We start from the raw sequence: 121896 nt of genomic DNA on the forward strand, positions 1-121896 counted from the left end.
TACGACAGCGACTCCAACAGCAACGGTCACCACGACGACCTGCTGGACACTTCGCTGGAGTCGACCTTGTGACGTCACACTGGGGGGGGGGGGGGGGTGTGGTTTTCGGAGGAGCGTTTTGGGAGAACTGTGGGAATATCCTCCCCAGGGTCAAATGTCGCGACACAAAATCCAGCCACCTTAATTTGGGTGCAGGTAACCCAAATATTTAAAAAGCCAGAGAGAAAAAAAAAGGTTTCTACTGCACTGCGCTGTTTATTTTTTATTCTTTTTTTTTTTTATTTTCACCGCTGTGGCCAGTGGCTCCTCTGAGCCGGACTTCTACTCCAGACAGACAGAATAAAAGCACACCGCCATCATTCCCGTCCTCGGCACGTCGTCCTTTTCGACCCCCCCCTCCCAGCCCCCGCAAGCCCCCCGGCTGCGGTGGGCCCGAGCCGCCTGCAGGTGGCGGCAGAGACGCCGCGTCTCCTGAGCATCAGTGAGCCGGACCTGCGAGCCGCTGGGAACCCGATGCTGCTTCTGCTCGGAGGGACGAGCGGCACAGCAGCCCCCCCCGCTCTTCTTCCTCCTCTGTTGCTAAAAGCCGCTTTTTGTGGGAGGCGCAGGAATAAATCGAGGTGCAAAGTGAATGTTGAGTGCCAATGCACAGCCTTTCAATCCCTCTAAAAACTTCTCCGAGGGATTGTTCATTAATACATCCCAAGCTCATGTAACCAATGTGAATCAACAGAAGGTTCTGGAGAGCACAAATTAAAAAAGCTCCAATCAGATACACATCTTAGTGATTTAGAGTCAAAACCTTGGATGCAAACAGAGGAGAACGGGTGTTAATAAATGCAAATCATTAATATAAACGTGAGAAGAAGTTGGTCAACATTGTGGCCCCATTGTATGAGCACCAGGACAATTTGAAAGTCCAAATGTTCTCGGCATCAGATGGCACCTCAGTGGTTACATCCTGTCTGAGAAAGTGTTGTTCTACCAACAGTCCCTCGAGAGGATACTAGTAACATGTTGCAAATATAACAAACACTGCTGTAAACAATGACACTAAACATCTAAGACCTATTTTCTAAAAACAAGACAAATGAAGGAGAAAATCTAGTTGACTAAATCCCAGTTTCAGTAGGAAAAGGCACTCAGCGGAGGAATAAACATTCACCGTGGCTTGATTTATCCGTTGAACTTCACCGCGTTGGTCATAACTTCCTTTGCCTTCCGTGTCGCAACTTTTATGTGTGACTTCACACTTTTGACTACTTCACCGTCCTTGTAGATCTCCATGCGCATCGGCCCCAACCGGCTGCTGTGGCACAAATGTCTTTGGTGCTGGACTGAATTCAAACAATGCCTTACTCTTTTCTAACAGACTTTGTGCATTAGCAGATTTTTTTTGTTTTTTTTCTATTTTGTCTAAATGGCTGTAACGTAAAACAGGGCTCCGAGTCGACCCTCTCCTCGAAGCACGAGAAGCGGTACTTTGGCTTTCAAATGGAGGCGAATGCATGCGTAACCCAGTGCTGTGACGGTGGCGTAAAGATTGGGACCACTGGCTGGAAATGAATAAATATATAAATATATATATATTGATGTGTTTTTGGTGCTCGAAATGCAAACGTTTTGCAGGTTGACTTGCGTGAGGGAGGTTGAAGACGATGTGTTTGATGTCATACCTCATCCCCATCCTCTCACTGTGCTTTCGTCACGCTCATAATTCTGTTTTATGTGATTTGTGATGAAAAAAAAAAAACTGTCCTATCAAACATGTTCAACTAATTAAGTGAAAACTAGTGTATATGCTGCTTTGTTCATAGTGATATAATGAATCGAGAGGTTAAAATTATAAAGGTACTTTGGTGGTTTGAATGATATCGTAAAACAGTTTGACTTTATTTCTGTGGCTTGAAATGTAAAGAATATCGTACTTTTTGTTGTCTTTGAACCTCGGGCGCCGTGTCATCCGGCTTTCGGCGTTTTTACTCACAGATCCTATGCAACATTCATCCTGACCTCCGACCGGGAGGTTTCAGCGCAGCCGAAGCTTCCAGCTCGTTGGCACTCCTCAGACCCTTTGTGCGCTTTGTGCACGTGTCTGCGTGGATGTTTCGAGGGGCTCCTGCTGCGGTGCCTGCGAGCACAAAAAGGGACAGATCCTCACTTTGTGTCCGGTAACGTCTGCTCTAAGAGGTGCGGATGTTGTGAAAGCATTTTGACCAGTCTGTCGGTTTATTACTCACAAACTCAATGAATGTTAAGCCTTCTTTGTACATTTTTTTTATGTAACATGACCCTGTAAATAGTTAATTATCTGACAGCATTTTGATGACTTTTTCTAGCTGATTTGTTACAGTACTTGAAAAGGAGTATTTTGTGTACGGTCTCTTTACATCAGGGGCAGATTGATGCAGTTCGTCATCACGGCTCTGTCAAGGACTGACTGTACTAGTCTTAAGTTATTGTGATTCAATAAAATTTCTGATTATTTATCATTGAATTTTGTCAAAAGGTTCCTGGAAAAAAAAAAAAAACTTGACTTGGAAATGTTTACAATTAAAAGCCATGAAGTCAAGGTGGAGAATAATCAATAATAATAATAATAATGTGAGCAGGCCGATCAACATGCAGTCATACAGCCGGGCCTGTGGGAGCATTTTGGGGGCAAAGTGTTTTGACACTTCATCAAACCGCTTATGTAAGTATGTTGCTAAAATTAATCAATTGCATGTGATGTCAAAAAATTCATACAAAAAGATATCGTATGTTTTAACAAGTCATGGTAGGAAAAAACCAATGAAGAAGTTGTGGTTTATGTCATAACAAAGTCAAAAGCTGCAGTGTGCAAGAAATAAAGTCATTAAAATGTTAAATTAAAGCAGAGTATAATAATCATAAGAAATCATAACATAGTATGTCTTTAAACTGTCATGAAAAGGTCAGATTATTTCACATCAGAAAAGTGAGTGACATAAAAAGTGACAAAGTCAATAGTAAATCATGCACAATTCATTAAAATGGTCATAAAAAAGTCATAATATTTCGTTTCATTCCAAGTTAATTTTAACAAATCAAAGCACAGTCAAATATCCTGAAAATGTATAGTATGAAGAATACGGGAAGAGTTCCATCCTTTGGTTTGCTTTTGGCGAAAATGAATTTATTTCAGAACAGTGCTGGCTTTTTCATTTACTAACTGAAAGCAGCTTTTCCTGCTGTCATTGCTATTTAATGTAATGTTGCCTCCCTACAGCGCCCTAAAGAGGCGTCATCACCGCCCCCCCCCCCCCCCCCCCAAAATCTCCACTGAGCCGCTGCCCCGACGTCCTGTGATCCTGGGGCTGAGAGGCCCCCGGTCCGGCACAGTTGCAGTGCGCCGCAGCCGCCTGCAGAGGGCGACACCTGCTCTCGTCTCTGGAGCATCAGCGGGCCGGAACCAGCAGCCTCGAGCAGCGCCACGCTGGACGGCTCCGTGCTCTTCTTCCTCCTCCTGCAGCACCGCTGCAACTAATAAGTAATATAAATATAAAAAGGTAAAAAGGCAGGTGAATGTTAACTCCTACGGCGAGCCACACGTATAATAATAATATACATAATAATCCACAGAGAGATCATCAATTACATGCCAAAACCTTCTACGATGTTTCACTCAAATCAACATAAAACTATATTTCTGTAACATTTATATTCACATTCATTTTGAAATAATAGATGACGTCTGTGTCAACGCCTCGAAAGAAACAAAAAAACGTGTCAACAAGGATTGTGTTGAGATTTATTGATTAATAAGCTTGTCTGGCGGTTACAAAATAATGAAAAGTTCAAAAATGATAAGATGCCCTTGATAGAACATTTTTAGAATTGTTAACACACTATGTTGATGTAAATTAATACTTTTCATCGGGGTCGTCAGAGGGGAAACTTTTGTTCTACCAAAAGGGGCTGAAATTAAACATAAAATAATGTGGCTTTGTTCTAACTTGCATTAAAAAAATCCACCTTCAGGCAGTGTGAACAAACTACTCACTTTAATAATGAAAATGCAACTGCAATTCTAAATACACTCATTAAGTCGTTATGTAACGTTCATTGGGTGAAAATGTGTTTATTTTAACAAAATTACATTTTATTCTACTTTGTAGGTAAATATAATCTGAGGTTAAATTGGGCTGAATGGGGATTTAAGATGGGTTGACTCTACTTAAAATGTATAGAACATTATACTTTTGATTCTGAATCAAGAATCCAGATTATTTATTCATTGTATCGACAACAACAAACAAACAAACGCATTTGACGTGGAATTGTTTACAATTTTATTTGGTATTGTACAAAAAGTGTGGAATAAACATATATACAGCACATAATACAACATACTTATTAAAGAAATTCATATAAATTATTAACGAAATAGCTACATTCTTTGCAATAAACAACTCTATTCAAGGTAAAAGAAAGTCAATAGTCTTGGCATAAAATTTCCATACAAAATTGTACAAAATACTGTACAATTGAACAAAGCTGTGCAAAACAGCAAAGTGTATCCCAGAAGCAGATGTTGTACAGTGCGCATTCGCTGATGAAGCAACAAATTTGAGAATTTTTATGGGGTTGGCAGCTTCTTTTCAAATCTGCTCACAGTCTCATATGAAAACAAAACGCGGGTTATATTCTCTCTATGTGTGCTTATTTTTTTTTCTTCATTTTAAAATAAATTAAGATACGTGTATTTCTTCTTCGTCTGACTCTGAGAAGTCCGAGTGCTTACTGGAAAGAGACGGAGAGGAGACGACGGACTCCGCGCGCATTCTCTGTCTCCGAAACTCTTCCTCTTCCTCTTCCTCCTCGGCCGAGGACTTCTTGCCCACGTCGCTGAGGTCCGGGTGCGGGTTGGCTTTGGTGGGCAGCGTCTGCTCCCGGCAGCCACCGGATGAAAGCAGTTCGCGTTCCTTGGAGTTCCTCCACTTCATCCTTCGGTTCTGGAACCAGATTTTCACCTGAAGACACCGCGGAGGGAGAAAAACAAGAAAAAAAAGTGAGTGAAAAAAAAAGGTTCCGGGTCAAGTGCTTGCGGAATGTGCAACAGCGTTTTTTTTACGCACAAATTACGCACGACATATTTCACGTTTGAATCCCTTTGGAGGCTTTTACCTGTGAGTCTTTGAGGCCCAGTTTGGAGGCGAGCTTCTTCCTGTCGGGCTTGCTGATGTATTTCTGTTTCTGGAACATTTTCTCCAGGGCTTTGCGCTGCACATCGGAGAACACCGCCCTCCTCAGCATCCCTCTCCGGGGTTTCCCTCTGGCGGCCAGGGGCCAAGAAAAGGTCCCGGGAATGGGGACAACGGATGAAGACGCTACAAAAAAACAAACAAAGAGACGAAATTGGTATTTGTAAGCTTGGTTTTTCTTTGCCAGATAAAAAAAAAATCTGTTCGTGAGGACGGATTTAGCCCAAAACGACCGTGCAGCCACAAATGAACAACCACGGGGATGTCGAATATTCGACTGTTGTATCTAAACACAAAACCTCTCAGACATCTATATGCATGCAATGATTTCCCTTTAAACCCGTACTTCTAAACCGGTTATTATTGGAAGGGTTCTCCCCTTTGGAACTGTGCGATACGTCTCCGTTTGGAGTGAAATGGCACGAGGTGACTAATTAGCACATTGGCCGGTCCCCAACCGCATTGGTATGGTAAAGAGGTAGCATATCCTTTAAGGAACCCTGTGAGGGCGGATAGAGGAGTTAATAAACCGTGAACGGTAATTGTGTAGTAATGAACTAACGCAGAAAAGACTCTGGACAGGCGGTGAAGGCCATATATTATCGCAACAAAAGGAGATTTACACTTTCAAACTAAACACAACTGCATACCAGAATACTGATGCCCGGGGGGGGGGGGGGGTGGAGGGGAGGGGGGCGGAATAGTGGAAGGGGAATGGCGCTTCTCTCCCCCCCCCCCTCCTTCTTCTTGCCTTCAAATCATTTTCATTAAATGAACACGAAAAGCTTTTCAGGACGCTGGAGTTGTTTTGTTGAGGCTTTCGGCTGAGCCCATGAAAAGACTCCATCTCCATTATGATTTGTGTGAATGAAACCACGGACTAGCGACTTTATAGACTTTTCTAAGAGATTATTCTTTATCTCAACTCGTTGATTGGTCCGCGTGGAGAATACACGTTTAGGGCAGAGAGAGAGAGAGAGAGAGAGAGAGTCAGTGGTAACCTATCCTATGGACCGAGCGGCACGCCGCGACCAGCCTTCCAGCTGCGACACGTTGGATGCAGTAGACTTTTTTTTTTTTTTTTTTAATGAGAAAATCTCTTTACTTCGCGAGAGCCTTTTCCCGCGAGTGTTCTGCTGACTGGTCCCCCTCGCAGGAGCCGCCCTGCGGCCGCCGAAGAATCGGGAACAACGACGCGCTATGTGGTCTTGTGAGAATATTGAAAACTCTCAATAGCGCCTAATAGGGAAATTAGTGCATGACTGGTTGACGCCTTTGCACCCCCCTCCCCCCCCAAACACCCCAGCACCCCCCCCCCCCTCCTCCTCCTGGTAAAAGTCACTCTCCGGGGGTGTGTGGGTGGTTCGCCCGGTGGGAGCTGACCAAATTGGTCACGGTGCTGAGGGCTTTGTTGCCCGCCTCGGCGGCCCGGTGGCCCCCCGGACTCTGTGGGAAAACCCGGGGCCAGAAAAATGCCAAAACGCCCCCCAATGGGAAGCAAGGGGGGGGACTATAACTCGCCACCCCGCCTCAAATTTAGAGCGTGACGATTTGGGATAATTGGTTAATTAGGGGTGGGTGTGTGCGCCCGGGCGGGGGCCACAGCTCCCCTTTAATAAGACAGTGATTTCTTCTTTTCCGGGAAAAAAACACGCAGCGAGGGTGTCTTACATTTAGAAGCAATTAGTTCGGACATACTTGTAAAGGCAAAATAGGAAAAGTTGCGCCTACCTGGTAAGTAAGGAGTCCTGAATATGGGGTGAAAGGTCCCGTCAAAGTAAGGGATGGGGAAGGTCTTGGAGTGCAGGCTGTGGAAAGTGGGGTGTGATGACGCTGTGGAACAATAACAATCACGAGTTAATCATTCCCCCAAAACGAGAAGGAATCGTTTCTGAGAAACCACGTCATCTCAAAGGGTTCGGTAGGAACACTCCTGTACTCACCGGTCTTTGGTGACGGTGCGAGGATGGCGCTCACGCCAAACTTGAGAAAAGTTGGGTCCTTGCCGCTCGACACCGACATCTTCGGCGAGCACGACTCGCGCGTCAGCGCGGTGGTGGCCATCGCGCGCTCGGCGGGCGCGCCGCCGCTGAAGGACAAGGTGGTGGTGGCCGTCGGCAGCGAGGCGCACGCTGAAGGCACAGTCCGGTTAATGTAGGCGGCGGGCCGGCTTATCCGCAGCAGGTCCTCCACTAGAAAGCTGGAGTGGGTCTGGAAGCCGGACTGTGGGTGGGTGTGGTGGAACGGCAGAGCAGCGGCGGGCCGGTACAGCCCCGGGTAGAAGGCGGGAGGCGCGAGGACGCTGGGGATCATCATGGTCCCGGATGAGAAGAAGAAGAAGAAGAAAAAAAATCAGTGTGAAAATCGGAGATACTCCTTGTGTCGAGCTGGGAGAGAATCAGTCGTGTGAATGGCTGCTAAAACTCCTCTGGTTTCCCAACTATGGTAAGAGGAGTTTTATAGTGGCCTGCCCCCCCCAACCCCTCACACCCCCCCCCGCAGGCCCTCCGCTCAGCGCTGACAGCCACAACAATGGAGCTCAACAAAGTTCTCCACATGGGTCGCTTTCATGCCGCATCCCCCGGCCCGCTGATTGGCCGAAGGACGCAATTTATGATTGCATTAGACCTCATAAGCAAGCAACGCACAATATCCCCACCACAAAGGAGCCCCCAGTCATCAATTTTCCATGTTGACCACTTTCCTTTCAGTGTGTTTTGTTTGGCGGAGGCAAGCGGCCTAATTAAAGAGCAATCTTGGAGATTCAGCCATTGTACACGGGGACTTTTAATGAGCACTTCAATAATAGACGCGTTATTCGTTGTGTTTTTCTGTTATGCAGATTATAAAAAATATGTATAGCCCACTCGTTAAAATGTAAAAGTATTTTTTTACTCTATTTTCATCAGTACAGAAATACAGAAATATACATACACGCTGTTAAAAGTAGGCTTTAAGCTATGTAATAGTATTGATATGAAATTGAATGTGGGCGAACATTCACACAAGTTGCGACCCTGCGCAAAATGTAAATCAGTTTTAGGGTTTCATGGGATTCTCAACACTCAATCTGGCCCTCGTCATGGAATAATGTCTTAAACGGATTTCTGCTATCAAAACGCTTTAACAGATGTGTTAAATATCACTCTTTTCAGGCGCGCGGATCCGCAGCTCAGTGCGCACACACGGGGAAGTGTGCGGCCCGAGCGGCGCGCTCCTGATCCTGTTAACCATGAACTAACTGTCGCCGTCAGCTGCGGAGGAGGCGCCCCTCGGCCTTTCTCCTCTGCCCTCTCTACGCTTTAAAAAAAAAAAAAAAAAGCCCAGAGGAATAAAAAAAAAAAAAAAAAAGGGGGCTTTATTTCTAAAGACGGTTTTGTTCTGCTATTTTAACCGGCTGAATAAAAGTGCATCTGTGATTTGATTTAAAACGCATTCATATGAGCGGACACTGAGACCGTATAAAACTCTTATTAAAGCGACTTGGAGCCTGATCGTCGTGTTCTGTCAGCTTTAGCCCCTGAAAACCCGTTAAAGCAAAGCAATCAGGCGAAAACGCGCCTCACAGCCAAAGAGGAAGAAGAAACGGCTAATTGTTATCAGCCTGAAACCTAATTAAATAAGAAGTGGAATAAAACTAATCTGGAAAAGATTTTTATTCTAAATACAGGTGGTCCAAAAAAAAAAGTTGTAGATCATATTTTAAGTATTTTACATTTAGTTATGTGTGCCTTTTATCGTTATTTAAAATCACGTCCACAAGCATTCAAATACATTTTTCACTTTTTTCACTTAACTAAAGAAGGCAGGAATATTTGTGTTCAGTCAGTATTGTCGACACGTCATATTAATCAATGATAAAGTATATACTATTTTATGTTCGCCAATGTGAGACTGAAAACGTGTTTTAATACCAGTCATAAACAAATAAAATAAAAAATAATAATATCTACTTTCTAATAATATCTAAAAGTGTTTTTAAGCTGAACGTTCTCTTAATACAAAGAACAATTTCGGACACAAATCGTCCCGCTTTGGGGGAACCAGCCGCTCCGTTCGCATCATTTGGGATCAGCTCAACAACAAAAAAAAGAAGACAAGTGGTTCGACACCAACCTATAACTGAAACAGGCCACGATCCGATAATTAAAAGGGAACGCCTCCGTGAAATGATCCTTTAGAGGGGAGTCAGCGCTTATCAGAGGTGCGCCTGCTCCATGAGCGCAGGACGCGCAAAACGGGCGTGAACGCGCCGCCGCGCCCGCGCAGCCCGACACCTCCGCCAAGAAACAAGGACCTTCAAAGCTTCTTTTTTTTTTTTTTTTTTTCCATGAGCCCGTATTCCTTTACTCGGCTGCCCGAAATCCTCCTTTTGTGATCGGTAAGCAGATGGTTAGCAGGAAGCATGGGCTGCTTCGGCTGACCGAGACTAATTTCTACGAGCTTTGCAAGCTTGCCACGTCCCCGCTCCTTTACCAGGCCGAGTAAAAACAGCTGGCTGCGGCTGAATTAAGGCCATTAAAAGCACATCTCTGAAATATTAGCACTAACAACAGCGCCCCGCCCCCCCTCCCACCCCACCCCACCCCACTCATGTCCCATCACTCTATCATAGGGTTGCACTTCCCTGCATTTAAAATGGTCATTATAAGGTCCAGTATACATTTAGCATAATTAACAGTCATGTTTTCAAATATTCATATACGTTTATGTTCATTTATGGTGGGCTGATTCCCCTTCAGGGATTACCTTCCGATGTTTATCACTTGTCCTTATTTCCCTGCAGGGGGGATTAGTCGTATAGCCTATAATATTCCTACAGGGATTACCAGTAGACGCCTGACAATAAAACGTATTATTCCTAAATGAATTCACGTTTTTTCCAGATATTTCCAGATGTACCTGTAGCCCGTACAGTCTGATCCGACAGTGTAAATTACGCGAATATTATGGGATTGCTTTGCTTTTCTTCCGGACACGGTCATGCCAGTTTACCAAACAGACGAATTTAACCATTGTCTCTCTCTCTTTGCCTCGTTAAGTGAGTGAGGGGCTGAGTAAATATGTTACCCATGCATGAGAGGCTCTTTATGGGCCGTCCCATTGTACCGCGGGTCCGACAGGTGGTTAACTGTTTATTATTCGCTCATTATTTATCGGTGACGTGGACGCGCCGGGGAACAGGGAACTCCCCCGTCCTTTCACGTGTAACCGGCGAGGAACAGATTGCGCCGACTGGTCGCAGGCATCACGTGACACCGGTCACCAGTCCATCAGGGTTTTGGTAAAGTGGACGATTTATTTCACTCGACACATCCATCCTGACAGATTTAGCCATTTTCTGTTGCACCTCATGCTTGCATAACACAAATGGATGTTTTTGTTGTGATATCATTTGAAAGAGCAATGCCATTTAGGATTATGGCATGTCATTTACGTTTAAGTGTAAAGTCTTGATACAGCAACAGATGACGTGGGTCAACTTTGTAAATTATATCAGTGTAAATTGAATCAATGCTGTGTACTTGTTTTTTTATCTTTTGAAAGCTATGCACGCATAATCATTGTAAAATAAGACAATAAGATTCTAAATTCCTATTTTTTGATACTTGCAGTTGCAACTAAAATGTGAAATGTTACCAGCATCATAGTTTTTTGCTTTCACTAAAGCCCCCTCTCCTTGCACACTTATTTTCCAGACTGGGGTCCATTGGGCCTTAAAATGTCACAGTTCCTCCTGTGAATCCTGGCTCCTGCCATGTGACGTTAACCAAACATCTATTTCAGAGGATTCAGTTTGTGACCGGGCTTCACCTCAGCACAGGCTCCCACTCGGGGTGTTTTGGCCGCGGCTTCACCTCAACTCTGCCGGGTGGGGTGTGGGGTGGTGTGGGGGGGGGGGGGGGGGGGGGGGGCACTGAAGGCTCCTGCAGCATCTGGCCCCCAAAAGCTCTGCTCAACACTGAGCGAATTAGCAATGCCACAAGATTCCGAGGAGCAGTGACAAGCATTAAATTGATATTAAATTTGTATTAAACATGGGCCCCCCCTCCCTCTTCCCGAAATGGACTGGAGCCACATCAGAGCACAAAGCGGTCTGTGTGAACTCTGGCTGCACCTGTTCCCTCTTACTTGGCCCTGGGAGTTCAACTTCTTAGTTTCCCCCCCCCCCCCCCCCCCCCCCGGGGCTCTTTGGTCCGTTTCACCCCACACTGAATTCTTTCACTCGGTGCTTTTGTCATCCCCTTTTGATCTCATCTCACCCTCGCACGTTTACAACTCATGGAGTCACGCCATTATGCGTTTCACATTTACATTTTCATTAACTGTCCAAACCGCCGCGACACAAGTTCCACTCTCAACCCGGAGAGGAAAGTTTCAGGGAAGAAATGCTCTCTCTGGGACACTTTTCCTCCCCCTTTTTTTTTTTTTTTTGCTGTTCATTTCATTAGTTGTCAGTATGGATGTCGAGTGGTGTCCTAATCCTCTTAAAGCGCATGTTGGTACAGTTTGCATATCATTTTCTCCTCTCGGAGAAAGGCCACAACCCTCTCCATTCACAGGGATTCCCTGTCCTCTTTCAGTGCAGCAACAACCCACAGCATTAGCATAATCTGACAACCAACACCATTGTCTGTGACCTTGTATGCAAAGTTAATTGCTGATTAATACCAGACAACACACAGGGGTGCAGAGGAAACACAGTAGTCCCCTAAATCCTTGTTTTAGAAAGAGCAGGCCGGCAGGTGGAACATCCTTCACCGGCTCATTATGCTTTACCTGAAATCATTAGAGTTCATTTCAAGTTTAAATATTTTATCATTTAATTACTGACTAAAAGCAATCTGGTGCTCAAAAATGCCCCGGAAACGGGTATGAGAAGTATAGTTCTGGTTTATTTTAACATATATCTGATAAGATATTGTATTAAATCCACACAAACACACACACACAAAAACACCCCCACACACACACACACACACACACACACACACACACACACACACACACACACACACACACACACACACACACACTGCTACCCACACAGACTCACACACACTCCCTCAAAAGTGTATACAATTGGTCACGCCGGCTCAGTGTTAATCAATTGCAAATATATCTCTCTGCAAGTTTAATCTCATCTCTACATTAGTTTCACGGACGCGGGGGCGATTTACCCCCCCCCACCCACGGCCCCAACCCCCTTCCAACCCTCCACCCTCCCACCCCCCCACCCCGGCACCTGGCACTCTTTTTTTTCGTGGTATAGCGTCATGTAAACACCCCGCTGCCCCCGAACGGGTGCCCCGAGCGTCCCGAGGACCCCGAGCGTCACCGCGCCGCCCATCCCCCCCCCCCCCGGAGAAGAAGGCCAGGGCTGTGTGGTTGTCAACACCGGTTTGGCTTAGGGGTCCCGTCGGGGCGCCGGCGGCGACTCTCCCGGGTCAGGCCCGACCCGAAACACTTGTTTGATACAGATATAGCCGGCTGATATCTGCTCATTATGGAGGGAACAGGCACTAGACAGGGTTAGGAAGGCCGCCACATGCAGCTGCCTGATGCCGTCTTTGTGCTCCGCTCAGCCGCCAACCACATGCTTGAGATGGGGTTTTTTTTTCTTCCTTTAACTAATAAAATGCTTGATTTTAAGTCCATAAGCAATTGTTATCCATCTAGTTTTTGTTATGCAATGGGAGCGACGCATTCTTAAAAAGGTGCAGTTAAAAAAAGCTTTCCGAGCCTTCCAAGAAAGTTTCCAACTTGCTCCTTGAGGACTTTTGGCCGGGAGGTTCGTTGTTTACTGGGCCTGGAAGCTTGCAGAAGTGTGTGTGTGTGTGTGTGTGTGTGTGTAGGAGGGGTAGCAGTGCAGAGCAGTTGAAGAAGAACAAGGTATGAATGGGGAGAGAAGGGGCTTGGGTGGAGGAGGGGATGCTTGACGGACTTCACTGCCTGTTGGCCCTGCAGCATTGATGCCGTGTTGGCCATATAATCGGATTGCCCGTGGGTGAAAGTGAGCCCGGGTGCTTATGTCAGTTTGCGTCTCGTCAAGCTGAATAATACGCATGGCCAGGGAGTGAAGCGGACGCTTGCCATTGAGGGCTCTCAGTACTTGTGGCTAAGCATTTCTAAAAGAGAGAAAAAGCCTCATTGGATTCATATATAATTCTCACTCAAGCGTTTTGATGCATTTGCATAACAGGAGGAAACCCGTGATCTTTTCAGTGCTGCTGCGGCTCCTGCTGCACAAGTGTGTGTGTGTGTGTGTGTGTGTGTTTGCATGCTCACTGTGTGTGTGTGTTTGAAAGGGCCCTAGTTGAGCCCCGCATAAACAAGGCTGGACACAGTTCTTGCACTTGGCCTCTCATGATTAATCGAAGATCAACAACAAAACGACAAAACACTTTGCTTTTTTTTTTCGCTTGTCGTCTTCCGCGTGGAGCGGGAAGAAGAAAGAGAGCGAGAGAGCTCAGTGTTTATGTTGTCGTGGACCAACGTGACCAAAGAAATCGACGGCCCGGCATTCAGGTCTGCGGACTTCATTTGACGAGTTTCAAGGCAAGTCGATAGTTGTTCTTTCCCCCCGACGTTGCATTTCGAACCCGATGTTCTTTTGCCACCTGAGCTGAGGCTGCTGTGGAATTTTGCTTAAAATGAATGAAAATGACGGAAAAGCCCTTTAAAACTTCGTACAGCGGATGCGTGTCAATGAATCCTTTAAAACCACAAGCAGCATTCCCTTCACCTACAGTCAGAAACTATTGAGACTCATTGTCTCCTTCCTACGGCGCATTTAATTTGAAATTAAACAGTAAAGACAATACATGCACATGTCACATCAAATTAAGACCATTATGGCCTTTTATACGGAGGGTCATATTTTACAACAATTCAACAGGACACTGATCCCAAACACATGAGTAATGGTTTAATTTTGAAATGTTCTGGACTGTCCAAGTAAATCGACTGACCTCAATCAAACTCCTCCCAAACCAACAAAGTAGGTCAGTTGTCTTCTAATGTTTACTATCTATTCCCTTTTCTTTGACATTTTTGAGTTATATTTCTCATTTTTTTCCTTTCTTCTTCTAAGATTAGTGGTGGAAAATATAATTAAATACCTGCTTTGGCCTTTTGTACCGCATTTTGTCTGTGGCTATCTCTCCAAATTTCCCGGCTGCAGGATATTGATGACGTTGGAACCGAAAAAAGAAGCTTATTAAGAGGCAAAAAAAAATCTGGTTCGACACTAAATGTGTCATATTAATTCATATTTCCTGAAATTGAGGGAATCACATGTGAGGTAGAACCAATTTCAACCCTGTTCTTATGTCGAGCTGAAAAAACAATCTGTTTCTTCTCTCTCTTATTCAATTGCAAGTTAACGTTGGGTTTTAGATGGATTTAGAAAAGAGTCACTTCCACATTAGGCTCTGGCAGCTCATCATTGCCGTCACCCATTAAAACAAATCAATATATCTCACAGCGGGTGTCAAAAACAGAGACATTTTACCTGCATATAGCATATCGTCGGTTATGGGGAAGGTAAATTGAACACGTGTTGATAAAGCCGTGACGGCAGCCGCGTGGATCCACATGTCGCCGCGTGAGGTGGCAGCTCGGCTGGCTGCCAGCTGCCAGCTGCCGGCAGCCGGCCGAGCCGCGGCAGCTCTCTTCAACCAGGATGTGGACCATCAGCCGGTCCATTTACCCCGTTGAAGCTCTGTGAGGCATGGTGATCGTCGGGGCTGGTCGGGGTCTTTGGTCATGCGGACAGCAGTAATGTGGTTTGACTTTCCACACATGGGGGACCCCCCCCCCCAGGTCTGATTCCTGCGTCGCAAAGTCACACATAGCCATTTGGAGCCGTTGGCCTGTGTTGGTTTGCAGTCCCAGTGTGGCCTGTAATTGATCCCATCATTGCATTATGGGGGCTCTAATAGGCCCCTAGGTGAGGTGACCCCCGACTCCACTGGGTCTTTGACTCCCCCCTTTCTGCTTGTCAGCTCTGCAAACCATCACTCGTCCATCCCTTTCACCATCTCCTGCAGTCCATCTCCCCCCCTTTCTTCTCCCCAACGCCTCCTCGCGCCTCAGGTTCAGCCGCCATGTTGAGCTCTGAGCCGTTTCAGCTTACCGAGCGAAAAATAACAGTTTCATTTAGATCAGAGACACGCAGGGGAGGAAGGAATACTTTCATCTTAATTCTTTTGTTAAACCAGCCGAGCAAACACATAAAGGAGCACCCGGATTGATTTTGGCCTCTCGAGGACAAACTCACGACCAGGATGTGGGGTTATGCCGGTGCACCAGAAGCCACATGAAAGGCGTATCTCCAAAAGATAAAAGCAGAATATTGTAGTAGAATAGTAGAAACTGTTATCTTCTTCTACTCTTTCAATGGTCCTCCACTCGTGGCCGTTCAAAACTGAATTGAGGTCCATCACAGAGTACTTTGTGTATTATCTTTAGCTGGAGAGTCTTCCTGGGGACCTCTTGTACTTGTACAAAAGCCGAATAGGGCGGGCCGGGGGAAGGGTCACCTATTGCGGTGTGACCTCTGCTCCGCGGGGCCAAATGATAAGACACTTAAGGTCAAGGGGAGCACAATGGCCCGAGAGGGAGTCCACTCCAAAGACAACCAGCCGAGCAGGAATTTGAAACTTTCACTTGGTTTCAGAAAATTGTTTGAGGTAAAGCTTGGCGAGGAGAAGTCATCCTTTCATTTGCTCAGATATGCGCCGGATTAAGGGTGGAAGGAGCTAAACCTGCTCTTAAGAAAGCTCGCCAATGGTTCAGGGAATATGGAAGGAGTGGAAACTCTGTGACCCCATTGTCTTCTCCGCCACACACGGAGACAGAGCTTTGGTTCCAGTTGTTTCACTTCACAGTTTTCATGGGACAGTGTGCCATTCCAGCTATTATTCATTGACCATGCTGCTCTTTAAGCGGTTTCCCATCTTTTTTTTCTTCTTTTCCCTACGGTGTCTACGGCGTGATAGATCTCTGCAGCCTTTTCTCATAGTGCAATACAGTGGGACAAGCGGAGACTAATTGATCAACGGAGAAGCAAATCTCGGGGTCACAGTTGCGGAGTCCAACCCCATTAGCTTTATGACGTGTGTCCAACCGGTGTTGCCTGGCCAGGTTTCAGACAATCCCCGAGATTCCATGCAGATGGATGGGAAGACAGAGCCCGCGTTTGTTCAACTAAAAATGTTTATATGGGGTGTTTTGCGGCCGGTGAAGAATGGTCCGAGCGCGCCATGAGATGACAAACGGAGCGATCCCAGGCCTAATGAAAAATTCAGAGAATAATGACACATATGTTCCAATTTTACACCCATTCATTGAAATAGGACAATATTTCAAGGATTAGAGACAACAGGCCCGTGATAGGCCTGTCTCCTGAGTCCAGGGATCATGGCTGTATTCACATGCAAAGAGACTAGAGGCACACACACACACACACACACTTAAACAAAAACACACTTATCCAACATTTTCCCTCCTCTTTCATGCGAAAATGCTTTTTTAATGACGAAAATGCCCCTGGAGATCAGCTGTTTCTCGCCAAAAAGTTGCCAACGATAATGCCGTCAATGGCACGCAAAAAAACCTAATTATTAAAAGCACCATTAATTAATCCGCTATTGCAACATCTGACAAAGAGAGTAGAATGACAAGTGCATGAGAGCAAGAGACAGTTGGCAAGGGTTGCCAATTGAGAAAGCTCCATTCAGCCTCCCCGAGGTCCTTCATACTCACAGTGGAGATGACAAAGAGCACCAGTTAATTAGCAAGAAGTAGCATCTCAAGGAGGACTGGGAAGAAAACCTCCATTCACTCTCTCTGCTCACCTCTCCCTTATGAGAAAGACTGAAGGGTTGGACGGAGGGGGGGCGAGCGGCGAGCAGGCTAAGCTCAGACTGAGAGCCGCCCGCCCGGCCCGGCCCGCATGGGGGGGGGGGGGGGGGCTGCTTTGCTTGATTTAATTTGGACAGTCATCCCTTTAATTTGCAAGGTCATTGTATCTAACGGGGGAGTTTCTATTGAGGCGGGCGAACAAGTGAAGGCCTCGGATTGCAAGTCAACGATGCCTCCCTTCTGTCCGCTGGATGAGACGCGGCGCAGGAGAGAGGATGAGAGGAGAACGATGGAGTGGAGAGGAGAGGGTGGGTGGGGGGGGGGGGGGAGGATTTGGTGAGAGGATGAAGTTTTAATTAAGGCACTTCTCTGTTTCCAAGCAGACTATTTAAGCCATAGTTCCTCACAAGTGCAGGAGACGATTGAATGAGAAGTGAGGGAGAGCGCTGGAGGGTCGGCTATATTAGATCTATTGTTGAAGAAGATTCTGAAGTGCCTCCATGTGTCATTAAAAAGAAAATAACAGATGGAGAAAAAAAACCTGCATGGTATCAGTCGGCCTATTTTTCCCTTCAATAAAAAAAAACTGAATACAATCTGTACCTTCCATTTAGAATATCCACTATTACACCAGTTTCATCTATTTTGCTGTGAAACCCGGAAATGGCGCAAAGGCCCAGAGGAATTAGCATTTGCCATCGGACCAAAAGCAGAAGGGCGACAGCTTGCAAATAAATCTGTGATGAAGGGGAACCTGTTTGGTTTAAATGCCGTTATTGTTTCACTTGTTTAAACGGAGGCCTGATCAGAGCCAGAGCTCCCAGAGGCCTCCGGTCTGAGGTGCAGACAAAGGTGGGCCTGCCTGTGCTGAGGTCCCAGAGGACCGAGGAATATGCAAAGCCCTGCATATCCACACTGAGGCTGAATTTGAATGGCTTAAACCAGGCTGCACCATAAGGAGGCAACATTCAGTTCCCCTTGCCACTTGGCTTTACATATAAAGGTCAGAAAATGTAAATGCATTACAGTGAGTGGGAAGTGGGAGGGGTTTAAGAATGGAAATGCGAGTATGTGTGGTGACGCTGCCGGTAATTAACGGTGAGACAAAAAATACAAATGAACGAACAACTGTGAAACCGTGGACTTTGGAATGAACCTCCACGTGTCGCCCAAGAGAAAAGAGGAGAGTTAAAAAAAAGGAGGAGAGCCGAGTTCGCCGCCTGTGACGGACGGTGTCAATCAGAGCGCTGTGTGGAGAAGCCTTACCGCCCCAGGTCTTTGAGGGCGCATCGACCCTCTGTTCATCTCCACTGCACGGTGGAGGACACACACATTGGACCTGAGCTGCATCCGTACTCATCTAAACTGTCAGTAAAGCAACAACCAAGTCGTCTGCTCCCTCTTTTATGTCCTCCATCGTCGCTGGGAGCGTTTTTTTTGCTCAGACAGGAATTACACCATATAAATATGGTCCTTCTGCATTACGTGTTGAAGGATTTTTGCCATTGGGTATATACAAAAAAAAAAGCAAAGCAACAGTAAATGCAAAACAATGCTAACTTTCAAGTGACAAGGCCCTCTAGGGGTGGCAGGGATTCAAGAGGAGCAAAGGAATAAGTCCAGTGACGTTGCTGTAGAACCACAAGTTCAGGTGGATGAATGAAAAAGACCCTGAGATCCGTGTTTACTTCCTGTTTCGGACCTGCAGCGGACCTTTAGTGCATGGTAATTACTGTCACAATGACGACAGAGTAAATTCTCTCTTTAAAGGAAGTTATCCTGCCATTATGCCCTAAAATCCAAATAAACCAGATAAAACATTGTCTTGTCAATCGTTTGGTATCTAAAAAGTCTCCAGAGATTTATTTCCTGTCTTAACTCATCATCGGTCAGAACGAATTAGCCAGTTCATCCTATTCCATCAATGAGTGTCGGATGGATTCTTTCTGCAGCCAGGAAACTGCTGACAGGAGCCCCGAGTGTGCTGATCCGGGGCCCCATACACACGGAGGCTAAGGGTTAGCTCGCCCTGGAGAACATCTCCGTTTCCAGCATCTCTCACGTGCCGTCGGGAATGAAGACAATTGATGGAGGGCCGCACTTGTGTTTCCTGCCACCACTCAAAACCGGGCTGCTCGACTTTAAAGGCCTTTGAGGAGTGTGCTGCATCAGATGTGAATCTTTCATTGGTTTAAGTAACCGTGCATCGGCTTTTTCTTTCTTGTCTACTTTCCAAAAATATCTAATTTGGGGTTATTGATGCTTCCTGTAAAGTTTTAAATAGCATTCAGAGGTCAATTAATCCTAATGGTGTTTTGATTCGTCATGAATATCCTAATAGCAGCGTTGTGCCTACAATGGTCAATATGGAAATGTTGACTGTCCATTTTGTGAGGCATGAACATTTGGGAGCTTGAAAAGGTTGAGAGAAAGGCAAAGACTTTTTCTTTTTCTCTTTCTGGAGAAGTGTGGAAGACCTTTGGTAGGAAGGGGTGTGTGTGTGGGGGGCGCGGGTAGGGGAGGAGGGGGGGGGGCTTGTGCACAAATCCCCAGGAAATTCAAAGTGAGAGAGTGGAGGGGGAGGATCTGCCAGAGGAGGAGGGTGGAGGGTGATGTATGGAAGCGTAAGAGTAAGAGTTTATTCACTGGTGTCTGAGGGAGCCTTTCAGAGCCACTGAGTGAGTCTCTATAGCGGGGCAATCAACCATAGGACTAGGAGGCTTTATCTCTAAAATACAACCCCACCTCCACCACCCCCCCGCTCCACCCTTCATGCACGCACGTACACACACACACACACACACACACACTCTCTCTCTCCCACACACACTCACTGGTACCTGTGAGAGCCTCTCATGTGCGGCTAAGGGTGCCATTGAGGGAGACAGCAGGGAGAATGGTCCGTGAGGGACAAACAATCCTGAGGAGTCTATCATTTTGTGTGGTGTTGTCTTAGGGCCTGAATGGAGCCAGTGTGACCTGCCCACATCCACCACCACCGCCGCCGCCTCCTCCTCCTCCTCCTCCTCATCCCCCCTCCACCACCACCACCCAGCATCCTGATGCATCAGATGCTCTTTCACAAACAAAGCGACTATCGCCTCCAGCCAGGGTTCTCGGTCGTACGCGACCAAAACAGATCACTAATCCTGTTTATTTATTTTAACTGAAAGATATTCAGATTACGTTCTTTTGGCCTTGGATCCTGTTCAGAATCCCTATTTTTGTTTGTGTGAGTGGGGGGGTGGGGTGCGGAAGGGGAAGAGGGGTGGTGGAAGGATCGGTATAGGATAAGGATGCAAAGGTGTCAAAGTGCGACACTGGAGCAAATTTAGAATCATAAAACATCTCTGATTTCACTTTTTGGAGATTTTTATCATGAAACATGACATGATGTGAATCTGTGAGTCGCTCTTCAGTTGAAATAATTGAAATAATGGCGTGAATATCATTTTGGTCGACAGCTGTTGTGTTTGTGGTTGATAATATTGAGTTTCTACACAAACAAATAAGTGCAACAGGCTCCTGAATCAGATCTCATAGGCTTGCTCTTAACTATTATCTACCATTTAGATGCTATTGGCAGTAAAACACTGGATTATATGATTTAAATTTTTATATTACTGAAAATATACTTTTTTGCAACATTTCAGGTCTTTAGAGGATGAACTGATTTTGGATCCATACTACCAGACATTTGTTACTGGTTTTTTTTACATTTTAAAGGGGAAATAAAAGGAACATTCAGAATCATATCAGGAATTGGACGTTTCTTAAGGCGTGGTCAAGGCAAATTTGTATGTTGTAAGGGAAATATGTTTGCTATGATAACTTTTTCTAAACTGACTCAGCTGTATTTGCAGTAGCACGCCAACACCATCATGTCTACGTTTGCCTACATACTACTGGATAAAGTATATGCACTCCATGTAGCTAAGGTGAAAGGTCATCACACCGGCGCTGGGTGTTGCTCAATCGGCTGTCGTGCGAGTCACCTTGAAACCCCTCTGACTTCTCAAAGAACACAACTTACACGAGGTTGCATTTTTAACGCCCCCAAAATTTCCAGAACATTTTCGTCGGAGTTGACACTCCTCCATCGGGCGCCGCGCCGTGTGGGAAAGACGAGAGAACCATGACTCATCCAGACATATGGTCCCCCCCCCCCGATTCCCTCTGACTGATCTGTCTGCAGCATCTGTTGGCGAGTGGCCCACAACTGACAGACACTGTGACCAACAGCATTGTGTAGATGTGTGTGTTAGTGTAAATGACACCATGGGAGGGGGGGGGGGGGAGGCAAGCCAGGGTTGAGTTAAAAAGGGGTACAGGGAGGGAACGGGGCTGGTGGCCGACGGGGGTAAAGTGGGGTGTACGAGGGCACCAGGAGGGGCGTAAAGAGAAAGGCAGAGAATACAGTCATTACCCACCCAGGGCTATTCCTCTCTGGCCCATTAGCTCCTGGCGGCCGTGACCAATCGGGTTTTGTCGCTCCTAGCAGGGTCATCCAGTGGTGGTCTGGGGCCCTTTTTCTATAACGGACGCTCACTCAGCCGTCCTCACACAAAACCTTTAAGAGGGAAAGAAATCCTCTCCGTGACTCCCTCTCTCTCCCTCTCCCTCCCTCTCTTTCTCTCTCTCTCTCTCTCTCTCTCCTCTCTCCCTCTCCGTTTAAAAAGACCCAGTCAGGCAAGAAAGAGAAAGAGTGAAAAGTGATCATGAAAAGAGATTTGTGTTGCGATGTGAGGCGCGCAGGGGAAGTGATCGTTTAGGCACACGCGGGGGGGGGGGGGGGGGGGGTGAAGAGACGCCGTGGCGCGCCGAGGCTTGTTAACCCTCTTGACTCGTACGCCCGGGAACCAGGTTTGAATTGTTTCCTCCGTTGCCTCGAGGTCTGAGGAGCATTTTCAAAGTGGAAAAGCGGGGGGGAAATCTGGATAGGCCGCAGCCGACCTTCCATCCAGCGGGTGCCTTGAACTCGGGTGGCTGAAACGGGGGAAAAGACGTGCATTTCTGCATTTGATCTCGACAGAAACAGGTGTGTGAGAGAGGTGACAAAGGCTTTAAAGAATCCGAGGACCAAACATTGACTTTACCAGATTCCCCCCTAAACGGACTAAAGCTCGGTCTTCCGTGCAGGATTTTCCACCATAATGTCATTCGAAACTTTCCAAGATCCAGCCCATCGAGGGATTTTAACATTCCTCTGGCAGCTCAAAGGCACTCGTCTTCATCCTTTGGCTCAGAAACGCACATTTCAGAGACTCAGTGTTTCCATGCAGGGATTTGTACCGTAACAACACAAACGATTGTGTGCACACATATGCATATTCTGTCTAGTTGGGTATGTATGTGTGTGTGTGTGTGTGTGTGTGTGTGTGGGGGGGGGGGGGTTTTGTCCAGTCCGAAGCGGAATAAAAGGCCAGTTAGCCACCTAGCGGGCTACTAATTCTCCATGTCAAATACAATGGCTGCAATTATATGGTAATCAGTGTTGGTGGCTCATACCTTTCTGCTGCTTTCTGTGAGTGTGTGTCTGGCCAAGCTGCTCCTCAGGGAGACGGTTAGTCACGGCTTATTATTGACCCATTAGACACCCGTCCCAGCGGCAGAAAGAAACCCGTCGGGCTCACGGGCCGCGCTGCATTCACTGAACAACAACAACGAGAGGGAGACCCAGGACGAAGTTAATCATTTTGTTATCTATGGGCAAAGCGAATGAACTCATCTGGGCCAAACGGTGACTCCGGATTGTTATCTTTAAAGAGCCGTGCCGGTGGGTTTGCAAGTTTTACATAGTTGCTAACCGTAGCTTAACCTTTCCAGACATCTGTATATTTATTAACTAGACATGAAAATAAAATAGACACTTGAACTTGTGCAAACCTTGAAAGTCAACGTCAAGTCTTTAATTCATTAAAACCTTTCAACCTAAAATTCAGGTTCAGTCCATGTTTACTAGTCCAATTGTTCCAAGTGTAAATGAAAAGTAAAGGAAAAAATGTTGCTTGGAAATTATTATGAATAGAAATTGTTTTTTTTTGTGCTTGGTTTTTTTAACCTCAATTACTGGATTTTGTGGGGATTAAAAACGTTCTGTGAATCTTCCGATTTAAAAAAATAGAACCTGTAACCTTTAAATAATAAGATATTTGTGTCATCCACCAAGTTTTAGAAGTCTGCTAAATTTATTTTCGTACAGAAAAGCCGTAAAACCCAAGAGCACGACGATGGGGTTCATTCCTCAGGCGTGGTCCAGAGGTTCGATACACAAAACTGGTATAAGGCAAAGGTACAAAAGGGTGAAGCAAAGACAAATCCCCCCCCCCCAAAAAAATAGAGTTGTAGACGCTACAAAGCGAACTGGCAACAAACAACAAGTACACGAGGGGGAGGGTGAGTGGGAGAGACGCAGGTGGGGCAGGTGGCATCTGGAGCAAGAGGGAGACGTGCTCATTGTCAAAGTAAAACAGGAAAAACTGAGGTAAGTAATAAGAAGTGCACAGTTGCCTGTAGGAAAAGAAAGGCTGTGAGAAACGTGAAACGCTAACTATGCTGTCCGTAAGGAGCCAGAGTTTTTTGTGTTAAAAGGGTCTTTGTTTGAGTTACGGTTTACACTTGAGAGCGAAGCGTTTATCCCGAGTAAGAACTAGATTATCATGCGGAGCACATTCGTAACACGGCGCAGGCCCTGTGAAGACATTCTCTTTCTAAACGCGCCCTCTCTTTGTCGCCTCCTCTCTTTGCCACGTAATCGACAAATGTGTTGTTTTGATATAATCCCCCAGATCTGTCAACTCTGAAGCTTGCCCTCTGGTCCCCCCCCCCCACCCCCTCGCCCCCATCCCTCTGCCGACTACCCCCCCGCCATCCCCGCACACCCACACGGACCCCTCTGCCACCTCCTCTCCGGTCCCCACCCCTACAAAGCAAAGCCCTCTTTGTTAACCTAATGTGCTTTTACCAGTTGCTTTCTGCCAGGGAGACATCTGCTGTGTGCAACCAGTCAATATTGTGAGGACAGTTCAAAGCGGCCAGTTCATTATCTGTGTCAGCTTAACAACCCAAAGGTAGCGGTCTAAGGGACACAGGGAGGAGGAGGAGGAGGAGGGGGGAGAAGGAGGGAGGAGAGGGATGGGTGGTGGGGGGGGCACAATGTGTGAGGATACAATGGACTCCTCATTAACCAGTGATTTATCATGATACGATGCCCGGTTCAACCTTTGCTCCCCCCCCCCCCCCCTCCCCGCCCCCAGCCCCCCCTCACACCACCCCCTGTCCGCACACACACACACACACACAAACCTCCAGGAAAAAAATATCTTATTGTGGAAAAAAGAAGGGAAGACTGTGAAAATGGAGTTGAAAGTGCAATGATATAGTTAGTAGATGTCAAATGAAAAAGAAGTCCATCCTTGGCTGACGTGTGTCCTTGAGTGTGTGTGTGAGAGTGAAGGTCTGTGACACACACACACACACACACTTCTGGACTCTCAGTGGTGAGACTAATAAAAGAAAAAAAATAAGCTCGTGTCTTTCTCTAATTGTGACTTTATCTGCTTTGATTCCATCATGCTCAAGAGCAGTGTTTTGACCCCCTCGGATCACCGGATTCTCCCCCATCCGCTGAAAAGTCACCAAAAGTCAACTTTATTAAACATGACACGCAATCGGATTCACAGCGTAAAAATGAGCCGTGCAACAGACACACCCTCCCCCCCTCTGCCCCCCTTTTTGCCTGCGTGGCTCATGATGATATCATACATGTCAGAGAGAGCTTCTAAAAGATGCTCAATGCATGCATATGCAGGGAGATCACAGTCCATCCTCGGCCGCTGTGCCCTCACAGAGACTCCTCCTGCACATAAAGGCTGCATAATGAGCGTTTAATGTATGGCTTCTCTAAATGCAAGAAAGGGAATATTCAACGTGGCCCATGTGCGGGTTTTTGTAAAGCTCCCGCAGGAACACACCTCTTTTTGCTTTCTCCTCCACCACCACCACCACCTCCTCCTCCTCTTCATCCACTCCCTCCCTTTCTGAATCCATTTGCTTAAATCAATCTCACAGGAGGCGGTCGTGGATAATGTACCAGCCAGGGTTTGTAAACCGTTTTGTTAACAATGCATTCTGAAAAGAAAAGAAAAGAGGAGGAGAGGAGGGAGATAAAGCGAGACAGGGAGAGTGAGAGAAGGAGAGGAGGCAGGAGCAGGCAGAAGGGAGCTGAAAGAGGAACAGTTGGGGTGGGTGTGGTGTGCGCCGCTGTTTGGGACGGGCCCCGTCGACTGGTGACACCCCTGTCCCGTCTCCTCCTCCTCCTCCTCCTCCTCCCTCGGCTAAAGCCATGCATCCGCCCAATTCGGTCCAGTCCCTGCTTTAGTCACACCACCTGCCTTCACCATTCTTCACCATTCACCCACCCGTTCGCTGACAGGACCAACAGACGGCGTGAACCCCCCCCCCCCCCCCCCCGTAACTCAGACCCTCGAAACGCCCGGCTCACGTAGGCGCGCATTTACGTGTATATGTGTGTACCGGTGACAGGAAAGTGTTCCCTTTATAGGATTATAGGGATCAATAATGAGCAATGAGAGGAGATCATGGTCAATTTCTCAATCGTGTCAATAGTCTGATGAAAGGAGACCGAGGGGGACACATGTGACTGCTCTGAACACGTCAATGTCAGGCGGGACACTCTTGTTATTTTTCTTACTTTACTCACAAAGGAGTAAAGTGAGTGCTATGTCAAGAGATTTCACAATCTGATCGCCATGACGCCAGATCCCGAATGGCCTTTAGAGTGCCCCATTACCCCTGAAATTGATTTAAAAGCACGGCACCCAAAAGGATTTTCATTACTCATCACACCGGAAAGTGACTACAAAATAAATAGAGATTTCACTCTGGACTTTTTGTGTTGATTGCCGATATTCTTAATGATTTGCTTTAGTTTTTCTAATGCTAAGTTTTGGATCTTTGCCTGATGTCTTCATGACTTTATGAATCCATCGGGTAAATGACGGGATGCATTTGCAACATTTCTGCCTCATTGGAAGCTTGTATTGTTTATTTGTTGCTTTCTGTCATTTTGTTTTTTCCTGTGAAGGGAAGATGTCACGGCAGCGACCTCGGTAGAACTTTGTCTTGGACCTTCCAAACCCTTTCCAAAGACTCGCCGTCTTTAAAATACTAAACATTTGAATTTCAGAATCAAAATCTACAGAAAAAAATTAGGTTGAGCGTACTAGAAGCAAGAGTTAATTCACTTTATTCCCATTTTTAACACGAAAAAAAAAAAAGCATTCAACAAACAACACATTTCTCTGTTCATCCTTTAAAAGCAAAGGGTCAACTGCTGTGGTACGAGTCAGGAGTGACACATCCCATCAGCGGGGACCTGTTCCTCCATGTTCTCCGTGCAGGGCTACTTTGCCTAATCAAAGCCCCCACGTTTAGCCTGAGGAAGCCTGGTGCCCGGGTTTGACACACCGCAATCCCCCCCCCCCGGGGTCCCTCTCACATCTCCACCAGAGCACCCATTACTGGATCCTAAGCTCCAGAACCAGGCCGCGCTGGACAGGAATCCCCAGTAGAGTCTGGCTGATTTGCAACATAAGCCCCCCTGTGATTGCCCATTAGCCCCCTGTCCCCACTGACGGCGGCTAGCAGGGTAGCATGTGTAGCTCTGAACCGGGTCTTGTGCGTGGCCATTGAAGGTTCACTGCCGCTACTTTTCCCTAATTGGCTGCGAGGAGGGTATTAGGAGAGGTCGTAGCATCAGGGAATTGATAGTGACATCTGATCTGATGTCCACTTAAAATGAAGACAATGTGGAGTCATCGTGTGCTGACAGAAGAGGATCCCCTGGGGTGCAGCTTAGGATCTGATGATTGATGGGTTATTAGAATAAAAGTCCCCTGTGTCAGGACTGATTTTTCTCTACGTTCATTTTCTGTGGTGCGGGCCGCAGTCGAAATGTTCACTGTGGTGCAGTTTGAGCCAGTTTTGTGACATGCTGACCACGTTGATGTCTTTTGTTGTACTGTTTCCCTTGCAGTGCCTGCAGCATCTGTGGATCGATTCAAAATGAACCTTTTCAATCAGACAGTATTCCGGGAGCCTGTCATCCTGTCACAGCTGATGTAATGGCAACCACTGCGATTCCAGCTCCTCTTTCAGGGGATTTTAAGAAATAACAGTGTAAAATAAAAGTGTTAGTCTAACGTATAATGAAAAACACATTTGTCTATGTTCCAAATATTTAGAATGTGAAAAGGAAAATCTTCCCTGTTGTAATATATAGAATAGAAGGATCTTGAACCATCATGTTGACAATAATTTCATTCTGTTGGCAGTGGGAAAAAAACACATTTGTGCTCCGATGAAAAACAGTTTTATTCAGAGCCGGGGTTGTTGCTGTGGTGTCTCTTCAAATACTGACACGGTTGATACACATATTACAATAATAAGCCTCGCATTTCTCTGAATACCTTCTCAACTTTTGAAAGGCGTCAATCAAATCTTCTTAAGTTTTCTTCCCAAGCTGCAATACAGTAGACTCCAGAAATAAGCATAGGAAAAATGGCATTTGTACTCTTCCTGCAGTCTTTTAACTCCTGATCCCTGCACCTGTTGTGTCTGCCACTATAGCAGCTGCGGGAAAGACCTCAAGCATCTGTTAAAAGCTGCACCGGTCCACCGGGGACCCACAACATATCCACCCTGAGCCCCACTGAAAAACCCTCACGGGCGGTCACATGACAGCGAGGGCATGAGGCCCCGGTCCCAGATCAGACACCGAGTGTGGTCCCTCCGGCGGCTCCTCCCAATCAACCCCAGAGACCCCGGCCTTTTAGCCGCCAGCCCTCGACGCGCCTCGGCCGTGTTTACACACGCTGATTAGTTTCGTAAGTGTACGCGAATGTTGCCGAGGACGGTGATCTCTGAATCAGTGCGCCCCCGCGGTCCCATCCTTTATCCCCCCCCCCCCCCCCCCCCCCCCCCCCGTCCCTCAGTCACAAAAGCTAGAGATCCTCTTGGAGTCTGGTGAGGGAAATTAGAGGATCAGAGCCGGGCCGACTCCTGAGCAAACAGGCCGAGCTAATGGACCGGCCGCTTTCTCCTCCCCTCAAATTATTGGCAGGGCGAGGGAATGTAGCCGGTCCAGTCGTGATGTTAATGCCAAAGCTCGCTAATCCCTTACACACACACACACACACACACACACACACACACACACACACAACACCGGCCTCACACTTGCCTTGATGCACGCACGGCCGCTGGGTAATCGGTGCACCACCCAGGCAGCGAGAGAGGGAGAGGATGGGAGAGAGCGCAGGAATGAAGACGGAAGGTGAACACGTTACACACGGCATGAAACGTCGGAGCTCGTCCTCGGGCTTTAGACGCAAGCTCTTCGTTTCATTGTTTGGTTCTTTTCACTCTGAAGTTTGAAAACCTCGCCTTCGTAAAGTCCGAGCCTGAAAGCCAAATATGGGAACGCACAGGTAACTCAAAATCTCCTCCTCCTCCTCCTCCTCCTCCTGATCACCACATTGCTGTGGAAGTCTCCTCCAGGTTGAGGTTGGCAACAGCTGGCTGCAGAAGAAAATGCTAATAGAAGTTCTTGGGAGGAGTACTTTAGGCTTATGAGGGATTAGCGCTTGTCTCCAAGCCCCCGGCTCCCCGCTGAGCGAGCGCGCTAATACAGGTGTTAGTAAACTGGCATTAGGCTCCAGCTAATTAGCTTCCATTCACAAAGTGATTGTCCGGCCAGCCCTGCCATTTGTAGTGGTGTTTGCTCATCGGCAGGGAGGTCTCCGTGCTGTGGTGGGTCCGGCATGATCCAACATGATCTCCCTTCTCTCCCCCCGTCAGGCCCATCCCAGAGACAAACTCCGCTGGTTTTTGGAAGAGCCGGAGGAACAGAAGGGAGCGTCCCGCTGAGACAGTGTGGTGATACGAGAATGGACCTACGCGCACCGCGGTTGAGTTTCTCAGCGCATAGCAGCTCGGGGCATTAACTTTAGGTTCTGGTTAGCTGGTTGGCCGCTGTGATCAAATCTCATTCGGTTGAGGAGGAGACCTTGAACCTTAACTAGATAATACATGTCTGACAGGCCCTCCGTTTAACATTTAGGTGTCATTGCTATTTTTCTATTATCTTGGTTATGACATCATGGACAGCAAATCATTTTTAGTCTCTGTCACTATTTCAGTTTGTCATGTCTTCAAAGGTTTGAAAGCACCATCACCATGCAGGCCTACTTTTTCTTACACAACCAAATGATATTTTATGAAAAGTCGAACGCATCGAATGCTCATTACGCGTAAGCATTTACCCTAATCGTCTTGAAATCGTTGCAGTCTTTTAAAAAATAAACTACTATTTCACAGGACACCACTTCTTTGGGTTTGATAGAAGATGTGACAAATAAAACAAAGTCAACTTCCGGTGTCATACAGGACGCCAACTTTAAACCTGCGACTATACGCATTACACGGCATTTGATTTTGAGGAATACACACAAAGTGCGGTAGTTTTTCTATGTGGCTGCAAGATAAAAGGTTACTATGTGGATGTCTGCGTTTTGTTGTGTTGTGTTTTCTGCCACACAGTAGTATGACTGTGTTCCACGTGCGTATTATTCCGTTGCTGTTCGTCACGACGCTGTTTGTTCCCCTGTTTGCGTGCGTGATCGACAAACTGAATATGGGAATTTGAACGATGTGGCTGGGATGTGGGAAAGGGACTAAAGGTTAGTTGGATGACATTCTCCAAGCCATTCCGCTGGATCTGTCGGCAGTTCAAAAGGAGTCATTAAGCTTCACCGGTCCTTCACAAAGAGGAGATTTAAGACAGCAAATAGAACTGATAGTGAAAACTCAAAGGCAAACACAAATATCCACTAAGAGGCTTTGTGCTATTATCACCCCACACAAGACCGTACAGATTTAACTGTTTCAAGTTTAATTTTCTCCTGGGAAACTCCTCATAACTAATAATCTGTCCCTTGATGTTCCCCTTTGAGTTAAGTGATGAGCGAAAATGAAACACAGCCAAACAACCAAATCACGAATATTGACATTTTATTCAGACACGGTGGTCCTAAACTCTGCGTTGACTGAAAGGACACTAACTACTTTTGTAATGCATCTAATATTGAAAAAAAAAAGAAAAAAAAGGGCGAGTAAACCCCGACTAATGTTAGCATAACCTCCAACGACACAGAAAACGGAATCTCCAGTCAATTAGTCGACTGACTTCAACAAAGGCGAGACGATGAAAAGGACTCGGGGGGGTGGGGGGGGGGGGCAATACACATCCATTCAACACAAAGGTCCAAGCGGGCAGCAGAACAAAGTCTGCGTTACGCATTCAGTGGACGTGGATACAAGTGCACAGTGGTGGGAAAAGAGGCCGCCGGCCTCCGGTGTTTCGCAGCCGCCCGCCGCAGCACATGATCGCAGGCGTGCTGGTGAAAGAAAATAAAGCCTTAGCCACACGAGAGAGAGAGAGGGGGGGGGGGGGGTTGTGAACTTCTACAATTTGTCTAACATCTCGCAGGACTGTCTAAACTGAAATGACGTCTGCTCACACGATGACTGCCTGTCGTCAGCGGCAGGTCGGCCAGATGTGCGAGTGTGGTCTCATCTGTACCTGCTGGGAGGTGCCGTGGGCCCCCAGACTCTTTTCGGGACCGTCCATAATCTGTTTGCTCCTTTAATGAGCCCCATTGTTCCTCAGAGGAGGAAAAGCAGCTCTCGTTCCTGCTTAGCGGCGGCTCTTTGAGCGCGAAAGCTCCTCTGAGCACCGCTGATACTCCGGCTCGGCCTGGAAACATATTGTGAAGGTCTGAGCCTCAAGTCTAAGCCTGCGACTAAGCCCGGGCCTGAGGAAGACTGAGCTTCTGTCCCACTGTGGAGTCACTTTCTTCTACTTTCACCGCCCATATCAGGCAGCTGCTACGGACATTTTAACCCCTTAAATGGAGACAAGGCTCCTTCTACACTGTCACAGTATTTTTGTCATTATACATACAAGTATTTTGAAGCGACCAGGACTCTTTTTGTTTGTTTGTTGTATTTTTTTCATGCTTAGATGTGGACTCTGGTTAACATTTCAAACTGTGTTATTCACCTTATTTACTGTCAACCTCAGCAATTGAAGTCTTTTTAGAGAACAACATTAGTTCAGGTGAACATAACACCTAGATTTAGATAAAAAATATAAAATGTAATAATACAGGAAATCTTCCAAGAGAAACACTGTAAAAATGTTTTTTTTAATCAAGAAAAAGAAAGTTGTAGAAAGTTTTACAATCATATTCAGGACAAATTATTAGCTAAATAAATTAAGAAATGTTTTTTTATTAATAATAAATCTTGACCGGTAACAAGTTCAAGAAGCTCACTGAAATATTCATGGTTTTGTTATAATTTGGACAATAAAACACATTGGAGATTAATTACCATTGAAATGCATCACGATAAATGGATTCTTCGGCAGAAGGTCATCGTCTTCACAGTCGTTCACACCAGCTGCATGGGGAGACACAGCAACACATGACGGCAACAGTCATAACGCACACGCACACACACACACACACACACATCATAGGTACCACGGAACCCTGCATCTTGATCAGACAGTGCCGCTCTAATTGAGCTAATCCCCACTTCAGGATCAGCTCTGTCCCCTGAGGTCCGACCCTCCACCCGGCCCACGTCTCCCCTGCTTAAACCTCCCGTCCCCTCTGTGGCTCATGTGGACTGCAAAGCTGTTTATTGGGAGACAATGGGCACCAGATTGTGCTGTCAGGCTCCATTAATTTCCATCATTAGCATCACACTCCAGAGTCTGTGGAATCAGGGTCCCCGTTTAAGCCAAGTTTGTGTACAGCATGCAAGTGTGTGTGTGTGTGTGTGTGTGTGTGTGTGTGATATTTGTAAACAGGCATGTGTTTGGTTTGGATAAATCCATAACAGTTTCAATCATATCAGTCGCATATCAGTAGAAATAACATTCAATAAATATGTTGGCATCCCAAAACAAAAATGTGTTTATAGAGAAATGAAGCAGCAAATCCATTGATGGGAATACAGGACAAATCTGATGAGTTTTTATTGTCTATTTCGGATAAATGCCAGAAAACCCAATCACAATCAAATTGGATTGACACGCTGAGCTGTCAGTGGTCTCAAGTGCTGCCTCCAAATGCTAACAAGCTTACTGTCCTCCAACAATGGCCGACGGCACAAACATATGGGGCCGAGCGAAGGGTTCTGAGACCCCGACCAAGTTCAGACACTTGTTCAGCTTCATGTGAAAACTGCCTTATTTTGCATTTTGCACTTAAAGACATAAGAAAGCTGAGGTCTGTAAACTCGGAAAGATGGGAAATAATAATAATAATAATAAGGACTTTTCTTGAGTCAGTTAGTTTGATTCCGATTACAAAGGTCTCACAGGTTTCAATCTGTGAACCGTGTATCAACAAATGCCTCAAAACATGCTGCTGTATCAACTTCAAACAGCATTCCCACGTCGGGTCCCCCCCATCATCCAAAGTATAAGCCTTAAATGTTTGACAGTGTCAGGTGGGAAAATGTCAACTCCAGAACTGCATCAATTCATATTCCACACTTTTGTTTGTTTGACCAATTTCTTATTTCACACCCACGTGTTCTAAAAGCTGACACTGCCCCGAAAAAGGACTTTGGGTGAAGTGTGGCAGAGCGGCTGTGACGGAGACAGTATGCAACGCCGGGGAGATGCAGGAGGGACTGTGATTGAGGTGTTAAGACTTTGGAAACCCAATAAAAGACAACTCCATTTGTGCTTTAGTGCGAGCTAATCAATGGTCAAACGCGATTGACCACTGACCAGCATTGGTATTTCCACCTCCAGCAGCGGCCCTCTAAAAGGAAATTGAACCACGTTTCTGCCACGCACCCACTGAGGCATAAGCCTTCTTACTCCAACTTCCTGTCTGATCAATGCGAAAGACAATGACTCAACAGGTGCGACAGACAGGAGCCCAGCGGCAGCCTCCCCCCCCCCACCGCTAGGCCCAATTAGCACCCGCGGCTAAGGGACAAAGAGGCGACATTTCATTTTCAGCAGAGTGCCAGTTAAAGGCCTTTTCTCTGTGCCTCGGCCTCTTTTCTTTCTGTCTCTGGCTGCTGACAAATTTAAAGCATCAGATTCATCCCCGGCGCCATCATATTCTATTAGATGGGGTCGATGCCTTGTGTTCGAAGTGGCGGGGGTGTTGAAAACATGGGGTGTTGATGAATTCATTGCATGTGACTGGACTCGCCTTCTTTGTGTGTAGGTTTTGGCCAATGAACCCTCCTGATGGTCTGATAAAAGGCGTTTTTCTGGGTTTGGTTCCTTTCTCCAGGTGCAGGCTGGATTTCATGACCAAAAAACACACAACTCGCTGCCACCCCGGACAAGTTTTGTACTTATTTTGGAGAAAAAAAAGATCCAATATATCCTAAATATGTTAAAAAGCATTTCATTCATATTTTAACTATAAACTATGAACACTTTTTCAGCTATTCCATTTTTGTTTTTTTGCATGTTTGTCATGCAAAAGAAGATTGTATTTTGACTGAACTGGCTGAAAGGTATTTTGCTTTTGTGAGATGAAAAATGTTACAATAAGTTTGAAATGTTTCTTTTATGTTTGAATCTTCTTTACCTGCTTTTAGAGAACTGAATGTAACATATTAGCATTTTAACCTTGGTGTTGATAAGATCATGTATTTGGTCTGTTAGGGGCTGGTCCAGTCTAAGGGAGTTATTACAAAATACATTTAAAAGAAGAGGACAAACCTTTTTCTCTACTTAAACATAAAGGTTTTGATGTTAGTGATTAAAATCTCTTAAACGTCAATGCGTTCCCTGCAACTCGAAAAGCGTGCCTCTCGGCGGAGGCAGACCAGGAGATCTGGGTGAAATTTTTCACTGGGCAACATGGGTTTTAGTAACCGTACGGAGATGGTATTTTGATCTATGTGAAAATAGGGTTCGACTATATTTTTCAACTTTTACTGAGAAGATATGCATTATTGATCTAAAATTAAGAGAAAACAATGGCAAATTGACAATATAAACAATTGAACATTTATTATTACATTACATTTAGCTGGTGCTTTTATCCAAAACAACTTACATTGCTTTATAACCCTAGTGTTACATTTAGCATGGGGAGCAATTAGGGGTTAGGTGACTTGCTCAGGGAGACTTCGACATGGGCAACAATGCTGCAATTTGATTGGCTGTCAGTGAGTGCCACGGCTGGCCTTTACTGAGAAGATATGCATTATTGATCTAAAATTGAGAGAAAACTATGGCAAATTGACAATATAAACAGTAAACAGTTATTATTACATTACATTTAGCTGATGCTTGTATCCAGAGCGACTTACATTGCATTATAACCCTTGTGTTACATTTTTCCTGGGGAGCAATTAGGAGGCAACAATGCTGCAAATTTGATTGGCTGGCATCATCGTCATCCATGCGCCATATCGTAATAATAGGCCACAATATGGAACATTATCACATAATATTGTATTATTCTATGGTCCTAGGAAATGGTTTGCCGCCAATAAACACTAGTAGAAGAAGAAGAAGAAGAAGGTTGTAGGATATTCAGGACACGTAGGACACATTGCAGGCTTTTAGAAATGTGGAGGTGCGCATGCGCACACCTTGTCTCTGGTGAACAACGATTAGACACGCTTGCTGAAGTCCAAAGATCTCTCCCTTTCGGTCGAATTAACGCTAACAACGCTAACAACATAAATAAACCCCTCAATTGACGTTAAAGCCACACACGTCTGCCGCACAGATGTTGCTCATCGTTGTCTGTTTCCTCGGGCCGTGAACGAAGCAGAAGAACAGCCGCGTCTGTGAAGATGAAGCAACCAGGAAGTGATCCAGCAACCTGACGGTTGCTCCCGTGATGAAGATACCAGCCGCCACCCTGGGAAACGCCACCGGGATCTTAGCGGTCGTTGTTGTTGTGATTGCGGCGCTTTTGAGTTATTTCGACGACCCTAATTCGGTTAAATACACAAGGTAAACACCCGGGGGGGGGCGCTTCTCTGCCAGCGGGATGCGGCACGTCGCGAGCTTTAGTTTAGGGTAAAATGCTAACGGCTAAAAACAGGAAATGGCTATAATGGTAAACGTGACGTCGGCTAAATGTGATTACGAGTCATGTTTAATGTTAGCAACAGTTTAATCCACCTGCATAGAAGTCCCTCCCCCGGCTCTCTCCATATGGGTTAAACATGCAATGTGAGTCGCTTTGGATAAAAGCGTCAGCTTAAATGTAATGTGACGCAAGAACGAACGTCAGACCGAAGCCCTTTAATAAACACGTGCATTTAAAGTCCCTTTGCATTTCGGGGAACATACTAATCATGTAAAAACAAAACGAACACTGGATTCTAAATCATAGGTGTCTTCCGACGGGTTCGTCGTAAATATTGTAGACTGGAGAAGAGTTTTGAATATCAGGTCCAGGACCGGGTCTAGGCAGGGGCAAGAGGGGGCCTGGCCCCCTCAAATAAATGTTGTGCCCCCTCAAACTCAACTCAAAATTAGACATGGTAAAAGGTGCTGGAGCACAATGCCCCCTCAAGATTTGTGGCCCCCTCATACATGCCTGTCTAGACCCGGCCTTGATCAGGTCCATCAGCTGGATGTCTCTTGTATGCATTTTTACTCACTGTAACTCCATGGCAATGCTTTTATCCAACTACACAATTCATTCTCTTTTGATTACCAAAATGGGAATGTGAAAACATGTCTTTTATATCAAGACAGTAATTAAACATGTGTGCCCACGTGATACACTTTGTGTGATCGTGGCATTACCTGCACTCATCGAGTGGATCTGTTCTGGCACACAGCATGGCCGGGGACATGAAGAATCTGGAGGAAAACTTCAGGCAGCAGAACAAAAGCTGTTTCATCCTCGGAGCCTCCGGGGAATCGGGCAAGATGTTGCTTCGAGAGCTGCTGGAGCGCAACATCTTCTCCAAGATCACCCTCATCGGGAGGAGACGGCTCGCCCTTGAAGACCACGCACACGGAAACCTGGTAAGCGGGGTCGATCATCCCCGAGATTCGTCGCGTTGTAAGGGGGGCCTTTTTTTTTAACTTGTGTGCTGTGTGCCTCCAGCTACAAGAGGTGGTGGACTTTGAGAAGCTGGAGGATTACGCTGCGGCCTTCCAGGGCCACGATGTAGGCTACTGCTGCCTGGGAACCACCAAAGCAAAAGCAGGGACTGTGAGTTAAACATGAATGTTATTATTTAATAAATTATGAAGCAGAATGGTAATTAAGTGTATAACTTAAGAGTGTTTGGTATTACACTTATGGAGGTAAATCTAATAATACTACAATATTAATCACAGCATTGCCTCAATATTGATAGGATAAGATTTTACAATTAATCACAAAGTTAAAACTCATTTTAACTCATTAAATTAGTCAAAATGTCTTTTTATTGGTTACATATTATCAGGTTAAGATCCAGCACTGGCAAGTTATTACTCGTCACTTTCATTAAGAAAAGTAAAAAAAAAGATATCTTAATATAACCCATATGTCTCCACATTGTTCACTTCAGGAAGGATTCATCCGCGTCGACCACGACTACGTTCTGAAATCGGCCGAGCTCGCCAAAGCAGGAGGCTGCTCACAGTTCCACCTGGAGTCCTCCAGAGGAGCCGATAAGAACAGCAACTTCCTCTACCTCAAAGTCAAGGTATTGGATTTACCTCTTCTTTTCCCTCAACTAAAGCTCGGCTGTTTGTGTGTCGTTAAACACTGACAGTGGATTATCATTCTCTTCCAGGGACAAGTGGAGGCAGAGATTGAGGCGCTGGGTTTTGACAGATTTTCCATTTACAGACCAGGGTGAGTGGTCTCGTTCACTTGCAAAACCTCCACTAACTATTTAAGACTAATGGTGTATGCATCAATTATCAGTTATTAACGCTGCAACAATATTTCACATGTTCATGTGCAAACTATTACTATATCTGTTGGTTGAACACTCTTTTGCACCCATTTAGTCCCTGATAATGTTAAAACCAGCAGGAGGGGAGCTGGTTAAAGTTAGCAGCACAGTCCTTCTCGGCTAACTGCTAATGCTAACGGAGCTTCTATTAAGTTCCATTATAATGCAATTGAGTGCTATTGGGCAGTTGAGATGTTTTCACAATCCAAAATTCTTTTAAAATAAAAGCTGATACCAAAAAAATGAAACATTTATTTCCTAATCATACGAATCGTGTTTTTTCTGAAGCCTCTGAGATGTCGTACATACAGGATAATCTGGATGTGTCGGTTAATTGGTCATCAGAATGGAAAAGGAAGAAAAATCATATGGGTACCTCTGTAGTCTAAACTCATAATAGTGTCCGTGTAACATTTTAAAGATATAGTCCTGGTCTTTTGATTTGGTATTACAACGTTCCTATCACACAACTCCACTTCAAACATCCTAACTATCCTTTCAATCCTTTTTGCAACCTGTGATTGAATAGATCAGATCAATCGTTCCAGTGTGACAAATAGAGAATCGATGTTGTTAATCCCGCCAACGGAGAAAAGAATAGATGTCAATTCTGCTGAATGAAGTGACATCACGGAATCATCAATACCTTTTGCGTTTTTTCTTCTCCACCCCCCCTCGCAGGGTCTTGTTGGTGGACCGGCAGGAGAGTCGGCCCGCTGAGTGGGTGGCCAGGAAGTTCTTCGGGGCCTTTTCCGCCGTGTGTTCCACGTCCATGTCCATCCCGATCCACGCGGTGGCCAAAGCCATGGCGTCCAACGCTCTGCTTCAGCCCGAGACGAAGACGGAGATCCTGGAGAACAAGGACATCGCCAGTCTGGGGAGAAGTGCTGGGAAGTAAGGGGAGGAGATGCCCCGGAGGTGAGAACGTGGATTCCCAACCACCAGATGACTTGAATCTTGGCCTAAACAAAAACAAACCAAGAAGTACATTCATTACCTTTCTGTAACAAAGTCCTTCTTACATTTTGGGGCAGAGATTAAAGTGTTTTTAAAAAAACCTGACTCATTTTGCTATGCTATGCCCCCAAAGTGATTAGTGTTATGTGTACAAGCCCAGCAATGGCATTTAGCTTTGGCATCGAGATAAACACTGCTGATCCCATGTTTTAGTGTCTTAGTGATTAATGGGTACATTCGGTCCGGTGCGCTGAATCTGCTGCCGCGTTGTCGCTCGGTACTGATCCAATGTCTGAACTCTGCATTAGTCCCTCAGACACAGAAGCCTATGTTCCTATGAGAACGTGGGGTCCAGGTTTAAACATGACAAAGATCCCCTTTAAGTTGATTATTTGGACTTTTGACAGTTTAGAGGTCACTGTGATGTTTTTTGTGACCTATATTCAAACATGTATTTTTTCCCCCTCATTTCAGGCCCTATACAGAGACAGCTACAGAGTGTAAACACTATTCTCTTCATCATCGTCATCTTGTCCATGGTTTTTTCAATTTAAATAAAATGTATCCTTGAATTGTCAGAAAGCCAAAGTATGTTTCCATAAAGGTGCTGGACTGTAGTGGATTTGCTAGAAATTTTATGTAGAAAACGACATGTAAAGCTAATAAAGTCTTGAACGTATTTCCTAATGTCGTGAATGGTGTAATGTTGTCATGAGGGAACTATTTTCAGGCTTTTTGACCATTTGTGCTCTGAGTCAACGCACTGCCTTTAAGTAAATGTCTCAGTTGATTCTGCACTACATTAAAATCTCTTCAACACATTTTTCTTGAATTATTACAAATATTTTACTGTGTGGATATTTATTTTAGGAAAATGCTGCAATTGTATCACTATTATCTTTGGGTTACTATATCTGCGCTGTACCACACTGAAGCATGTGATGAATCCTTGTCACCATATCTGTGCTATTTCTCTCTGTTAAATTATTAAGGCTCTTAATTTCATTTCATTTCTTGTTTTTTTTTTACTTCTCTTGCGTTGTACGCAATTGTCTGCTACTTTAAATTATGTGATTTATTCTCTTATTGTGTTTTGATGGATGTGACTGCACTTCTAATTACCCTCAAGTTTTAGAGCTGATGTCCTTTCCTCTGTGATCTAGCAGCGCCCCCTTGTGGCAGAATACACTCATTGGGCTCTAGATGTTTGCATGATAGTTTTTTAGCTTTGCGGCTAAAAAGATGCACTAAAAAAAAACTAATTTAATGTAATGTTTTTAGCAAGATAGTCAGTTCTTTGAAATACACATGTTCTAAGCAATAACATAAAAAACAACTTTACACCTGAGGGTTTGCGTTCTTTTCGGTTACAAAATACAAAAGATCTTACCCTGACATGAAAATCTAAAGCATTTTCCATCAGCTCCATGCTCCACCATAAATGTATCATCCATTAACATGTAATGTACTGTGCATGGTCATAAATCGCCTGTGTGTTCTGATCCGGGTCATTTCTGACCGATCCAGACACAGAAGGCCCAGCTGGGAGTCCACAATGACCAGAGGCCATAATAGAAGGAGTGAACCAACCATGTCCAGTGTACCCGCATCTGGTTATCTGTCTCTGCTCTTTGAAGAAACACAGTTTCCTTACTTTTTTTTCTGTGTTCATTCAATGTTAGCCAAAATACAGTTTCTCATGAAAGACCACCAATTTTTTTGGCAGCCAAAAACATGGGCATATTCTTGAAAGAGGTCAAAAAAAGCGAAATTTACATAAAAGAATAACTTTTAAACTTTTATACATTTTCTTTCAGTAGTCAATTCAGCATTTTTTTTTCTTGGCAATTCATCTTTTCGTGACTGGTTCAAGGTTTTGCTCGGAGCTACGGTCAATCAATCTGTAATACAGGCTGATACAGTGATAAAGTTATTTATTAACCCTGCTTGGGCCGAAGTATCGCAAAGTAAGCGTTTCACGAATCGAACCCGAGCGACATCTAGCGGTCGCCGGAGCAAGTGCCTCTTCTGACTTGGGGTCCGGCCCCTTTCTCGACGTCACGCGACGTCACCAGGAAGTCCAGGGAAAACCGAGAGTGGGCATCATGGCAGAACACACAGGCGCACGTGAGTTTGGTAAATAGCACATTTTTAAACACCCTCCACAGTGGCTGTTGAAACAAATTAAGCGCTTGTTTTGTCCAGTTGGACACTTCTAATGCGTGGAGTTCATGGTTTCTTCTTCTTCGTTTGCACAGCCGTTAACGTTCATTTTAACGGTTGTGACGTTGATGCTAAACGTGAAAGTTATTTCCCCCCCCCCAGCTACATCAACGCCGCCCCGAGCGACAAAGCAAGCCGCTGTAATGGTTTTAATTGTTTTTACTTCGACAGAGTGTGATGGAGCATCCGACGACGACATGCCGGAGCTCTCAGACGGCGATGATGACGTTGACAACGATGAAGGGCAGTGGCTGGAGGAGGAAGAGGAGGACAGTCCGCCGGCGATGGTCACGTGTCTGTTCTGTGAAAGGTGAGATGCTTTGCGTATTCACAGAGCAGCAGGGGACTTCCTCACCTTCGGTCTTCTTTTTTTTCTGTTTAAAAAGTTCCCAATCGGTCTATGCTTCAAAACCAGAGGGCCTCACAGGACAGTATCCGAGAAGCAGTTTCCTATGCAACACGTGTGCACATTTCTACATTTCATTCAAAGGTGTTAAATCCCACCCGCGTCGTTTTGTGTTTCAGGTTGCTGACCTCGGTGCCGGCCGTCCTGCAGCACTGCACGGAGGAGCACCGGATCAACCTCGTGGACGTGATAAGAAGACACAGTAAGTCGACTCGGATGCTGTGAAGAACCACAGATTCGTCCTGTTCTGTTCAAATGGCTCAACCTCTTTTGTTGTTGTTGTTTTTTTTTTAGATTTAGACGACTACAGTTACATAAAGATGATCAACTTCATACGATCAACAGTAAGTGCTGTAATGAGATGTGACGAAATGGTCACGTTATTATTGTTACATTTGTATCTTTTTCATCTGCGTTCATAGAAATGCGCTGCATCCTTTCTGGCGGGACTGCCGGACGCTCCGTTGCCGTGGGAGAGCGAAGACTTCCTGCGACCGGTCCTGCAGGACGACCCCCTGCTGCAGACCGGTACGGAAGTCTAGACTTGCACTCAACAAGCAGCACGGCCTCCGTGGTCCTCAGCTAGGCTCTACGCGCTTTGCACACTCCTCACCGAGGCCACTCGCACAATTAACCATGCAACGACAATGCCCTGCAACACAATCGACACACACACACACACACACAAGGGAGTAATATTACCAGGAACGAGCATATTCAATTTTCAGCAGAAGAGGAGAAACTTATATTGTATTATTAACCCCGTTAGATATAATTTGCTTAAAAAATCGATTCTTATGAGGATTTTATTTGGTCACATACAGCAACTCCTTTTAGGTTTTTTTGCCTGGAGCTTTACTGACTCATCAGATTCGTAAAATATTCTCAGAACAGCTTCATAGATGGCGCGGAACTGGCATGTATTAAACCAGTATCGTTCAAATAGCGTTGGTTGTTGTTCTGAATGGTCACACTTGAAGGATGGGGGAGAAAGCCAGGTTGCATTGTGGGTTTTGCACCTTGACGGCTTTGCCCTCTGTTGCACTCACAAAAAGTGCCGGTTGTGGGACGAATGAGGGAAAACATGTTTTTTTTTTCTTCATCTTGTATCCTCACATAATCTGTCGCACGGTTCACGAGATGATTCGTTGTGACTTTTTGTAGATGTTCGCATTCGAGCTTACTGTTTTCCTTCAGACACCGCAGTCAATGCTGTGGGTCTCAGAGCGCCTCGAAGAGGGAGCCCGTGTAGTAATCCGTGTCGGTGCAGAGCGCTCCAGTCGAGTGGAGTGACAGATATTCGGGTTGAGCGAACTGCAGCGGCCTCTGCGCCTCTGCTGCAGTGCACCTCTCTCCCCAAAAGAAACACACGAAAGCTCTTTTAAAGCCGCTGGATGGTCTGTAAGTCGTAATTGTAATTCGATCTGAATAGATTTGATTTCATATCTAATTTGCATTGTCCCTTTTTAGAGAAAAGGTTTCATGTAACATATTTAAAATACCACACAAAACATGCAGGGCCTGAATAAAAAAAAAATATATATATATATATATATATATACACTCACCGGCCACTTTATTAGGTACACCTGTCCAACTGCTCGTTAACACTTAATTTCTAAGCAGCCAATCACATGGCGGCAACTCAGTGCATTTAGGCATGTAGACATTGTCAAGACAATCTCCTGCAGTTCAAACCGAGCATCAGAATGGGGAAGAAAGGTGATTTGAGTGACTTTGAACGTGGCATGATTGTTGGTGCCAGAAGGGCTGGTCTGAGTATTTCAGAAACTGCTAATCTACTGGGATTTTCACGCACAACCATCTCTAGGGTTTACAGAGAATGGTCCGAAAAAGAAAAAACATCCAGTGAGCGGCAGTTCTGTGGGCGGAAATGCCTTGTTGATGCCAGAGGTCAGAGGAGAATGGCCAGACTGGTTCGAGCTGATAGAAGGGCAACAGTGACTCAAATAACCACCCGTTACAACCAAGGTGGGCATAAGAGCATCTCTGAACGCACAGTACGTCCAACTTTGAGGCAGATGGGCTACAGCAGCAGAAGACCACACCGGGTGCCACTCTTTTCAGCTAAGAACAGGAAACTGAGGCTACAATTTGCACAAGCTCATCGAAATTGGACAATAGAAGATTGGAAAAACGTTGCCTGGTCTGATGAGTCTCGATTTCTGCTGCGACATTCGGATGGTAGGGTCAGAATTTGGCGTCTACAACATGAAAGCATGGATCCATCCTGCCTTGTATCAACGGTTCAGGCTGGTGGTGGTGGTGTCATGGTGTGGGGAATATTTTCTTGGCACTCTTTGGGCCCCTTGGTACCAATTGAGCATCGTTGCAACGCCACAGCCTACCTGAGTATTGTTGCTGACCATGTCCATCCCTTTATGACCACAATGTACCCAACTTCTGAAGGCTACTTTCAGCAGGATAATGCGCCATGTCATAAAGCTGGAATCATCTCAGACTGGTTTCTTGAACATGACAATGAGTTCGCTGTACTCAAATGGCCTCCACAATCACCAGATCTCAATCCAATAGAGCATCTTTGGGATGTGGTGGAACGGGAGATTCGCATCATGGATGTGCAGCCGACAAATCTGCGGCAACTGTGTGATGCCATCATGTCAATATGGACCAAACTCCCTGAGGAATGCTTCCAGCACCTTGTTGAATCTATGCCACGAAGAATTGAGGCAGTTCTGAAGGCAAAAGGGGGTCCAACCCGTTACTAGCATGGGGTACCTAATAAAGTGGCCGGTGAGTGTATATACATACACGGAATAGCATTTTCTTTGTCTTTTTTTAGTTAAACCTGTCCCATTCACTTTAACTTTATATATCTGTGTGCACCCCCTTTTTAATGTTTTTTTTTTTTCCAGACCCCGAGGAGCTCTGTGAGGACTCAAGCCTGTCGACGGGCCCCTCCTCTGGGCCCGAGTGCCATGATGCACTGCAGCGGAGGGCCCAGGCCGCTGAGGAGAGAGCCCGCAGTTCGGAGGAGGCGCTGACCAGAGCCATGGACGACCTGCACAAACTCAAGTCAGATGTTTCTCCAATCTTTTAACTTTTGCTTTATAACTACTATGTGCAATACGGTTGTCCCGATCTGATTGCCCCTTTTCCACGTTCTTGAGCTCTTGCTTTGTAATCGGTGTGTTGCTCCACTTCTGCACCACCCTCCTGAGGCCAGCAGGGGGACACAGTGAACCCAGTATTGCGGCAACATCAACTGGAGTACCTTGTAGAAGTTCTGGGGAAGGATATAAAAAGGAAGGGAAAATTCCACTGCCGCATGGAGGTTAAAGTGAGGAGGGGGGGGGGGCAATAAGGGAAAATTACAGACAGAGTGAGGTTGGAGGGGGGGGGGTTGTAAGAGTTAGAAAGATTAATGTCTCCTATCTTCTTCATTTACTGCTACGTCCTGCATGAAGGTGTCTGCTGCCTTTGTCCTCATAAGAGAAGTTTAACGTGTTCCCTCTCAGGCTTCTGGCCCAGGGCCTGGTTCTGAACGCCGGGACGGGCCAATCCGGCAACCTGGGCTCGGTGGCCGAGCTCCGAGAGGACGAGGACGAGGCCTACTTTGGCTCCTACGGCCACTACGGCATCCACGAGGAGATGCTGAAGGTGCGAGTCGTGGGCGCGCACACACACACACACACACACACACACACGGAGTGGGCCTGGCGCTCTCATTACTCTCTCGTGATTCACTTCTTGCCCGGACGCAGCCGTTTCTGCAGAGGAACAAAAAAAAAGGGGGGGGGGGGTTCATCAGCGTCCGTCATGGCTGAAACGTTTTCCCGTGAAGGAAAATCATCATCTTTATGCACACGTTGACACGATCCCTCAGAAGTGATAAATCAGCAATAAGCCTCGAGCTCTCACGCGAGACGGCAGCATTACGGCTGCATGGCGGACGTGGAGATACATTTTGACGCTGCTCAAGTGCTGAAACCGGGAAGTGTCAGCAGAGGGGGGGGGGGGGGGGGAGAGGAGTCTTCTGTGTGTGTGTGTCTCCTCCCTCCCTGCTTTACTTACCGCAGTACTTACACATATTCCCGTTGGCTGTCCTGATTGGTGTTAAGTTTTGCGTCATTTGTACCTGAACTTGCATCAGAGCCGCAGGAAGAGGAAGGAACACGTGAGGCGGGGAGGACGGGGGGGGGGGGGGCTTTGCGGTAGAAAGTGTTCAACTCTTTCACAGGTCGCTGGAAAGCACATCATCTATGGCGTGAGTTTTAGGAACCGTATCCTCAGGCAAACGTACGTCACTTCCGTTTAAATTGAAGCCACTTTTAATTAGTTTAGCTTAGCTTTAATTACTTTAATTAAAGAAATAGACACTGGCCCATCAGCTGGACACTAGAGAATTTACAATTTCCCTCATTGTGAAAATCAGCTTCGCTTTGCTTGTAAATGCGCCAACTTTAAACGTATCGATACGTTTAAGCATAAGTATCGGTGTTGCTCTCATTCCAGGAGCTGCTGTAGCTTTTTCCTCCACAGGGGAGCGGCTGGTGTTTTGTGGGCAGATTTGATTGACAGGTTATTCAGCCAGTCCCGACCAGTGGTCCCACTACAAACTTCAAAGTCCCTCCCAGTTGTTTTTTATCCCGTAGATGTAAATTCCAAGAATGCCTCCCTCTGTTTGGATCTGCTGTTATCTGTGTAGCAAAAGCTTTACACGCTCTGTGTATCACAAGATAAAATTCATAGAACAATAGAACACAAATCATCTCTAAAAGGCCCTGAACCTTTTCTGCAGTCAATTTTGTATCTGCAACATGTTTTATTGTCTCTTTTGGAGGATTACATTTTTTTTAAACGTAATAACATATCATTTTCTGCAGAATTTCAAAATTAGAATGAACTTCTTTACCTACTCACCAGTCATTCATATTTTTTTTGGCCCTCGGGGAAGCTACACTGCAAACAAAAAGGTAAAAAAAACCACATCAAGTTTGATGCCTGATTCTCTCCGCAGGATAAAGTGCGTACGGAGAGCTACCGCGACTTCATGTACCGCAACCCCGACGCGTTCAGAGACAAGGTGAGGTGTGTGTGTGTGTGTGTGTGTGTGTGTGTGTGTGTGGGGGGGGGGGGGGGGGGGGTTAATGCACAGCCCAAAGCTCATTAACAGAAAAGAGGCGGTGGCTCTCTAGGAAAGACATTAATAAGGCGACGTTGTCTGATTTAAAACACGGCGTGGCTTTATTAGCGCCTCGGATGTCGACTGCAGAGTGCTGATAACACACACATGCAATCCCCCCTCCCCCAAAACTCCTTCCCCTGCAGAAAGCAGGAGCCTGTACCATGACCATCCATTATATTGCTGCTGGTTAGATGGAATGAGGCTGCAGGGGGAAGAGGTTCTGTTGATGGGAACGTACATTATCCCCGTCACAGGGTTCGGGAAGGAGGGAAGTGTCACTTTCTACAGGAAGTGCCGGACGGAGACAGATCCAGGGCGCCCTGTTTGAGGGCAGCGTGAGGCGCCTTAAATAGAGACACGCGGCAAGGCCGCGAGGCATGCAGATGCCACGTAGTCACTGCAGCTGTGGCTCGGCCGCTTAAAGCCAGTTGAAGGCGAAGGGGGAAAAATTAACTGTGACCTAGTGGAGACTGAAAGGTGTGGGGGGGGGCAGCATAGGTTTTTTTTCTGCTTTGAATTCCCAAACAAACTTTGGTGGCAACGTACTTATAAACAACAACAAGTGAGGGAAACATGTGAAAACTTTGACCAGATCCCTTTCATCCTAACAATGATTCCTGAATTTTCAAGTATTTTGGAGTGCTTTTTATCGAGTGAGTGTTAATTTCCTCCTCTTGTACCTCCCCACCCCCCTGCAGGTGGTGCTCGATGTGGGCTGTGGGACCGGCATACTGTCCATGTTTGCAGCCAGAGCCGGGGCCAAGCACGTCATCGCAGTCGACCAATCGGAAATCATCTACCAGGCCATGGACATAGTCAGGTTAGCTTCATTCTCCAGTGAGCACCTTTTTACAGGAACGTACGGGGCGGCGTATCCTCTTCTCTTTGTGTGCAGCAGGGCATTGTGGGAACAGAGGTCCGTGTGACCTCCAACCACCTTTTTTTTTTTTCCTTTTTGCTGCGGCTGGTTGACTTCAACAGAGCCGCCGCTGCCGGTCGACGTGGCCGCGATGCATTCAATTTAAACACCTGCGGTCCGACTCGTTCCCCCACTTCGGCGCCTCTGCTCTCCTCTGCGGGGGCTCCGGTCAGAGGCCTGTCGTCTCGCGCTCCACAGTCGCACGCATGTAGATGACCCCCCCCCCCCCCCCTGCCGGTACCTTTTTTATACGGCGCTCAGTCCAATTTCAGGTGGTGTGTGTGTTTCCATGCAGCCCCTTGCTCCATCACTCCGCCCGCCTCCAAAATGCCTTTTTTTTTTTTTTTTTTTGAGTCAGGGGCCATGATGGCTGCTATTATTACCGTTGCGTAAGAGAGTGCCGTGTAAGCAAAACCACGGGGTTTGCTGAAGGAAAGGGACGTTTTAATTTTACAGCCCACTGACTCGCTGTCGGAGAGTGCGTTGGCATGCCGGCTGCGTCGCAGGTTCGCCAGCGGTGAAGTTTCAGCTAAAGAAAAAAAGATGTGTAACCCCTCCCTCCCCCTCCTACATGTGCACACACACGCATACACACACACGCACACACACACACCTTTCCCGTAAAGTGGCTCCTGTTGGTTGGGCGCGAGCATCCGTCTCCCGTCTCCACCCCGTCGCCGAAGTTTAAATGAAAAGCTCAATGTGACTTCCTTCCTTCACAGTCACTTCCTTAATGGATAATGTCCAAATAGGTTTCTTTTTTTCTTGGTTTTAAATGGATGGAATTGATGGATTATCCAATTGAATGCTTTGAATTGTGAAAACTAAGTGGAATTTTTTTTCTTCTTCACATATTAATGACATTAATCTGGATGTTCCTCAGCCAGCTTTGGTCAAAGAATGCGGATTAGTTACAGGCACCCATGGGGGCACGGAAGGTTCCGTGTGTGCTGCCGTTTGTGATGATCAGTATCCCAAATTCTCACTCACCCAAATGAGCTTCAAATAGAAGTTTCATCATTTTTCATGTACAATCTATTCATGATGCTTATTTTTTTCATCTTAACACCTTAAGGACTTAACCCTCATTACTCCAACGTACTTTTACTTGTACTTTTTTTTAAAAGAACATTAATGCCTGAATCCTTCACAACATACAAATCTGTTTTTTGTATTTTCTTCCAAAGAAAGCAATTATTCCTCATGATAAAACATACAAACAAAATATTCTTTAATACACTGAACCGAAAAGCAACGGCCTGATTCTGCTGCCGTGTGTAATTTTTAGGCCGTGTGAAGTGTGACACGCGTGTGAAGTGTGACACGCGTGTGCGTGTGTGCTGGCTGCTTCACAGATGCCGATTCAGCTCTTTTAATGACTCCGCTGACGGCTAAACGGCAAAAAAAACTCTGTCCCCAAATTCCATTCTCCATAACCAACTGCAAAGTGGAATAACGGCACAATATTCCCGCCTTATATCCCCCCCCCCCTCCTCCATGCCACACACACACCACTACAAAGCCACACAGATACTGACTCTCTCCCCAGAGTCCTGACATTGTCCTCTAAATTACCCCAATAATGAGATTACAGTGTTTCCCTCTTGTGAAAGGAGTAGCAGGTTGAGGTGGGGGGGGGCGGGGGGGGGTTTAAGGGGGTGGGGGATGGGGGTGTGTTGGATCCTGTGAGGCGGCGATAGCAGAGCAGCAGAGAGGGGAGAGACAGTTCAAGATAAGGATCGCTGCTACAGAAATGCACTCTGGGCCGCTGTGAGTAATTGTTCTGTCCTCGGTAACATTAGCTGTCGCGATAATGGAATATTCACAGAGATTGATAACCGGACCGGCCGGTCTGAAAGGACGGATCATTTAAACCGCAGCAGCAATCGTACAGTCCCTACCTGAGCCTGACACCTCTGCAGCACCACAGTTACAGTCCCCCCCCCCCCACCCCCCCCCCCTCCCTTCACCACTGCAAGACTGCAAATATAATGTGCTTTTAAGTAGAAGTTTGCTCAAGAATGTTTAGATATCTGAGACATCTACTTTCAATTTTTTCTTTCGGGTTATTCTTCGTTTCTTCGCCTCACACGGTTGATGTTTTTGATTCATTCCCACACGCCATATACGTATGAGTCTGTGAAAAATTGAACCACTGTACGCTACCTACCTGCCCAGAACGTCATACAGCATTTAGCATGAAGCTGGATAAGAGAGCAAGGTGCAGCTAACAGGAGAGTGGATATTAAATTGTCTGAGTAGGCAACTGTTTGCAAAGACCGAAATGAGTCTGTATTGTGAAATGACCACAATTAGCGTTTACGGCCTCCACGTTATTGACTGTGCACCATGGAGGCAAAAAACAAAAACAAACGCACCCTCCAACCGTCGGGGTCCCGGGGTGCGACGTACGAAGTTGACGAGTCGTTTTCCGAGGTCCTCTGACTCTCGCGTGTGTCCCACAGGTCCAACCAGTTGGAGGACAAGATCACTCTGATCAAAGGCCGCATAGAAGACATCAAGCTCCCGGTGCAGACGGTGGACATCATCATCTCGGAGTGGATGGTCAGTGCACATTGTTGTTTTTTTGTTTGTGTTGATTCAAATGGTCGCCGACTACTTTTAGTTTGGAGCTTTTTCTTTCTTTTGGACTTTTGTAACGCATGCATTCAATAAACCCCAAATTTGCTCGACTTAACCTCCGATTGGTTTCGCCACCTTGGCCAATGAGCGCGCAGGGCCGCCAGCTCCTCCGAATAGCTAACGAGGAAGAGCAGCCTCCCCTCCCCTCGACGGCCATTTATCACAGAGATCCTCAGCGGCGATGCAGGCCGCACGGCCAAAGTTGAACGCGCCGCTGAAGTCATACCTAATTCATGAGCATCGCGTATCTGCCCCCCCCCCCCCCCCCTCCCCTTTCCACCCGCCCCATCCATCGTGAAAACCCAGGGTCACGAGCAGGGGTCGCCAGCCAGCGTCTTCCCATGCTCTCGCCGGGGGAAATTGAAATTGGGTGCTTGACGTGCGGGTGAAGGATCGGGGGCGTAATCTCCGGCGACACCGGCGCGCGCGGCGCTAATAAATCCGAGAATCCTCCGGTCGCTTCTCATCACGGCGCCGACGGCGGACATTTCTCAGAGTTGGCCAGGAGTTGAAGAGCTGTGCTCCGATTCTGCCTGCGTAAAATGGAAAAATGACAGTTGTCACAGGAGGAGACTAAATGGCTTCGGATGGCATTAAACTTAAATAGCTTTGTTTTATAGCCAGGTAGTGTCTTATCAGCACGGGAACATTCTGGAGATTATCGCTCCATGTAGTTCACCTGCTTTTATTGTCATATAAATCCCATATAACAATTCACGGTAATTTATTTAATTTCAATTGAAATACATGATGAATCATAAAATTAAAAAAGAAAATTTAATCGAACACAAATTACATCCAGGGTTTCCCACGTGGTTCTCTGAAATAACCTTTTTATTTCAAAGTCTGATTAAAGAATATAGTTTGACCTAATAATGATCATCAGAGTAGCATTTTTTATGTTTCTCTTTAAATAGTGTGGAAATAATCTGACATTAGCACCACAGTCGCTACTTTGACTACGTTCAATATGAAGGAGTCTCAATAAGTCTCATTATTGAGTAACTTTTTATGTTAACAATATATTTGCTCTGTAAACATACAAGACAGTTTCCAACCAGTGTTTGATGCCTTCCAATTGTATCACCACGGTAACGACGGGTGTCTTTACATCAACCAGAACGGATACCTTAAGGACTCTTGGTTTATACTGTGATTGTCCCTGTACTAAACATTCTGTTTAAACTGTACAAAAGGCAAAGAAGTAGAAGAATACCCGTATCTAATCAGACCGTGTTCAACACACACACACACACACACACACACGCATGCTTGCACACTGATTGGAGGCTTGCAGAGGCCTCCAGCAGAGAATTGCCAAATCGGGCCAAATCAACGGCAGGGATGCGCACGAGGGGGTTTTGTTACTAAGAATGGATGTGCATCCAGCATTTCTTGTGTGCAGAGGAGGTTCTGGCTTTGAACTAAATTCCTGAAGGAATATTTGCTTGGCGAAGGGAAAAGGAAAGGAATGAGGGGAGGGTGGGGCGTGTGAAATCAAAGACCAGAACCGCTGCAGTTAGTAGTGAAAGCGGTGAAAAAATACATTACGCCTTGTTTGTTGTCACTGAACAACGTAATTAATCTGAAATCTGTAGAATGAATTAGTCTACAAAGCCGTGCTGTGTGGATCCAGAGGGAGAGAGGGGCTTACTGCGGGGGGGAAAGAAAAGCATCACTCAATTTAACAAAAAAATAAAAAAGCAACAGAGAAAACTCATCTGCCATCACGTGTGATGTGATTTGAAAATGTTGTTCCCAGAAAGTAGTCTATATCGAGTGGAAAGAATTCACTGACTAACGTCTGGGTGTCTCTGGTAAAGGGAATTACTTCCACAGAGACTGTGAACAAATGCAGCACGTCATTCTAAAAAAAAAAAAAAAAGAGTAAATAAATGTTGAGCAGAATGAGAGGTTGTTGTTGTGTGGGACGGTAAACGTAGTATAACAATCCACCATCTATTCTTGATTAATTCCCCTCTTTATTGGATTATAAAAATATCTTAATCCACTTGTAGCTTTTTATAGAGCGAGAACCTTGCCGTGAATACGTCACTTTTCTGACTCTCGGCGAAGGGCAGGCTGGTTCCAGTGCAGCGGGCCGTGGTCACCGCGCTGAGAGGCAGGCGGCTGATGGATGTCTGTGGCGGTGGGAGTGGATGAAAAGGGCGCAAATGAGTGTCTGTCTGTCCGTCCGTGGCAGCGTTTGAGAGACGGCCTCTGGCGCCGCCACTGTCACGTCATAACTCAGCGCATTGATCGGTTCTCTTTCTCGGCAAACACAAAAAGAACAAACAGTCCAGAGCAGATAATAGGGAGGGGGGGGGCCTCTGAAGGCCAAATGAAGACTGTCACTCCGAGATCAATCACAGGTGATGGGGCCTGCTGGCTTGATGGTGCTTAATGGAGAGTTAGCTGTAACCAACTTTAGTTATGTAACCATAGAAACAGCATCGTCAACTCAAGCCGGTCACGAGTCCAGATCATTGCTCTACGAGATGCACCCCCCCCCACCCCCCCCCTTTAGCTGCAGCTATGTTGTCCGTGCAAGACGTGGAGAACAGACTGGAGCGCAGGGCGCTGATGGGCGGAGAGAATTGAGAACTTTGAGGAGTTTTGAGAATGTCAGTTTTCCCGCAAAGAGGGAACCCAACGGAGTAAAAGAGATCCAATCGTTTCCTTGTCCCTCCCAACAAAAAGCTTTGTATTTAATTCCCACATACTGTAGTACATATCCACCCAACCATTGTCTTGTTCATATTTATTATAATTAAGTGTCTGTGGTATAATGTAAAGCATTTGTGGACACATTTTTGTATGAAATCATTCTCCAATTCAGCTGTTTGGTCCAAGTATAACATTAAGAAGTAAATGACTGATACAGAGTTGTAGGATCAAGGCTCACTTTTCCCACCAAGTAGTCTTTTACTGTGGATACTGAATCTGCATCAAATATTGTGTTGATTACACACAGAGGCGAAGGCTGCTGCCTCTGAACCTCCTGCAGGCGCTAACTCACCTTGGAGGAACTCTCCCAGAATATCAAAGTGGTTTTTTAGCAACAGTGTTCAGTTTCATTCAAATGTGCGAAGAACCCTGAACAAGAGGCACGTCAAAGAGCTCCGTTGAACTTCTTTGACGTGCAGGATTTCTTCTTTTTTTTTCTCGCATCTCTGATATTCAACCTTGAGGTAAACATTGCATGACTACAAAACAAGCGCCTATGACACACACACACACACACACACACACACAGTAATCCGATACCTGTGTGTGGTAGAGGTGTGCAGTCAAATTAATGGCAGCTCGTCCTCTTTAGCCTCATTATCTGTGACGGGAGACTCAACTGTCCGAGGAGACGCCGATAGTCATCAGTCATCCTGTCCTTCAGTCTGACTATCAGTCTCACACACACACACACACACACACACACACACACACACAGTGTTTGTGAGACTCGGGGAAAGGTTTTCAGGCAGGTGCCTGTGCACCAAAACCTCTCCATTGAGTATTTATTGGTAAACTTCAACAGATGTCCTCACGCTCCAAAAAGTCATGTGGTTAAACGGAGCGGATTTCTTTTTAAATGTGATAATTCTGTGAATCCATCTGCGATGATGAAACTAACGACCTCATCTTCCATCTCTTTGTCGGTTAAACAAATACATTTTGATATCCGTGATGGTGTCTTCCGACACGGTGCAATTTAATATATTCATAGAAGAATGAAAAGCTGATAATCTTGTTTTTGTAATTAATGTATTATTAGTTGGGTTAACAGGGTAATGCGTTAATTTGACAAACAATCATCCATCTCTTTCATGCCGCACTCTTATCTGTTCATAATCCACGAAGGGTCAGAGACTCATTTCCTTTGTTTTTGTACAACTTTTGGGGGTTTTTTTTGGCCCAATGAGCAGCCATTTACTACAAGCAATGCAATTCGGTACAATATTACATACTGTATATGTCTAAAACTCAATGTTGCATTTCATTCACTCGGGGCACACGCCGAAGGAATAGAATAGCAGCTGCTCCCAGGTTTGAATAACAATTGTACACGCAGAACATGAACTCGACAACCTGAAATATCCCTCAAACAGACCCCCCCCTCCCATAAATCCAAACCCATAATCCCCAACCGCTCTGTCGTAATTGTTTTTTTTTGTGTGTGGGGAGAAATGGTTTCTGTGTTCCCTCAAAATGATGAATTTCACTACGGTTAGTGAATGCTTCGACAAGAACACCAGCCAATACGAGTATATTAGGACTTTTATGGGGTCTCTGTCAATCCAAAGCCATAACTTTTTATTTCACGGAGGCATTGTTTTGTGACGCTGCTGACTTTGACCTGAAAACAAAACAAAAAGAGTTTTCAAGTCAAGGTGCCTTTCCCCAAAATCTAAAACCCTAAATCCAAGCAATGGGGAAATGATGTATGCCTGCATTCAATATCATATCGTGGTTATCTGATCTGCAGCCTCCTCAATGCAGCCTGTCAAAGACTTTTAATTAGGCCGTGCTGGTAGACAATAGAATTTCTCATTAAATTGTTTTTAAAACCATTTCCACACACAATTTGAAATGTTTTCCGTAATATTGATATAATCCGAGCGTCTTTTAGGCGCACAATGTTTTCATCAATGCTCGTAATAACCTCGTAGCCGCGCTGCAAATTACTTTTGCTTTTATGCAATCTTTCGCCTGCCTTTTTTAATCTAGCCTGTTGTTGGAACCTTTGCACAAGGTACACACACTGAGCCACCGAAAAACGCTTCCTCGGATGTGTGTAATAATGTTAATTTTGGAGTCACCTGACCGTGCACCAGCATACGCACACACACACACACACCGCCTCCTTTATTTCGACCCTGCTGGGGCCGGAGGCGGTGACGATCGGCAGCAGTTGAGATTAAGTATGTCGAAGGCGGCGTGAGAGAGGAGGAAAGCGTACGCTGCTGACTCAGGGGTTTTCGTTCCCAAAACGCCTGTCGGACCGCTGTGATTGACAGCCTTTGGGCTGATGGACGTGATGTCTGTAACCGCCTCCCTGGGGACTAAAGACAGGAAACCCGGTGCAGCAGATGTGTGATGAAGTTACATCTGTAGAGTTTAGAAGTTCAACTCAACTTCACACAAATCCTATTAAGTTTAACTCCCAAAAAAATAACACAGCTGTAAAAGTGAATTTGCTGTGTGTGTGTGTGTGTTGGTACAAATATAGATGCGTATGTGTGTGTGTGTGTGTGTGTGTGGTGGCCAACTCTGGGAATGTGTTTTATATGCAAATTTTGTTAATGTGTATAAGCTGCTCCATTCCGTTCTCATTAGGGTTTCATTAGTCTCTTTTATGGAAATGCACAGACTTTACTGCAGAGCTGCCGGGCAGTAAAGCAGAGCTGCCTCCTCACGCAGAGGCCCGAGTGACACCTTCCACGCCGGAAAGCACGCCGCCTTCAAAGTCAAATTCACCCAGCGAGCGGCCTGCTGCGGAGAGCTTTAGTTTTTTTCTTAAAACAAATGAAGAAAAGGTGAGACGACCGAGGAGTAGCAGCGCTGACGTTCTGAAGCCCACACACCGGGTCGACAGCCGGCAGCCAATGGTTGAAGCTCATTTCACTACACAGAGCTTATAATGAGCCCTTATTCTATAATGAATAGCTTTTTTGTTGTTGTTTTTGTTCAGGATGTAGTTGACCAGTCCAGCTGGGATTTAAATGTAAAGGGGCAACGCATCTCTGAACCACCCCACGGCTCGTATAATCTCTAAAACTTGTACTTTTAATTAACACGCTGTCGGTGTGAGTTTGCCGCAACTCCGAGGGATATTTCATCTGAGCGCAGTGTCCCCGTAATTAGAACATCAGCACTGACCCGCCTGAAGGCTGAAGACGATGATTACCGCAGTTAGATTGTTACTGCAGATTTTTACTTTTTTTTTTTTTTTTTTTTTGGGATCCAAGGTGGAAGTGTGCAGTGTTTTCCAGCCGGGTCCAATCCGACCCGGAGAAACTTCTGCTTTGCTTTTGCTTTAGTTCCACACCCCCTGTCCTAATGGCACCGGGTTGTGTTTTGGGGTAATTAACATTGCAGATGAATTAAAAAAAAAAAAAAAAAAGGGTGAGCATTGCTGACAGTAAAAGTGCATCTCTCTCTCTATCTCTCTCTCTCTCTCTCTATCTCTCTCTCTCTCTCTCTCTCTCTCTCTCTCTCTCTCTCTCTCTCTCTCTCTCTCTCTCTCTCTCTCTCTCTCTCTCTCTCTCTCTCTCTCTCTCTCTCTCTCTCTCTCTCTCTCTCTCTCTCTCTCTCTCTCTCTCTCGTATCCTCTTCCCTTGGAGGGAAGCGCCGTGCCGTGAAATTGGGATCTAAATTACGAGGCTGGTGTTTCTCCGTGTGAGGGATTTATTTATTTATTTATTTATTTATTTTTAAGCGGGCGGGTCGTGGGCCGTGTGCCGTCCCGGCGGAGGTTTGGGACGCCCGTGGATGTGAACGTTTCCCCTTCATCCCCTCGCGGTTCTATCGGCCTCGTCGCCGTCACCGCTATCAGCTCGGGGCCCATAACGGAGATGTGAAGATTCAGGAGTCGGTTATAAATCAGGGCTCCCCTCTCCTTTCTCCAATGAGAGGTTGTCTTTATTTGAATAATAAGCTTCTTATCTCGGGGGGGAATTACTATTCTGCCGGCTACATCACTCGGGCATCCTCGCTCCTCTTCTACTTCCCCTTAATCATACACCCCCCCCCCTCTCCCCTCTCTCTCTCTCCCCCTCATTTAATCTTTATCTTTTGTCCTGGCCCTCACCTCTCCTTGTCCCTTCGTCCCCCAACTGAAGATAAAGTAGATCCACTGGAATCTCAAACATGTCTCGGGACGTTCCGCTTTCTTACGTTTTTTTTTTCCACACTTAAGGCCTTTGCAGAACACGGGACAGTCATCGGCATGAAAATAACCCGCGAATAAATCCCAGACAGTTGCAGCACAGTTTCAGTTAAAGGTGAGAATAGATGTGCACAGAAGACCATCCACTGGGATCTGACCTCTTAAGAGATGTCGCCTTGTTCTGTGAGGGTGGGTGGGTGTGTTACCTTTATTACAGCACAATCCAGCTGAATTCCTGTCTTATTTCCTCTATTCGGAACCTCTGAAACTGCAAAGTACAAAATAATGAGACATTGCCAGATCAGGGATGAACTGGTGATCAAGCTCTAATGTGATTTGTTCCAGAATGAGTGTCAATGTCAGATGAGCCATCACAACTCCACCAGAAATCCATATCAAGCCACGTCCGGCTTCGTGGGTCCATCCTCAAGGAGTCTGTGTTAAAATACCTGATACGGGTCATCGGCGCCCCCCCATATGTTTGCACCCTCCCAAACGCGCTGCCCATAAACACTACGTGGAGAGGGCTCATGCGATTGGTTGGAAGCGTAGGGGGTTGAAAAGGCCATTTGTCAGCAGGTACCTGCCACTCAGGTCGAAAGCCGACAAGATGTGGACAAAACCCAATTTCAGCGTTGATGGAATAATAGCACGGTTAATGTGCCCGTCCGCCGGAGCAGAACGGGAGGTCGACCCGGGGTCAAAACCTTTGGGAGGCCGCGTGGTCGACCACGTGGGGAAAGTCCCCCAATTCACAGTCACTGCTAATGCGGGTTCCCGAATTAAAAGATGCCTGCGTAGTCCGACGGCTGTTTGGGCTTCTCCTCTGCACGCATTCATCACCCGCCTCTGAGCTGTCAGTCAACTTCGATGCTGGGGTGGTAATGTGTATGTCCTTTCTTTCTAGGGGTACTTCTTGCTGTTTGAGTCCATGTTGGACTCGGTGCTGTACGCCAGGGACCTCTACCTGGCGGACGGCGGCTCAGGTGAGTCACATCTTCTCCCCAAAACACAAAATCAAGCAAAATAAAGGGTTCTCATGGCAATGTCATTTAATTTCTCCATAATGCGTTATTTGAATAGTGTCCTTGTGCCCTACAAAGTGTCACAAGGAGCTTCATCTGCTTTGGTAAAGTGATATGAACATGCAAACTCACAAAAGCTGTCAAATGTCTAAACTAACTCACCAGAGCCTCTGGACGTCTTTGGTATAATGTTTTTTTTTTTTGTGCATTAGTGAGTCTGCATTGACTGTTGACTGTCACTACTATTCATACTTATACAATCGATTTGAATTCTCCACCTAAAGCATGGAGGTACACTCAAGGATAAACCAGTTGTCATTACTGCTGTTGAGTGGTGCAGTGCAGTGTGGTCCTGAGGTCAGGTTTACTCGGTCTGCTCATGCCAGCCCCCTGTGGTTATTACAAGGGACACGCTGACCCCGACTGCAGAGACAGATCTGTTAGTGAGAGATACTGGCGCAGGTGTGCTTTTGTGTTGCTTTGTTCACACGTCCTACGCAGTATTTTGTATGAATCTGTGAAGCAAATGTTCATAGAGCGGTGATTCTAATGTGTGTGTGTGTGTGTGTGTGTGTGTGTGTGCGTGTGTGTGTGTGTGCTTACGCGTCATAAGACGAGTTTCCAGCGGCTCGCAGATTCTCCCCAACGCATTAACCTCCCCTGTCGTTTTTTTAATGTGTCCCTGCATGCCTGGCACAGCGCAGCGTCCAGGGGAAAAGAATTTTGTTTTTGTCCTGTGCCCCCCCCCCCCTCCCTCACCCCACACACAGTCTTTCCCCCTCCACAGCCAACCAATGGGGGAGATAGCAAGAGGGAGAGGGTGTGGGGGGGGGGGGTTGTATGACAAACGGGCTGTGAGCAGCGAGTCGAGAAGGACGCAGATGTCAAAGCCATGAATCTGGGGACGCCTGTGTACACCCCCCCCCCCCCCCTCTCCCTTTCTCTTTCTCCATCCACACCACGGCAGCCCTCTCTGTCTCCATTTCTATTTCAGTGTGTTTCTCAGACGGGCCTATTCCCAATTCTGCCCCATCAGCAGCCCCCCCCTCCCCCCCCCCTCCTCACCACGCACCCCCATCCTCCCACTTGGCCCTCGTAATTACTCACTCGGTTGAGTAATCGGAGTAAAACGGCCGATGGTGCGCACTGCGTGTGAATGTGTGCGCACAGTCGGCGGGCGCAGTGACACTCGCAGGGTCGCGGGTAATAATGACGTCACTCAGCCGTCACCAACCATTCTCACCTTCAATGGTCCCACGTTTTCCATAAGGAAAAAAAAATGCACTCCTTTTGGTTAAAAACCAAACTATTTTTGCTCAGGTCAGAATGAATGACATCTCTCTGGACTATTCTTTAGCCCAACTAAACAACTCTCATTTATACAACTTTTATTTTGAAAAGTGGTATATGAATCAATTTTGTGAACCTTATGTTTTGACGGATGTTATCACGCAAAATGTTCAAATTCTGAAAATGCTGCTCGATAGAATTGGGGTCCGGATGTTGCTTTCCGTCGCTAAAGCTACTGCTAACTGCTTTTGCACTTGCCTATATAAATTATATCCATAATCATTTATTTATATAGTTATACACTAATATTCCCACCACTGCAGAGCAATACAACACTAACCTGTTAATTCTAGTCTCATTAGAAGTTTATCGTGACGCCATGATCAGATATCCTCCCCATTACAGTTACCTTTTTTTATTCTCCTGTTATACTTTTCTATTCTTCGATCACTGGTACCAGTAGCAGCAAGCCCTAATGTTAAAGTACGTTGGATATATCCTCATGAGTGTAACTGTAGTTTAGGCCCGAGGCCTGGGAGTTGGCTAATGTTACTTCACAGTAGGGTTACCAATGGCCCTGAGCATCTCCGCTCTGGCTTAATCACCAAGCATATTACCCATACAAATAAATCTATTCAGATGTGAGAACACGATGAAAAGAACATTACGGCTCACGTTCAATGCTCATTTGTGACATGGGTAATGTTTATTCAAAAGACAATTTTACAGCATGTAATACGAGGAGCGACAATAATCACTGCCTAGACTCTAGTCTTCAAAACTGAAAAATGAAGCTAGAATCATAGTTCCCTAGTGGCATCTTCTAAGAGAAATTGTTTTTCTGAGGCTGCTTGTTCAGTCAGCAAAAAAAAAAAAGGGGGGGGGGGTCCGAAGCTTGTTTGCCCAAAATACATCCAGGCAGCAGTCATTTCACTGAGGTGATGTGAGACCACGTGTGGGTTTCACCGCTCTGGCCTCTAAGGACTATAAGTGAATCCATAGGACCTTTTTTTATGAGCACACCAGGTAGAGATGATGCTGTGCATCTCTCATTGGCACACCTACCCAAGTAATGAACAGCGTAATGGACAAAACAATGGGGGGGGGGGGGGGGGGGTGTTCCCTTTGTGTTTTTGCGTTGCCTGAATGCCACCGTGTCCCCAAAAACAAACACTATCACTAAATGTCACTAAATCCAACACAATGGACCTTTTCAGAGCGCTATCATGCTATGTTACCCCCAGTGCTCATGGGACACTCTCAAACTATCACAGATGGTCATTTTTTGTTTTTCCATCTAGTGTAAAATACAAAGTATCAAAGTAGGACAAAATGGCCATCCGGCCTGACTTGTGTTCATGTGATGGATTCGGTCATTACAGCAGCCTCGTGGAATTGATGCAACGCTCCACACCCCCAAGATGTTAAGGCGTTCTCTCATTAAATATGTTGAATGGTTTTTAAAGCCATTCAATTTGTTGACATTAAGCTCGTCTCGGCACAGAGTAGAAGTTTGGGGGACAGGAAACTGCCCGTGATTAATGAGCTTTTCCGTAGTGGAAAAACCCAACTTCCAAAGGGATGCAGTAGTTGAGTCTCCCAAAAAAACCTCAGCCGTGATACGTTTGTTAGTCGTTTCTGTTTGAAGCTAAATGCATTTTTATATTCAGATTCAAGTGAAATGACCCAGATAATTGGTAAATAGTTTTTAACCGCCGGCTGGTAGATGGAGCCCAGTTTCAGAACCAGGCAACTGTCCTGGTTCTGAAACTGCGGGGGGGATCACATCTACCGTGACGCCCCATTGGACCAGGGGCCCTGGAGCGGCGCCCTCGGACCTCGCCCTGTTTAGATCTGACTCTCTTTGTGTCTGCCTCCACTTTCCTCTTTCACCTGGTTCCTCCTGACGAGGTTTGCTTAAACGGTGAAACGAAGCCTTGTTATCGCCCTGCTGGCGCAACAAAGGAAACTTAATTGTTTTTAAGATTAAGTGTGGTTGTCGGGGAGGTACCCCGGGTGATTGCGGTGCAGAGAAGGTAAGTTTAAGCAATGTGGCGATACTCGGTAATGTTTCCACCATCGGAGTTGAATGTAAAGACTAAAGGCAGACGTCATCCTCATGGTTTTGTGTTTCAGGCCCTTGATTTCATTCGCTCTTCTTTTTTCTTTTTTTTTCTCCACAGTCTACCCGGACCTATGCAACATCAGCCTGGCTGCAGTGGGAGACGCGTCGAAGCACCGCGAGCACATTGCATTCTGGGACGACGTGTACGGATTCAACATGGGGTGCATGAAGAAGGCTGTGGTGCCGGAGGCCGTGGTGGAGGTGGTGAAAGATGACACGCTTATCTCCGAGCCTGCAGTCATACAGGTGAACGTGCTCATAGGTTACTCACTGCAACACTCGACCTGCAGCCTGGTGGCTTTGGAAGCTGCTTTGATGAAACTGATAATGGCTTTTTGAGAGAGGTCAAATTAGTAATGGACGGTCCTTTTTAGAAGGCCTGTGGAGCAGAATAGAAAACATAAGTCAGGCTAACGTTGTCCTCCATTTAACCCAAAAACCTGTCTGCCTCAGACAGAGTTTCTTGTATCTAATCTTTGGTTTGTTTTGGTGAAAAACAAACACTGGACCTTGTTCCATCTTCACGCATCTGAAAATGATTGAAATGAAACAACCAGATGAAATCCAACATAAGTAATCACTCTTCTATTGAACTGCTTACAAATGGTTGACGGTGCAGAACTGGGCAAAAGGACCCATCCTTCCTTCAAATGGTGCATTTGACAGTCTACATATCACTGCTCAGCATTATGATAAACAAAATCACTTTCTAAATAAGTTGATGAAGTGTTTCTGCCAGATGTTTTTGTTGGATGACTCCGACTACCGAACGTCTGATGTTCAAGGCCCGTGTCGAGGGGACGCATTTTCAAACCAATACGTCCGTCTGATGGCAGTTACGAGGGGTTTTGGAATTTGTGGGGCCCGAGCCGTTAGACCACAGACAGGGAATCAGAGCAGTTAGCTGTGGAGAGAGGAAAAGATAGGGCCCTCAAGAGGGGGGGGGGGTTGTTTGTGTGTGTGTGTGTGTGTGTGTGTGTGTGTGATTGATCGGTCTAATCCTTGTTTAAGTTCCTCTTAAGGAAACTTCATTACTCTCAGCCCCCTGTGGATAGAGCGGTTTTCACTGACGGGAGAGCGCACCCATAAGAGATAACACACACACACACACACACACACACACACACACACACACACACACACGCGCACACACACGGTCCAACATAGCTCTTCTGAATCTTTCCGTGTAGAAGAACGCTCTCCCCCTCGTCTCACGCGGGGCGTCCGCTCGCCGGCCGGCCGGCCCGTCTGCTGAGTAGCATGTCCTCCACCCTTCTGTGGAGGTGATGAATGAGGAGGAGAGCTTGATGTAATGGAATTTGAATCTTCTAATCGATAGTTTCTCCCCTCCAGTGACAAATAGACAGCCCCACTGCCCAAATTACACGGACTCTCATCTATCGCCTTCCGTTGATACGATCCAATTACATTCCATTAAGGCGGACTGCTACTCCGTAAAATTGAGAGCCCTTTCGTGGAATTATAAATTCCTACCAAACAGATGAGTTTTTTTTTTTTTTTCTCCTCAGTGAGAACAAATAGAAAGTTCAACTTAGATTTTTTTTTTGCCTCATATGACATGTTTAATGTTTAGAAAAGTATGTAAGTTTCATTTGAGTGCTTTGGGAGTTATCATAATGTGCATTATTATGATCGCCTTGTTTTTAGTTATCTGGAGCTAATGTGTTGCTCTTACTATTACTGTTATTTTTCACTTGTGTTGCTCAGTTTCCACAACCTGTTTAACTGCACATTTGTTGAAATAGGAATAATTAAAAAAAAAAAATTCCCTTGGCTGGGATGGAAAGTTTGTGTTGCATTTATTCATCGTGTGCTGCGATCATTCGTGTCTTCCAACAGACGTTCGACTGTAACCGAGTTTGCTTGTCTGACCTGGAGTTTGCGTCCGAATTCTGCCTGAAGATCACAACCACCACAGAATGCACAGTAAGTAACTCGCAAAAAATATAATTCGGATCCACATTCAGTCCAATCGGCCAACATTAAAGATCCAGGGTTTAGGATCCGGTGGCATCGCTGCTCAGACGCTGTGTGAAAGGAACAAGGCGGCAAAACCAGCGGGGACATCAGTCAGCTTGATGGATCATGATCCTGTTTTGTGTCTTGTCAGTTTGATATTTAATAGAGTTTCGGATTGAATCATTGAGGCTAACGTGACTTTGCCAACACATGTCATACAACGTAGTGGATGTTCACAGCCCGCTCGCAAGAATCACAATCGAAAGAACGTGTTTCTCTTGCCTGTAGATGTTCATTTTGTGACCTGATAATACACAACAACTTCATCCAGTGTTTTGATGGGTTACTTTTAGGATGGAAAACGATTAGGAATCAGAACGTAGTGTTGAAACAACATTTTAAAATATGATTTAGAGATATCCCAAAATGATTCGACCTCGTTAACCGACGACACTCCGCGACATATTCACTTTGATTCCCGTCACTGAAGCTAAGGGCAGTTAATTAACCCAAAGACAAAAGTCACGTGACCCCTTGTAAGACCCTCCTCCGAACCTTTCGGCCCAAGCTTTTAAGTCAACTTTCAGCGAAATGGACACGTCTGTCCTCCCAACTCACGGGTCGGTGCTCCGCGGGTGTATTTGGGGAGGTGCTGAGCTCGAGCCCCATCTGTCCCGGGCCGACCACGGGGCCGCCTCCCTCCTGCAGGCCGCGGCGCTCTGCGGCGAGAGGAGTGATCCGTCCCTGTTGAGTCGGAGCGGCTTTGTGTTGTGTGCTGCACTGTCACTGCACTGTATTGGTTTAATGGATAATCAATAGGTGCTTATTATCTGGCCCCCGCTCACAGGCTAATGGGATTTGTAAACATCCTCTGGGTTTTTTTTCTTCTGCTCTGTAATTGAAAACATCCATTGTTCCATATCTAGGGTAACGGGTCCAGTCGCGCCGGCGGTCCGGCAGCAAAACAGATGATGGGGAGCGCACAAGAGATTATTTCATTTGGTCTCATAGGTTTTTAGAAACAAACTGGTCTCTCCCTGCTTTCCTCCTGCACCCACTGTACGGCGTCTTTGTGGCTCACGTGTAGGATCGACCACTTATTTGTTCCGTCCAGGTGTGTCTCTAGCTTTTATAATGCACGTATGGTTTAGAAAGTACGGCCTCCTGCGCCCCGCGTGGTCGCCCCCCGGGTCGCACAGACGGATTATTGACCTGCAGGAGCGAGGCTACCATAAAGACACCGATCTGCAGCCGGCGTTGGCGGCAGCTCCTCCGTAGCAGTCGGGGTCGGGGGGGGGGGGGGGGGGGGGTGTGAAGGGTAAACCAGCGCTACAGTGGAACCAGTGAGGGAGCGCTGCTGCGCCTCCCGTCCTGTGATGGAGGGCCTGCTTTTGTTCTCCTGCCGACAGTCCATTCATCAGCTCAGCCTGCCTAACCTTGCATTAAATGAACAGCACGACCCCGTGCGTCAGGCGCTGCTCGCACACGAGAAGAATCCCATTTTATTTTTATTTTTTTAATTCCTCCTTTCCTCGCCTCCCTTTGACATCTCGAGTGCCGTGCGACCTGTAAACATTCTGTCTGCCTCCGCGGTGCCTCATACGGGACAAACGTATCATTAAAAGAAACTTTCATCAGAAATCCTGCTTGCATGCTTTACGTTTCATCCCCACCACTCCATAAATTATTTGTCTTTTTAAGGCTGAAAATGGAAAAAGAAAGTGACGCTTTATGCTGAAGGTGTTGCAGGAGCGAATAGGTTTCTGTCTGTAATTAATTTGCGCGGCTGTCTGACTGCTGCTGATGCAGAGTGCTGGCACTTGGAAAATGTTCCTGCAATCCATCTCTAACCTGCTTTTCATCAAATTTAAATTGTGTGAGGCGGGGGCAGGGGGGGGGTGGCCTTCTGGAGTGTCGGGGCAGGCACTCGTCAACTTCAAGGACAATTTTTAGCACATTATGAGGGGCATGTTAGTCGGTCGCTCATCTGGCTGCTGGGCCGGGCTTTTTCCAGTCGACTATCGACAAATGTTCTACATGCTGATTTATGACAACATCCTTGAAGCTGAAATGGAAATGTGCTTATTTTACACCCTTAAAAGTTGGTTTATATGCTGGGAAAATATATTTAAATGGTGGTGTGTTTCTTTTTTTTTTACCCTTTTGCTTGAAAGGTGCTATACATCCTACCCTACGGTATGCTGTTAAATTGCATTGTGGGTAATGTGGATGCCAGATCTCTGGTTTTGCAGCATTAATCCTATTTTTTTTTTTTTTTTAATAAACTGTCCACTGTGAGTCGGCCCATGTTTAGTGCAGGACTCGATCTAAGGGGTCTCTGGGTGCGATTAACAAGGTCCATATAAGAAGTGGGTTAAGGCTGGAAGCTCGTGATAAGTGGCATTGTGTGAACTGAGACCAGCTGGACGTGCACACCTCACACACATTGTGGCCATTGTTTGTCTGTTTATCAGCAGTGGTGGTCAAGCGGTTATAAAGTACTGGTCACGATGGCACGTCTGGCCCCGGTGTCCCTTCCAGTGGCACCGAGCGCTCCACCATTGGACAGAGAGGATGGTTTTTTTGGGGGGGGGGAACATGCCCGTTTTCCCCGGCGGAGGTTGTGTGTCTCCTCCAATCAGATAAAAGCTTTGACACAAGTTTTCCCACTGTCCCCTCCACCGTGTCCACACCGTGTCCACCCAGTCCACACCGTGTCCAACCAGTCCACCCAGTCCACACCGTGTCCAACCAGTCCACCCAGTCCACACCGTGTCCAACCAGTCCACCCAGTCCACACCGTGTCCACCCGCGTTCCTCCATCTCGTCTCTCTGGTACAGTTCAGTCGTTTTGCGCGTTCAACAGCGAGTGACGCTGACTGGAGGTGGGCCGCAGGCGTGTCCCATCCGCGCTCCACCTCAGCAGCATGCTGAGGTGGAGGGGGAGGGGGGGGGGGGGATCCACAACAACCCGCCTGTGAGGTGGTCGTGCTTGAAGCTTCCACGCCTGGATAAACCCCATCAAAAGCGCATTAGCCCTTTCTTCTCTCCCTCCCCCTCCCTCTTTACCCTCCCCTTAACCCCCCCTCACCCCCCCACCACCCAATGTCGTATAATAGTATCTGGCCGGGCCACGCAGCTCGCTGACACACAGCCTGGGCGAATGGGGAGCGATGATGAATTGCTCCCTGTTGGTGTTATCCATGATGATAATTATTAATTTTCTCCCTCCCCCCCCCCATCCCCCCTTCCCTGAGAACGGGGGCCGGTGTTACTGCGCCTCTTCCGTGGGCCGCCAGGAAGCCCACTGCCATCACTTATCTGTGTGTGTGTGTGTGTGTGTGTGTGTGTGTTTTTAACTTCCTTGCACTCTATTTGTCTCTCTTGCCACTTCCCTCCCTTCAATTTAATGCTGGCAAAGAGAAGCTGTTATCAGTCAGGGGATTTAAAAAACAAAAATGTTCAGATACAATTTACTGGTTGTTAAAATGATCACAGATTAATGGAACATGCATTTTCAATACAAGTCTCTGAGGTTTTTTTTAATTTTTTTTATAGGGGTTTTGGTTTTAAGCCCAATTACTTTGTGTAACCGATCTGAAATATGCACGTTCACATTAGAGCTCTTTGCACACTGCCTGATTAGAACCAACCGGACCAAGTGAGCACATTAACCGGGTGAAGGAGGAGGAACACGTGGTAGCAGCTGAAGACGCGGTGGTCTTCCTCAGGTGGACAGAAGATAAACTTCGTTTTTTAGTTCCCAACGAAAGTGTGAATTCCGCTGCACCGTTTTACTGCATGTTGTAAAATCGTTAACGTCTTTCAAAGGGCCTGTTGAAGTCTGATGGTCTCTCTCTCTCTCTCCTTCAGCCCTGTTAGAAAGCATCAAGGCGGCTCGGTACAGCCCGTCCCAGATGTGAGTCATCGCGGCCTTTTATTGCTTATTGCTTACACTTTGTGTCTCGTACACGAGGCAGTTGAATTTGTTTAGTTTTTTTACCTTCAAATGTCATTCAAACATATCTTTTACTTTCTTTTTCACTCAGTGGCCTAGATCCAAATGAGCCCTGCCTCGCTGCCGCGTGAAAGTTGCGTGGGAGGGGGTGGGGTGGGGGGGGGGGGGTGCCAATCAATCTCTCTTACGAGGCGTTGTCATCGGCGAGGCGCGTTGCGGATGATCTCTGCCCCCCCGGCTGGGCGAGGTGAAGCCGCTCCGCCTGACGAGTAATCACGGGGCTAATTTCCTAATTACCTCGGCACCGAGCGCCTCCGCGCCATTCATTAAAGGCCATAATTGCGTCGGGTCGACGTGCTCTTTTATCCACTTTGTGCTTCTTTTCTGGCGGTTTAGTTGCGAGTTTGCATCCACCCCCCCCCCCCTCCCCCCCGCCTGTCCGAGTCAATAAAGGTTGATTTGAACACGGCATCCGGATTGTCTCGGTCTGCCTCCGCGCGTCTTTTCTTGTACTTTGATGCATTGTGGAAACATGGAATTGTTACAGGAAGACTTTTACACCTGTGATTCTCTCCCAGCTTCACATTATATTACAGCCACCTTCCCTGTATCCTGCTCCTCCTCTCTCTCTCTCTCTCTCTCTCCCCCCATGTCTGCTTTCCTGTCACTGCCGACCCTTCTTTCCTCTCTTCTGCCCCCCCCCCCCCCCCCCCCTCTGCCATTGATTCGGCTCCTCTTTGTCTCAGGGAGCCCGGCCTCCAAGTTGTCAGCTGCGTCAGGATTAAAAGCTATTAGTTCTGCATCATTGCCACTACAAGTGCGCTCCTGAGATTGATAGAGCGCCTCTCTCCTCATCCACTGTGTGTGTGTGTGTGGGGTTGGGGGGGGATGGGAGGAAAACAAGCCTGGGGGGTGGTTTTTACCTCACATATCTGACAGCGGTCACCTACAGGCACTGTGGGCCACGGACTCTCCCTTCAGTTTGTTGACTGTGTGTGAATTGCTTTTCACTTTATAGCTCCGTAGATCCACTTCAGCAGAGACTGAATTGGAAACCTTAACATGAAAGAAAAGAACTCAGTTTCTTCTGCTTTGGTTTCCCTGAGTGGGCCTCATTCAGAGGAACACACCCCCCCCTGTTCGTTCGGAGCAAGAAACCCATCTGTGTGTATTTTCCTGCACTCGTTGCTCCGCCGGTCTCCTCACGTTTCCGTCACCAAAATTCGCCACCATTGCTAATTTCAAGTAACAAGCTTCTTTTTTTTTTCCATTGTCAGCAGAATTGCCCCCTTGTCGTTGGAGGCAGCCTCATAATTTATTGCTTTTGTCGATGACAAGTCTCCCAGATGAGGTGGAGTTGTTGGATTTGAGGGGAAGGCGGGTTGAAGGGTGCAGTTGGGAAAACACACATTCACACACTCAAACACACACTCAATGACGCACTCGCAATCAAATTCTTGTCTCGAAGGCGGGTAAGTACAATGAAGATGATATTTGAACAGTGAAATGTGTTCCCAGTGTGGTTTTGCCGCCTCGCTCCTTTTAAAACACGTTTATTCCTTTGCTCGTTTTGAAGCTCCCGGGCCGCGCGTCCTGCCTCCTGCATGCGGGCGGGAGCTGCAGCGCGGTCAAACACATTCGGGGCTTCAGCGTTCTGTCACATTCTAACGCGCCCCTCATATTTCATTTGCAGGCAATTGTCGGCTACTTTGACATTTTCTTCGAAAAAGGCTGCGGCAACAAGGTAAGCGGCGGCGACCGGGGCCACTTAACGGAAAAAACTCGATTATGTTTGACGCCTCGCCGCGTTTCCCTCCTCCCCCGAGGCGGCCCGAGCCCACTGCTGATGTCAGCACCTCACAGCCGATGCCGAGCGCTCTGTGAGCAGCGCAGGTCCACCTTTTTTGGTTGCACGCGCTATAGTGGGCAGCTGTGGACGGTCCGCCAGATGTTCACATGTTCACCCCCCCGCCGGCAGCAATGAAGCACTGTCAACCCAGTCTCCAAAAAAAGCGTGAAATGGCTACGTTGGTCCACCGTGATAAACGTAGTCATGTTACGTTTTCCCCCAAAATAACGTTACTATGTTACGTTTCTTTTGGCCCATTCATTTACATTGCTTTGCAAATAGGTCACGTGACTATCAAGTTTCCCGTTAGTGAAAAGAAAAACATGGCGGACGGTCAGCATAATCTCCGTGAAAAACACAATATTTTAAGAAAGCATCAGCATTTGTATGCATTTCGATGGCATTTCTAGCGAGAAGTATGCGTTATTCTTTCATAATCTTCTATCAGAGACTGTAGAAGACCTTCCGTTTATTCGTTTCTGCGAAGATTTGAGTGTCCCTTTGGGAAAGCGTGATTACGCAACGCCTTTAACGGCGCATTATTAAAAAAACACTTCCAGTGGGGGCGTTACCGTAAAGAAGCGTTCAGCCTTAAAGCCACTAATCGCCAAACAAAACAAACTCAAAGCACTCGAATCACATTATGACTTTTTAAACATAAATTCCGTTATTTTTATGAGTTTTCAATGAAAGAATGCATCATTTCCGGGGGTAGGCATGCCCGGGACATCCCGAATTATGGGCAATTTTGATTTGTCCAGCTTTTTGACAGCTCCAGTCCCGACTTCGTCCTTTATGTTTTATGGGGATAAAGCCCCTGTAAGTAGTTTTTTCCCAAGCAAATCTGAGTTTCTTCTTTTTTTGTGTGTCCCATACAAATATCAAAATATATATACTGATTTTCACATCTAAACACACTCACTTATGTTCCCTTTTATCATGACAACAAGAAATTTCAAGATAAACCTTTTGCTTTCATAAATCATACAGTTTTAGTGTGTAAATGCCCAGCAGTGTACGGTCCGGGGGCCCCTATCGGGCCACTTGTTAGATGGTTCGATTAGTCTATCACTACTATACTTTGATCTGACGACTAATTTGCACATCATGCTCGTACCGGCATGGCTTCGCCCTTCCCAGGCATAGTTCATCATCTTCCGGGGTCCTATAGCCAGTGTTGGGAAAGTTTACTTTCTACATTAACTAGTTCAAAGTTTAGTTTACAAATTTTAAAAATGAACTAGTTCAGTTCTTTTTTTCCATACGTTGCTGCGAGCTATTTTTTTTTTAAATTATTGCCACAGCCCAGAACCACAGACAGCAATTATTTTATCAGTTTTAACACTGAAGCGATGCATCAGATTTAATCTTCTTATCCAATTTGAATCCTTATCCAACCAGGGTTTACATTAGCATTGAGGGGACAGCATTTCCCTAATGATTCTTTGATGCTATGTTGCTGTCTATTCACTCCACACTAGCAGCAGTTGCAGAGTTTACCCCTACACTACATTCTCAAACACATGCTGCTTAAATGGTCTTTTTTAAATAAGGAATTATTAAAAGAAAAACAGGACAGTAATCATTAAGGTGCAAATGTTTGCAAAGAAAGGTCAGATTCCTCCCATCCTCACCGACCTTGTCAGTAACTTCATAAACTCTTTAAAATTATTATACGCCGCCTCTTTGCTACACTTATTAATGCGCGTTTATGGTGTGTTTTCTATAGAAATCTGGTACCCCATTGAACGATGTTAAGCTGAACGAACGCGCCGTTCATAGACACCAGAATGAACGAGAACAGTGACGTTCATCGGGCATTAATACAGTACGTTCAGTTCACGTTCGCCCAAAATATCAACAAGTTTATGAACTATCGTTCAATGAACGCGTTCAGGCACAACACTGTCCCAAAAGGGCCGGGATCGCACCTCACCCAGCATGCCTCGGCCTTCACTTTTTTCACTACAGAGTTTTGTTGCACCCTGTGACTCCGGCGTTAGACTCCTTCGACTGAGTTTTAAGATGGGTTGGATGGGTTACTGACTAAAATTTATGCCCCCACCCCCTAACTGCCTCAGGGAAACTTGTAAATATAATAAGTCAAATAAGTCAAACAAGCAAGTTGTATCTGGTTTAACCCTTTTATTCCTGTAGGCGTTTTTTAGGTCTCATGCTGGAAATTGCATTTACACACTAAAACTAGGATAACGCATGTCTGATGATAGTGACAGTGAGTCTGTCGATCAAGATGAGGATGGAGACATAGTAGAGGTTGAAAATCCTCCTTGTTGAACACCCCACAATACATTCTGTGCTCCCTCTGGCATAACATTTCTAATGATATCATGTCCCCCCCTTCAGTATTTTAAGACATTCTTCAGGTTATTGTAGGCCAGTTGAATGTGTATGCCATAAAATTTGACACAAACAAGCCCTTTAAGTTTACATGTTTTGTATGTGGATTTTGTACATACAGTGTTGGTCATTTAATTTCTTTGTTTAATATTTTTGAATTTATGTTTGAATCCATTTGTGGTTAATGTGCTCAAAATGCACTACTTTCTTAATGCTTACATTGCTTGTTTGACTTATTATATTTACAAGTTACCCTGAGGCAACAGACCTAAATCAAGTTAGGGGGTGGGGGCATATATTTTAGTCGGTAACACATCAAACCCATCTAACAAGTGGCCCGATAGGGGCCCCCGGACCGTACACTGCTGGGCATTTACACACTAAAACTGTATGATTTATGAAAGCAAAAGGTTTATCTTGAAATTTCTTGTTGTCATGATAAAAGGGAACATAAGTGAGTGTGTTTGGATGTGAAAATCAGTATATATATTTTGATATTTGTATGGGACACACAAAAAAAGAAGAAACTCAGATTTGCTTGGGAAAAAACTACTTACAGGGGCTTTATCCCCATAAAACATAAAGGACGAAGCCTGGAAGTCTCCATTATGTTAGCCTAGTGTGTGGACAGTATATCTGTAAAGGTTTTACTTTTATTGAGTAAAGCAGAACAAATAGAGAGAGACTTTAGTGGAGGCCTCACGGCCACTTCACGCACAGTGGAAGCAATGCAGCTCAAATCTCTCCGTTTGCCGGGCAAATTATAAGTCCCGCCTCTCTATGGATTCGTCAGAGCCAATGGAATGGAGCCAGACCCACGTGGGATAGATCGCCCGTTTTCCTGGCCAGTAAAAAGAGGAGACGTGTGGAGCGAGAAATGACGCTCCGCTCTGAGGGCGAAGCCCCGCCCCCCTTTCCCATGTAAACAAGACGTAATGTTCGAACCGAGAGTTTTAGGCGCGTCATTGATTTAGGAGGCTGTGATTGGAAGTCGGGACTGGAGCTGTCAAAAAGCTGGACAAATCAAAATTGCCCATAATTCGGGATGTCCCGGGCATGCCTACCCCCGGAAATGATGCATTCTTTCATTGAAAACTCATAAAAATAACGGAATTTATGTTTAAAAAGTCATAATGTGATTCGAGTGCTTTGAGTTTGTTTTGTTTGGCGATTAGTGGCTTTAAGGCTGAACGCTTCTTTACGGTAACGCCCCCACTGGAAGTGTTTTTTTAATAATGCGCCGTTAAAGGCGTTGCGTAATCACGCTTTCCCAAAGGGACACTCAAATCTTCGCAGAAACGAATAAACGGAAGGTCTTCTACAGTCTCTGATAGAAGATTATGAAAGAATAACGCATACTTCTCGCTAGAAATGCCATCGAAATGCATACAAATGCTGATGCTTTCTTAAAATATTGTGTTTTTCACGGAGATTATGCTGACCGTCCGCCATGTTTTTCTTTTCACTAACGGGAAACTTGATAGTCACGTGACCTATTTGCAAAGCAATGTAAATGAATGGGCCAAAAGAAACGTAACATAGTAACGTTATTTTGGGGGAAAACGTAACATGACTACGTTTATCACGGTGGACCAACGTAGCCATTTCACGCTTTTTTTGGAGACTGGGTTGGCACTGTACAGCAGCTGTTTGTTTCATAGGCCGCAAATAATAATAAGTATAAAGCTGCAAGGGGTGAGTAAGAGTGGATTGACCCAAACAGAAAGGTTCAATTTTTTCCAAACAAGACCCTTGTGTTTTTTTCTTTTTTACCCTTTTTTTATTCTCTCCATTTAACTGTTTAAATTGTTTAACTGGAATTTTTTTATTCTGTGGTGTGATTCTTTTCTCTTGTTCCCCCCCCCCCCCCCCCCCGTATTATGGCACACCAGGTGATGTTCTCCACGGGTCCTCAGGTCACAAAGACGCACTGGAAACAGACTGTGTTCCTCCTGGAGAGCCCCGTGTCTGTGCAAGCAGGTCAGTGATGCTCTTTTTTTTTTTTTTTTGTTTACGTACACAGGTCTCTCACACTGTTTGTCAGCCCTCGCGTACATCCACCGAGGCCCGAGAGGAGGTCACGTGTGTGTTTGTGCATTTGGCGCTTGGGTTTGCGTCGTACGGGTCTATTTTCCCCCTCGCGCTGTCATTTGCCCGTCTGGCGGCGGAGATGCAGTCGGGGGCTGGTTGACACCAGCGATCTGTCAGCCGCGCGGGACAGATCGCATTCAGCCATCAGACGGCATGTAAAACTTCATCTGATAGCCGGGGCGAGGGCCCCTGAATCATGACGCGCTACCAGAGCGGCGCTTTGTAAACTGACCCGTTGTCGGGTGGATTTGGGTTGCGTTTTGAGTGGGTGACGGAGCATCTGTCGCCTGGGATGAAACCGTCGGCTAAATGAAATGCAGTTTTGTTGTTGGTCTGAAGAGAAAATGTCCAAGAAAGTGGAAAAAGACAAATCCTTTTCACCTCTAGAAGGAACTGTGTTGAAAAGGAAACGCGTGCTGTTGAGCCAGAATAAGTGATCAGAAGGGGTTAAAGGTTAGTTACAGGTCAGAACTATATTGGTACTGTTGGAAGGGACAAAGTGTGTAAATATCTCTTTTCTTAATGTTACCAACATGGCCCGTGCTTGTGTGTGTGTCGTGTGTGTGTGTGTGTGTGTGTGTGTGTGTCCTCGCCTGTTATCACAACGGGAATCGCAGATCTGTCCCCCGATGTGGGGACGTGTGAGACCGGCTGTCCTCCCGCCGACCACCGATTGGACAGAGCGGGCTGTGATAAATGACCCGCGAGGGGGGGGAACCCGAGAGGGCGATAAGAGCACCGACGCCGCTCAAACGCTGTCGCGCGCTAAAGCCACTAAACCCGATTTTTCCTTTTGCTCCCTTACTCGCTCTCACGTGCGTCACAACTTGTGAGCATAGTGACAAATCACAGCATTAGCCTTTTAACACACAAACACACACATGTCCACAGCACGGTGCTCTGCATGTGACCCGCTCCGAGCAGGAGGAGGACGAGTTAAAATGGGAAGAACGGGACGGAGGAGGAGAAAGGAGTGAGCGCCGCGTTATTGATGAGCTCGCTCCACCCCGGGGCACCATGACGCCTCGCCAGCCGTAAACCAGAAATTGGGGCCGTAAACCAGAAATTGAGTTTTTAACAGCATTCCTTCTGGACTCCTACTTTATAACACACACACGCAATGTTCCTCCGCTCTCTCAAGTTCACCAGAGCCATCGAATGCCTCTGTGCTAAACTTCCCTCTGTCTGGGAAAACTTTCAGAGGTCACCTTGAAGATCCTAAAACTCTTTACCCTCTAGCGCGCACACACACACACACACAGTGGCCTCTCCTCCTGGCTGTCGACTGAGCAGCACATTCAGCTCGGATCGGTTGGCGGCCCGAGCATCCGCCGGCTTTGTTTTTAATAGCGGCTGTTGTGGTGATTCATCACGGCGAGAGGCCGACTCCTCTCTGGATGCGTCTGTACGAGTGCAGCAGTAATTACCTCTAAGGGCTCCTGCGAGGAGAGAGAGAGAGAGAGAAAGAGAGAGAGAGAGAAGGCGCTCAGCAGGCCGGAACAAAACATCCCCGCAAATCCTCGCGGCTGGCAGCGTAATAAATTAAACGGCGCGTCATCCGTCACGCTCTGGTGTGTTTGTGTAGCTCGCGTATTGAAGAGGAGGGTCCCCCCTTTTTCTCCCCTTTCGTCCCTCAGCTTTACCTCTTTAACGTAAGGAGGTCATTTTATATTTTATATTTTATTTTTTCAATTTGCAAGAAAAGCCTCATGATCCTGGAGGTGAGGCTGTGGCCTGGTTACCTGCGCTGTGGGCGTCGCTTTGTGAGTCACGTCCTCGGCCCCCAGGTGGTGCTGGAGCTGTTCTCACCTGTCCCAGCAGCAGCATCTGGGCCGACCTTCAGGTTCCTCGGCTCGTCCCCATTTCTCGTCCAGGCGCTCTGGTCGTGAGACGACCAGCCAACGATGAAATGGAGAGTCCTGGGTGCCAGAGCGCTTCAACTCAGGTCACACCTCCCCCTCGCTGCGAACCGCGTGGGATGGGTGGAGGTGGGGGGGGGGGGGTCTTGAGCGGCACGCCGACGCGAGCCGTGTGTTTCCTGCGTGGTTTCTCCCGCTTAGTGGCGCTGGCATGTTGATGTACGACACGGGGGCGAAATGGCGCGGCTCATTTCCACACATGGTTAACTCTCCCCCCCCCCCCCCCCCCCTCCCCCCCCCAGCCTCTGAGGGGCCAGCTCACTGAAGCCTCCTGCATGGGGAGTTGGATGAACTTTAGTGTGAAACCTGGGGGGGGGGGGGGGGGGTGAAGGGGGGCAGTTGGGACAGTTTTCTCTACAGTTACTGAGTGGACGAACAGTGTGGCTGCCTCACCTTTTATTTTTAAAGGTCACCAAAAGTCGCGTAATTATTTCTTTAACCTTTTTCCAGGTTGAGTTTAACTTCAGCTGTCCGCTGACCCTCAAACCCCCCCCCCCTCACACACGCACGCCCCCACGCCCTCTCCCTCCTCCCATCAGCACCAGGGGCTGTTTCCAGGCTGTAATTGTTCAACGTTACGGCTCTTTCTGTCTTTCAAATTCAATTAAAGCAAATGTATTTTGCAAACCGGGCTTGTGTTCTTATCCGGTACGTGATGTTGACCTCTGACCCAGTTTGTCACATTTGTCTCGACTTTCTTACTCCTTCATTTCATAGAGGAATACATATGTGTACAGGTGTTTCCAGACATTTTCAAAACAGAAATTCTGTTCTAGCTGAAACCTAAAGTCCAAATGTGCAAAAGGAATGAGGCCACAATGTGTCCCCTTCAGCTTAATCCTCACATTAATTCTACGGTTCTACGGCTTTTAGCATCTTAACAAATAAACACTAGTACTTCTGTCCACTGAAAGTATTGACAGCATCATTACATTGATTAAGACCCCCCCCCCCCAACTCTGCAGCGGGTGTCAGCGGCGTTGCCATGGTAACGAGTGAGTCGTGACCGCAGCGATGGCGAACGCTTCGATGAGGAGAGCGCCGCAGTCAGCATTTACTCTGCTCCGCGTCCTCCTGTAACCTCCAGCGATGGGGGGGGTTGGTTAAGGGGGTCGGGGTAGGGTGGGGGGGGGGGGTTGAGAGGATGCTTGTTTGACGTGTGGGTAAACATTCATTTACCTCCTGCAGTCAAACGTGAAATGAATCAGCGTAATTATGCATCATAATCATCAGCGTGGCCTTTTTACCACATCTCACGCGTTGTACTGTAGATGCACTTCCTCCTCGCTGCCTTCTGGAGATTTCGTTGCTTCTGCACGCACGCATTTCCCCCCCCCCCCCCCCCACATCTTGCTTATTAACATACATTAGACCACATTGCCTTTTCACACTTCATCATTTCTATCTCCGCTCACACTGCAGAGGCCTGAGCTCAGCAGCACTGTTCTGCCGCAGGGCGTCAGGAGCAGATATTCATTTCTCAAGTACACATGTTTCCCCAGAAGAGAAGAAGAAGATTTTATGATTATATTAGCGTCGCCGATGGGCGACATTGTTGCTTTGAGGGTCATATACCTTCATTCACTTGAACGGACCCCCCGTCTTGCCGCCCTAAATGCTCACTTGGCTCACCAAATGTGTTTTCATCCCAAAGCCAGTAAGGAAAACAACAGTACGTGGAATTCTGTTGGTCACTTTGATTTAAAAATGGACAAACAGAACGCGGTGTTCTTTGAAGAGCGTTCCGTGAGTCTGGGCCTCTTTGAGTCGGCCTTTTTGTCTTCGAGTCTCTTTGACTTGAGAGTAAGAGAACAGGTAGACACACAGATAATTTCAACTAAAACCCGCCGCAGTGTTTTAGGGCCTCACACAGTCTGAGGAGTTTTCCAAAGGTCAACAAGCTGTGTGCTGATGCTGGTTTTTGTCCTTCATCCAGGGGAGGAGCTGCGGGGAAAGATCATCGTGCGTAAAAACAAGAAGGACCCTCGCTCGCTGTGGGTCACCTTTGACCTCGGGGACAGGAAGAAGACCTACAGCCTGCAATAACGTCCGCTGTGGCAAAACATCCGGCAAAGACGGAGAGCCCACTTTTTATTGACCCGTCATGGTTTCTCATGCAGGGTTTTGATGTTTGGAATGTTAGTATTGTTTTCGGTGCATTGTAATAATAAAAAAGACGTAACGTAAAATATTTTCCCCTCGTGAGTGTGTTTAAATCGGCAGGAGCGAACATGATTAAAGTGATTCTTGTACCCCTTGGTTTAAGGCTAGTCCAATTATAATGTGACGCAATTGCATTAATGCAGTCAAGTCAATTGTATTGATAAAGCCCAAATGAATGAATTTACCTCAAGGCAGTTTACTATCTATACATCACAACACAGCTTCTCTGCTCTCTCATATGTGGGATGTACGGAAAGCCTGAACTTTTATATCCAGTTTTAACCTTAAATGTCTTTAGTCCGTGAAATTATTTTAAAATGTCCCATTCCGGTCGGTGAGACCACGTTCACCGCGCACCATTACGCTTATGCTTCCCCCCCCTCGTCTGATCGAAAATGTCCAACTAAAGAAAAAGTCCTTTGAGGAATTGGCCGCCCGCTCTCCTTTTAGAGGGATTGTGTGCTTATGCCGAGTATTTCTCTTGATGTCCCTCCACATCCTCGTCCTTATTGTCCTACTTTGAGCCGCGCGAGATCGTCATCAGTCTTCCGTGAGTTTACTGGGACAATGCGGGATGAATTTTAAGCTTTAAAAAGGCTGACTGAAGCCTATTTACACGCTTCATTAAGCAGCTCTGGTTACAATTAAAGTTTTCTTGTCTGAGATGATGAAAGAGTGGTCTGTGAGGAGGAGGAGGAGGAGGAGGAGCAGACTGAGGGTACTGACTGTCTTATTGGTGATCTGACAGGCGTCTCCTCTGATGTATTTCCACAGCCTCTGTGTCCTCTTTGCTTTTATATTAATGCAGTGTGCTCACAGGAAGAGCCTTTTCTCTGCTGGAATAGAAAATGTTTTTAAAAAGCGGCATTTGTTGAGAATGCAAATGTTATTTGTGTTCACTTCAGCGATTTCCTGAGGCACTTGGCAAAAAAAAAACTGATTAAAAATGTCTGTATTTTCATGAACAGACGCTTTGTACATGCAACATTTAAACAGTGCGTTTCTTTGGGGTGAAACATAAACAGGCTTCACTTACAGCCTGTAAAATAATAAAAAAAACGAAAAGTGAGTTTAAAGTGTACATGATGATAATGGCGATGGGCCCTGGGCCCCTGGTTGACCTCCTCACGCTGAACCGTTGCTTTCCAGGCGCTTCGGATGGATGCGGCTTCTTATCAATCAGGCCACAGTGGGAGTGATCAATTAAGGAAAAAAAAAACTCCGCTTTAGTTCAGCTCCCTGATCGGGGGATTACCCTCCAAAAAAGAGAATAATTAAAAAGGGGGAACTAAAAAGACAGAAAAGCAGCAGAGCTTTTGTAAAAATGTTCAAATGTTTCGTTTTTAAGACATTCCGCCGCAGAGAGGCACGTGCGCTTTGTTTTCTGCACGTGTAAAGCTCTGAAAAACCATCTTCTTTTACACCTTGCAATGAAAAACTATAGGTGTGCGCGCGTGCGTGTGCGTTCGCGGTATCTGGTACACTGTAAGAAAAGTCCGTAAATATAAGGTACAATGTACCGTGTTAATGTGAAGGAATTTTCCGTTATATTTTTTTACAGTAGTTTTAACCGTATTTTTAAAGGACGCATTGCATTGTGGGAGCGTGAAGCGCCGCGCGCGCTAACATCTCAATGACGAAGCGGTTATCAACGGACGTTTACCGGAGTTGGGAAAACCTTATTGCACTTCTGTGGTATAAACTATATTTCTTTTAACTAAAAATATAGTATTATGTATATATAGTTCTGTATCGTTTTAATTAGAAAGTTGTCCAGCCTGTCTTTAATGTTAGCTACCTTACCGGGATAAGCAGAATGTAACCTTCTATTCGGGGGCTGAGCTTTTAGTGCAGTTTCTGAGCCCCCGTTGTTCTCTCGGTTCAGAGGATAACGAACGGAAATAGCAGGTATTGTGAAGGCGGTTTCCTCAGTCTCCACACACCGCTATCAGGCTAATGCCCAGCTGAATGCCGCTCTGAAACGTTCTTCACTCCGTGAGAATTAGAAGCTAGCTAACCAGCGAACACCTGTTAGCAAGACAAGGGACTAGCTAAAGCTAAAGCCCCTAATGATAGCTTAGCCATTAGCCCTCGGTTTTGGCTAGTTGGGCCGGCTAAAGATAGTTAACGCCGGTGACGCCGGTTAACGAGTGCCGTCATGTTGGCTTGTAATGTCTGTGAGTTTAGATGCTTCTCATTGACAGAATACCTGAAGCACTGCAGATCACACAGACATCTTAATAATGTGCTTTTATCATGTGGCCATAAAGATTGTGGAAGAAGCTTTTCCTCATATAACTGCCTTGCTGTTCACATGTCACGAACACACCCAGACACAGATTTCAGAAAAACTTGGAACCGGAGTGTGTCTGTGCAGTTGAAGTGTTTCTTCAATTTTTGCAGCAGACAATGTGCAGATGTTAAACGGCTTGTGTCTCACTTGAGTGACCACATACAAGAGGGTCTGACTGTAGCTTGTCCCTTTAATGGATGTTCTAAGACATTTAATGTAAAAACATCGTTTTCATCTCATCTGTCCAGATATCACAGAGGGTGGAGTGTCACCCAGATAGCACCTGTTCATCTGTGTGAACCTGCAGAACAGTATTTTCCAGGTGAGAGTGCACATGTTGCAGAGAATGAAGGAATTGATGTGAGTAATGCAGACAAAAGTAATGATGTTGAAGTAGACCAAAGTAAGGCTGCTGAGAATGATAAAGTGCAAGATGCCTACACAGAAAATCTAGCTCGGTTTTACTTGGGTTTGCAGGCAAAGTATTTAGTCCCAGCCTCCACAATTACAGAGATAGCAAATGAGATGAAAACTCTCCAGGATATTCAACAGGAGTATACAATGGATGTGCTAGCTCAAGAACTTGAACAGTATGGTGTTCCAACAGAAACATTAACATGTCTGGGGAAGAGTGTATATGAGCGGAGCCCTATGCATGAGGCCTTGCATGCAAGTGGTCCTTTAACTACACACCATCGAAGGCTGCAGTATTACAAGACACACTTTAACTATGTTCAGCCTGTTGAAGTGACACTTGGCTACAATGATAGAGGTCAGAGGAGATACTATCATTACATTCCATTACTGGATAGTCTCAGAGCAATGTTGAAAAAGGGAAGTGAAACTCAGCAGAGTTTTAACCCTATTCATGTTGAAGATGGTACACTTTGTGATTTCACTGATGGGCATGCCATTGGATCTAATTCAATGTTTGTCACAGACCCAGATTCTTTAAAGGTGATGCTATTTCAAGACGCTTTCGAGGTGGCTAATCCTCTTGGATCTGCCAAGCAAAAGCACAAAGTTTTAGCTGTGTACTTCACTCTTGGAAATTTCGATCCTCACATCAGATCAACTGTTGATCAAATCCAGTTGGTACTGCTCTGTACAGAGAAAGACTGTAAATATTTTGGAGTGGATAAAGTTTTTGGTGAGCTTGTGTCAGACTTGTGTGAGCTGGAGGAAAAGGGCATATCTTTTGAGGATAAGATATACAGAGGTACTGTTGCATGCATAATGGGAGATAATCTGGGCTCCCACATGATTGGTGGGTTTACAGAAAATTTTAGTTTTGCTCAGTATTTCTGTAGATACTGTCTAGTCACAAAAGATGAGTTTCTGTCTAACCCGCTCACAGTTTTCACTCATAGAGATCCTGCTGATTATAATGAGTCTGTGCAGTTTTTGGAGAGTCACCCTGAAGTGACCATGCATAAGGGCATTAAAGGCAACAGTGTTTTCAACAAACTCTCACATTTTCACGTGTGTCAGCCTGGGCTGCCGCCATGTTTAGCACATGACTTGTTCGAGGGTGTTGTGGACTATGACCTGGCGATGTGTTTGCAGTGCTTAATTAAAGAAAAGTGGTTCTGTTACAAGTCACTAAATGACAGACTCAAATTATTTCCAGGAGAAAGCAGCAACAAGCCAAATGCAATTCCAAACAAAGGAAAAAGGCTTGGAGGCCATGCAGCCCAAAACAGGTGGCTATTGCGGTTCCTGCCTATTTTGGTACATGACAGAATTGAAGATGCTGACAATGCTGTCTGGCAGCTGGTACTTCTTCTGAGGGAGTTAGTTGAATTTGTCTGTGCACCTAGCCTCTCAGAGTCTCAGATTGCTTACATGAAGGTACTGACTGAAGAGTATGTGGAAATGAGGCAAGAGTTATTCCCACATTCAAATCTGAGACCAAAACACCACTATCTTCTTCATTATGCAGACTTGAGTCTACAGTTTGGTCCACTCATACATACTTGGACCATGCGCTTTGAAAGTAAGCATAGCTATTTCAAAAGATGTATCAGGTCAAGTCGAAACTTCAGAAATGTCACTAAGTCACTCGCTGATAGACATCAGCTGTTTCAGGCTTATCAGAGTCAGGGCAGTTTTTTCAGCCCCCAGGTTCAGGTGTCAAACTCCACTAGCTTTTATCCTGAGCTCTATGATGGTGGCATAAGGGCAGCAGTTTCAGACTTTGGACTTAACTCATCTAACTCCGTTGTTACAGATAAAGTGCAAGTTAAAGGCACTTCATATGCAAATGGTATGCTTGTCGTACAGAGATATACCAAAAGACAACTGCAGTTGGGGGAAATAGCAAGCATTGTTATCAAAAGTGAAACAACTGTCCTGCTTTTGGTGCGGGGGAAAACTGCCAGCTGGGTACCTGAGCTTGGCGTCTATGAAATTGACAAAAATAGTTCCAATAAGCTTATTTGTGAAGATCTTGACAAGCTTAATGACTATGCTCCACTTTCTTTTTACCACAGAGGTGCAAGGTTACTCATCCCACTCAAGCATATGCCACTATGGAGCTTGTGAAAGAATTAGTTCAGAAAGCTATACCATCGCTCAATAATCATGTAATAGACTCACTCATGGCAAGACTGGAGGAGATTGGAGTAAACAATGTAGATGACCTTAACTTTGTCAAGACGGAGGATGTCGATGGAATTCTGCCACCCATTCAGCAGAGACGACTAATTCAAGCTTTCACTGCAGGTACGTTTTTACATTTATTAACCAAATATTTATGTATGTCCTATAATCCACAGGTTACCATTTTTACAGACGTAGACTTTTTGTCCATTAGCATCACAATTGTATGTAAAATTTGTATCAGTGTTCTGCTGCCCTCTTAAAAAAATGAAAATGTAGTTGGGTAAAACATACAGCTCGTGACATGCATTTATTCATACCATACCAAAATTGTTATAGCTTAAATCTGTGTAAATGTAACATCTATGTTGTTGTATGTTATCGATAGAGTCACCAGCTGTACTTGGCTTGGCTTCGACATCTCTGCAACACAATGTCCATCCGCCCCAAACTCTACCTCCGACAACTGGTCCCATGGAGGATTCTCCATCCCGGGAGACATATGATGTCCCATGGCACAAAATGCCCCCAAAACTCATGCTTGCCTTAAGTGAAAAGAAAAGGCCGATGCCTAAAGAGAGAAGAGAGCTGGTTCGGATAGTCATTGACGATGTACTCAGTAAAGTGCGTGGCAGGCCTGGAAGAGCAAAGCTGCGGGAGATTGCCAAGAAGATTGTAGGACAACATCCCTGCTCTTTTCAAGACAGAGAGCTCAATGGAAGTAAAGTCATTGGAACAGGATATGATGCTCTGTTCATACAGCTAGAAAACAGACTGGAAAATATTAGAAGGCCATTTACCTTCAGCTCAACTAAGAAGGCAGCAGAGGGTGAAGACGCAGAAAGGAAAAAGTCTACCCTCTCTGATCGTTATGGGTGTGTGGAGTGGCAGCCTGCTGTTGAGGATGTAGCAGAACTAGAGTCTAAACAAGATGACTTGAAAAGTGCCTTCAAAACCCATCATCTTCAGGAGTTGTGTGTTCGCAAATTGATGACTGAAACATATTCCATCCAGCGTGCAACAATAAACAAAGGAAGCACTGTAAAAACAGTACAGGAAGAGTGGCCCTTCCTTTTTGAAGCTGTTCACCTGTTTGACCACACATGTACCCTCATTGGCTTACGAGTGCAAACAAAGCTGGCAGAGGAAATGTCCATGAAGGGAAAGAGCATCAAAGACTACCTAGACTCAAATGGGATGAAGATGCCACCAGGTGAAGATCCAGTACAACTGATCTCAGGCATTGCAAAGTTCTTCAAAGAAAAGCCCGATCTCCTTTTCTACCAAAGTGAGGTAGGTGTATACTTTTTATTATGTTGTTTTTGTTTTGCAGATATACATTGGAAACATAGTTCATGACGTTTGTGTTTCTTTGATATTTCATTTTCCAACAACAGGAGTCAAATGCTGCTGGACTGAGCATCCCAAGCACACCTTGCATCCTTATCATGGGTATGTAGTCTGTATAATATTTAGGCACGCATGTTATGGATTTCACTTAATCTTTACTGTTAACTCTAACTCTTTACTTTTTTCAACTCTTTACTCTCTGTGCAAAGCGCCAGTCAATTTAAGCTACATGGTTAAAATACTTCATCCAGTGTAAATGTGGTGGAGTAAAAGTCCTGATAAATATTAGTGTAGGAGGAGGAGGGTCTATTAGTTACTGTCGGATCCGGTTTAATAGTTGCTGTAGAATGAGGAGGGTTTGTTGAACAAAGGCGACACCACTTGTAAAAATAATAATGTAAGCTAGCCAGATCTAAATAATTATGTTTTCAGTGGGTTTCTGAAGTGAATGTGCCTTGTTATTTTTTTTGTTTATATTTTTAATCTTCTAATATCTAAATATATCTGTTTTAAGGTGATCAACGATTCAAGATCGCTGTCGATCAGGAAGTGGTCAATGACCATATCAACTCCGTCATTGTGGCCCTGAGCTACGCTTTCTCATTGTTTTATGTATTAAACATAAAATACCCAAAGGAGATGTCAATCACCCTGGAATTCATACAAAGGTAGGCAACTCTTTTTTTTTCTTCTTTTTTTTAATGTTATGTATAGAGCATATTGTGTTGCTATTGGACATTGTAAATACACGGTTATATGTTTACAAATTAGGGCTGCATAATTAATTAAATTTTAATTACAATCATGATTTTGGCTTCCCATAATCAAATTCACGTGATCGAGCAATATTTTAAATGATTTAATCGGTGCATAGAATGCTCTGTATCAGTTTTTTTCTTCTTCCTCCAAAGCTCCATAAAACCACTCTGATCACATACCTCCATGAGCCAATCAGTTGTTCCCTGCACCCTAACCTCTAACCACATCCTTTTTAAAGCGTCAGAGCGCAACGCAGACATTTAAGTTGCACTGTAATCCTAGTTGCTATTTCGTCCGGTAGATACCGGGCACAGGTGCTCTGTTGGCACCGGATTTTAAAATGCGCCGTTAATGTGAACAGAAAATTTCATTGCCTGTATCTTTTCACGGAAAACACGCAGGTTTAGAAAGCGGTCGCACAACAGCTGAAAAGGTGTACTCCTTCACGTTAATTTATTCTAGTAGTTGTCCTGTTATGGAACAATATTCAAATTGGATTTACAAGGATTTTTCCATCTCAACTTGATCTGCGTGTTACTCTGTCGGTTTCATGCATTTCATTACGTGTGTTGCTTAAAACAAAATCCATTTCTTTAAGAGTTTTCCTGGGAATAAATCCTGAGCGAGGGTCAAAGGCCGAGAAGAAGGGGACCAAACACCAGCACATTCCTCCAAGACTGCTGAAGTTCCTGTTTGAACTAAACAACTTTGAGAATCCATGGATGGCAAATTGAGCTGTTTTGCCATGTATTTGGAAATGTTGCTTCGCACATAGTTTTGGTGAATTTTCGTTCGATGCATTGTTTGTCTGTTATGTGTTTAAAGCTATACAAATTCTCAGATCTCATGATGATCTAGGCCATCCCCGGAATGCACTTTATGAATAATAGTTTTAATGTTAAATTGGTTTTATTCTGTTTGTTGCTGTTTTAAAGCAACAAGTCTTATCCAAATATGCATATTGCAAACCAAATATGCATATTGTTGCATATTGTTAAAATAATTTGTAAAAAACTTGTCATTTAAAAATGTAGCCATTGAATGCACTTTTATACATATCCTTCATGGCATAAAAAATAAACATGTTGAATTTATATATATGTTGTGATTGTATTTGATCATGTTGCTGTATTCGATGTTTAGTTATTTTAACTCATTACATGACCTTGGTCTTGTGATGGATACCATTTGTCATTGTATTTTAGCATTAGAGTGGAATACCAGAAAATGTAGGCTGCCTATTCAGAATTTTATGTTTCAGATTTAAAGAAACTGCCCATAGAAATGGTACAGATTTTTCTGTGGTGAAGACATTTCAAATGCTACTGAGGGTATACTATAAATATACGGAATTATCCATTTTAGGATAAACAGAAGTGTCTGTGAATAAACAGAATATACTGTAAATATACAGAATAATCCGTTCTAGGATAAACAGAAGTGTCTGTGAATAAACAGAATATACTGTAAATATACGGAATAATCCGTTCTAGGATAAACAGAAGTGTCTGTGAATAAACAGAATATACTGTAAATATACGGAATAATCCGTTCTAGGATAAACAGAAGTGTCTGTGAATAAACAGAATATACTGTAAATATACGGAATAATCCGTTCTAGGATTAACAGAAGTGTCTGTGATATTAACGGATAAATTCCTGGTAATTTTCTGCCAGGACTTTATCCGTTTTTTTACGGATTTTTTTTTTACAGTGTAGGCAAGCAGAAATCAATTACCATTATTCTCTGTTGACAACGTAATTACAGCCGAGGCGGCGGGAACCGATCCCGCTGCAGCCTCTTCTCTGGGGAGCCGACGACGGGCCCGAGTGCCGGTGTCAGCGGAGCCGATCCGGCACCGAGGCTGCCCCAAAGCCGGTCGGCTGTCGTAAAATCGGTGGAAAACAATTTAATTTGAGTCGTATGTTAGTGAAAGAAAAAATGCAGAACCACGGGGTTTGTGGGAGTAGCCTACAATAATATAAATATATATTTGATACTATGGGTGTTTAATGTGAGACATTTATCCTGCCTTACATTGCTATCTGGCATATAAAGTTGAATTATTTTAGATCATAAATATGAAAAACACAAATTAAATGGTTATTATTATGATCATGTTTTGCGCACGGGCCTATTTGCTTCGCATTCCGCCTCTGACATAGCTAGCTACACAAAGTGGTTGCTAAGCAACGAAAGGGCTGATTTCGCTGAAACTCATTTATAACTAAACGTCCGCTCCGAGGGTGTTTGTCCACTGGTGACTCAGCCGATCAGAGATGGTCGGAGATATGTCGCTTGATTAAGCAACGCATATTCCAACGTTTCTGCAAAGTGGGAAGATCAAACACCCCGCACGAGATCTATTTTCTGTCCTGTGTTTGTTTTACTCATGCAGGCCTCCGTGCGCGTGTTTATTGTGTCCTATAAACTAAGCGTGCACTCTCTCTGTGAGATGGTCTTTTGTACCGAGGCCTCAACTGTTAATATGGAACGTTTTTTTAAAGTTGTCCTTATTCATGAGACCATCGAGGCCTTTGGATGAAGCCCACTCAGGACTTTCTTCTCCGTTTAAAGACCTGGAGGATGCTATGCGCAATGCAGTGGTTTTAAAATCTATGGCACCTTTTTTTTCTCGCCTCCACTGTCGCTGCTCCTAGTCCAGCTCCAGTGGTCCCTCGTGACACACGTGATTTGAAGGGAGGAGGGTGGGGGGGAAGAGGCCTCATCTCTTGCGTAAGCCTTTAACAAATGAGTAGCTTCATAAAGACCTCGCCCACTTCTTTCTTTTTTCTTGATCAATGCTCCTGTCGGTGACGCACACGCGTGTCCTGTACGTGCGTAAAACCCACCCAATGTAAAGGCTATTTATAGTGCAGCCCATTTAATGCACGTGGTTTTTAAAAGTCAATTTAACTTTTACAACTTATATACATAATAATGAAATGCCTACATGTTAGTATATGTGTAAAAGAATCCGTTTCTGGACTGAAATAAACACGTCTCCAACCTCATTTCAAAGTGTTTCTGTCCAAAACCCTGAGCCGTGTGCACCGCAAATGCCTTTCTCTCTCGAGTGGCTCCTGTAAGTGTTACTGTAGCAGAGAGAGCCGACTCAGCAGCACACTGCAAACGTTATTTAGACTGACACTATACACTGATACAATAAAAGCCTGAACCCGAACCGAGCTGCGTGTGCTCGCGCGGGAGGCGTCCATGCACGTGTGTGAGAGCGTCCTACACACATGCCCAGAGACGAGTGCATTAATCAGCTTCGGAGAGAGCCCGTCCGGCGCTCACGCATGCCGTGCGTAACCGCAACGCACGCAATTCACGCACGCATGCACATACGCGCGTAACGTCGTCTTGGCTCCGGTTGTCCCTTTAAAAATCCGAATCCCAAGCCAATGATTTATCAAACTCCTATTATCAAGAAAATGTCACGCGAAGGGCACCTTGCTGAGCACTGACGCAAAACTCCGGACTTTCCCTCGGAGCTCGAGGAAAGCTTTGCACTTTGTGCTCTCGCGCGGCGACGACCAGTCCGCTCCCAGTCCTCTCCTCGTCTCCTCACAGCTGTTTCCAGCCTGCCAGCAGACACATGCAACAAAATGGTAAGTGTCCCCGAAACGCTTTCTTTGGCTTTTGCATCTGTGGTTTTATCGTCTTATTGCAATTGGTTGAGCTGATTTAAATGTTAACCTGATACTTCTTTTTTAAAAGCAGTTTGGCGCGTCGCGGTGCTGTCCGTGGTGCTGGAATGCAGCTGAGGCTCAACATTAAAAACTTTTTTTTCTGCATTAGATTCTCCGGAAGCTTTTTTAAAACCTGAATCCTTTTAAAAAGTTTAAAATGGGAACAACGGGTGCATTCCAGGCCACTTTTCCTACTTCTGAATGATTTGTTTTTCTATTTAAGGATCAACGATTACAATCAGGTGTACTTGTTTCTTTCTCACAACTTATACCAAAGCTTTTGTTTAATCGAACAGCGACCCAATTTCTTCTTCTTTTTATCATTATTTATTTTTCATGCATGTTTTTCCGGCTGCTTTGCCGCCCCCGTCACAGCTACAAATTTCCGGGACTCATTTGTAATTCTGCTGCCCCGGGTCCGCTCGCTACCGTAACGCCGGTGATCTTGCATGCCTCCCGGGGAGAGAGAAGCCACCGAGAGACCTGCAGCAGCTTGTCTATTGCCCATAAAATCAGCGGATGCGTGTGGCTGAATGACATGAGGGGGGAAATGGGGCGTAAAATTAAAGAATCTTGCAGAAAGCGAGAACTGGAGAAGCAAAGCACCCCCTCCCTCCCTCATACACACACACACACACACACACACACACACACACACACACATACACACAAACGAACACACCCGGTGGACTGTGAGCTGAAACTATAGAGCAGCCAGAGCCAGAACATGCTGCAGAAAAAAGACAATTGAGCATTTTCAGTCCCGTAGACGCGGCAGCCTCGCGGCTTCATGGTTTCTGCCGCTCTGCTGCATTTTGTCCACCTGATCTGTCGCTCCCACGTTTCAGGATTTCTCTGACCAGAGAGAAATGGCCAAACAGATGGCCGGCGCCAGCGCTCCGACCGGGTACATCCCGACACAGCAGCCCGATGGAGCCGCGGGATTTACAGCAAACAGACCGGACACCGCGGCCGCGTGCCCCCCGGCCGCCCCGCGCCACCACCCGGCGCCGCAGCCGCCTCCCCCGTGCAACGAGAGCAAAACTTTTTCTAACGCGGAAAACAAACCGGGAGAACTGGACAGCAGCAAAGCGTACGGGACGTTTAAAAGCGCCGCGCCGGCGGCCCCCGGATCCGCGGCCATCAACTCGGCCTTCAGGAAGGATTCCGCCGGTTCGGCCCGCGCGGGGCCCGCCCAGTACGGCGACCCGCTGCGGGCCGCCGCGGAGCAGAACAACGCCGCGGGCAACTGGACGGCCATGAGCCAGACCACCATCGTGCTGGGGACAGATGGCAACACGTCTGTTCAGCCCGGCGCCGTGGCGGGGGTAAGTCAGCTTTAATGAACCGTTTCCTATTACGAACAGCGGCCGGCCGGAGTCACGGGGCGGATTGATGCACGCGACTGGATTAACCCGAAGCGGAGAAGGTGCACACCCCCCCCACCCCCCCTCCTCTCTCTCCCCTCTTCTCAGCCCCCTTCCCCTCGGGGAGCTCCGGCCCCGCCATGCAGAGCTAAAGTAGATCAGGGCTGCAGATGTTTGATGGAGTGAGAGAGAGAGTGGGGAGGGGGGGGGGGGGGTCTGTGGTGCCGAGCTGTAATGTGTGTCCCCTTGAAAAACACGGTGCAGGCTGCTTCAGTGGGGTTTCCTGCACAAATGTGCTCATGAAGTGTGTTGCAGGCGGACAACTTCCGTGCTGAAATCAGCATAAAGCGTGTGGCCCGATATTCGGATCAACCACGAGGCCATAGAACTTAGACTTATCGTTCATTAATCGGATGTATAAACAAATAAAAAAATGTATTTAACAGGACGAAAAGACGCGAGGTGAGTTGATTACTTTCTTCCTTTTGTAATTAAGATTGCCACAGAGCAGAAGTTCATTCAGCTGATTTAATGTGGCAGTAGACCCACGTGAGTAAAAGCTGAATGCATGCATGTAAATAGCATGCATCGCTATTCCATGCAGGGATCCAAACGTTCAAACCCGCCACGTCAGCGAAATATGCCAAAACAAAACGTGCATATGGATCAGCAGTCAGCGCAGAGAGGGGACGACATTTTTACGGTATAAACCCGTGATTTTTTCGGGCTGATTTTTGATCACAGTCACACTGGAAACACGATTTGTGATAAAGGGAATGACTTATATTACTCGCGCTGTTTTCGGTGTCCTCCCCCCCCCCTCTGCGCCCTGCAGATACACTTGGTATGGCCCTGAAGCCCAGGTGTTACCCAGCAGATAGTCAGCAGAGGGCTACCCCTCCCTCACACATTCTCACACGTACTGACACACACACACAGATTCCCATGCGTAGCGTTGTTTATGCATTTGAGGATGCATGCGGTTTCTTTTGTGGATCTGCTCGTATCCCGCGGTGATAATTGTGCATTTCTGTTCGTATTTGCTCACATTATGTAAGTGCACTATTAGCAGTGGCTTTTTTTTAATTACTACGTCTTAGATTTAGGAGGTGCTTCCATGCGGTCTTGTGGCAGTAATGGGCCTATTGAATAAGAGTGTAATACATAGACTTGACATTGGAAAGCTGCTGATTTTTGACAGGCAAACACATCTGTAACTGAGAACGAAATTATCATTATAGAGAAAGTGAGTAATTTTAGATGAGGGAAAAAAGGAAACTGCACCCAAAAGCGTCCCTATTATCTGATCCACTTTTCTCTTTTTAAAAAGGGGCATTTTTTATACGGTTTATGTGAAAATGCACGTGTGCGTTTCTAAAAATATCTGCATATTTTTGGTCGTTGTTGGCTTGAGCTTCAGATCCAGACTGAGGCATTTTATTCGTAATTAATACTTTTATATTAATACTTCGTTATTTAATTGGTCAAACTTTTAGTGCGGGACAAGGCTCTCGGTTTCATTCAAGAGAATAAATATCATTTTTCCTCTTAGGATGACGATGATGATGAGGAAGGAGATGAGAATAAGGCCAGAGGAAACTGGTCCAATAAGATGGATTTTATTCTGTCCATGGTTGGCTACGCGGTGGGACTGGGGAACGTGTGGAGGTTCCCTTATCTTGCTTTTCAAAACGGGGGAGGTAAGAGTTATAGGTCAATGCTTTTTAACCCCAGAAAACGGAAACGAACGAAAACAAATCAGAAAAAAAGGGGAATTTTAAAGGATTGAACTTATTTTCTATTGTCTTTTAGATGTTCCCTCCAGTTAGGCCGCTACCAGGAGATCATTTTACACTAGAACAAAGAAACGGTTGTAGAGGTGATATTTTGTTATGTGAATATTTTCACATGAAAAAATGAGTAAGAGAAATGCAGCAAAAATAAAGTATGATATTATGAGTGTGAGAATTTATAGTGAAATCTCTGGATACGTTGCAACAATCATCAGCATGCATGTAATAATAATTTGTTCATTTATGTTTCCATTAATAAACGTATCTAATGATCGTTATTTAAATACAAACTTTTAATACACAGCGCCGGGTATTTCCGGCCCTTCTGTGCCTTGAAGTGCTCTCTGTCAGCCTGCTGTTTCCTTTCCTCGTAGGAGCCTTTTTGATCCCTTACTTGACAATGCTGGGCATCGCCGGCATCCCAATCTTTTTATTGGAGGTGTCCCTGGGCCAGTTTGCCAGCCAGGGCCCCGTGTCAGTGTGGAAGTGCATCCCAGCTTTGCAAGGTAAACTGCCACGACAACAGCAACAAAACATTAAAAAAAAATAACTGAAAGAACATTCAAAAATAAACCTCATATGTTATTATCAAGAGTTCTCTAATTTTCTTAAGAGTAATTTATATATTTCGTCTCATTTATTTATTTTAGGTTGCGGGATTGCCATGTTGATAATATCTGTCTTGATAGCCATATACTATAATATTATAATGTGCTGGACACTGTACTACCTGTTCGCTTCGTTGAAGGGCTCACTGCCATGGGCTAACTGTAGGAATGAGTGGAACACGGTGGAATGTAAGGACAAAGACATGCTGCTATTAGGTAAGACTCACACACCTCCACACACACACACACGCGCGCACACACACACACACACCAAAAGCACCTCTCTCCCTACAATGCGCAATGCGTCAGGACTCCCTCAGCCGAGGTGTCCTGCAGTATAATGAATCCTGACCTGTGATCTCATGCGGTGTTTTCACCCCCCCCCCCCCCCCCCACACACACACACACACACAAACACACACACACATAATAAAAAACACGTTGAATTCTGAATTGGTTTATTTTAACTGCTGCAGTGGGAGACTACCCGTATATTATAAATATTTCATACACCTTCGATTGTTCTTTTAGTGTTGTATTTTATACTTGAAAGCTGCAGTGCACAACAGAATTAGTCTTTTTTTTAATCTTAAAAAAATACTTATATTCTTTGGATAAAATCATGGTTTCACTGTAAGGGAAAATGGCGGGAAAGGGTTTAGGTGTCGATCCGCGTTGAATAAACATCGAAATTACCTTATTTTCCTGTTTTATTTCCTCCGAGCGGTTCTGTGAATTCAGCACAAAAAAAACTGCTTGCTTGACAAATTTACTGTACAGTCTGAGGTGCTGCAGTGCTGCAGTGAGACCCGGCAGCGCCCCCTGCCGGCCGCCGCGACAACTGCAGGCGCCCCTCTGCCATTTCAACGCAATGTGGTTACTGAAGCAATCATGCAAGATGGCATATTTTAATACATCAACACAATTTAACCCAGCATACATTTGTAAAATACCATGTTTAGTTCATTTTTATGTCAAAACAATCTTAAGCCGTGACACACAACCTTTTCTCTGCCTCTGAGTTGTTGAGAAATTGCTTTTTAAAAGATGCGGTCGCAGATTAAGAAAAAACGTGTATGGCGATCACATCTCTTCTGCATTACAATGTAATGAAAGATGAGCTACGTTGGTTTTCAGACCCTGATGTGTCCACATGAAACGTTGTACAGACAGAAGGAAAGCAGCTTTTCCTTATCTTATCTTTCCCGCAGCATCTGAACTGAAAGCACACATTTGGTAAAAGTGTTTCTGTTATTCACATCTGGCCCTCTTGGTTCTCCAGACAGGCCTGCTGTCAGCTTCTCTCCAACGCCCCCCCCGCCCCCCATGCTTTGCTCTCAGTGTGAACAGCTGTGCGGACAGTAGCCGTGTCCCACGGCAGCCGCCACTCTCCCAGCTGACGTGTGTTGGTTTCTGATTGGAACAGACACGTGCATCCTGCGGGACAGAAACATCACCTCCATCAAGAACTCCACTTTCTGTCTGTCCCCGAGCAACGTGGGGAACCTGACCAAGCTGATGAACATGACAATAGACGTCAACAAGACCTACGTCAGCCCCAGCGAGGAGTACTTCAAGTGAGTGCGAGGGCCCGTGGCCTTTTGAAAGTGCACCAGGAACAAAATTGCTGTACATTTGTTATTTAAAAAAAAAAAATTATTTCAGTTAAGGCCCACAAATATTACAGCTGCCACTCCGCGGGATACGAAACCACGAGCGCAAACGTCTGCAGGACAATGAAGCGGAATTGGGCCCGATTCGGCGCCTCTCAGTTTACCCAGATGTGACTTTTCGTTGTCCCCGTCACACCTGCAGGTACAATGTGTTGCACATCTCCAAAGGAATCGAATACCCGGGAGACATCCGCTGGCCTCTGGCCGGCTGTCTGCTCCTCGCCTGGATCATCGTCTACTGCTCTCTGGCCAAAGGCATCAAGTCATCGGGGAAGGTAACGGAAAGCAAAGCACAAAGCGCCTCCTTTTGCACGGATAGAAAACACATGACTCAATATTGTGTTCCATCTGTTCGGCCTGCACTCTGTTCCTTTGTTGTGTGTTCAAAGGCTTGAAAATAGTGATCTTTAAAATAGGGAGCTAAAAATACAACACCTGTATTATTTTAATGGTTGTTGCTAGAGAACTTTATCTCCATGAGCAAGTTTATGGATGGATTCAGATTCAATACATTTAAACCCTTTTTAACAGCCACCTTCATGTCTCCTCTTCAGGCAGCGTGGTTTCTTTCTCTTAGCTTTGCGGATTGTGAGATCTTTTTGTATGTTAGGGAAGGGGGAAAAGGGAATGTGCGAACCTGTTTTCCTCTTTTGATTGTGAGGAAGGAAACATCCGCCGTCACTCAAAAGGAATTCTTGTGTAATGACGCCCTCTGGTGGACCTGGATGTGAAACACACGGCGGTTTATTTTAGAGACCTCACTTTGCACAGTTAAAAAGTACTTGTTTCATCAGCAAAAAGAGGCGCTGACGCACATCTACGTGACCTGATTCTCCATCACTGCTTCTCTCAAGAACCTCAAGACCTTCCATCCCTCTCTCTCTCTGTCATTCCGGTCTCCTCCCTGCTTTCAGGTGGTGTATTTCACAGCCACGTTCCCCTACGTGGTGCTGGTCATCCTGCTCATCAGAGGGATAACCCTCCCCGGGGCCTTCGACGGCATCCTCTACTTCATCACACCCAAGTGGGAGAAGCTGAACGACGCAAAGGTAGCCGACGACCACCCCCCCCCCGCAGCGCCGCGGGCGCTTTGCCTTTCCACCCCCCCACCCTGCTTCTTACCTGCAGCCGTTTCTCTCCCTCGTCCGCCAGGTGTGGAAAGACGCGGCCACTCAGATCTTCTTCTCGCTGTCGGCGGCTTGGGGAGGCCTCATCACTCTCTCTTCCTACAATAAGTTCCACAACAACTGCTACAGGTAAACGCACAAAAGGTAAACGATGCTCCTGCGTCTCCGCAGACACCGTAAATCTGATTTTGATAGGAATGACGATAATAAATGTCACTTTGCAGCCAGCAGTTCAGTGTTTCTTTCATTTCCTCGCACCTGAAGCCTTGTTTTTTTATTCATCACACAACTTTCCCTCAGTTCAAAACATATAAAGGTTTTTGAATGCACAAAACAAGTCATCTCTTGTTTGTTGGAATCAGAAATAAAATGCTGTGGACTTCTTGTGGTTTGTAAATGATGACCAAAGCAGGGCTTGTTTTTGAGGTTTTTATTATGTATTATGTATGTGTGTACATATATATGCTAACTATACCCATGTATATACACACGTTTAGTTCTTTACGTGTGTGTGTATCCCATTTCCATCCTGAACGTTTTGCTATGGAAATACTTTCAAAAAGCACCAATAATTACAACATTTAAATAACAGACACACACACACACACACACACACACACACACACACACACACACACACACACACACACACACACTCTCTATTGAACAGGCGGACAAATGAGCTGGTACGATGAGACATTTTGCATTAGCAATACAGCCCTCTTTCACAGGCCTCTACGTGCATTTCGTATTACAGCCACCAGATGGCGCCATCGTAACGTCAATTATCACACGTAGCGTGTTCTGATGCGAATGTTTAGTCACTATAGCCGGTTTGTGCTTATTTGGCATCTGCTTCTCCCTCTCTCCCCGCAGTGACACCATCATAGTGACGTGTACAAACAGTCTCACCAGTATATTTGCTGGGTTTGTCATCTTCTCCGTCATCGGTTTCATGGCGCACGAGTTGAAAGTGCCGATAGAGCAGGTGGCAGATGAAGGTAAGGCACCAAAAGCACACCCCGAAAACGTTTGACCTCACGATCTGCTGTGGAGAGTGTGTGTGTGTGTGCGCACACATCTGGATTTACGTATGTGTGTGTGTGTGTGTGTCAGGTCCAGGCATAGCGTTCGTGGTGTATCCTGAGGCTCTCACCAGACTTCCCCTGTCTCCTTTCTGGGCGATTATCTTCTTCCTCATGCTCCTGACTCTTGGCCTGGATACCATGGTAACCACTGCTCCCTCAATCTGTGTGTGTGTCTGCGCGTGTGTGTGTGTATGCTCTCGTGCTGTTTTATGTCTATAGTTATAGTAATAAAGATAAGTGTAACTAATGCTTTTTTTCCTTCTCTGTGTGCCAGATTTAAAGATGAAATCAAGCACTTGTTTGTCTCTTTTAAGAAAGTCGCAATTATGAGATAAAAAGACGAATAATTTTGACTTTCTAACCCTTCATTTTTGGGATGACGGAGGCTGAAGAAAAAGTCACCGGAGCTGCAGAGTTGGGGATAATTCTCTTAGTTTCTCCGAGTGAATTTAGATTCTTCTTGTTCATCTGATTTAATGTCAATATTTCTATTTCTCGACGTTTCATAACATCAGCAACCTTCATGTCAGAGACCAGAGACTCCGAAGCAAACACTCGACTTTGGCAGCGGCATCCAGCTACGTTTGAACGCTGCACATATTGACCTAATTAACCTAATTACCCCCCCCCCCCCCCCGCTGGGACGGCTTTCAGCTGAAGTGCCTGAGCTCGCTCCCTGTGTGATTGGAGTGAGTGAAGGGAAGTTGACCTTAAAGTCAACAACGCTCATGTAAAGCAGTTTCAATACAATTAAAGCACCTGCTTTTTAGTAATCATTTCCCCCCATTTTCTGACATGTGTTCCACAAACTGCCTCTTTGTCCCAAAATGTCCCAAATATATTTCGTTTCCTTATCCTGGCTGTTGTAAACCCACTGCTTTCCACCTACTGACAAAGTTAGCAATTAGATAATGAATAACATTTAGCTTCCAGAGAGCCTGATGGTGACCACATTGGAGTTGAAAGAAAGTCAACATTTAACCTAATCAACGTGGTCGATGCGGACTCCTCTCCAAAGGAGGAACGACGTTGCTTTGTCTCTGCTGCCTCAGCCAGGATAATCCGATATCGTGATATTTGTTATTTGAGCTCCAGTGAATGGCCCGTTGCCTCCCTGGCGTTGCTCCAGTGAACAAGCACACGGGTTTCGGGGATGTGAAGCCAGTGGGATCAGTTGATGTAGAATCACTGGATGCTGGATGCTCCGAAAACGGCAATTTTCAGTAATAAAAAATTAAAAAAAATAAACTTAGAGTTTAACTTCGAGTCACAACATTTCCCAGGACAAACCCGTTTGAGCTTGACCTTTCCCTCCGTTACCCCTTGTTCTCCTCCTCCTCTCCCCCCCCCCCCGGGACGTTTCCCTCTCTCTCCTCTTCCTTCACACTCTTCTGCTGGGTCCCAGTTCGCCACCATCGAGACCATCGTGACCTCCGTGTCGGACGAGTTCCCCAAATACCTGAGGAAACACAAACCCCTCTTCACCCTGGTCTGCTGCTTCTGCTTCTTCTTCCTGGGCTTCCCCATGATCACAGAGGTAGGACACCGTGACGCAGTACACCTATGTACCTACACACCGATGCGACCCCCCTCCCCTTCCCCCCCCGGGTCAGTGGGACTGTCTTGCTGATTTGGTGTTTGTGTGTTTGAGACAGAGCGGCATGTTCATGCTGCAGCTGGTGGACACTTTCGCGGCCTCCTACTCGCTGGTCATCATCGCCATCTGCGAGCTGGTGGGGATCTCCTACCTCTACGGTGAGTGAAGCTTCTCCCGCTATCGCTGTCTCGTACCTTTCTACCTCATCATAGTAAAGTCTGAAGAGGCTGCCCTGCCAGTGTCTCGCCCTATCATGTGGAAATGACCGGCGTTCGGAGCTAGATGTCCATCCTTAGAATTGTCAAAAAATTAGCTCCCTCATCGAATATCGGATGCCACAACCTCAATCTACACTAGAAAATTGTTTTTTTTTTAAATATTAATATAAATAAAAGAAATAATACACAGAGCGAGTGTGTCTTTACCTAAAGGCACATGTTATTCCAGCTGTGACCACTAGGGGTCTCTGGTGTGATGCGCGTAAGTCGCACGCTCACACGCACCACACACACACACACACACACACACCCGCGCAGGCAGGGAGCTCAGGTGTGTGTCAGAAAGGCCGATACCTGCAGTTTGTCAGAGCATCAGTTCAGGTGACGTATTGAAGTGACTCTTCATGTCACTCAATGTTATCCGTCAATAAAGTCAGAGAGGAATGAAGCCATCTGCTCCCGGGCTTCTCTCTCTCTCTCTCTCTCTCTCTCTCTCTCTCTTGACCCTTTTTAAGCCTGGGTTTTCTTTTTGTCTCTGCAGGTCTGCAGAGGTTCTGCGACGACATTGAAATGATGATTGGTTTCCAGCCGAACCGATTCTGGAGAATCTGCTGGGCCTTTGTGACTCCCACCATTCTGACGGTACTTTTTTTTTTTATCTTTTTTTTTTGGGCGCATCTCATTCAGCCTTCACAAAAACACACATTGACAAGTCAAGACAATTTTATTTACATCGCCCAATACGAAAAATCCCAAATGTGTTTTGCTGTGAATTAGCCTTTTCGACCCCGGCTTCATCGCGTGGGGCCTGAAACGTTTCCAATCCGCCGCCTGGTGACCCACCAAGAAGTCGGCGTGATGTCCGATGAGCTGCTGAACACCATCCACTTTGTTTCCACACCTTTTCTTTGTGGGAAAGGGACAATTGCTGCCATAGGCTGGGCGTTATTCAGTAACTTTTAATGATTAGGGGTTTAGCAGCATTCATGTTAGTTTTTTTTTTTTAATGGAAGCTACTGCTCTAAAGCAGGAGGTGATGATGACAAATGGAACTGCAGTCTGGCCGGCTGGTCATCCTGCTTCTCTCTCTCTCTCTCTCTCTCTCTCTCTCTGAGAAATCAGATTTCCTCGGGGAGCCCATTGATGCACGACCCCAAGCTAATCTATTTCTGTCTGTCCTCCTTTTTTTTTCCTGTTGGTTTTCACTTTCTTCCATTTATTATAATCCGTCTCAGACACATTTGCTGTAGATATGGAGGTATATTCCATTCCAAACCTGTTTTTTTTTTGTACTCTCTGCACATATTGTAAAAAGGTCGATCTCATTCACACTGCTGTTCCATCCTCTTGTTGATATGGAACATTGGACACGCCAACAGGTATTTGTTCTGACTGACTTCAGTGCAGCTAATTGGGTCCAAAAATGTTGGCCATTGTGTCAAGATTTACAGTTATTTTTATTCTAACCATTAAGTCACGGTAATCTGTGACGAATTACAGAAGATTCTTGCTACCCTTGGACGAGTATTTGGTCTCTGTGTAGGATTATGAGCTTTACTGACATTACTTGTATTTAACTTGAGTAAACTTGTCCAGTATGTATAGGGGTGGGAGTTATGAGGAACATATCGATGCAAAACACAACTTGCAGACAGTTTGGTAAAACTAGCCCATCTTCATCTTGGTTTTCCTCTTCAGCTGCCTTACACTTGCATTCTCTCTAATGGCCAGTGGGGGGGGGGGGGGGCAGAGGCCCCCTATTGAATTGAAATCTCTAAGAGAGGAAGCTTGTGCACGACGCGGTTGAAGGTGTGACAACGTTTGCTGGATTCCGTGGTGCGTGCAGGGCATCCTGGGACTCAGCCTGTACCAGTGGAAGGGGATGACGTACGAGGACTACACCTACCCCAACTGGTCCATGGTTATGGGCTGGCTCATGGTCATCTGCTCCGTCATCTGGATCCCCATCATGTTCTGCATTAAGATGTACCTCGCCCCCGGCACCTTCGGAGAGGTAATGGCGGAGACAAAACCGCGTAGGTTCTGTTCTGCTCTTGGTCGGGTCTCTGCCTCTGATTTCTTGTCGGAGAAATCAATATTCTCAGCGTGCGCTCATTAGCGGAGGAGAGGCGGACTGCCGGCTGAGTATTAATTCGACCATTTTTCCAATAGGTCCCTTCTAAACGCTCAGATTAATGGACGATGATGATGATGATGATGATTGAGACCCTCAGTGGCTCTCACTTTGCCGTCTTCACATTTGAATCTCTTTTCTTTCTTTGACTGTGAGAAATACATTATCGTTATTAGATTTTTCTTTTCACCCATATGTTAGGACTGCGGTTTTCAACTTGAGGACCTAAAAGTAAATTAGGCGTAAACATGTTTTATTTCTGTTGACGGTAATTGTGAAATTTACCGTATTTCACCGTATTTTCAACAGATTTCATCTTACAGTGCACGATGGTCCGTATATATAAACACTAACAAAATATATTTTTAAAATGAATTCATGTGAAAATCACAATATTGAAAGATTTTCATATTACGGTGCATTTCTGTTGTCAGTAGAACTTCTAGTACAATTAACAGTGGTTAAACGTATTTGATACAATATATGAATGCCAAGATAACTTTCCGCGCTGACATATATATTTACGGTGTTTCACTGTCAAATAAACGGAATTTAACAGATTTCTATTTAACAGTCTGTTACTGTCTGTAGTGTAACCCTAACCCAACAACCGTGTTTGTCCGTACCTACGGGCGTAGGGGGGTGTTCAAACTTAAGCAAACAACTTAAACCAAACTAACTTAAACAACTTCCCAGCGGCCATTAAACAGTTGCTTTTCATCCATTGGACGCCGAGGCGGCTCCCTGCCAGAGGCAGGAGTGAAATGCACTCTGGTTCACAGGAGAAGAAAAGGGGGGCAGACTATAGATAATGGCAAAGCCCGACCCGATATTGATTAATCTGTTATGATGCTTGGATAGGATAGGAAAAACTTACAAAAGGCCCCTGAAAGCAGGTAAAATTTATTTAAATATACTTGTTCTAGTTATTGCAGTCAGGTTGTATTGACAAAAATCGAATACTTAAAATATGATAAATGGTTATTTATAAAACCTTCCAGCATTATAATTGGATGCTCCTTGAACAGAGTTAAGCTATTGATGCGAGTAAATCCATTTTTATAGCACATTTCAGACCCAGAGGCGCCCTTAAGTGCTTCACAGATTACACAAGAAACACTTGATGCAAACAATAAAAGCTGGTACTTAGTTCCGTTTAAGTGCATTGTGCTGATTCCTATATTTACATCTTCACTTGAAGTGACTATTTGAATGCAGAGCGTTTACGGTTAAGTAAGCTATGATAATAATAATAATAATAATAATATTGAGCGTGTAATGTGTGTCCGTCACTGGGTCCCCGTCAGAAGACCTGCCCCCGGGGAGGAGATTCCAGTTTGTGGAGCTATGCGGAGAACATGCAGAAGCTTTGGAATTTTTTTTTAAAAACGGAACCAAAATGCGCTAGTCAACAGCAGCTTCAACAACCAAGCCATTGTTTGTACCCCCCCCCCCCCCCCCCCACACACACACACACACACTTCAGGGCTGACTTGATTCATTCCTGTTTGTCTCCTCTCGCAGCGTCTGAAGCTGGTCTGCTCCCCTCAGCCCGACTGGGGTCCGTTCCTGATGAAGCACCGCGGAGAACGCTACAAGAACATGACGGACCCCCTGGGAACCAACTCGCTGGGCCTCAAACTGCCCCCCAAGGACTTCCAGCTGGGCTCCTACCAGTAGCAGCCCAGCAACACCTTGTATTCCCCCCCCCCCTCTTCTTCTCTCTTTCTCCCTTCCATACCCCCCCCCCCCCCTCCCTCCCTCCCCCACACGTGACCACTGATCACTTCAGAACCCTGTCCAGGGATCTTTATTCCAAGAAAAATTGTGTCAAAAAAGGACACAGCTCAGACTGCACTTGCAATACTAGACTCACCACAGCTGCTCCCTGTGGAGTCGTGTATGTGTGTGTGTGTATGTGTGTGTTTGTGTGTGTGTGTGTGTGTGTGTGTGTGTGTGTGTGCGCGCGCGCGCCTTCATGTCTGTGTGTAGGGATAATGAATCATCTTGGTGCGAGCAGACACAGGAAAAACAAAAAACAAAAGAGAAAATTTTGCAACAGAGAGGCAGCGGTTCAAGCAGCTCCACGGGGCGTTTTGTTCCATCTGTGTTTAAAGTCTCAGACGGCAACACAAATAATTTCAACTGCCTCTGGGAAAGAAAAGGGAAAGGCAACCAAAAAAAAAACAAAAAAAAAAAGCCCTGGTGTCACGTTTTGTGTTCTGTCCAACAATATAAATGTGTATTCACTGTAGCTACTGCTTAGTCGCTCTTGCCTTTTGTCACAAAATAGATATATCAGCAATTTGTGCCCCCTACGTGCCAGTAGAGTAGCGAATGCATCCTGATTACCACTTTCAGCAGATGCACTTTGGCCTGGAGGCCTCGGCAGTATAACACAAGCTTCCACCGATTCTTTTCCCTGAGTCCGAGGCACCGTTTGCCCCGCCCCCCTCGTCTTAGTCTTATCTAGTAAGTTGTGTTCCTCCTCGTGTCCTAGAAGGTAAAAAGGACACATCGCTAACTTAGATTCGTCCAGCGTGGCCACTCCAGCGTTTGAATGCGGGAAAGCCGCTCTGTGCAATAAACCTTAGACGCAGTATTTATCTCCGTGTGTGTTGTGAGCTTGTGAAACCATCCGTGGAAACCGCCTTCACAATGTGCATCACATCAGTAGAGTAACAGTATAATGTATATATAAATATCTGTATATATATATAATAATTACATACACATACTGATATATATACATATATATATCTAAGAGCCTTCAGCAGAGGAGAGTGTGAGTGTGTACACGTTCCTCTGAATCCCTCTTTTCTCTTGTTAGCTGGGCAATAAGTGTACAGTGCGTCTTATAAGAATCTCTTCTTCGTGTGCGTGTTGTCGTCGCGTTCGGAGCACCCGCTACGTGTGAGTAGATGAAGATTAGTGTAGAACACGGCCGCCCCTCTTCCCTGGAAGTGTGCTTTGTCTCTTGTTTTGTTGGTGGCAGACCTCCCGGAGACCTCTTTGCCATTTCAGACTAAAAGCCTCTTTGCTTCTCTGTATGTTGCGCGTGAAGAAAAAAAAAAAAAAAAAAAAAAAAAAAAACAGGGTCTCAGGTATACTCCGTTCCAGCAGACTACCCGGGTAGCTGCAGGAACAGCAGCATTCAGTGCATAGGAAACACAGAGTAGAGCCATCTCAATGTTAAACTGTATTGGAAGCAGTGTGTTGCATCACTTTGCATTTGGCTTGCTGTTGCTTGATAAGCCTATAAGAGCGACTGGACTCATTTGGACGGACCTTTGTAGAATGCTACATCGAGTGTCCTGGTTTGTGTGACATGGTTAGCTGGAGAAGTAAGAAAATCTCATTCCCTGATAGACTTTTTAACCGCTTTGAATTGAGTTGGCACCCGAGCCGGTTTTGGCTGGCCAGCTTCACTTTACATTCCCGGGAAAAGAAAAAAAAAGGCTCTCTGACAACGTGTCAGCGTACTAGTATTTCAAATGTAAAAGTCCCTTTAAGTTGTGCTCTGCAGCCTCTTTAAAAGGGAACATGACAGGCGGGCCAACTTTTACTCTGTGGGCTGCCAACCACGTACCTACGCAGCAACACCATGGCGCCACTCACAAGCAATTAGTCCCTTTCCACACTTTGACCACTTATTGACGCGCGTGCATGTTGACACAAAGTCCCGATTGGTTTTATTTTTTGCTTTTAACACTGCGGGTGTTCACTAGACGTCGTCGAGTGCTTTGAAAGGTACTTCTCGGTACGGGTGCAAATTACAGCTGCTCACTACTTTAAGTTGAGCCGTTCCTCTGAGCCATGCCTTGCCGTAGGCCTTGGCATGAAAATAGCCCTGATATGATTTTAGAGGTTGTAAATACAGCATAATCGATTAATGAGCACAATAACCCCTGTTGAATAGCTCGCTCCACGACCTGTTTAAATGTGACAGTTATGTGCGTCCGTGTATGCTCGTGTGTGTGTGTGTGTGTGTCTCTGTATTAGTTTTCCCTGATGGGATGTTTGCACGGTCCGTCTCAGAGAAGATCGCCTGAAAGAACCAGAGGAGACGTTACACTATTTTTCTCTTCCTCGGATGCCGCGACCTGACGCTCCACTCACCTCTACTGAGATGTGACGTGAGGATCTCCGACCACCAGTGGTGAACCTGAACTGGGTAAAACTCTTAATACTGATATGGTTTAAAAAAAAAAAAAGCACTTGAGAGCGGGCCGAAAGAGCAGGCTGGCATTTAAAATCCTGTGCTGGCGTGGAGTGGACAGTAAGCTCTTTGGAGTGAGACTTCAATGAGCCTTTTGTTCCCTGAGATAGATTTAAATGATTTCCCTGAGGGGCCACAGATGAATAGCTATGAGTTCTGTGTTCTGTCTTTCCATTTCTACTGGGCTTTTCAGCTTTCAGTTTAAGGAAAAAAAAAAAAAAAAACTGCTTAGGATTCAGTTAAAACCGCATTGCGTCATAAAATATACACGGAAGAGCTTGCATGTGCAGTTTGTGTTGCTGTAACCTGATGTCCATGTATAGGAACCCTTCTCTCTCTCTCAATAGTATAAGTCTGTGCATGTTTTTGTCAGGGAGCTTTTCGTTCTGCATAATGTTAAGAAACATAGTGTTGTACTTCCTACTGAGGAGGACGACGAGGAAAAATAAAACGGAAAAACAACAAAACAAAAAAAAAACTGTCAATTTGCTTTGCCTGCAAGTCAACTTTGGGCAGTAAAGGTAACCAAAGAAAAAGTACTTTAACTACGGTTGTAGTGAAAACGGAAAACCACGAAAAAAGGAATGTGTCATCTGCGTCTAGGAGGTTGAGATACTGCCATTCATGTCCCACGTAGTGTTCCTCGATGTTTGCCAATATGTTACAAAACATCTTCAGGTAACCATTGGCCTTATAGATGTCCTCTAATGGTATAATATTGTATGTTCTTTGAAATTAACACCACAGAGTAGCTTATATTGTCTGTCTCATATGGTAAAAGTATTCCTATTGTAATTTATGTCGTGTCTTTTTGGCACTTTATCGTCTCACCTATGAATGCATAGGTTGAATTTCTAATTACTTGAGTAATGTCATTACTTCTGCGTGTACTATGTGAGGTACTGCTGCCTATGGATATAGAAATGTGCCTCCAACAGTCCATGACATGTTTTTGATTTGAAAATAGAGATTAGATATATATGTGTGAAATATATCAAAAAGAATAGGACCGATATATATGTGAAATGTATTTATTTATTTTCATTGTCATCAATCTTTGAGGCCCTACCTCAGATTTTGTATTTATGTATAGAAATGCAATTGGATTATATTATCTTTGCCAATAATAATATATCGCTATTATATCATGAAATGTATAACCTATAAATCAATAAATAAATGTTATTGTTTTCTCTGTTGTTTCTGTCTTTTTAGACTCTGCGCTGCTTTTAAAACAACGACGGGTCAGATATCACCCGAAAGACAATAAGTCCCGTCTCTGACCTGCCAATCAACTTTTACACCGAGTCGCTAAAAGTCTGAGGGCCTCGCGGCTCTTTGAAAACGTTACACGCTGTTTGCTGTTTGCAGGAAAATCACGATCACAGAGGAGGAGATTGAAAAGAAAGCCGATTGGAAGGTTTCCTGCGGGCGGGGGGTTGTTTTGTTGGTTCACCGCGACAGAGGAGCCTGCATATTTCATGTCCGACCAATTTGCAATTTAAATGGATTTGCGTGGAGCACGCCCGATTTGCAGTACATCATGTACACGAGTGAGAGGTCCCTCAAAAATGCTGGGAAACAGCTGCCAGATGGATCCATTGAACTCAGTGCCCCGACGTCATCGTATAGTTTATGGATTTTTTTGTGAAAAGGCCGGAAAGTAGAGTTAATGCAACAGTAACAATACATTCTACAGATGAGGACACATGTGATTTAATTTAATAATGATGATACTGGAATTTGGGTCAAATAGAAAAACAGGTTTATCTAATACATCTATCAATTGCAGCTATCTACTGAAACGACCGTTCCTGTATTGTAATGTCACTTGTTCCTTATTTGAGACGAAAATGATTCTATTCTCACATTTCATACATAATTTAATACAATATTTAAGGCTATCTGCTCCGTGAAGCAGGTGATAGGTGATAATTGCTAACATGCTTATGTAAAAGTGGTGAATGTCGAGCATTTTCCAGATTAGCGCGCTTACTTACATCAATTAGCGCAGTTGAGGGTCATACCAATTTAATTAGTTTCACACTTATCTGGTTACAAACCTGCAATTTTAAATCCGATGATGGAGGCAGATGCAGCATCAGACAGAGTCATCCTCTGAGGACCACAAATATCCAAACCAAATGTGAGGCAAATCCATCCAATCACCACAGTGGTGGAACAACTCTGTTATCAGCTGCAGAACAAATTTCACACAGAGTTTTCTTAAAACGTTTCTATTCTGTTAACAAGTTCCTACTAATTATGTCATTATGAACTGCAAAATGTAGTTTCTGGTTGAAATAAGGACTTTTGCCTGTGTATAGAAGGGCAAAAGTACCAAAGAACCATATTATGTTCAGCCTCGACCTCCCTAAAAATGCTTCGCTCCTCCGTTAATCCAGCGACCGCGAAACCCAAGTGAGAAATCCTCCCTTTTAAGACAGCACTTCATTTACCGTCTGTTGAACGCACTTAGACCTGAAAGTTTTGTTTTCCGTGGGAAAAGAAATAATGTCTCCCGTCCTTCGCTCCTCATCCTCTGGATGCATTCATCATTCCGACCGCGGCCCGGTTTGTTTGCCTCGCCGTCAGTTAAAAGTTTGAAGGGGCCACGGTTTCCCCTCCCTGTATTCCGCTGACAAGAAAATCCTTCACGGGTTTATCTCATCAGCTGATGAAAGCTGCTGAGATGAGGCGGGAAGTGATCTGACCTTGAGGAGCAGAAGGCCCCCGCCGCTACATCGTTTGATTCTGTTGGGCTTTCAAAACGCCTGTTTTTGTCTTACAAAATTCTGCCGGTGGCCGACATGGCGACGTGACTGGAGGGTATCTGGTAACCAGCGCGAACCACAATGCTTTCACGTTTCTCGGCCAGTATGGGGGAAGCTCTTTTGGTTCCATGGCAGTGTTTGAGGAAAAAAAAAAAAAAACCTTCCTTCTCACTCTGTTCCTGACCTCAGTAAATCGTGGCGAGCTCCTCAATCTCTACTTTCAAGTCTTCTTCTTCAAAAAAGCATGATGTTAATTTAGTAAACGATGTTCCATTTGGTCAAATAATCCATACGGCTTATGGGCATGCTCAGGGCGGGGCTACGTTGTGATTGACAGGTCACTACTACCTCACCAGCATCATGCACCATTAGCACAATTTTGCTGTACTTTTCTTCACTTACTTCTGAACTTATTTGACTTTCTGCTAAAAAAACCCGATGCTCAGTAATTAATCAGCAGGTGAATTATAGAAAGCCTTCCTGTCTGCACACTTTAAAGCCAGTGTTGAGCTAATTGTTTCCCCCTTCGACTCGAGTGCTTCAATCACAAGACACACCGTGGGAACATTGCTTTAATTTGCACCATTGTGAGATTCGGCGACAGGCTCGCAGACGTTTTATTCCCCTTTTCTTTTTCTCTGATTGGATGTCGGAGTTGCAAACCCTGTGTGGCGTGTCAACCCCGAGGTGTGCAACATCACAGAGCAGCAAGCGTCCCTTGTGAAAACCCACCACATGCATGATGAGCCCATCTTTTCCAACATGATTAGGGTATTGAGATTTAGGACTTGTACAAGGCCTTATCAGATAGAAATGAATAACAATAAACAACACTGCCCGAAGACGTGTGATTATTGCCCCTTTATCTCTCAGCGACACTGTTGTATTCCCTTTGTCACTCACGTGTCATTTAACACAAAATGACATCTGGTTAGTGATTCATGTGCTACTGCTTGGTGAAGCTTAAGAGATTTCAACATATATGTCAGTTAATCAATGTTATACATCATCAAAGGGGGGTGGGGGGGGGAGGCATAAAGTAAGCAGCTTGGATGGGAAAGTATTTTACAGAGTGTGAAAGGATTCTCTCTCTCTCTCTCTCTCTCTCTCTCAGGTGTCAGCTCTACGACGGAAATTCATGCAAAGCCATCAGCTAATTTCAGTTCTACTTTCCCTTTGTCGCGATCAGCCACATTTAAGCTGCTAATCGTATCACCGCGGCCTTTGATACCGAATGGACAATGTGTGGAATGACGAGGATACACTTTTCACGCCAAGAAACACAGGTAAATTCTAAACACATAGAAATGTGTGTTTACTTATGTGGTGATTTAGTGCCGCTACAAATACGCGATATTACAACTTGTCGGAGAGCTTGAAAAAAAAAAAAAATGTGTTTGCCAGTGATCCAGCAGACAAACATTTGAGGCCTTCAACCCTGCATCTGCTCTGACAAGAGAAAAAGAAAAAGAAAAGAAGGCATTCTCGATTCCAAAACGCAAATTAGAAGCCTGCTCCGCCGAGCGAAGTCATATGACATGATCCGAGGCGTCCTTCCCACGTGAAATTGACTGGCAGAGCTCCAATCACTGGCGGCGAAGGTGGAAATTTACTCCGATTTTAAAGCATAAAGGCTTGGTGGAGTTTATAATGCTTGGTTCTGAAGTGGTCCGGATTTGGCCCCCCCGAGAGGGTTTAAGGCAACATGTGTCGCGACGAGAGTGAGGTCTTATAGAGGGGAGAATTGTTTTAAGGGCCTCTCAGTGACACCTCTGCAAGTCACGGCGCCACGTCGGAATACTGCACGCCAACACGTCACATGGTTAACACGTGGGTCCTATGTGATAATTAGACTAGTCGTTCAACTGCGCTTCAACTTATTTACAGTCCCGTTGTGTAGCAACTTCGAAGGCATGATCAGCGACGGCTGTGTAAATCAAGCTGTTGCTGTGGTTGCTTGGAGAAGCTTTTTCATGTCACTTCAAAAAATGGGCTTTTTTTTAAAGAGTTTTTAGCGAGGAGACTTTCTTCATGGTACATGTGACCGGGCAGGTGAAAGGGCAGCCCTCTATTGGGACCCAGGTTAAGGGGCGGAGCCTATGAGAGGGGGCGGGAGCTCACCTGGGCATTTGGTTGCTGGTGATTCACCCACCTGAGAGCAGCTTTGCGTGGAGGATCGATTACAGTAAGCGCTGATTCATTCTACCTGTCTCAAATCATGATTTTAATACTGAATAACTTTTAGTTAACCACATTAAGCAAATGCATTTTATCCGTCCTCCTTGGTGAGGGACAATTAGCCCAATCACCTGTTCCACCTTGGGGAAGGGAACGAGATCAAGTCCAGACAGGTAGATGTACTCCTTTAACCCATCATGAAATGTTTTGATAAGGTTTATTTTCAATATAGTTTTGTGTCTTTTGTTTTAAATCTACATTAGATAGATATATACTTAATTAATCCCCCAGGGGACAACCATATTATTAAAATATATATGTTGATTGCCTGACATTGCTATGTTTGATTATCTTATTCTTGTGTGTCACCTTATTTGCTGTGATTTGCTTTAGTTCATTCAGAGTCATTTTGTTTAAAAAGGTGGGTTTTTTTTGTTTTTTTGAGTGAAAGTTTAAATCTTTCCTGTGGCGGATGACACATGAGGCGTTTAATCATGAGGCAAAATTGTCAGTCAACAAGAACAAGCTGCGGAAAATAAAATCTGTACCACTGTCTGCTTTCCTCTTCACGGGAACTCTAGTAATCACAATGATAGTCGGAGTGGTTGACACACCTCTGGGGTTTTAAACAGGTGTTTTTTTGAATATTGTAAACTCATAAATAAATCCTTTTGTTTCTCAGCCTTCTAAAACCTTCCCATCAGCAAGTGAAACGGAAATGAAGAAAACGCACAACGTAAATATTGTGTTCTCCAAGTCTGTTCACATAAATGGCTGGTTGTGTCTTGTAAATTCATAAAGTCTCCCAGACTTCCAAGCGAATGATGATTTATGGTTGTGACGCCGAGCCAGGGGTGTTTGGTGAAAATATGCCAGGGAAAATAACAATGTTATCCTTTAATGAGCCTTTCAAAATAAATTGCCTTGGCAGAACAAGAACGTTGCCTCTGTGGAAGCATTCTTTTAATGCTTGAAAAGCCGTGTCAGTGTGTTGCACAACAGTTAATTAATGCACAATGACGCGTATCCGTGGTAGGAAACCACTCAACGATTCTTTCTGGAGGGGAAAAGGGCTACGGGCCAATCAACACGCAAATGAGAACCACTGCGCAGCCAATATTTTACAAAACCAAACAGTTCGGTGCTGGCGGCATCTTTCAGCCCTTTTCCCATGAAAGGGTCGAAACTGGTTTGCTTTGTAGAGCACTAGCCGCTGTGACGATGGTATCTGAGAGGATGAATGCGCTATGAAGGGGAGAAAGGTACGAACACGTGTTGATGCAGCTGAGGCTGTACTTTGAGTCTCTGGAGTTGTCAATTCCAGGCTTCACAAGTGTCAGGAAGGCGTGCCGTAAAGTAATTAGTCTGGACTCTGTCATTACGTACGCCGTAGAAAATCAGTGTCAGCTGTTTTTTTTTGTTGTTTTTTTTTTTTTCTCGGGTTGAAATTGCTAAAGAAGTCTAAGAGACTGATGCTCCGCTAGATGAGAGAATAACTGATCCTAGCGATGCCATATGGTGACACAGTTTGATTCCAGTTAATTTTAGGTGTCCAAAAGGATTTCCGCATGTTGATGGAAGCCGTGTAGCACTACAGCAAAGTGAAAACCTTCATTTGTCACCGCGTGGTCCTCTGCTGAGTGAAGATAACATCCAGCATCCAATTCCCTGAGGCCCAGGGGCTGTACTGGGGTGTGTGTGAGTGTGAGTGTGTGTGTGTGTGCCTTTCCTTTTCAGAATTAGCGCCTGTGTATCACGGTGCGGCACCGACCAGTAACAACAGAGCAGGAGGAATCGATGACCTTCCGGCCCCTCGGTGAAAGAAGCGGGTTAGTGAGGTCATTCATCAGATCACAAAGGTGCGTGGAATAGAATCACAGCCGCTGGAGACGCAGCGAAGACGCAGCAGACCTTGAGAGCACAGTGTTAACAGGTGTCAGGTGATGTAGTGATCCCACGGGTTTTCCAACAAAGCATTTGTTTTAATGTTTTGTGATAGTGAACATGGACACACATTATGCGCACAATGACATTAACCTTCTGAACTTTTAGAAGTTTGCCGTGTCTATCGGATGGGGAAAGCTGTCTGGAGTATTTCAGTAAGCTGCATCCATGGTGGGATTATGTTTTTGATGTGGCTTTTCAATTGTGCTGAGAAAACGACTCAATTTGCAGTAATTCATGGAATTCACTTTGTTTTTCTTCTCAATACTATTTTGGCGAGCATTTTTTTTAACTCACCAGCCACGGTCGGGGACATGCTGATTGTAGGGAGGCTCTGGTCATTTAAAGTTTTATTTTAATTGCTAATAACTTAATGTAAAAGCATGATGATCTTATGAATTGAGGTATGATATTGGATTGGTACTGTGGATTTCTAGCCTGCAGGACTGAGTTAAATTGTTCCTTTCCTCGTTGACTCTTCCATTCAGAAAATTAAAAAAAAAAAAACTGAAAGTACAAACTCCATCCCGTTACAATGAGAAATACCTTTACAAACAACGATTGTGTGGTTTAAACATGAATGTAAAAGCAAAGCAGAGGGCCGTGATAGCGGTTGATTTGAAATGTCAGCTCCATGTTTGCCATTTCACGCCAGTTATAATTAAACTGGAAGGTGGTACATTCCACTCTGTAACCCGGAGCCAAAGGGCATACAACAGAAATGAAATGGTAGTTTCGACACAGGAAAATTGCCTCGTCTTTACCGCTGAATCCGCACCGGCACCGCGTACGACCTCGAGAAGCACAACATCCAAAAATAGCCGTCAAAGATCAAAATAAGAGGAACATAAGACGGCCATGTTGGATCCTGAATGTGCGATTTGCCTGAACAGGAGGACGTTCATTAGGAATGCCCAACGTTTTTCTTTCACATGAAAACCCTCTCTCTCATTATTATATTCATAATCAGTGTATCCCTGAAGGGAGGTAATTCTGTGCCGCACGGTGTACACAATGCACTGTCTGAAATGTGCTAATTGTATTGTAATTTCTAACCCTTGGAACATTATTCCTCTCCGTCGCAGACTGAAACGCGTGGAAGAATCAAACATTTGTCCGCATCAGCGTAGAAGAGGCTGTGGGCAGACAGAGGACAACATCTGTCTGCCGCATTATGGGCTCTCTGATTTGTGCCCGGTCCAGATGGGCCGTCACGCCGCGAGGTTTCCAACCGCAAACGCTACAGTAACAAATGACTCGGGCTGTGATCCAACGATGCCGACTCTCAGCAGGACAAACAAAAGGCCAGATGAATGGGCATCTGTTGCAGTAGATTGTCCCTCCTGTCCTATGAAGCCCGGCGAAGGGAAAACTTTAAATGTCACCACGTGAAAGACGGAGGGATGAGAAAGAACCGAATTGCAGGACCGCCGGTGATGTAACTTCAGCAACAATATTCTCATTGCTGAATTCAGGGGTTCGTCTTAAATCAAATAGGATGCTTTATTTCTGAACGCGAGAGAAGAGACCTTCTCAAGCGCGACCCGTTTACCAACAATTTAAGGAATATACGATGCCTGTACCTCATAACCACCCACGCGTCAGCGGCTAGCGGCTAACAGCGCTAACCGTGACGGCCGTGCCGAGCACCAGCAGCGGAGGCCCGGAGGCGTTAACCTTCTGCATCTGATGCACTTCTCAAGCGCCAAGAGCCCGGCGCCTGATAGTCTGGAATCATAATTATACAATGCAACGACGTTGCGAGACGGAAAAGCAATTTCATCGGTGTCACGTTGTGTACACGATTACATTCATGCAAAATGCGGCGGGGGGGGGGGGGTTCTTCCACCTGGAGAAGGGAGAGACTGTTGCCATCTGAAATTAATTTACTCCTGAGTGCTGGCAGCTGCGTCCTCGCATAACATTCCCATTGCCCCCCCGTGTTCTCTAAATTATTCTGTCGGATGAAACAACAATTTATCGTTCCGATTAAACATCATGTGGAATGATGAGTATTATGAACTTCCTGTGATCAGGGCGCCACTCTTTATTCTGTGTGTGTGGACGATCCTCCTGAATCCCGCTCTCTCTCCCGCGCTTTATTGTTTTATTCATGAGATCCGCTGATGCATTACAGGGGCTGGATGGAGAGGGGGGGGGGAATCCATTCGGTGCCGGTTCCCCCTGCTGGAGGTCGATCAGCGCGGCCCGGTGTCATGTTACAAAGTGCCTGTCGGGGTTTTGCTTCGGCGGAGGTCTTCATTTCCGTTTCCGCTTGTGTCACTTGTTTCAGATGCTTGTCTCTTTATTGATGACGATTTTGCTCCCTGGCTCTGGAATATTCAGCAATTAAAAAAAAAAAAAAAAAAACCTGCTCCCCTTTGTCCTCGCTTGACTTTTGCACCAAACTCGGAAAGATTCCCACCTTTTGTTCTTCCATCTGAGGAGGATTTCTCCAAATCATTAGATCTTTTTCCCACCACTACTCAGAATTACTAATTCATCCGTACATAATTATGCACATTCCATGATGTGCGGTTCATTTGTGCAAGTTGTTGTAATTGGTAGTTTGTGATGCAATGGCTTCAAATCCAATGAATGCAGTTGTGTGTTTCCCAGGATGCTATTTGATTTAATATTTGGAAACATTTCCATCCTTTATTAACGGATATGAAAGAAGTACCTGGTGTACGATATGACTTAAGTAAATGTATTACAGAACAATTGAAAACCCTTCTACCTTTAATCAGTTAGATCTAAACGTGTGTCTGAAAATAAAGGCTTTAAGAGGCTTGGGGGGCCCGGTGGGCCGTCGAGACTCAACAGAAAGCAAGAAATCAGTTGTCCGCCGTTTTGCTGTTTGCGTCTCCTGAGTCAGCCACGAGAATTGCACACAGCAGAGCGAGCCTTCCTCCCCCTCCTCCCCCTCCTCCTCCTCCTCCCCAAACCATTGTTGGAATATCGTTAATGCCTGCTTCGTCATGGCTGGTATTTTTTTTTTTCTTCCTTTTTCTTTGACCTCATTTATGGAGGTATAAATCAACCCCTCCACCTCAAATTCCCCCCCCCCCCCCCCCCCCCAAATTGAGCTCCTGATGCCGTCTGGGCCCCAGAGCAGTGAACACAAATGTCAGCTAGATTACCAGCCTAATTGGCACGCCCGTTAGCCTTGCTTTTCGAGGCAGAGATCTCTCCTCAGTGCTGAAATACTGCAGCGAGGAAAGTAATTCACAGAACCCCACCTTCTAACCCAGCACAGCGGTGAGGGGGGGGGGGAAGCAACCTTCTCTTTTTCTCTTCTCTGGTTTCATATTCTGCAGACACAGATGCACGCTGCTAGCATGCTCATGCATGCATAAGCAGTGACACTGAACAACACACAGAGGATGGCAAACTCTCAAATCGGCTGAGCGTGCACACACACACACACACACACACACCAAACCACTGGATCTGCATCGGTCTGCTGCAATTTTATGAAATGAGAACGTCTGAAGAAACGTAAAAATGTGACGTGGAAAGGTGATTTGATCAGGCATTCAGGGTTATGTTTGCCTGAAAGAATTGCTTGCCTTTTCATTTTAACACACCGCTGTATCAAAGCAGTGTAAAATGAGTCTTTTCTATTTAAGCTCCAGGTGTGTTTCTTCCCTGGGGGAGTGGGTGGAGACCTCTGACTGGAATGTAGATCCCTCCCACAACCCCCGGCCCCTCAGCCTCTGGTACTCAAGCCTTTTATTTCATATATATTAATGTGGTTTGAAATGGGACGCTTAGAGAAACATCACCAACTCTGCAGCTCTTCAGAGCTTTTTAAAATACAAATAGTTTTCTTTGTGCATCACAGTGTTAGACAGCTGTTTTTTTAGCAAAGATGATGAAGCAGCTACAAGCACCAGATTAGTGCTGCAGGGATGACGTGTTGCTCTGGGTCCCTTGAAAAAGCCAATGAGGAATCATGATACTGACTTTTTTTTTTCCCCCCCGGAAAGATAATCTGTACAAATTAATACCACTTTTAGGATTTTTGAAGTGTAAATGTATCACCAGATGTACAATGGGATACAAACACACTAATCAACAGTCACATGACACCACTAAGCTGTGTGACAACGTTTAGTCTCATGGAGGCTTTTTACAAGAAATGTGAAAGCTTTAAATTCACCAGAGGGGTAGTAATTGTATGTATTATATTGTGGAACAAACATGTTAAAACCTCTAAGGCCTTATTTTATGCATTTAACAAAAACTCATTAAAAAAAAAAAAAAAACACAGGTTTTTGGAGCACTGGCAAAACGGGCTCAAAAGTAAGTGGCTTGAGAATAATGCAGGGATTTAGATGCAAAGGATTTAAGAACTAAATCCTCCCGCCGTGCATGCCAAGATCCTGTTGTCTGTGACTCAGCGTCAGTCTGCTCATCTCACAAAAGCAGCAGACTATCGAATCCGCACAACAACCCACTTTGTCGGACGGCAGAGAGCAAACTGCGAGTCCCTTCGGCTTGTTTGTCGGTGAAATCAGAAGTGGAGAGCTGTCTGGCAAATTGCCTGATTAACGCGTTTACTGTTGCGCAAGCACACACAAACTGACGGGACCAATTTGATGCAGCAAACGACTCCTGAGAGATGATTCCAGGCCGAGGAGGAGGAGGAGGAGGCCTGGGAGCAACACATGACGCCATGTTTCAGAGAAAAGCAACGTTCAAACTCCTTTTATAGTTTCTTAAGCATTAAAGGATTTGGGATTATAAGGCGAACATCATCCATGAATTATCGGTTATTTAGACAGAATTCAAGAAAAATACTTTTATTTTAGATATTTAATATTTTAAGTGTATTTGGAGCGAACATTAACATTTGCACTGTTTAAGCAAGAGAGCGAGCACTTACAAATATTAAAAGGAATGGCTCTTACAAAGTCCACTGATAGTAACGGATTAACGGCTGAATGTTGCCGCCTAAATGGCTGCTCAAATCGCACCTCCTGCCTGTTTACAAAAGAGCTTTAGTCCGCCGAAACAATTGCAGCTATTTTATTACTTGTGTGTGGGAGGCGATGAAGCTGTCCAAATATTGGAACAGATTGGGCATTACAGGAATAAATTAAAGCTGCAAGCAGCGATGAACGGGCCTTCGCCTATTCTCGCACGTTGGGGTGGGGCGGCGGTCGGCCGGGCTCGCGGGTCAAAAAAGACTAAAGAGACTAAACAAATCACTCTCGGGGCTGCCATTCAAACCTGAATCTGCGGCCTCGCGAACGGAATCCACCGACGCCGGGCTGTTGCCCCGCTGCAAAAGACCTGCGGAGTAATTGTTACGGGTCTCGGGCACGATGACCACAATAAGTATCACAGCAACACTTGTCTCGTTCTCCAGTTTGCGTCTGTATAATTGATTCAACACATATACACATCCAGTGCATTTTTCTTGTCCTGTATATCTTAGATATCATAAATGCAGTCTCATTTAAGGTTAATTCCCAGAAATATCCACCTGTAATTACCTTAGCTGTTATTACTGCCTACTATAGTTCCCATTGACCAACTACATAAGGGATATTTCCACACCATGTTGACTATGATAAACGTATACAACTCGTATTCACATATGGACATTGCACTTTAGAATGTATATTCATTAACTCAGCATGTACCAAACCATATTGTCATGTAAAAAAACCAAAACATGACCAAACATGACTAAATAAATCACTGCCCTTGCATACTGAACAAATATTGCATTCTGGATTCATTTTAAGTCACATGAGGAGTCTTGTGCATGCCAAGAATCAAACCCTGGTTTACTGCGCCAGGGGCCAACGCTCTGCAGATGACCTATATGGTCCAATACAATTTCACATTCGAAACGTCACTCAAATAGGATTGGTGCCTCTCTTGCAAAAATACAGCGAATTTTAATACTTAAATGAGAGCTAAAGGAGAAAATAAACGCAGTAGGTCACATAAGTTCTGTCGGATGTTCAAGTTGCCCAGAAGGATGAGCGGAGAGCTGTCATCTGGAAGTTGTAACTCTTCCATTCGTTGTAGAAGTAAATAACTTCTTCTCTGGAAGGATAATTTTCCGCTGTGGTCCAGTCAACTTTGCCATGATTGTGACGCCAACCTGTGCCGTGTGCTGGAAGAAAAAAAGAAGGCCAAATTATTACATCGATATGTAATGGAATGCTGTTGTAAGAACACAGGAAGAAGGCTTTTACATTACATGTCATTTAGCTGACGCTTTTATCCAAAGCGACGTACAATAAGTGCATTTCCACATAGAGATACAAACTCAGAAGAACAAGTAACAAGAAAGTACATTTTTCATTAACTAAGCAGTTTCAAAACATGTTAAAGATAAGTGGCATTATAAGTACAATTTAAGTGCTACCATTTGTTAGTGCTACGGTTTGCTAGTGTTTTAGTCAAGGTAGAGTCTAAAAAGGTGTGTCTTGAGTTTTCGACGGAAGATGGAGAGGCTCTCTGCAGTCCTGATGTCATCAGAGAGCTCGTTCCACCATCTGGGAGCCAGGACAGCAAAGAGTCGCGATCTCGTCGAGTGCTTTTCTCTCAGTGAGGGAGGAACAAGCAGCGTGGCAGATGCAGATCGGAGTGTCTGGGTTGGGATGTAGGGTTTAACCATGTCCCGGATGTAGACTGGTCCCGATCCATTCACAGCGTGGTACGTCAGTACCAATGCTTTGAACTGGATGCGGGGAGCCACTAGTAACCAATGAAGAGAACGGAGAAGCGGTGTGGTGTGGGAGTATTTCAGAAGGTTGAAGACCAGTCGAGCTGCTGCATTCTGGATGAGCTGCAGTGGTCGTATGGCGGTAGCAGGGAGACCCGCCAGCAGAGAGTTACAGTAGTCGAGGCGAGAGATGACAAGAGCCTGAATCTGTACCTGCGCCGCCTTCTGAGTGAGAAGGGGTCGTATTCTCCTGATGTTAACGGTGTTCGCCAAAGTTAACAGTCAGGTCCTGAGTGGGCGAGTTTTTTCCAGGGAAGAGAAGTAGTTCAGTCTTGTCGGGGTTGATCTTCAGGTGATGGGCGGACATCCACTGGGAGATGTCAGTCAGACATGCAGAGATCCGTGCCGCCACCTGAGTGTCCGAGTCGGGGAAGGAGAGAATTAGTTGGGTGTCTGTGTTTTACAATTATGCAGACAGAACAAAATATACATAAAGAAATGCTTTCCCACCTCGCTGGAGTTGAAAGCCACGTGTCCAATGTGCCATTCCCATTGATGGTGGCATGACTTTGCACGTGGCATCTGAAAGTATTTGAGCACCAACATGTATTATCAGAATACGATTAGGGCTGTCAACAGATTATAGACAATTAACTAGTTAATCACACATTTTGTAAAACATTTATCTTGATAACAATATTTTTTTCTCTTATATTAACTGTTTACAGTTTAGTAATTTGTTGTTTCAACTCCATAATGAGCTTGACGTGTGTATATTATTTCATTGGAATGAGGGGCATATTAATCATATCATTTAATGTTAGATTCATGCTCATTGTGAAGGAAATAAATATATAACATTGAAAAGCATTGAAGACGCACATTACATTACGTGTCATTTAGCTGACGCTTTTAAACAACAAAGTAGTTAGTTAGCTGCTGCGAGTAGTAGTGTGTAAATAAAGTGATTCAATCGGGCCAAGTTATTTAGGGCACACGGAAACGTAAACAAAGTGGCGCTAATAGCGTGAAGAGGGGTCTTTTATTCCCGTGAAGCTACCGTAGTTAGCTTTACAGGAACAAAATACGTATGCTAGTTGATGTTCTTCAAGCATAGCATAGGCTGCCCTGGGCTGTGCTAAATAGTGCACAGCAGCCACAGCCGGCAGTAAACTCAAATTAGTGTGACAAATCTGCTCTAAAGTGTAGTTATTTAAGTCAATAACCTCAGCAAATAGAGTAATCTGAACCACTTTGTTCGTTAGATCAGCCGGAGACGCGGAAAAAAAGAGATGTTTGTGACGGGACGTCCCTTAAGCAGCTAATAGCACCGAATTAGTGTTAGCATGTTTACAGTATCCCCGCTATTTAAGTGGGTAAGACTGAAGAACGCACAAGGAAAAAGTCATCACTCACCTACCAAAGCGTTTCCACTTGGTTTAGTCCGTTTGGATTTAAGCATAGGTGTGTAGCTAGCAGTTTAAAATATAAAATACGGACTTGATACGAGCTGCAGCTGTTCAACGCCGGGGCTTCAATGGCGACCTCTCGCGATAACAGCGTTAACTCACGCGACACTACGAGCCGCCCTCTACTCTGCGCATGTCCGTCAACAAAGACTGCTGGGTAATTGAGTTCTTTAACGTAACAGTTCCCCGTAACATCTAGTAAAATCCCAAAACGTGTTTGCATCTCCACCCGTATGTGGCAGAATACGTGTATTTAAATTCAGATGTAAATATATTGAACTGTCCGTGTTATTTTTCTAGGTTAGATGTGTCAAACTCGCGACACGCTGGCGAACGGCTGCACCGTCCAGACCGTACCGGGCTGCAACGCCAGCTCCACACATACGGCAGCTGTGCCCAGCAGCCGTATGTGGCTGAAACGAGTGTGACACAGCTGCTCTAACGTGTACAGTTATTTAATAACCTCAGCAAGGAGAGTAAACTGAATCATTTTGTCCGTTAGATCAGCCGGACACACGTTTAAAAAAAGAAGAAAAAAAAAAAAAGTATGATTTTGTCGGGAGTCGATCTCACGACCATTGCATCGGGGGGCCAACACCTTAGTCACTGAGCTATTCTTCCAGATGGATGTGAGAATTCGAAAAGTCACTGAAATAGGATTGGTCACTCTCCGCCAAAAATTGAGGTAATATTCACACTAAAAAAATTATAACTGCCTTCCTGTTTGTTTTAGAGAAAATTCCTCAGAGACTTTTTTAAGTCTCCCTTTAATACATTTGGTAAAAAATCAGCGGACTTGTCGGTCAAACAGGGTGCGGGCGGGGCTTCGTCAAAATCTTCCAGGGGGCGCAATGGAGGCAATTTTTCACTTTTGATCCAAAACTGCACATCAGGTCTGTAAAGGTCATCACGTAGGATACTCACAGAGGTTTTCAAGAGTTTTGGAGTGTGCCGAGGCTCAGAAGATGTGCTTGAACTTTCATGCGAATATGGCGACGTCACAGCCACAAAGTTGGTCCAAAACTCCCAATTCTCACTGTAAGCCATCGTCACAGTTTTACGTCTTATATTCCCAGATTTGAAGTTGATCAGATTAAAGGGCTAGGAAATGGACATCTAAATGTAGAAACTTTGCATTGACCTAAGCCAATAGGTGGCGCTATACTTTTTCGAAAATCACTGCATGGCATTACTTAAAGGCCTACACAAGCATCATGAATATACATTTATAGCCAGAAATATCAATGTTCCTTGGAGTTATACCATTTTACATTTTGGAAAAAAATCTTCCAAAATTGTCCAAACTGCACGCAAGCTCACGCCCAGGTAGTTTTATGAAAACTCTTGATTTTAATAACTTTTGACCCCAAGGGTGTCAGGAACCAGTTGCCAAATTTTGAAATGGATCGGATTTAAACTCTCGGAGGAGTTCGTTCGTTTGTAAATGCAAAAATTGAAGGAAATGGCCAAAAATACACAGAATCACCACAGCGCCCCCTAATGTTCAAATATTCTGGGAAAATTTGGGGATGTTCTAGGACTCATTGTGAACATGTCCTCAAAATTTGGTGAAAATGGGGGTTGGAAAAAAAAAAGTTATAGGCCTTTGAACTTTCAGGACACAAACCTACAAACTTCATTGGTCCATAACTTTATTGAAAAATGAGATATCAACATTCTTTCAATAACTTTTGATCGCATCGAGCCAACGATCATTTTGCCGAAGATTTCGTAAGAATCGGACCAAGCGTCTGGGAGGAGTTCGCAAAAACGTGTTTTTCACAAAATTCAAAATGGCGGCCATAAAACGGTAGGCGCATTTGCATATCATAATTTTTTTTGTGTACAGCACATCCAAGAGAACCTGTGTGAAAAGGTTCCAAGTCGATCGGTAAAAGTAAAAAAAAAAATTAACATTGCGGCCACTTTGGGGGGCGCTAGAGAGTTCTTTTTTCTCTCCTCTAATTGCGGGACCCGAATCATACGTCAATTTTGCGCACTTCTGATGCGCGTGCAAAAATTCAAGAGTTTTTGAACATGATAAAGTCCCCAAAAGTGAGTTCGAAGTGGCGAAATAATAAGAAAAAGATTAAAGCTGCAAGCAGCGATGAACGGGCCTTCGCCGATTCTCGCGCGTCGGGGTGGGGCGGCGGTCGGCCGGGCTCGCGGGTCAAAAAAGACTAAAGAGACTAAACAAATCACTCTCGGGGCTGCCATTCAAACCTGAATCTGCGGCCTCGCGAACGGAATCCACCGACGCCGGGCTGTTGCCCCGCTGCAAAAGACCTGCGGAGTAATTGTTACGGGTCTCGGGCACGATGACCACAATAAGTATCACAGCAACACTTGTCTCGTTCTCCAGTTTGCGTCTGTATAATTGATTCAACACATATACACATCCAGTGCATTTTTCTTGTCCTGTATATCTTAGATATCATAGATGCAGTCTCAATCAAGGTTAATTCCCAGAAATATCCACCTGTAATTACCTTAGCTGTTATTTCTGCCTACTATAGTTCCCATTGACCAACTACATAAGGGATATTTCCACACCATGTTGACTATGATAAACGTATACAACTCTTATTCACATATGGACGTTGCACTTTAGAATGTGTATTGATTAACTCGGCATGTACCAAACCATATTGACAAGTAAAAAAAACAAAATATGACTAAACATGACTGAATAAATCACCGCCCAAAACATGTTAAAGATAAGTGGCATTATAAGTACAATTTAAGTGCTACCATTTGTTAGTGCTACGGTTTGCTAGTGTTTTAGTCAAGGTAGAGTCTAAAAAGGTGTGTCTTGAGTTTTCGACGGAAGATGTAGAGGCTCTCTGCGGTCCTGATGTCATCAGAGAGCTCATTCCACCATCTGGGAGCAGGACAGCAAAGAGTCGCCATCTCGTCGAGTGCTTTTCTCTCAGTGAGGGAGGAACAAGCAGCTTGCCAGATGCAGATCGGAGTGCGTGGGTTGGGATGCAGGGTTTCACCATGTCCCGGATGTAGACTGGTCCCGATCCATTCACAGCGTGGTCCGTCAGTACCAATGCTTTGAACTGCATGCGGGCAGCCACTCGTATCCAAAGAAGAGAGCGGAGAAGTGGTGTGGGAGTATTTTGGAAGGTTGAAGACCAGTCGAGCTGCTGCATTCTGGATGAGCTGCAGTGGTCGAATGGCGGCAGCAGGGAGACCTGCCAGCAGAGA

The 121896-nt window shown here is 45.4% G+C and overlaps 6 protein-coding genes and 1 pseudogene across 13 annotated transcripts in view; 5 read left to right on the forward strand and 2 right to left on the reverse strand.

Moving 5' to 3' along the window:
* The window catches only part of nav2a (neuron navigator 2a), a 118267-nt gene extending 115777 nt beyond the window's left edge, over positions 1 to 2490 (forward strand). For all 4 annotated transcript variants that reach the window (XM_062561860.1, XM_037456956.2, XM_037456958.2 and 1 more), the window contains one exon: positions 1 to 2490. This exon is cut by the window's left edge and continues 54 nt beyond it. In XM_062561860.1, the coding sequence (XP_062417844.1) occupies positions 1 to 72 (72 nt within the window). In that variant the 3' untranslated portion in view covers positions 73 to 2490.
* Positions 2491 to 4323: 1833 nt separating this feature from the next.
* On the reverse strand, positions 4324 to 7643 carry dbx1a (developing brain homeobox 1a). Its single transcript, XM_037490585.2, has 4 exons — positions 7169 to 7643; positions 6957 to 7058; positions 5149 to 5351; positions 4324 to 4994 (listed from the first exon to the last, which is right to left on the reverse strand). Exons 1-4 carry the CDS (start codon positions 7539 to 7541, stop codon positions 4713 to 4715), a joined length of 960 nt encoding a protein of 319 aa, XP_037346482.1. The 5' UTR covers positions 7542 to 7643; the 3' UTR covers positions 4324 to 4712.
* Positions 7644 to 34766: 27123 nt separating this feature from the next.
* Positions 34767 to 38924, forward strand: htatip2 (HIV-1 Tat interactive protein 2). The gene is made up of 7 exons (XM_037453327.2): positions 34767 to 35190; positions 36030 to 36219; positions 36302 to 36409; positions 36753 to 36890; positions 36981 to 37042; positions 37827 to 38063; positions 38577 to 38924. Exons 1-6 carry the CDS (start codon positions 35075 to 35077, stop codon positions 38041 to 38043), a joined length of 831 nt encoding a protein of 276 aa, XP_037309224.2. The 5' UTR covers positions 34767 to 35074; the 3' UTR covers positions 38044 to 38063; positions 38577 to 38924.
* A 1230-nt stretch (positions 38925 to 40154) lies between these two features.
* On the forward strand, positions 40155 to 77154 carry prmt3 (protein arginine methyltransferase 3). 2 transcript variants are annotated; one of them, XM_037453351.2, is made up of 16 exons: positions 40155 to 40238; positions 40497 to 40635; positions 40851 to 40933; positions 41026 to 41075; positions 41154 to 41259; positions 43629 to 43788; positions 44232 to 44373; positions 45734 to 45799; positions 46600 to 46721; positions 49286 to 49385; positions 57254 to 57332; positions 60845 to 61032; positions 62647 to 62733; positions 68418 to 68468; positions 72824 to 72911; positions 76878 to 77154. In XM_037453351.2, exons 1-16 carry the CDS (start codon positions 40208 to 40210, stop codon positions 76985 to 76987), a joined length of 1602 nt encoding a protein of 533 aa, XP_037309248.2. In that variant the 5' UTR covers positions 40155 to 40207; the 3' UTR covers positions 76988 to 77154. The 2 variants fall into 2 exon arrangements, with proteins under 2 accessions (XP_037309248.2, XP_037309258.2); XM_037453361.2 differs by having other exon boundaries at positions 40156 to 40229.
* A 1540-nt stretch (positions 77155 to 78694) lies between these two features.
* LOC134127309 (uncharacterized) lies at positions 78695 to 84967 on the forward strand. Of its 3 annotated transcripts, XR_009956036.1 has the most exons (6): positions 78695 to 78799; positions 79646 to 79719; positions 83202 to 83291; positions 83396 to 83450; positions 83863 to 84016; positions 84706 to 84967. XR_009956036.1 is itself a non-coding variant. In XM_062561861.1 (4 exons), exons 1-4 carry the CDS (start codon positions 82989 to 82991, stop codon positions 84839 to 84841), a joined length of 648 nt encoding a protein of 215 aa, XP_062417845.1. In that variant the 5' UTR covers positions 82743 to 82988; the 3' UTR covers positions 84842 to 84967. The 3 variants fall into 3 exon arrangements, 1 of the variants encoding a protein (XP_062417845.1); XR_009956037.1 differs by lacking the exon at positions 79646 to 79719 and having other exon boundaries at positions 78745 to 78799; XM_062561861.1 differs by lacking the exons at positions 78695 to 78799; positions 79646 to 79719 and having other exon boundaries at positions 82743 to 83291.
* A 2297-nt stretch (positions 84968 to 87264) lies between these two features.
* Positions 87265 to 101113, forward strand: slc6a5 (solute carrier family 6 member 5). Of its 2 annotated transcripts, XM_037454980.2 has the most exons (16): positions 87265 to 87722; positions 88652 to 89131; positions 90723 to 90870; positions 91338 to 91469; positions 91614 to 91787; positions 92998 to 93148; positions 93387 to 93519; positions 94159 to 94293; positions 94397 to 94500; positions 95248 to 95372; positions 95488 to 95600; positions 96865 to 96996; positions 97115 to 97214; positions 97816 to 97916; positions 99121 to 99288; positions 100933 to 101113. In XM_037454980.2, exons 1-16 carry the CDS (start codon positions 87720 to 87722, stop codon positions 101086 to 101088), a joined length of 2355 nt encoding a protein of 784 aa, XP_037310877.2. In that variant the 5' UTR covers positions 87265 to 87719; the 3' UTR covers positions 101089 to 101113. The 2 variants fall into 2 exon arrangements, with proteins under 2 accessions (XP_037310877.2, XP_037310895.1); XM_037454998.2 differs by lacking the exons at positions 87265 to 87722; positions 88652 to 89131; positions 90723 to 90870 and having other exon boundaries at positions 91419 to 91469; positions 91712 to 91787.
* Positions 101114 to 116671: 15558 nt separating this feature from the next.
* LOC134127310 (uncharacterized) lies at positions 116672 to 118877 on the reverse strand (annotated as a pseudogene).
* Positions 118878 to 121896: the final 3019 nt, after the last annotated feature.

The sequence above is a fragment of the Pungitius pungitius genome, chromosome 4 (genome assembly GCF_949316345.1).
Source record: "Pungitius pungitius chromosome 4, fPunPun2.1, whole genome shotgun sequence".
In the NCBI taxonomy this organism is placed as follows: Eukaryota; Metazoa; Chordata; class Actinopteri; order Perciformes; family Gasterosteidae; genus Pungitius; species Pungitius pungitius.

Coding starts and splice junctions, on each gene's coding strand:
- dbx1a (XM_037490585.2), bottom strand. CDS start 7,541: ATGATGATCCCCAGCGTCCTCGCGCCTCCCGCCTTCTACCCGGGGCTG. Junction 5,352..6,956: donor CAGGACTCCTTACTTACCAG/GTAGGCGCAACT, acceptor GTTTTTTTGTAG/CGTCTTCATCCGTTGTCCCC. Junction 4,995..5,148: donor TGGGCCTCAAAGACTCACAG/GTAAAAGCCTCC, acceptor CGGTGTCTTCAG/GTGAAAATCTGGTTCCAGAA.
- htatip2 (XM_037453327.2), top strand. CDS start 35,075: ATGAAGATACCAGCCGCCACCCTGGGAAACGCCACCGGGATCTTAGCG. Junction 36,220..36,301: donor ACCACGCACACGGAAACCTG/GTAAGCGGGGTC, acceptor GTGTGCCTCCAG/CTACAAGAGGTGGTGGACTT. Junction 36,891..36,980: donor TCCTCTACCTCAAAGTCAAG/GTATTGGATTTA, acceptor ATTCTCTTCCAG/GGACAAGTGGAGGCAGAGAT.
- prmt3 (XM_037453351.2), top strand. CDS start 40,208: ATGGCAGAACACACAGGCGCACGTGAGTTTG. Junction 40,934..41,025: donor GGACGTGATAAGAAGACACA/GTAAGTCGACTC, acceptor TTTTTTTTTTAG/ATTTAGACGACTACAGTTAC. Junction 44,374..45,733: donor TCCACGAGGAGATGCTGAAG/GTGCGAGTCGTG, acceptor TTCTCTCCGCAG/GATAAAGTGCGTACGGAGAG.
- LOC134127309 (XM_062561861.1), top strand. CDS start 82,989: ATGACTGAAACATATTCCATCCAGCGTGCAACAATAAACAAAGGAAGC. Junction 83,451..83,862: donor ACCTTGCATCCTTATCATGG/GTATGTAGTCTG, acceptor ATCTGTTTTAAG/GTGATCAACGATTCAAGATC. Junction 84,017..84,705: donor ACCCTGGAATTCATACAAAG/GTAGGCAACTCT, acceptor CATTTCTTTAAG/AGTTTTCCTGGGAATAAATC.
- slc6a5 (XM_037454980.2), top strand. Junction 93,520..94,158: donor GCATCAAGTCATCGGGGAAG/GTAACGGAAAGC, acceptor CCCTGCTTTCAG/GTGGTGTATTTCACAGCCAC. Junction 94,501..95,247: donor TTCCACAACAACTGCTACAG/GTAAACGCACAA, acceptor CTCTCCCCGCAG/TGACACCATCATAGTGACGT.